The 144,179-nt window shown below is 39.8% G+C and overlaps 2 protein-coding genes across 9 annotated transcripts; both read right to left on the bottom strand.

The window, feature by feature from the left end:
* Positions 1-6,459: 6,459 nt before the first annotated feature.
* LOC105254831 lies at positions 6,460-53,937 on the bottom strand. 4 transcript variants are annotated; one of them, XM_025406610.1, is made up of 6 exons: positions 53,717-53,937; positions 47,636-48,138; positions 12,493-12,636; positions 10,242-10,564; positions 9,676-9,950; positions 6,460-9,289 (listed from the first exon to the last, which is right to left on the bottom strand). In XM_025406610.1, exons 2-6 carry the CDS (start codon positions 47,946-47,948, stop codon positions 8,560-8,562), a joined length of 1,785 nt encoding a protein of 594 aa, XP_025262395.1. In that variant the 5' UTR covers positions 47,949-48,138; positions 53,717-53,937; the 3' UTR covers positions 6,460-8,559. The 4 variants fall into 4 exon arrangements, with proteins under 4 accessions (XP_025262395.1, XP_025262394.1, XP_011262052.1 ...); XM_025406609.1 differs by lacking the exon at positions 53,717-53,937 and adding an exon at positions 51,040-51,141; XM_011263750.3 differs by lacking the exon at positions 53,717-53,937 and adding an exon at positions 50,598-51,134.
* Positions 53,938-83,557: 29,620 nt separating this feature from the next.
* On the bottom strand, positions 83,558-143,765 carry LOC105254832 (nucleolar protein 4-like). 5 transcript variants are annotated; one of them, XM_025406587.1, is made up of 9 exons: positions 116,625-116,817; positions 101,142-101,196; positions 98,228-98,449; positions 90,670-90,998; positions 89,698-89,898; positions 89,318-89,464; positions 85,188-85,402; positions 84,529-84,719; positions 83,558-84,231 (listed from the first exon to the last, which is right to left on the bottom strand). In XM_025406587.1, the coding sequence occupies exons 1-9, from the start codon at positions 116,796-116,798 to the stop codon at positions 84,065-84,067; spliced, it is 1,701 nt and encodes a 566-aa protein (XP_025262372.1). In that variant the 5' UTR covers positions 116,799-116,817; the 3' UTR covers positions 83,558-84,064. The 5 variants fall into 5 exon arrangements, with proteins under 5 accessions (XP_025262372.1, XP_025262373.1, XP_011262058.1 ...); XM_025406588.1 differs by having other exon boundaries at positions 83,559-84,231; positions 84,538-84,719; XM_011263756.3 differs by lacking the exon at positions 116,625-116,817 and adding an exon at positions 142,436-143,765 and having other exon boundaries at positions 83,560-84,231.
* Positions 143,766-144,179: the final 414 nt, after the last annotated feature.

Genomic DNA, 144,179 nt, shown 5'->3' with positions numbered 1-144,179 from the left:
CTAACGAGCTATATGTTCGTGGGAGGTCGCCTTGGGAAGACGTACGTTTATTACGCGCGTTCATGTTGTCCTCCCTTCAACCGGATTGCGCTCGTTAAAGCGAGAAATTGGATCGAATGCTAATACCGCCGGGTGTTTAAAGCATTCGAGTCTCACCCTCGAATGTAAACGTCTCTAAGGAAAACATTAATTAACAGATATTAGATTACTCTGGTAATTATTTTAAATGTGATTATTAAAGTTTCCGTTACGTTTGAAATATATGACACTAACTTATGATTAGCACTTATCGAAATAGATAACGATTTATTAGATTTGTTTGATATTTGTCTTTTTTCGATCATAAGATATGTAGAGATAACTTATTTATAATAGTAATATATTTAAAGATTAACACAAGTTTTAAAAAGTTTCAGAAATTAAAAGTTATTAAAAATTATTTTTACGCGTTAAATTAATTATATCAATATGTACGTGCGATAAATAAAGAAATAATGTGATAACACAATGTGTGAAAATATCCATCTATTTTTTATTTAATATATTTAAAATAATTAAAAATAAAAAATCTTATAAATTTATATAAATAAAAAATTCTGTTTACTTTTCTATTTAATAAAAAATTTATATATAAAATAATTAAACATATACCACAAGAATACAATAAATTTAACAGCGGTTAGAAGCTTCGATATAGATACGCCAATGGTTATTTTCTCCGGACGCGTAGTAGCACGGGAAGAGATACCAAATCAGGCTATTGAAACCCCATTAAGATAACCCGAGGGAGCAAATGGGTGCCGCCTGCAACGACCGTAGTTGCGATTGCCTTGGGTAGGCTGTTGCTGATTTTCCGTTGTATTTCAGTGCAATATACTTATATATTCCTTGGTTTATTTAATATATCAATATCCGAATCGATCCGACCCTCGGACGTTTGCGGTTTCGGGGCTTTATAAGGAGATAGTCCCGGCAGCGGCGATAATGCATCAATGAACATGGAAGTCTGGTTAGGATCATTGCCAGGCCAGGCAGGTCGATTCGGTCGAGCTGATCAATAGCGATCGAGGCACGATCGAGCGAAAGATGCCTTCGTGTGTAATTTATTTCAGAGAACGTTAGTGTGAGAGTTAATCCTATACCATAGAACACCATATAGGCTACCATAGAATAATTGCCAATTATCTCGAATGATCCTATAATTCATTTAAAGCTCCGAGGCCAGTAAATAGATTTTGAAATATCTTACGGCAATTTCATGTTTTCTGTAGTTTTATATAAATAGCATTACGAGAAGAGAAACTGTTTTTCAGCACAGACGAGAATGATACAAAGACGTTGGAATGGAGGATACAATGGAGCATGGAAATTTACGAGGTGGGCGGAGCGCTGATTCCAGCTGTAGTAAGTAGTTAATCGTGATCATGAATAAACATCGCTGTGAAAATGATGACATCTTCTCGGAGAACCGCGATGTTACTTAATCGCGAAACGTTTCATTACTGTCGCATCTCGTTGTGCCAAATTCCATAATCGGCCTACGATCATTTAGATTTTCCAAAGTTCTTGCTATTTATTATTAGGATATTCTAAAGAAATATGATATAAAATAAATTTTATATGTGCTATATAAATATCTCAGAATCTAAATAATTGGAAAAATTAAACACATAGAAAGAATATTGCTTTCAGTATTATTTCAAACGAGAAAGAAAAGAAAGAAATATATAACTTCCTCTATATACAAATTTATTTTAAAGCATTCGAGTCTCACCCTTAAAATTTAAATTTTTTCTTCGCATATATTTCAATAGCTAATATATCTTGTTTTAAATTTAAATATTTAAAATTAGATTTTATCAAAAACAGGAGAAAAAGATAGAAGAAGCGATAGAAAAATATGCTTGTTACTAATGAGATGTCTTCTGGATTTGCTATCTAATCGTAAATCAACCGTTAAGGATTAAACTAAAGCGCAATCAAGCTCAATAATCTATGAAGAAATGTAGTTTATCTCGCGTGTTGTCGAGGAACGAAGGAAAAAATAAGATTTTCTTAATATAATATACTCCTTAATTAAGTCTCCTTCCCATTGATAATACGTGATAGCTAATAATTAAATTAATCATAGTATATATCATATCAAAGTTGCGTGCGTTGCGAGAAAAGACGATTAATTTTTGAGGTAGTAAAAACAGCAATGCGACTCGATAAAGGGGGTTGGGGAAATATATAACGCGCGGATATTGAAGGTGCAGTTGAAGTGAAACGATCGGTAGGCTGTAAAAGGTAAACCCGTTGTATCAGCAGATCGTTCGTGGTTCGCGGGCATTCCAGGCGACGCCAACGTACTCTCCTCTTCTCTTTCTTCATCTCACCACACTCTTTTCCATCGCAATCTTCCTCTCCTCTCACTATCACCCCAGAGTCCGCACCATTACGGACTTGCAACAATGCAACTGTATACAATCACGCGAATTATTACAATATCACGACAATATCAAAGACACGGTGTTTAACGCAAGGGCATTTATAATATAGAATATAAGAAAAAGTTAGACTTACAGTGTATCTATACGTAAAATGCTCAATTCAAAATATTTTAGATTTTCGGATCCATTTTCTTTTATATCATAATTTTTTATAAAAAAGATAAATATGAATATTAATAAAATAATGATTTTTTATACAACGTCCTTTTTATGTATATGAAAATATATTGATACCCAATTTCTTAAATTCTTCAAACAATGATTTAGATAAACGAAAATTAAGATAATAAATTTCGGCACAAAAGATTTCAAAAAAATGTTGAAACTATCAAACTTATAAAATGTAGACAAAATAGACAAAAATTTTTATTAAATAAACGCATACAACAGATATGATTACTTATCGTGAATAGTGATCGTTTCATATTATTATAATGGCTAAACGTATCTAAACGTTAATATATTATAGCGTCTAACAGAGTCTAAAGTATGTAAGTGATAATGAATATACATACATATATACATATAAACACTCAAATTGGCAGACTAAAGGACCAGCCAGAAGCCATTGGCTGATTCATTCATTTTCTTCGCTCAGACTCGGCTACGAGTTTTCTACCGATAACCGATATTTTCTAGAACTACTTAGTATGCATTGGACACGCGCAAAGCGCCGGACACTGAACGAGGTATATCTTCTCCCGTCATCTAACGGGGATTCCAATGCTGCTGTAACGAGCGAGGCGCATCACACATTGCTCTCGCTGTTGCGTTTGTCGGCCGACTATAGCCGGTCTGTTTCTCCTGCAAGCCGATTATGTCACGCGTAACACATAGTCGCATGCGTGTCACGATATCGCTTGATTAGTAAGTCATGTAATCGCTTAAATTGTGTAACAAAGATTGATTGCGCACATTGTGTCGATATGTAGATATTAAATTTCAAAATATTATTTTATGCGATTGTAACTCACAAAATATGAGAGATAAGAGATACTTGAAGATTATAAAAACATAAAATTTTACTTTGCTTGAGCAAATTATTATATACGGTAAAAGGTATAATATTTTTTATTAAAGAAGATTCATGAATATCCACCTGTCGCTCGCAATTTTGATCACAGGTTTTATTCGATGCGCATCGATTTTACGACAGATATATATTACCGATCATCGACGACGTTGGACTTATATGGGCTCGGGTACAACGCACTTACGCAAAACTCGGCTACCGAAATAGCTGGCGAGTTTCACGAGACATTTATAAATAATTGCAGCGCTTAATTTTTGTCGACGTCGGGGTGCGATAACATTGCGCAGCGATACATTCAGCGACACGCTATTTGTTAACCGTGCCCGTAAAACGTGGCTAGAGTTCAGAGATATCTCGCCCGCGGCACGTGATCCTGAATAGCGATAGAGAGAAAGGAGAAGGTGAGAGAAAGGGAGGAAAAAGAAAGAGAAAGACGAAGTTTTGTATATTGTGACAGATTGGACAGGTAGAGTGCGACTAATTGACTCGTTCCTATTTTTCCCGGCATGTACACGCAAGTCGTTTAATGCGACCGGCCTATTGATGACTCTTCGTTTAATCTCGCTCCGTTCTGCGTCCTCACATAAAGGGCGCTCGTTCATCACCGGGAGATTATGATAGGAGTCGGGCTGAATGAAGACATTACGCATACGATAGCTCAAGGATCCGTCCTGTTCGCATCCGGCTACTCTCCATATAATCCTTTTACATCGTCATTCAGGGAAGATGTACACATGTAACGTTACAGATTTAATCCATCGTATGTGATAATATTGAACTTGCGAAAACAATACGTATAGTAATCCTTGATCCTTGATCCTTGCGGTATCAAAGCGATACTCAATAACGCGTATGCACGAATAATATCAAATAATATTTTCTTCATATATAAACAATTAAAGTATCTAACAAAATTTTTTAATTTGAACTTTTTTAAAATTAATTTAATAAATTATAACAATTTTAGCTTATATATATATCTTTGTGGATATTATAAATAGATGATTCGAAAACCGATCTGCGTTCTAGGTGGGCAACTGAATACCGGATAAACAAGGAACAAAATAAAAAAAATAGAAAGTAGGATAAAACCTTGTGCAGCGACAAAAAAGATACGACCTAGTCCTCAGGCTACAGGATGAGGGATGACGATCGTGCAAGATGCGCCTAGAGAGGAATGGTAGACAACGGATGCGAATAAGAGACGAGGAGGGAGTGCTTTATTTGCATTTTAATTTGCATATTAAAACATGCCTCCACGATCGGTCGACCTGGGTTCGCGAAATACGATACTTCGCGCTCCGTGTCCGTCGCATTAGCCGCAGTAAAGCCGAGTTATACACAACCGCAAAAGCAACCCGACGGCCCTGAGACCGTTCACGCATGCCGATCTTGAAATATGCACCCGCGTGGACCAGAGATTGCCGGATCTCGATAGCGCCCCATGCGTTGTCCCGATCGATCTACGCCGTGTTCGGCACGATATTTGCTCAGGATACGATAACGATAGTAATAATTATGATAATAATAGCGTCTTGAAATGTGAAACAGCTGCTCTTGCTATCGCGTTTCTTAATCCACCTTGTATCACGCTAACCTATATTGTTGGTCTTGTATATTGTGCACCGCGTCATGTTTTGCACGGTCATCAATTCATTTCTACGATAATCAGTAATGGAGCATTACTCGTTTTTTAATCTTGTCTTGCGTAATTACTTTAGAAGAAGAAAATACAGAAGTCGTTATACTTTAGTATCATTATAAAATTCTGATTTCACATTTTAAATTAATATGAAACATTAATGATAGACATCTAAAGTATTTTAGCAAGAGTAGAAATATTTTTTAAGACAAAAGCTTTCAGTTCTCATAATATTCTTCGTCGTAACAGTATAGTCTCTAGACAATCTCAGAGAGAGAACCGTGAACTTACCTGACGATAAAAATCATCGTCGCATTTTCTTGGCATCGTCCCTGGCATTGTCGATCTCCGCGGCGAGAATGATGCATGCAACGGTCACGTGAGCTATGCGAAAGGGCCGACGTGTTGCACGACGTGACCGTCGAAGAGAACACCTCTCTGCTTCCCCATAGCTCCCCGTTATTATCGTTGTTTCGAGCCGTTAATATTAATGGACGTAAATGCGTGTTGCCGCGCTCGAAAGAGAAATAAGAGGGACAAGAGGACGGCAAAGATGGACGCGGGGGATGAGCCAAGGCTCGAGAGAGAGAGAGAGAGACGAGAGAGGTATGCCAGGGGGTCGCTGGACCTGTACGTCTGAACCCCTCTCTTCGCTATAATTGAATAGACGCAGCTGTGCGTACTGTGCTCGCTCGTAAAAACATTAATGACCAATAGCCGGCGCGAGCGTTGACGATCGTTTTGCGTTATTATTCCTTAAAGTGCGCGGTGTATTTAGTCGTGAATTTTCTACGCTCGCGATCGTGGGTGAGCCGGACGAAGTGAATAATGACGAACATGCGCTAGCCGGTGAGAAAGTGGATATCTCCATATATATCACTCGTTAAATGGAATACTTAATGATAATGAGACAAGATAACAAAAGAGTACTTTACTTGTTTTTCTTGCAAAACAACAGTGAAATAATATTACGAGATACATCATAATTATATTGCATATTTTTTTTCTAATATGAATGTGAAATTAATTATTCTTTAAATATGAATATGAAATCATTTATAAGCGATGGATTATATTGTCACTTGCAATATATCGCTGAATATTTCTCTATATCACAAATTTATATTAACAATTTATAAAATAAATTATAATAGTAGTAATATAATAGCTTTTATAAAAATAATATATTAGAGTATATAAATAATATATTAGAGTATATAAAATTTGGGAACAATTTTATTAAGTATTACAATCTTATTGTTGACAAAAATGTCACGATATGAATCTCGTTATATCTTAAACAATCACTTACCTGTAAATTTTTGCTGCAAATTCAAGATGATTTTACTCTAACGTTAACAAGGAATATGTTTTACGACGTTGTATTTTGTTGTAGAAACGCTCTGTCTTTATTTCCACTAACGACTTCATTTGAATATACACAAAACCTACAAATATTACATCATTATCGCGCGCACGCGATTTGGAGGAAGGGAATGGGAAGAAGGGGCGCCGAAGACGTCGAATTAGACAAGATTACACCCGTTAGGATCCTCGGAGAAGCTTCAGCAAGCGAGTCCCGGTTTCTTCGCCTTCTCCCGCGGGTATTTCCCATTAGGAGCCCATCGTTCCCTCGATTTTTACGCCCTTTCTTCATCATCCTCGCTCGTACTGGCAGCTCCAAGCGCTTCGTCATGCGAGAGAAAGAGATAGAGAGAGATAAAAAGAGAAAAAAGTAGGGAGCAAAAGAGAAAGGTACAGGAGATCTGCCGGTTTCCTCGAAGCGTTTCGAACGCAATGTCTGCTATGCACTGGCGAGGTTTGTAATCACGCGTTTAACAGCCAATCGCGCAACGTCACGCAATCGGGCGCGAGAGCGCGCGAAACTTCGGGGTCATCGTACATCGAAAAGGAAGCCAAATGCCGTGAAGCGTGACAAGCTAATGAATTAATCGTCACAAAATATCGACTCGATCAAACGAGCAAGCTCGGCACGATTCGACTCGACGATCAGGCCGTTGCCGTCGACTACCTCGTTCCGAAGCAACGATCCCGATGATGACCTAGACCTTCGAAGGACGCCAGTAATTTCCTCTTCCTAAAAGCTGCCGACTGGCTCGTTTACATTCTACCATCGACTTCTTCGTGCCGCGTTGGTTGCGTGTTCCGTGATACACACTGGCTTCGAACGTGTTCGGGAAGTTTAGATCGACGTTCAACGATCCGTTTCACGTTCCCCTCGTACGTGATATAACATAACGCGTTATCATCCATTCTAGAATATTCCACTCGTCGCATCGTGTTCTTACATTGTCGAGACTGAATTTAAGACCGTGTAAAACGATCACAAAAATCATTATCGATAACATTAAATTAAATCCGTGACACAAAACTGTGACTTTGAAGTGTTAATCTAAATTTTAAATAAGAGGGAGAGGAGCTTTGTGCCTAATGGAATTTTCAGTAATGAAAAATCTGAATTTGATTGACTCTCAAATTTCGATTGACCTGACAAAACAAATATGCGTTTGCTTTAGGATCAAATAATTGACAATTTTCAATGATGAACGGGTTATTTTTTGAGCGCGATTTTCCGATATTAATGTCACCTAGCGGCTGTGGTCGAGGTAATCGCGGAGCCCGCTACTATTAACATGCCTCTCGCGAGACGACAGATTCTTTAATGACGGAAGCCACGAAGAAGCGTTGCTGCGTGCTGGGCCCGGCTGGCGTGCCCCGCTACATCCGCTGCAGCAGCGTGTACCGGGGCCCGTAATTACGGCATCATTTTCCTCGGTTCCAACAGCCTTGTAAATCATTCCGCGCGGTATCCTATGTAAGACGCTCGTATCGGCGACTCCTCGACACTCGGATCCTCCCGCGACGAAAGAAACTGCTAGCGGAGCAATTTCCTCGGCGACGGTTAATCTCGATCCTCATCTTTCTCAGACGCGATCGATATATCGCTTCCGACTCCTGGTGTTTTCTCTTCAACCCGGAAAAAGTGCCGTATATTTCCGTTTCGCCTCCTTAATAGTAGAACGCTCGAGAATCAGTGAGAATACTGAAGAGAATAGTTTTCAATCTTGTAAAATAAATTTTCAATCTAAGATACTTGAATTTTATATTCTTTGCCACTAAAGAAATATTTACAAAAATTTTCTAACTCGACCGTTCTAATATTAGAGATCTCCAAATAATTTTTACAAAATAAACCAATATCATTCGCGATTATAGTTGGTCGATATTCGCAGCTATGCTCAAGAATTTTCGCGACCTCTCGATTTTTTACACGTCACGTCATTTGTTCCGATTGACCATGAGGTCAATTACTATAAACAATTCAGATATTGAGTCTATCCCCGACGGAAAAAACGAAAAAAGACGCGCACTCAACACACAGTATTGTAAATGCCTTCTTCATCATCGCCAGTGCTCGTCGAGATGTCGGACACCTCGGAATGAGACAGCGCAAGTTTCACGTAACCCCGATCTCGCTCTCTGGTGCCGTTTCTTCCCGGGAGAGGTAGTTTCTCCTCCTCCTGCGATGAATTTCGCAACGGACCACTGCCGCTGCCCAGCTCGCAGATTTCGGCGTAGATCTCTTCCGGTTTTGGCGGCGGCGTGGGAGGCAACGGCGTCAAGCTATCTCTAACCTTGGAATACGGCGGGTCCATCTCCGTGCTGCTAGTCACTTCGAGGACACTGGTCGAGATCGAACGTTGCACCTGTTGCCTGGACGACGCCTGCGCTGCCTGCATCAGATTCGTTTCCGATTCGAGACTGGCGTATCTCTCGGGCGATCGCATACCGATCTCCGGCCGTACGGCGAACGTGAAGGACGCTGACTTCTTGGCCGGATTCCTGCTTCTGCCACCCTGAGCTATCCTCGAGATCCTGTCGAGGAAGCTATTGTTACTGCTGACACTGCGGCTGTTGCTTCGGTCGCGGATCGTCGTCTTCTTGATATGCTCCAAACCTTCCTTTAAACTTTGCAATATCGGCTTCGCGTCAGGCTTCGCTTTAATCTCCTTCAAGTGCAGCTCTTTCAGCTGACTGTTGTTGGACGCCGGTTTCGGCGGAGCGACTCGCGGTTCGGTCGCCCGTTGATCTAAGGCTCTTCTATAAAGCGATATCAAAATGGCCTCATCTTATCTTTCATATATAACGTATATAAGCTATTTGACAGTACAAAAATAATTTTAAAAAATTCTTGATCTCATTAAGAATCGAATTCACAAAATTCTTATTATTCTGAAATTAATAATATGTTAAAAAACGAACTGAATTAATTAAATTAATTCTTCATCCGTCATAAACTTAATAAATATTCAAAAAAGAATCTTCTGTTTACTATACTATTATTTTCTCAAGCTAATATTTTAAAATACATTTTATATTAGTGATTTTATTAATTCAAACTTTTAGATTTCCTGTTAGTATGTATCTAAATAATTAATATATAATGCTGTACAAATTAGATTTCTTCATGCAATCGCGATTTTTACCTGCAGGCTGAGAGTAATCGCTGCATTTTCGGAGATGCGAGCAATCTCGCCTCGGAAGGGCATCCTAATCGTGCTCTTTTCACTCGTGGCGCGGTTGGGCCGGTAGCAACAAGTTCCAAGAGCTCCGGTACCGTGGAATTGGGTAAGGGTCTTTCGGGCATCAACGGCACCGCGCAGCCGAGAACTATGGGCCCTCTATTCGCGTTCTCCAACTGCATCAGACCGCTGTAATCTCGAGGCAGCGGTATGGGTAGAGGTCCAGCAACCAGACGTACCTGAAGATCATGCACGCGAGTTCTTGGTCAAGAAAAAATTATAGGTATATAATTTTGAAAAAAGAAGAATTAGATACAAGAAAGAAAAATAAAGTGCTCGTATACAATAATAAAATATTTATGTTTTGTTGTATAAAATTAATTCTTATTAATTTATACACTTTCTTATTTTCATTAGTGTTATATAAAATGACGACAACATCTCCTGTTATGAGAAAGAAACGGGTGACGAGAAATAGATAAGAATGACCGCGTTATACGACATTAATTATAAGACGAGACGAAGTTTACCCTCAGGGGAAGATCCCTCCTGGCGAGTTGGTGAACTCTATAAAGTACCGCGTCGCTGCCGGTGTCGAGGCTACCGCTCTGACAGATCGCGTAGAACTCGCCTCTGGCCGAGAGCGGCGCAAACAGCTCGTGCCCATGAGAGTCCAAGCACTGAGCGTACTGATCCCTCTCCGAGGACCTCGAGGATTTGCCTTCCGGGATCATTCCAGACATGCCACTGGCTACCGGAGCCCGACGTGTGTCCTGGAAGACGGCGGTCAGTCGCAGGACTTCGCCAGCGCGCACCGTCGTCTTCGTGTAGTGGGCTCGCAAGTTTCCATTCTCTGCACGATAGAAATCGATCAAAAATAAACGTACCACTTTCGCAAACATTAGTGGAACTTAATTGAGATTTAACCGATTCACTATCTTCTTTTAAAAAACTGTAGAAAGAACAGAAGATTAAGCTTGAGCTAATTTTTATGATGTTTATGTGTATGTCTAGAAACAATTTATAGAGGCAATTAATTAAAGTGCGTGTCTAATACGTCATCAAGTTAAATACCAAGAAAATTATCGTCGTTATCTTATATTTAATTGGCGCTGGCAAAAAGTGCTTTGTTGTGTGAAAGCACGCGAATTAATAACCCTGATAATTAGCTCATTAGCGTTAATTAGCTTATTAACGTTATTCCATCCATGTATTTGCATAGGCAATATTGTCATATTATACATAACGTCATGCAACGTACTGAATCAGATGTTGTGATAATACTGAGAATTAGCTCGTAGAATAATAGAATGTCTCGATTATATACTAAAATATTAAAATCAACCAAGAAAAGTAGATAGAAATTTATTCGATAATGAGAAAATTAAGTGCCATACTCTTTATTTTTCTCTATTTATTTTTTTTTCTAACATGATTTTTTAATATTTCGTAGATTTTAAAACTTTAATTAAATTACAATGTGTATGTAGAAATCTCCTTCTTTACATAGCATTATCCAACAAATGTCTTGTCAGAGAAATCTCCACACGTTTCTGAGATGATTATATATATATAGCTTAATCAGCTGCTTGATACATTACGTATTTTGATATTCGAGGAACGTACAGATTTCCATATCAAATCAACGATGTATACCTCGTACCGTTGCGACGTTACAAGCCATAGCAAGCATGAAAAGCGGGGTGGCAAGCAATTAACGTCAATAAACGCGTGGCGTAACGGACACTGATGTGACATGTTTGGGAGGCGTCAGAAGGACCAGGAGGAGCAGGATGAATCGAAGGAATCCCCCGTTTTCCGCCGCGATCATAATTGTTATGGCAGTGCGTATAATGATATAATTCTCGCGCCACGAGCTGTGTACACGCATTTGCAGCTACTTATGCACGCGTGTCGCAAGGGACAGCTTTCACTGAGCCGCATACCTATTACGTTACGCGCCTGTCGCGCGTAAAGCTCGACTTGCGTTTAAATGCACGACCGACGGTGCGAACAAGAACCGCACATTACGGACACATTGACATTCGTGTCATGGCCAGTCGCTGCACTCTGAGGAAAATAATCCGAGCGAGGCGAGATACTATGTACGCGCCTATGCATAAAGTTATATAGGACGTTAAACCCTAAATAAATTATTATTCTGCTCGAATAAAATATCTAAATTAATTACAAAATCACAAGAATTTTACATAATTATAAAAATTAAATCATCCTTATGCTATTGTTAAACAGATGTAAGAAAATAGATGTTTCGTTATTCACTTTTACATTAGTTGCAAATCGTCATTTTAAAATAATCTAGACTGTGCTAGTTATGTGAATCGCGGTTTATACTTGTAACGGACTGCATTTCCAGGTAAATCGCAGCGGGTGATAATCGCAATCGTGACAGTTGGCCCATGGAAAATGCAGACTTGGGTTGGCCGAAATAATAACTCGACTCAGATGCCAGATGCGAGATATGTGGATAATCTCTATCCGGTTAACACTCGTCAGAAAGAGGACGCGCGTGCAAATAGAGAATAATCTAAATAATGTTACAGTAGTCTTAGATCTCGTTAAACGAAAAAATACATCACATTATCGAGGTTTGTTTAACGATTAATAATATCCAATGAATATTATAATTGAATATAAATACTCTGCGTAATGTAAAGAGAGTTTTGGAATTATATGTAAAATAGTTTAAGCACACAACAGACGCAGTGTCTGTAGATACACACGAGAAGAATAGTATAGTTTATAAATAAAATAATTTACCCATTTTAGAGTGCGTCAACGTGTAAGCCCTCAATGGTTTCGCGAGCAAAAACGCCGGAACTCCAGCGCGCACCAACGCGCCGACTCTTCTGTACACTCTAGCATTTCCGGTACCGCTATTATTGGAAACCACTGAGAACCAGCCTGCAATATAAATAAGATTACATGAGACATAATGGGAAAATTGTATATTGTAGTTGAAAATAGATTTTTACAAAAATAATAAAAATAAAAATATATAAATATTAATAACATATTTGTCGGCATCTTAGGTTTTCATACGTTTCTCTTAGGATTATTCTAGGAAGGCATTCTTTTCATCTACAAAGAATTAAAATCAAGAGTTTCTCTGTATGGAGAAGAAATGCCGTTGTCGTGAAACACGCGACATTTCATTGACAGCGGGATTTACGGGATTTCGCTTTCTCGTGCAAGGAGACACGAGGCGACGCAAACACGTGTGTCAGTCGTGTGCAACGTCATTCCGCGCCTAGTTTCATCTAGCGCGTTCGTTAGCGCTTCATGGCTTCATTCTCCACGCGGAACGTGACAAACGTTACCGTTGCTGCACACGCGTTACGCCGTGGAAACTCGTTCCACTTTGAGCCGCGCGCTTTCGCGTAGCGGGGAGAAAAACCGGCCGCCGTCTCGTTTCGCGCCGACTAGTTTCATAAACCTATCTACGTCCGAGAGCACGCTAAGCTGAAAATCACCGCGGCCAGCAACTAATAATCCTTTACGAAATCACAATGTCAATTTGACCCACTTTGGAACGACGGCGATCCGCGTCTCGAAACGAACATCGACATTTACAGCCCGGCCTAACGAGATTCTAAGATCCAGTTTCATAAAGGCAATTTAAGTCGTTGTACCAGGCGTAGATGCATAACTGATCGAGTTATGCCTCTACGTATCGCGCTTAACTATAATTTTCATTAAACCCGCAACCGTTACGTGCGGCTAAGGCTATCGTCGCGATTCCTTTTCCTTAATCCTCGATAGCGCGCAATATAAATCTTATTAAATTTAATATATTGATACGATTTAATATACACGGTTTTGCATCGATAAATTTAGTACGCTTTTAAACATTTTTCTCTTGCTAAATTTAATATATTGGTACGACTATAAATCACGATAATACACGATTATAAATCAATAAATATTTTTTAAACATTTTTTTCTGCCGAGAAATCTTTATCATTTATAGCCCATTGATCAATTAAATATATATTGAAAAATAAATTTTATACAATTTTAATATTATTTAATTATTTATGCGAGAGATCAATCGAGAAGATCGAACTTGTGAGAATCTTCGACAGCGATCCGAGGATCGCGCTGTCATGAGAACTTCGATTAAATCGCTAATCCGTCGATTTGCGGCGCGACGCAGGAGCAATCGCGCGAAAATTTATAGCCGAATATAAACGTGTGTTCGCTCTCGTGTGGTGTGCGGCACGGTATTTACAATACGAGCATATAAATCGTCGTACCGTTTCGCAAGCGATTTATACACATCGCGTTTTCGCCATTTTGAATTGATTTACAATGAGCCTGTTGTGTTGTACGAATCCCCGCAATCGTTACGTCCTATCCGCGAATGGATATCATGAATGTTTTATCGGCACATCCGGACGTTTACAGGCAATTTCGAATTTATCCTTAATCGGTCTTCACGGTACGTGATAGCCAGATTAAAATGTAATGTCCCTTCGCGGAGGACAGAGATAAATGCGAGATGCGAATTAATGTGTGCAATAAATTCACTTTGAATGTGTCTAATTAGGTTCTTCCCACTTTTATTCCGCCTCTTCTGCGCGTCACTGGGATAAATTTGGGAGGCATTAAAAGGTATTACAATCGCACATATCGTCGCAATAAAATCTTTATGCATTCCATTCATAGCCGTCGAGACATGAAATATGCGAGTAAATCTATCACGTCTTTTCCATCTGTAATAATTATTTTCATGTAAAAACAAAATATCAAAAAGATATGAAATATTATAAATGAGGAAAGTACGCAAGACAAGTTGCAATTAATTGAGTAACCAGTTCTGAATGAAGAGAAAGTATCTCAAGTTAACGAGATCCTCCAATAGCTTGTTAGTACAGAGATATTTCTATTACAGTTCTATTATAGCGTGAATTATTATAAAATTATTCTCCCGACCGATTGTAACTATAGCTGTCAGATGCCGACTTTACGTAACGTTCACGATGCATGCACTTGTCATTAAATTTAAGCGATTTATGCGCGCCTATGCGTTTTTGCGTTTCTATTGAGAATCAAACTGCGTAATAAAGATTGAGAAACGCATGTAAAGAAACGTGGGTTTTGCGTCTTTCGTCGACTTCCGTAAGGCTTGCGAGATATTAATTGATCGAAGAACTTTCTCGTTGCACATATCGCCTACGTCTACGAAGAAATCGATTCCGATTATATCCATTACGACTTCTATCATGTCAATTCATTCATCAGTAAGCTCGTGCTCGCCTTGGCTGAGATCGATCTCGCTCTCGATTTGTTACACATCCAGGCTTTCCTTGAATCGCTTACTATATCTCGATGTCAGGTACAAAATAGTAATTCCGGTAGTAATTCGCGTTCGGTTTAATCGATTTAGAATCGAAACTCAATTGATACTTTTGTACTTCCCCTCCTGTTCGCTTTGAATGAATTAAATTTTCTCTTTCCGTCTTCTCTCTTCTTTTTCTTGTATTCTATATATTCCAATTGCTTCAACCATAGAAATACTTCATTGTTGAATGTTTCATATTTCTAAGAAATTAATTAATATATTTAAAAAATATGTAGTTTTGCTATAGAAAATACTTATAAAAAAAGGCAAAAATCTGTGGCGTTCACGAGATGACACGAAAAACTATCGCGGTTACACAGTTATTTACGAGATACCGTACGAATGGCCAACCTCGGAAGTTTCATGGTTCGGTACGAACCGTTACTCAAACACATCGCGGTATCATACACATCCGGCTGTTGAATCGACGATCAAGGCTTCTTTGGATGTAATCTTGATAAAAGCTTAATCTTCTTTGCGGTCTGAAATAATCCTTTCTTCGATGGATCAATATCGAAAATTTTTATTTCAACGATATAATATTGCGTTAGCTTTTAATGTAGTAACCAATCACCGTCTGAGCTAAAAATGATATATAGGATATATAGGAAAAAACCGATTACACTTCTATACGTAGCATAGATGACTAATAAAAATGTTAAATGGCTATAAACGAGACATTGACATTGACGATATTCAGTAGGATTAATTAATTACGTATGCGAAATTCGTAAAAGTGTCTCACGAGCCTTGCGTTGATTAAATATTCATGACTTCTGCCGATTCGAAATTTAACTTGTAAAAGACGATGCATAAGCAGCGATATTTATCGCTCGATCAATCTTTTCATCAGCGCGTGACGCCGTCCTCTAATCTGAATATTATGTGCGTAGTCGCACACCTACATTAAACCTTCGAAAGGCAAAAGGCGGAACACTTAATACTCATTAAAGCGGTTACAGGTCCATTGCCAAATACACGACGAACCAGATTATTCAGATCGCTCTCATTATATATCGGAGGTCAGGGCGAAGTCGAAGTAAGAGTGAATTCCATCGACGACTTTCACATTGCGTAATCACATTGCCCTCCGGTCTCGCATGCGTACGCACGTATACCGATTCGCGCTTGTGCATATATTCTCTCGTGTATAATGAACGGTCAGGAACAGTCTATATGGAAATTAATGAAATTTATAATCCTATACAGAGTGCCTAATTTTTTTCTTTTATAAAGAGGAAAGAAGAAAATAAAAAAATATTTTTATCAGTTTGTCACATACAGGAGAGTTTAATTTTTTGAAGTTGAATATTGAATAGATGATGAAATGACACATGCATTTCTTTTAATATAATACACTTAGACTTTTTTTATCTTATTAAAAAGGGAGAAATATATCAGTTTTAAAAAGTCAGCATCTGATCCTGCGAATGAAAGACGAATTCCTATAAAATTTTATGATACGATCGGTATCGTGATGGGCGAGCTTGTAAGAATCGATGCGGAATATTGTCGCGCAATTAACATTTTCGTTCGCCTCGATCATTTCCCGGCGTTATGTCATGGTCGTTAGTTTGCGCCTTCTTAAGCGCGGCAGGTAATAATCACTCCGCGTGTGCTTCTTGATTTACAACGCTCGACGAACAATTCGTTTAGACCCGCCGGGACTCTTGAATTATTTAGCTACCGCGCTACTCGATGCATGAAATTATCCGTCTACGTCTGTAGATTCTTGTTCACGCTGCCGTGTTCGATCTGCCGATGTTAAACTAGCCACTATGTTGGTAAACTGGAGCAGATCTCTGATTAAGTAATGACAGACTACCGTCGTTGCGACCGTTATTCATTCTCGACAATTTTGTCTAACAATAAGATTGTAATCCTGTTACAAGCATCCCGAGTAAGTTTTATTTTGCAATAATCGAGGCAATAATTTCTTATTTGAAAATTTACTTTTTTTTAATAAAAATACTTGTACTAAAAATATCTGTTGCACAAAATTATTATTAATTGCTCTAAAATATTACATAATAAATTTCTATGGAATAATCTGCTTAAAACAATTGTCTTATACTATTTATATACTACTTTTAATAAAAATATTATATATATATATATACATATATATATATATATATATATATATATATATATATATATATATTCTTTCTTTTTAATTAAATTATAATGACTCATAATTATTGGCTCTGAGTAATTTGTTAAAAATCTAAATTTTATTTTGCATTATTAAACAGAGAGATTAATAGAGATTAACCCCGTTAATTTTGCACTTATTTAATTTTCTAAAATATATGCCACTGAATGGATGAATATCTTTTAGCCGCGCTTGGATTGATTTTCCGCCATGTACATAAGATTCTTGCGGTGTTGGTCGGCATGGAACTTCGCTCTCGACGGCGGGCACGCGGACGGGCCCCCGATCTATATTCCAGCACGACTGACACCTTCAATTTGCCGCGTTCTTGGCCGCGAGTGACGTGCAAAACGGCGGATGGAAGGGAGAAACGGGGGGGCGGATCTCGCGTTTTTTCACCGCAGACCGCTCGCTCGCGCGGCCGATCTTCCACGGACATGATGAGGTATAAATGGTACGTGTCAACGTGCCAACACGGAGAGACGCGGCCAATCCCTGACCACTGTTCAACGTACAATTGCGTAAGGCAGGCCCCATTTTCTTGCTCGTCCGTCCGGCCGTGCGTGAGGAGATTCATACCCTTATGCCATCGCCAATTTCGCATGCAAATGTCCGGTCATCCGCCCGCGTAGCACGAGGATCACAATAAATAACGGGCAAATTACCGCCTTGCGCGAGTTTTTTGCGCCCATATATATACAGTCCTCCCTCCCGCTTCTTTCCTCAAAGCTCTCTGATCTGCATCCTTGACTTTTTTCTCTTCAAGTTTTATGCGCATGTATATGACTCGTTACATCCATGTCCCTGTACCATGATATTTTCCATAAGAGAAAGATAGAGAGTTATACGTATACGCTACATTAATTCATTTTCTATTCAAACTATTCAAAATATAGATGTGGAGATATATTACACAAATAGAAACTTTACCAATAACTTTAAAATATTTAAAAAATTGTATTTTACAAGAGAAATTGGATGTAAAAACTAATTTTATTGCACGTACGTATATGTAATATAATGAATACATAACGTATATGAAATACATAAGTTGAATAATTTGTCTAAAAATATTTATATATTTTTCTTTTTATATTTAATAATACAATTTAATTTTCTTTTCTTTTTGCTCTGAGTACATATAACGCAGGATTGTTCTCACGTTATGGATCGCGAATTCTTGCGCATAATTCTTCATGAAATATCATCTGTATCTTTACTTTCACTTTCATTTTCTTCACCAACGGCATTTTGTTCAGCCGATGATGAAGCGACATAAGAAAGTGATACTTCATCCAGATACACGTCTTGAGAGTCTACGTTATCTCTGTTTGCCTTCATCCTCAATATACTTTCCCGCAATTTGCATTGCGTCCGAATGAAGGATGTAGTCGTTGACAAGTTGGTAAACATTTCCACGCAATCATTATCAGAATCGAACAAATAAATATTCAATTGGCGAGAAAAATTTGCGATTTTTCGTGCTGATGCAGTCACGTGATTGAAAGTGTTGATGAAAGGGTTAACAATCGGTCCAATTTTCTCCCTTTATGTATCTTCCATGAAGATTTTATCCTGTAAAATTCGAGGTGTTTCGAATCGATAAACGGTACGCTTGATTGACAGGTAATCATTTTCAATCGTTATCGATAAATTTTCAATTACATCTTGTACAACATTTGCATTCTTTTGAACACTATGCTGAATTTCTGCGGAGTCACTACTTTTCGCTTTCAGCTTTCCCTCGATACATGCATTTCTCCTATTTTTCTTTCATTAAAACATCTTTCTCCTCTTCTCTTGGAAAACATGCTTGTACAGCATAACTCGCTTTCGCAAGAAATTTATAGCGAATCTTACCGGTTTTTCCATTTTTATTTAATTCTATAAAATGAAAATGAAGAACATCCATACTTTCATCTTTTGCCTCTAAAGCTCTCGGAACATTTGAATTTTAAACTCTTTTCATTGTTTGAATATCATTCCTTTGTCATCCAGCGATTGTCAATATTCTCTTCGAGTTGTGTACCAATGTATGTTACTTTGTTCGATCGAATAAATATTGAGTTGAAATCTGTTTGTCGATCTCCGATATGTTCAAAAGTATTCTCGGATTGACAGCTACAGAAGCGATCACACTACCGTCACGACTTTCTTCCCGCGAACACGATAACGGAATACATGTGTTGCTTTCTTTTTTGATGAGCGACAACGTATCCATGTACGTGTCCAACTTTGATCTTCGTTTTCTCCTAAGTCGTTTGTCTCTGTCAATTGCGATCGATTTCGTACAGCCACCCGTCGCGGGCAAAGATTGAACGCGTCTAGAAAACAATCCCGACATCTCTTTATCGTCGCTTCGTCAAGTCAATTTCCAGCTATCTCTCGATTGCGTAAGCACGAAATCAGCGAATTTCGAGATGTTCGTAATTCGATTTCCTTCTTAGCAATGTACATCTTGCAATTACGCTTGCAAAATTTCTTACTTCTCGTATACATCTTCTTGATTGATTTATATTTATTTAAAATCAGCAATACAGGTATTGGCTATATTATCACATTTAAAATTATTACATAATAATTGCTATGATGTTTAAATGACGGATATGTATTCACGAACGGATTTATACTCATCAAAAATTGTGATTCGACATGTTTGAAATGTTAAATTTTTCTTTCTTGATTGATTTCCGACATATATTCTTAAAAATCGAGAGAACAAGTACTGATTATTTTTGACGAAAAACTTTTTTCAGATTTATACTTATGTAATACATGAAATGAATGACATAAAAGTGACAGCAAACTAGAGAGACAGATTATTCATTAATAATATGACTTCACGCAAGCTTTTCTCATTAAATTTGAACATTAAATTTAAAGTGATTAAATCTCTGAGTGAATTATATAACCTCTTTAAACTCCTTATGAAATTATTATAATAATATAATTAAATTTTTATACAGATGCTTTTATTTCTTTTTACTACTTCAATATAAATATTTTACTACTTCAATATGAATCTTTTACTACTTCAGTAAATTTCTATTAATGCATGGATTTGTATCACGAATAATACTTTCCTTGCCGAGTTCTCAAGGTAGCATACATGTAATCCATGTGCTGCTGTGAATCTGATAGACTGGGAAGGAAGCTTCCCAGTTGCCGTGAAACACTTTCCAGCGAGTTCTATACCGGTGAATTCAAACGGTATTGTATAAGAGCGCTTCCTTCTTTCCTAAACTGTAAATCAAATAACTCTTTGTCGCAAAAACTTATTCAAATTTTATTTCAACTACCTACAATATTACCAATTTCTCGAGAAGTGTTTAAGTATTTAAAATATAAAATTAAATTTTTTCTGCATTTGAATTTTATGTGCAGCATATTATTTTTATTTACATATTTCTAATAAATACAGAAAACGTTTTAAGAATAAACAGAGCATCGCAAGAAACTTGTAAATGAATTAGACACTTATCTAATCATGATTGCAATACATTGTATCATATCGAAGTAACATATTACATGCTTTTCTTTCGCGACCTTATGTACATAATATATGCACATTGTGTGGGTGGGTGTAATACGATCTAAGACATATCACGATGCGTGACACGACTCACGCACACGCGATTATATAACAAGGCACGCATGTAGCGTAATTATATTCACATACGTACACGCAGTGCGGCTTCCTAGTTAATCCATCAACCTTTGGATAGACTGTACGCAAGTGAAAGATGACAACGCGAAAAAGGGAGCGAAGAAAAAGAAGAGGAAAGTTCTACATTTTTCTCAGGAACGAGCCTACTGTCATTCGTATGCATATCATGTTATGATACTATTAAGGATTCTTCAACAAGAAGAAAAGACTTTACACATATTTTAGCAGTTTTGCATCATGTTTCATTTTTCCTTTGTTATACTTTTTGAAAATATTATTTATGAAAGTTTTCACACGGTTACATACATGTAAAATGTCATCTTTATATTGACATTCATTTACGAATTTTCGAGTTTGTAAACAGAAAATTTTTATTGAGAAAGATTTTCTAATGCAAATGTGCGTATGGCATTTATTAACATTAATTCCAAAGATTGGTTAAATTTATTTAGATGTTTCATTAATTAATACAGTAAATAAACTTAAATTTATTTAGGCATTTCATTAATTAATGTAGTAGGTAAATTGAATAACTATTATTATATTATAAATATACATTAATTATAATATAAAATTATAAACGCAGAAGCTTCTTATTGTTTACTTATTGTTTTACTTTTATAATTTTTATACTTTTATTATAAATTATAACCGGAATAATGGAAAAGAAGCAGCAGAAAATTACGAAATTTTTTAATATATTTGAATATCGATTTGACATGCTTTTTTTAAAAACAAATATTTATTTTTTTAGTTTTACTTTAATATTATAATATTACCTCAGTAATAATATCGATTTATATAAATGTAAGTAAAAAATATATCATCTTCATGCAAGTTTATTCTTGGAATTTAATTTTGAATCGTTGGACAGCGACCACCTTGTCGTTTCAGCCAATCGCATCACTCGATTGTTCCACATGAAGTAATTCGAAAATACGGGGAGGAAGGGACGTCAGTTTGCGTTAGGACACTGTCACAAATGTGACGCGATTATTCCGTAAAGTGTACGTCATCATTTTATCTTTGATCGTGCGATCGATCATCGTATTTGATCGCGAATGTGTCATGCGAGGAACGAGTGATGCTGTCGCCTTCATTTTCGCGATCGAATGCTAAGTTTCAGCTTGTAAAAAGTTCCGGTGTGACGTACGTGAGTATCAGAATTTCATTCCTCCTCTCTCCCCCATTCCCTTCATCGCAAGACAAAAAAAGAGATAAATGCATCATCTTCATTAAAACTATTCGATGTTTGACGAAAATGCGCTGACTTTTTTCCGGAATTTCGAATGTAATGTTTATCAGGCGATCATGTGAAATAAGTTTCCGGTGTGAACGTTAGCGGTGAGTATCAGAATTTCATTCCTCCTCTCTCCATCTTCATATTATCGAGAAAAATCGAGATTATCGAAAAAGTGCTTTCTTTTTATGGACGAGATAATGTATCGTCGACTACATCATCTTTCGTTCTTCATTAAACTTTATTTTGAGAAAGCCTACTTTTCTGGAATTTGAATTTTTATCGGTCTACAGCGAACATATTTTGTGAAGTTTATCGCGCGCAGCAATTTCGATAAATACGCGGTGGAGGGGGAGGAGGAATGTCAGTTGGCAGAACATGGCCACAGGCGCGACACAGTTACGCTTATTCCGTCGACTTTTTGACATCGATCGTGCTATGGATCATTCGTATTCGACCGCGAATATATCAAGAAACGCGTATTATTGTTGTTTTCGCGTATTTAGTACAGAAAACCGGTAAAATATTCTGCTATGGCGTACGTGAATATCGGAGCTTTGCCGTCCCTTCCCATCGCGAAACAATTACTCTAATCCGGCGAAAAGTGCGCAGCTTTTTGTCCTCGATATCGTCGATCGCATCGTTTTCTAAACTCCGATTCAAGAAAGTTTATTCTTTCTCGAAGTTTAAATTTTTGACAGCGAGAATCAACGAAATGCTTTCGTGGCGCTTTTTTTCACGCGCGTAGTAATTTCGGTAAATAAGTACGTGTAGTGGGGAGGGGAGGAGGAACGCCAGTAGGACTAGGAAATTGTAGCGAGCGTGACGTAATGCTCCGTGCGTCGTCCTCTTGACATCGATCGTGCTATAGATTATCCCTATTCGATCGCGAGTATGTCAAGAAACGCGTAATATTGTTGTTTTCGCGAGTTTAATACAGAAAACCGGTAAAATATTCTGCTATGGCGTACGTGAATATCGAAACTTTCCCGTCCCTGCCCTTCTTCGCGAAACGGTTATTCCAATCCGGCGAAAAGTGCGCGTCTTTTTGTCATCGATATCGTCGATCGCATCGTTTTCTATTAAACTCCGATCCAAGAAAGTTTATTCTTTCTCGAAGTTTGAATTTTTGACAGTGAGAATCAACGAGATGCTTTCGTGGCGCTTTTTTTCGCGCGCGTAGTAATTTCGGTAAATAAGTACGTAGTGGGGAGGGGAGGAGGAACGCCAGTAGCACTAGGGCATCGTAACGAGCGTGACGTAATGCTCCGTCCGTCGACTTTTTAACATCGATCGTGCTATAGATTATCCCTATTCGATCGCGAGTATGTCAAGAAACGCGTAATATTGTTGTTTTCGCGAGTTTAGTACAGAAAACCGGTAAAATATTCTGCTATGGCGTACGTGAATATCGAAACTTTCCCGTCCCTGCCCTTCGCGAAACGGTTATTCCAATCCGGCGACAAGTGCGCGTCTTTTTGTCATCGATATCGTCGATCGCATCGTTTTCTATTAAACTCCGATCCAAGAAAGTTTATTCTTTCTCGAAGTTTGAATTTTTGACAGTGAGAATCAACGAGATGCTTTCATGGCGCTTTTTTTCACGCGCGTAGTAATTTCGGTAAAAAGTACGTAGTGGGGAGGGGAGGAGGAACGCCAGTAGGACTAGGACATTGTAGCGAGCGAGACGTAATGCTCCGTGCGTCGTCCTTTTGATATCGATCGTGCTATGGATCATCTCTATTCGATCGCGAGTGTGTCAAGAAACGCGTAACGTTGTTGTTTTCGCGAGTTTAGTACAGAAAACCGGTAAAATATTCTGCTATGGCGTACGTGAATATCGAAACTTTCCCGTCCCTGCCCTTCTTCGCGAAACGGTTATTCCAATCCGGCGAAAAGTGTGCGTCTTTTTGTCATCGATATCGTCGATCGCATCTATTATTTTCTATTAAACTCCGATCCAAGAAAGTTTATTCTTTCTCGAAGTTTGAATTTTTGACAGTGAGAATCAACGAGATGCTTTTGTGGCATTGCACTTTTTGTCGCGCGCGTAGTAATTTCGGTAAATAAGTGCGCGTAGTTGGGAGGGGAGGAGGAACGCCAGTAGCACTAGGACATCGTAGCGAGCGTGAGTTAATGCTCCGTGCGTCGTCCTTTTGGCATCGATCGTGCGATCGATTATTCGTGTTCGTCGCGAGGATATAAGGGCAAAAATATTACGCATATATGCGTGGTGCTGTCGTTTTTATTTTCGCGATCGAATCGCGAGTTTCGTGTAAATACGGGACGATAAGATATGCTCCGGTGTCACGTACGTCAAGGTGACGTCAAGTGACGTCACATGACTCTAAGCCCCCTTTTCACGATCAACGCGGAAAGTGCGCGTCTTATTGTCTTCAATCGCATATCGATGACTGTTTATCATCGTGATTGTGACAAGGAACGAATTGTAACAATTATATAGTGCAACAAGTGTGTAGTGACATTACGTTTATCTTCTATATAGTGCAACAAGTGTGTAGTGATATGTTTATTTTCGATCGAGATGCGAATTCGGAACGATGAAGAATTTAGATCGAGATGTTTCTAGAAAGAATTTCTCTCGTAATTAAAGTAAAACTCTGAATTTATTTCATGCATCCGAGTAAAATTGCAAATTGAATTTCGAGTTAGGTCTTTTTAATGTAAATGATACGAACGATTGTAAGGTTTCCAATCACCATGATTATTTTTCGACACGAGTCGTTTCGTGGAAGACGCTCGCGTTATAGCTTTCCTGGAATCCTCGCGACTCGAGACTTTCGTAAAACAGATGTATTTTATCGTTAAAAATCACTTCTTAAATTGTTTTAGACCTGGATGCATATACATATATAGTATAATGATATAAAAGTACATTATAGAATGCCTAGAATTCGTTCTGAATTCGTACGAGATGCGAAAATATAAAAGTTATATCGATTATCATCGATCATACATGGATCATACTGGAGCCATTCTGGATATTTTGGAAATTTTCGACGGAGATTCGCAGCCACGATTTCCTGTTTCGAGGAAGAAGGATGATCAGCCGATGCTATTGATGCGGATGCAGATTGGTAAGTCATAATAAATAAATAAAGCGCGCACCAGATTATGTCAGTAATCGTTTCTGCAACGTCGCAGTGAATCTAAAAAAATAAATAAAACTACAAGTCACCGAGTATTTGTGCAAATTAAAAGAGCTAAATTAATATGTACAAAATTTATATAATATATAATTTTTTTATTTATACAATTAAATTCTTCATGTTACGATACATAATTTTATTCTGAATGTATTATTATCTCATTTCGTGTAAATTTTATATTTAAAAAATTTTGTCACGAGATAAAAATTTTACATTTTAAATTTCAAGTTGTATTTATAAAAAGAAACTGCGACGTAATGTGAAACGAATAAATTTTCGGTCGAATCATTAGTCAATTTTTTATCATTATCGATTTCTATCTTTCAAATATAGAACTGTGTAAAAAACTAAACCCGCTTCATATGTTACACAACATCCCGTTAATACATTATAATTTCCATTGTGACTTCTGACAGATAATATATGATTCTTTGTGTTTTTTCGTGCAATAAAAATTTGAATGAATCGCCAGCAAATATAATAAGACAGAAAGAGTAAGAAAATGCTCAAAAAGAGATATTATATCAGTTCAATAATATCTGAACATTATATCGAAATTTTCATTTATCAAAAATTATAACAAAATACGTATTAATTACGTATATTAATAATGTATTAACAACAAATATGTTTATGGAAACTTTGTAAAGTTAATTAAATTTTTTTAAAATAATTCACTTAAGCGATTTTTTAGAACTTTTTCTAAAAAAAATCTTTTTCAAATAAAGAAAATCTTTTCGAATATTAGAGTTAATTTATTGATTGAAAGTGTTGATACAATGCATCAATCAATGATGGTTAGTATTATAAGACAGGACTACAATTCGCGGTTTCAGCATATGCTTCGCGTTTCTATTCAACGAATAAACCTTGAACAAAATAACTGGCGTTCGATCATCGTTCCTGACCTTCGTAATCCGACACGTTCGAGACACCTGGCTCTTCAAGAACGTATAGTAGTAATTTGCGTTTGAATCGACTCAATCATTTGTCAATCGCGATGCTGTGCTAGTCGACACACAGGGTGTCCTACATTTTTTGGTCAAATTCGTCTCGGTCAATTTAGGAACAACTTTTGCAAATTTTAGATTTGTCACAAGCTTTTTTTCTAATTTCTAGTATTATAATTTAAAATATATATTTGTAATTGCGTGTAACATTTAATTTACAAGTTATTAGAATATTAATTTTCCATATGAATATAGATTTTTTTATAGTTATAATTCGAGATAGAGTTAAAAGTAGAAAAAGATTTAATATTTGAATAATATATACACACATTAAAGAAAAGTATCATCTAATATTTAATTATTAAGGAGATACAAATTTTTGCTTTAACTCTCATTATCGGTCGAAAATAAGTGCTGAATATCGATACTTCTTTTTTGAACACCCCCATCTCGACAAGCCAACGCTCACATAATCGCGCGAAATTCGTGACGCTCGACCGCTCGGTGCGACCTTGACGGGATCCTCGCGATGCCAGGTCGTCAACCTTCGCATCCCACGCTCGCGTCCGCGCGAGAGAGTGAATCGTCTGGACCATCCATCAGTTCCCTCTCTCTCTCCCCCTCACGCTTCCTTCTTCTCATTATCTTATCGTATCTTGATAAATACAAAATATTGCAGTGAGATGCGTCGACTTTTTTTCGAACATCGCGATCGAGCACTTTTGCGGCATCGACGATTTTTATTTTAAATCCATGTTGAGCGATTCGAGAGATATAAATTATAAAAATAACAGAGCCAACAATCTCCTCGCCCGTTTGCCTTGTTGCATCAGATGATCGAACGCGGTTACGCAACGTTCAATACTTTCGAGAAGTCAGGTTGCCGGGAGATCGGGAGAGCTAAATGCTTTCTCTCCTTTCCAACCACGAGATTACGACCTTGTCCCGACTCTCTCGGAGCCACTCTCGATTTCTTCCGGACAGGCTGGCCGACCGGCCGACACTGTCTACTGACTAATCTGGTGCGCCTTTCCTTTTCGCTTTATTGCTTTATCGAAGAAAGCCATCTCGCATGCCATTTTTCAAAAGATATCTCATATTTTATTTCACGTTTACAACTGTACGATGAAAAGTAATTTTTTATACAATATTAATTAACATTGGTATATTCGACACGCGAACAAATATTAATTTTTAATTGAAGAGAAGTACGTCAAAAAATTTTAGAAAAATTAAATTTTAAAAAATTATAAATTATATATATCTTATTCCATTAAAATGTCGAGTTAATATTATGATATTTATTATGAAAATTTAACTTTATCGTTTTTTATAATTATTAATAATTTTTTCATAATATTCTGAGAGGAGTCTCATTGAACTAATTTATATATTATTAAATATATATGAAACGTGAAATATAATATATTTACATATATTTTGTTTATTGATATTATTGATATTATTTATTTAACTGTATCATGCACTTTTAATATTTATATTTATGTATCAAGCTGACATTTCTAAAAATATTTTTATGACTGATAAATGGTTTAAGATATGTTTAATATCTTTATGATTAATACGAAAATTCGTTAGAAATCCGCGGTCAATTTGCGAGTATCGGGCGTTAGTATACTTCGCCTATTGCGTTTTAAACAAAAATGCGAAAATGTCTAATAGAATGGTTGCCATACCTAGCTGAGCATTATTAGCACTTACCTCTACACCTCTACCTAACCGCTGTACTTTATTCGCTTTCGAAGGATTGCGCGCGTGGTCTCTTACAATCGATCTGCACTCGAGTTCGTGCACCGTTCTGACAGTGCAACACAATGCGCAGTATGCATATCCCTCGGGGATCCTCGTGACCGGTTTGCCGGAAAGAATCGCAAGTCTGTATATTTCCCTTATTACCTGTGGCACAGCGTGACCTTGCAATCTCGTAATATCAGGAATCGAACGCTAGCCAAGCGAAAAGCACTCGAGCTTCTCAATAGAGATCTCTGCGGTAATTATACAGGGTACTTCGATAGAATTCCTTGTATTCGACTATAATTCTTTCGATTAACAATTGTTTAGATTATAGATTATTAAAAATTAATTAAAACTCGTTTTCATAATCTTCATCAAAATCTTTATAATAAATGTTTTACCTATAGGGACTTTGACAATTTAAATTCTAGAAATATTGCGAGAATTTTTTCAATTTCGATTTTATCGATTTTTGAATCTTAAGAATAATTATTAAAACTCATAGGAAATTATTCAGAATTCCGAAGAAAAAAAAATTGTTTCTTTTTCGAGAAATATTTTCAATCAAAGTGTTTGTCGCGAGACGTTATTCTCCAAACACTTGCTTCGCGCAGTCTGCGACAAGTGTCGCGAATCGCGAGTGGCGAATCTAGCGATGGATGATCGTCTCGATATTACCCATTGGATTACGCGATCGCGTTTACCGCGGTTATTTAAAATCGAAATCCATCGCTTCGCGCGTACCAGTGTTTGTCGCGAGACGTCATTCTCCAAACACGTGCTTCGCGCAGTCTGCAACAAGTGTCGCGAATCGCGAATGGCGAATCTAGCGATGGACGATCGTCCCGATATTACCCATTGGATTACGCGTTCGCGTCTGCCGCGGTTATTTATAATCGAAGTCCATCGCTTCGAGCGTACCAGTGTTTGTCGCGAGAAGTCATTCTCCAAACACGTGCTTCGCGCAGTCTGCGACAAGTGCCGCGAATCGCGAGTGGCGAATCTAGCGATGGATGATCGTCTCGATATTACCCATTGGATTACGCGATCGCGTCTACCGCGGTTATTTAAAATCGAAATCCATCGCTTCGCGCGTACCAGTGTTTGTCGCGAGACGTCATTCTCCAAACACGTGCTTCGCGCAATCTGCAACAAGTGTCGCGAATCGCGAGTGGCGAATCTAGCGATGGACAATCGTCTCGATATTACCCACTGGATTACGCGATCGCGTCTACCGCGGTTATTTATAATCGAAGTCCATCGCTTCGCGCGTACCAGTGTTTGTCGCGAGACGTCATTCTCCAAACACGTGCTTCGCGCAGTCTGCAACAAGTGTCGCGAATCGCGAATGGCGAATCTAGCGATGGACGATCGTCCCGATATTACCCATTGGATTACGCGTTCGCGTCTGCCGCGGTTATTTATAATCGAAGTCCATCGCTTCGAGCGTACCAGTGTTTGTCGCGAGACGTCATTCTCCAAACACGTGCTTCGCGCAATCTGCAACAAGTGTCGCGAATCGCGAGTGGCGAATCTAGCGATGGACAATCGTCTCGATATTACCCACTGGATTACGCGATCGCGTCTACCGCGGTTATTTATAATCGAAGTCCATCGCTTCGCGCGTACCAGTGTTTGTCGCGAGACGTCATTCTCCAAACACGTGCTTCGCGCAGTCTGCGACAAGTGCCGCGAATCGCGAGTGGCGAATCTAGCGATGGATGATCGTCTCGATATTACCCATTGGATTACGCGATCGCGTCTACCGCGGTTATTTAAAATCGAAATCCATCGCTTCGCGCGTACCAGTGTTTGTCGCGAGACGTCATTCTCCAAACACGTGCTTCGCGCAATCTGCAACAAGTGTCGCGAATCGCGAGTGGCGAATCTAGCGATGGACAATCGTCTCGATATTACCCACTGGATTACGCGATCGCGTCTACCGCGGTTATTTATAATCGAAGTCCATCGCTTCGCGCGTACCAGTGTTTGTCGCGAGACGTCATTCTCCAAACACGTGCTTCGCGCAGTCTGCGACAAGTGCCGCGAATCGCGAGTGGCGAATCTAGCGATGGATGATCGTCTCGATATTACCCATTGGATTACGCGATCGCGTCTACCGCGGTTATTTAAAATCGAAATCCATCGCTTCGCGCGTACCAGTGTTTGTCGCGAGACGTCATTCTCCAAACACGTGCTTCGCGCAATCTGCAACAAGTGTCGCGAATCGCGAGTGGCGAATCTAGCGATGGACAATCGTCTCGATATTACCCACTGGATTACGCGATCGCGTCTACCGCGGTTATTTATAATCGAAGTCCATCGCTTCGCGCGTACCAGTGTTTGTCGCGAGACGTCATTCTCCAAACACGTGCTTCGCGCAGTCTGCGACAAGTGCCGCGAATCGCGAGTGGCGAATCTAGCGATGGATGATCGTCTCGATATTACCCATTGGATTACGCGATCGCGTCTACCGCGGTTATTTAAAATCGAAATCCATCGCTTCGCGCGTACCAGTGTTTGTCGCGAGACGTCATTCTCCAAACACGTGCTTCGCGCAATCTGCAACAAGTGTCGCGAATCGCGAGTGGCGAATCTAGCGATGGACAATCGTCTCGATATTACCCACTGGATTACGCGATCGCGTCTACCGCGGTTATTTATAATCGAAGTCCATCGCTTCGCGCGTACCAGTGTTTGTCGCGAGACGTCATTCTCCAAACACGTGCTTCGCGCAGTCTGCGACAAGTGCCGCGAATCGCGAGTGGCGAATCTAGCGATGGACGATCGTCTCGATATTACCCATTGGATTACGCGATCGCGTCTGCCGCGGTTATTTATAATGGAAGTCCATCGCTTCGCGCGTACCAGTGTTTGTCGCGAGACGTCATTCTCCAAACACGTGCTTCGCGCAGTCTGCAACAAGTGCCGCGAATCGCGAGTGGCGAATCTAGCGATGGATGATCGTTTCGATATTACCCATTGGATTACGCGATCGCGTCTACCGCGGTTATTTAAAATCGAAATCCATCGCTTCGCGCGTACTAGTGTTTGTCGCGAGACGTCATTCTCCAAACACGTGCTTCGCGCAGTCTGCAACAAGTGCCGCGAATCGCGAGTGGCGAATCTAGCGATGGATGATCGTTTCGATATTACCCATTGGATTACGCGTTCGCGTCTGCCGCGGTTATTTAAAATCGAAATCCATCGCTTCGCGCGTACCAGTGTTTGTCGCGAGACGTCATTCTCCAAACACGTGCTTCGCGCAGTCTGCAACAAGTGCCGCGAATCGCGAGTGGCGAATCTAGCGATGGATGATCGTTTCGATATTACCCATTGGATTACGCGATCGCGTCTACCGCGGTTATTTAAAATCGAAATCCATCGCTTCGCGCGTACTAGTGTTTGTCGCGAGACGTCATTCTCCAAACACGTGCTTCGCGCAGTCTACAACAAGTGTCGCGAATCGCGAGTGGCGAATCTAGCGATGGACGATCGTCTCGATATTACCCATTGGATTACGCGTTCGCGTCTGCCGCGGTTATTTATAATCGAAGTCCATCGCTTCGCGCGTACCAGTGTTTGTCGCGAGACGTCATTCTCCAAACACGTGCTTCGCGCAGTCTGCAACAAGTGCCGCGAATCGCGAGTGGCGAATCTAGCGATGGATGATCGTTTCGATATTACCCATTGGATTACGCGATCGCGTCTACCGCGGTTATTTAAAATCGAAATCCATCGCTTCGCGCGTACTAGTGTTTGTCGCGAGACGTCATTCTCCAAACACGTGCTTCGCGCAGTCTGCAACAAGTGCCGCGAATCGCGAGTGGCGAATCTAGCGATGGATGATCGTTTCGATATTACCCATTGGATTACGCGTTCGCGTCTGCCGCGGTTATTTAAAATCGAAATCCATCGCTTCGCGCGTACCAGTGTTTGTCGCGAGACGTCATTCTCCAAACACGTGCTTCGCGCAGTCTGCAACAAGTGCCGCGAATCGCGAGTGGCGAATCTAGCGATGGATGATCGTTTCGATATTACCCATTGGATTACGCGATCGCGTCTACCGCGGTTATTTAAAATCGAAATCCATCGCTTCGCGCGTACTAGTGTTTGTCGCGAGACGTCATTCTCCAAACACGTGCTTCGCGCAGTCTACAACAAGTGTCGCGAATCGCGAGTGGCGAATCTAGCGATGGACGATCGTCTCGATATTACCCATTGGATTACGCGTTCGCGTCTGCCGCGGTTATTTATAATCGAAGTCCATCGCTTCGCGCGTACCAGTGTTTGTCGCGAGACGTCATTCTCCAAACACGTGCTTCGCGCAGTCTGCGACAAGTGCCGCGAATCGCGAGTGGCGAATCTAGCGATGGACGATCGTCTCGATATTACCCATTGGATTACGCGTTCGCGTCTGCCGCGGTTATTTATAATCGAAGTCCATCGCTTCGCGCGTACCAGTGTTTGTCGCGAGACGTCATTCTCCAAACACGTGCTTCGCGCAGTCTGCGACAAGTGTCGCGAATCGCGAATGGCGAATCTAGCGATGGATGATCGTCTCGATATTACCCATTGGATTACGCGATCGCGTCTACCGCGGTTATTTAAAATCGAAATCCGTCGCTTCGTGCGTACCAGTGTTTGTCGCGAGACGTCATTCTCCAAACACGTGCTTCGCGCAGTCTGCAACAAGTGTCGCGAATCGCGAGTGGCGAATCTAGCGATGGACGATCGTCTCGATATTACCCATTGGATTACGCGATCGCGTCTACCGTGGTTATTTAAAATCGAAGTCCATCGCTTCGCGCGTACCAGTGTTTGTCGCGAGATGTTATTCTCCAACACGTTCGAATATTTCTTCAACGTTTTGAATAACTCTCCAAGAGTTGCTATAACGAGATTATTCTTAAGACTTGATTACAATAGAAATTGGAAGAGTTCTCGCAATTTCTTAGTTCTAGAATTGAAATTTTTCGATCAAAAAATTTATTGGATATTTAATATCTAATTAATAGATATTTAATGTCTTTTGAGAGTTCTTGCAGCATGAGAGATCTATTGAAGAATATTAAGACTTAAATTTGTTTTTATTAAAATAAAAAAAGTTATGGCTAATTATTATCGTATTAGGAAAACACAAAGTTATATCTTATATTTTCAGACTTGTCTCTCGAGTTTTTATATTTATACATGATTGTGTTAAATAACTGCAATACTTTTTATCGATATATAAAATTGTTCGCTACGCGAATGCTAAATTTCTTCTGAATGCGTTAGATCACTGCGGGCGATCGTTTTCACGGTAGTGTTTCGTTCGTCATGTGTACATGTTGGAAGAGACCCCCTGCGAGACGAGGTTAAACACGCCGTTTAACCTACGCCGTTTTCAGGATGATCCATCCCGCCGCGAGGGTTAAGACAAATTTACGCAATTCATTTCTCATGAGAAAATATATTCGAAGAGCGAGTGCAATGGATATACACAATTTTTTGTTTTTTGCCCGTGTTTAATTATCTAATGCTGTCTCACGCGATTTGATAGATATTCGTGGCTCGCTAAAAAAAAATTCAAGATACGCGAACTTATGAACTTGAATAATTCATTTCCTGCCATTTTGAAATTAAATAAATTTAAAAAAAACGACAAGAAATATTTTTTCCTACATAATTTGTAGGAAGCAATTCTCAACGGCAATGATATAAATCAGCTCCATATAATACAAATTACATTTGTTAACTATACATTTTTATATTTTAGATGTACAATTTTCATAAATATTACACGCCACTTTTTTTCAATAATTATTCAAGATGAACATCATACCGTCGCAATTTTTCCGCGAACGAAATCTTCCGAAACCCTTTAGTTTGGTTAATAAAGAATCGAATTCTTCCGGTATGATATCGTTACAAGTGAACCGTGTAAATTCGCTTTTATACGTCTAATGCATGATTGAGGCGTATCATTAGCGGACGGGCGGAGATGGTCTAACATTACCTCGCGTGGCTATAATACTGGAGGCGAGTTCGCGCCGACGAAACCGGAAACGATTAGTCAGATTACGTGATGGGAGGCACCGTTGGCTCCGTACACCGGACCCGCGACTGGATCGCCGATCCGCGCTAAGTACGCGATCGCGTATACACGGTATACACGCCCGTCTCGGTCGGTCCTAGCACCGATATAATCGCGCGGACGCGCACTTATACGGGGCATCGCGGCCTCGCTCTCGTATGTACTGGTAGCAACGGTGGTGGACTCGTTTGATCGCATTAAGTCGGCGTTACCGCTGCTCATCTCGTATCAACGACTCCGAGAACGACCATCGACCGATCCTGATTCTGCCGGATTACACGTGGCGCTATGCCAAGTCGTACGCTCCGGTGCCGTTGAACCCGAATAAACGAAATAAAATTGATTCTCCGCGCTTCCGCCGCGAGTCTCGTACACGAGCTCAAAAAACACTTCAATCAATCATTATTTCTCATTCGACGGATACACGAAATAATTAATATTATTAAGTAAGACAATATATACAATGCGATTACCTGATAGTAAAATTAATAAATAGCATTTAATTTAAAATTAACTTTAATGAATTAATAATTAAATTGAATTTAAAAGTACAATAATTTACAGTTACAATAATTATATAATTTAAAAATAATTCTCGATCAACTGGGGGATAGAATTTATAAGTTTTTCTGCATGAATGATCAAATTAAGTTAATCACATTAATGGCTACGTTATTTCGCTGTTTCTCTTGACAAGCCGAGAGGAGTTAGAGATAGTAGCGATCTTGATTCTTCTTGATTGCGCGCAGCGGTATACGAAGTATAATGCTGTTGAACCTTATATTGATAACAGGTAACAACGTCGTTCGCTTCTCGAAGTAGAGACTCGCGCTTCCTGAACTAATTGACAAATGACTCTGTGCGTACCACAGTAGGGTTTTAATTATTCTTGATATCTCGAAGTAATTTATCCAACTATCTATGGAATTCCGATGAAGTGATTATCGCTCAGTTATCATGGCAGGATTCCACGAGCAGGAAGTTTAAATCGAATCCGAGTGATATTAGATACATGGGAATATGAAGATTTGCAATATAGCAATCTTAAATGCCATATAAAGTGCGAAAATTATTTTACTTTATTACGCAAGAGTTTAATGCAACTCGAGAATGCGTTCGATGCCTTTTTTTTATTCGGCTATTCGCATATACAATTAATAAACTTTCAAAGGATAATTTTTCAATTTTAAAATTAATCTCGTGCATACATTATTATTACATTTATTTACCGCAAGAATGCAATATTGTTACATGTTATTTCTGTTCGAATACACGTTGTATTCTTGGTTTAACAGAATTTATGAGAGAGAATTTCGGCTCCATTTACAAAAAAGACATCAAGTAGTTTTTCTTTTTGTTGATACTAAAATAATCCTTCATTATTTTCGAATCAATCAATTGAATAATCACATCCGAGGGTACATGAAGAACAGTAAAGTTCAATGAAATCAATTGTAAAGCAAAACCAAAGAAAAAGAAATAATTGTTTTTTCGAACTTTATCGGGATTTGTAAAAAGAAATGCACGGTAAAGAAAATATTTGTGCAAATAAAAATAAATAAAAGATAATATAACAAAAATGTAATATTCGATCGATAATAATCAAACAACAATAGACAAGATTCGAGCATATATTTTTTTTTCTTCCTCTGCCAATATAATAACTATAGATTAACGCATCAGTGTTGCATGATATGATAATATAGGTCTAGTAAAATCAGAAAAAGATGTAAGCCTACGCGCGACGTTCGATTCTACGAATAGGCCGCATTGAAAATTTCAATAGTCCGACAAGACAAGGTGCTAGGGCGAGATAAGACCTCTGGCGATTTTATGCAACCGTTGCTATATCTATACGTCCCACGCGAAAGAAAAAGAGGCGTAATATTATTTCTCTCTGGGTATATACATATATATAATTCTTAGATACGTTTCGCGACATTGTCATCGGTGAAACTACAGGTGCTCAAACAACGTGTTTACGAAAAAATCAGAAAATGATCTATTCTAAAATTTTCTCTCGATGTCGTATCATGGAATCGAGAAAACTTCCTCTTCATAGATGTAATAATAAATAATAAATATATATATATATATATATATATATATATATATAAGTATAATCAAAGAAGGATGGATGAAGAAATACGCGAGGAATATTTTTTACCCGTCGATTTTCGACATGAAGATGATAATAATCCTGAGAGAGACAGATAGCCCGCGGTTCTCGACGCGGCGATAGAGCGATAAGATTTTGTTTTATAGCGATTCATCGGAAATCTCGAGAATTACGACCGGCGAGAAACGACGAAACTTACGTTCTCGATCGTATCCCCTTTACGACTGCAGTAACGCAGCCGTGTTTACGACTCTGACGGCGGATCTCTCTCCGGCGGGATCGACGTACCGCGGATTTGCAACGTAATCCCTCGCGATGCAACGACAATATGCGCTCGAGACTTGGCGCGAGGGGTCTCCCTCTCTGTCTCGGGGTATCCTTGTAATTAAGGGCGCCGCCGCGAGCGTTGCCGTCCACGTCGATGCGGAAAAGTGCGGACCGAAACGGATAATAATTGCCCGGGGGCCGCCTCGATACGACATTATAAAGTCATCATGGGCGAGGGGGCACGCGCGCTATTCTCAGCTCGGGCGACTTTTTTTGGCCAACGTCGATCCACCGAGATCTGGATCCTCGACGCGCCGCTCATCAATTATGAGTTACGATCGCGCCTCAAGGCTTAGCCGGCAATCTCGGCCTCGAATCGAACGTCCTCTGCGCGCGTCTCGCCGCGCCTTTTCCTTCGCTGCTCTGACGTTAACTATAAATTGCCTATCCTGCCTTTTGGCAAGCGAATAGTAACAATATCCTCGAGTGTTTATTGTCTACCATAGGGTCTCTTTTTCTAGAGTGAGACACGGATCGCAGATAGCTTCGAGAAACAGTCAATCATGGGCTGGCTCGTAATAGGCTATCTTTTATTTTATCAATTTTTTAAATAAAATCGTAGAAAGCAGAATAATTATGCGTTTAAAAATATAATTAAATTTTTTATTTAAATTATTTAAAAATATGAAAATTACATACAATAATGACATAATATACGTTAGATATAATATCAAAAGATAAAGCATTTCTATTTTAGTTAAATTTCATGCGTAGAAAATATTCACATTCTATGGTATTTTGTAATAATTTTATATAATACTGGAAATGTGAGAAAACTGTTTTGCGTTTCCCTCGAAATGATGATGAATGCGATAGAGATCTCTAATCTGGCAATTGATAAACGTTTTCATTTCCATACCCGTAGTTTTACTATCGAGAATCTCCGTGAGAGTAAAATGGACACGCGAGTTAACTAACGGAAAGGATTCTCTTAGCGCTAGCGATATTATTCGCCATGGTTCGACACTTGGATGATATTACACACTGCGTACAGGATCAGGACTATATGATGAATGCACACGCGCATGCATAGCGCATCATTAGGGCGTTTCGCCGGCGGCGGCGACGCGTCGTCGCCGTGAATCCGCCCGGCGCTGAGGGAAAACGCGCGGAAAATGCGGAAAATTATATTCCTCGCGACGCGTCCGCGTGTTTCTGCGCGAAACGTGTTTGTTGCATACACACGCGACGCAAACAGGTTTACTTTATAAATAACACGCGGCGGCATTGAAACGATACCGCGTGGTGGCGATCTCACTCCATGTACAGTATTTCAATCGACATCTATAAACGAGAAATAATCGAATAAATTTTATCTAATCTATTTTCGAAAGAAGCGAATCTGAATTTTAAATCTGAATAATTTATCATATTTATATCGCGAGAAATATATTTTCGAATTTCGTCAGGGTGGTCCCCTCCGCAAGATTTATGTTAGTATTCACGTGAAGCAACGTGTCGGCAGCACGTGTCTCCCTTAACGCCCACGTTGATCGATGCTAGAGGGGGAAATTGTTTAATCGAGAAAAAGACTCTTATATAATGTATCGATGCCGATACGTTCACGCCCCCGCCATCCCAGAAAAGGGAACGGTTGTAATATAATAATAGCGAGACCTCGTGCTCGTATCTTAGGACCTGACACCGCGCCATCGTGCATCATAAGATGCACGTAATTGCGCCGTGATTGCATCCTCATTTTCATGCACGTGTGTCGATCAAGATATAAGCACTTGATGTAAGCGGCTATAAAAATTAGATTTCCACTCTACCGTGTCAAAGTGAGATCTGAATATCGTTAGATATAGGTGCAGCATAAGATATTAGTTTATATATGTATTATTAAATTGTATTAGTATTATAAGGAAATAATTTATCACAACATATCCTCTACTTATAACTTGAAAAGCAATAAATTATAGTTCTTTGTTTAGATATAATAGATAAAGTTGTGGAAACATAAGTAGAGAATCTTTCAACACTTTAATGACCAGAGATTTATTACACACATGTTATACTTTATTACATAGATTAATAAATTAATCTCAAGATAAAATTCTGATTATTTTATTGCAAATTTTTAGTACATCTAATCCAAAGATTTATATTCTGAAATTTTGTATATATTATATGTAATATATTAAAATAATTGATGTTAAACGATGCAGACATAATCAAAATTATACAGCATGCTGATGCTGCATTTATAAAGAATGTGACTTGCAATGCATATCATTTTATATGCTAATTTTCAATGTCACTCCTTTAAGATTTCTCCAGCAGTACGTATAAATCACACGAAGCGAAAGTAAAAGATATCGCGACTTGATTCTCTTGAAAAATAGAGCTATATTTTTTTAGATTGATCGATGTGTAAGGTTGACGAGCGACGGGTTGGAATAAATTATGTTAACAGCAGGTGCAGAGGCAGTGCGTGTCTCTCTCTCTTTTTTTCTCTTTTTCTCTCGTCGCGTCGAGTTGCGCGAAACGTCACGAGGAGAAAATCGGCGCGATGCGTAGGGTTTTAACCGGCGATAAATAACGATAAATTCCTCCCACGTACCCTCGAGAGAGAGTACGAGTGTATGAATACGCTCGTACGGCGATACCTCCTTCCTCCTCTCTCTTCGGGAGATAATTTCAATGGGCTCGCGCAGTGCGCCCGTACTATGCGCACAGCGCGCGGCACAAACGTGCTCGCGAAGCTGATGCATAAATACCTATAAATATGACACGGCGGGGCCCGCGGTGTGTAACGTCGCATATTAAATTACATTCTTAAGCAGCCGCATCGGCCGACAGTATGGCGCGCATCAAGTCAGCGGGGCTGATTAAACGCAACCACGGAACGTGGTGCATCGTCACAATGAGACGGACGAGGAGGGAAGAGAGAGAGGAAGAACGGCCGCATCAGCGAACGAGAGGAGGAGAGACGCTCGTTCTGTTCTGGGCATTCCCCGGAACGTGCAAGCCTGATTCAAACGAGTAGAGTTGCCGAAGAGATATGGACAAGGGAGAGAGGAGGAAGAATAGGCGAGGAATACGAGATACGGCGAGAGAGAAGGACGGAGGAGCGAGTAGGCATACACCACCGGAGGCTAGGGATGCTAATTATTCTGGTTCATGCGAGCAATTTGTCGAGTACTCGGGGAACGTATGTTTAATACCTGCGGGGCTCCCGGCTGCCCCGCGGGTATTTACATCTGCGGCGAATACCGCGGCCATATAACGCGGATACGTCGAGAATTATCCCGGGATTATACAGTGTGTGTCTTCGTGAGCCAGCGAGAAAGAAAGCGGGGCTCCTCCGTTTCTCCGTTGGCGGAATCGCGAATATGCGCTCGCGTACGTAAGGGTAGCAATCTTGGGACGATGTGCACGCGCGCGCACGGGGTTAACAGGAACCGCGATTTTCCAAGCCACGCTTCTCGGTCTTTCCCTTCCTCTCTTTCTCCCTTTACCGAGATGTGTGTTATCACGCGCGCGCGCGCACGTAGGTCTTCCATTCTTTTTTTTTCTCCATTTTCTCGACAGAAATTATGCGCTAGTCATTTCACTGAGGCTTGTATCTGGAATATTAGCGCAGTTCGCGGAACATGTATTTACGAGCGAATGCTCATGCGGGAACTGCGCTTCGATTGCGGAGGTAACATCGTCTTCACGCTTGACTTTTTCCTAGAATAATTTTTGATGGCGCACATAAGAGGAGAAAAATTAAATGTTATACTAATTTATAATCGTAATATAATATTTTTACATCGTTTTATTATGTCTATGCATTTGAATAAAGTCAATTCATGCGTGAATTGAAATAATTCGAGAAACGAGACGTAAATTTAAATTCATTTTTTACGAAATAAATTGAAATTAAATAATCCGAATATAAGCAATACGTGGATTTTGAACTCTTTGAAACCTTCTATTTTGATCTCCTCGCTTGTATCTCACAAAAGGATAAAATGATATTAAGGGATAAAATCTTCTACTAAGAACAGCATCACATGAAGGATCGAGAATTATTTCTGGATTACAGCAGACGCGTGCACTCGTAACTTTTCTAAACCGGGGCCCCGTTCGTTTGTAGTGGTGAAGGCTTCTCGCTAGAGTAGCAATCTACGGGATGCACGTGGGGTTAACAGGATCTCTACTTTGATTCTTCTTCCTGCTGCGAGGAAGATCGCTCCAATTTCACAGTAAGAACACGTGATATCAAGTCGCGGTTGAGTACTTCATCGCCGGAAGCTAAGATTTAATCGTTCCTTCGGGAGCACTCGTTACAAATACACATTCCTCGTAACGAGAAGGGAGCGAGATTTATTGCGCCCTACGAATATGTGTTATCATGTCTCGGCATAAATGTTTAGTTAATGAAAAACACGAGCTTTCGACGATCAGTCAAGATCAAGACGTGGGTTTTTCTTTGCAAAGCCTTGGGCGAAAGAAATTTTCTTTCTTTTCAGGTAAAAATTTTCTCAATCAAATACAAGTCGTGATCTACTTATTGATTTTCGGCTTAAACGAGATTAGAGATTTGCATAGTCGTCGATCCAGATAGATAGCTTCACAAGCTTTAATAATCGAAAATTGTTATTGCGAAAGACATTGTCGTTCCCGATGTCGAAAATCGATCTCGTATACTGATGAGCCGATAGAACTGGTTTATCGAAATTTCATGGGTGTGGTTATATTAAAATCGATTATGAAATGCGGCTGCTGAGACGGTCCAAGGCGTGAACCGCGTAAATTGTAAAATTCTAAGAAATCGGAATGAGATTCATTATATTGCACAACACCTTGCCGTGCCTCCTGTCTCTCGACACAATAATTTATTTGCTAAATGATGAACATAGACTCGATATTAGCGTTGCGCTAATTCGGTGCCTCTTGTATGTGAGAATCCAGGTAGAAAAATTTCTTTTCGCGCCTTCGCATAAGGAATGCAGCGTAAAAGACGGTTTTTGTGTCGACAAAGAGTACGGCTATTCATCTTTAAAATTTTAGTTTAAAGTTAACGGTTTGAAGGTAAAATTTATACGAAAATTTTATTTTTTTTTTTTAAATTGAATTGATCTGAAGATTGATCACGTGATTTTTTATTCAAATATCTTATAGTAAAATCTTTCATTACAAATGGATAGAAACAATGAATGCATTAATATATCATCAATCGCGGAATGTGTTACAAGGCTCAGCTGTCACGCTTTCGTTCCAAGAATTGCCGCTCGATTTTCTTAATAACGTAATTCTCGGCTTGTGCGTTACATATACATTCAAACGGACTTATGGTACGCCTATCTCCTTTCAAACCGGTGTTTACACTTGTACCTTGAACTCTGTTCCGATATGTAAGACGCATTTCAAAGCTATTACGCCGTATAAACGCGATGATGCTATCGATGAATATATCCGACTGCGTGATTAAAATCATGCATCTCGTGAGATAATAAAACGAGCGGATTACGAGTAAATAATAACGAGAATACATTTAAGCCTGCAAGTGTCTAAGACTACAAATTGTGGCTAACTAAGCGTCATAAAATGCAGTGGAGGTATTAAAGTGCTATCTTCATGAACAACGATTAGGGTAATTAAAACTATAATCTGTGAACACGCAATCGCGCGTAAACCGCCCGCAGTGTCGACCGCCTGGCAACGGTACATCGTTAAAAAAAGACATCGGAATAATTTGCGGATATCAGCGATGCTAAATCGCTCGTGAAAAACTATGAAAAAGTTAATTATATTCTCTCTCGCGGAATTTCTCGGATAATAAAATACGTTGCATATTTAAAAAAACTCTTGTCCGTAACTTCCGCTATCTTTTGAACCGTAAGTATCAAAAGTGCAGTTAATTGCTGAGAAAACTAAAGTCATACTCTGTGTGAAATAACACAATAGTAATCGCGAGAGTGTCGGCGAGTTACAGGGCACAGAGCCATGGACGTGCATTGTCTTTTAACGAGGTAACATGCTCGCGAGATATCCAGGTCGAGATAAGAGCTTTTAGAAGCTCCGTACATAGATCGGATTCTAAAAGCTCTTCTCCGTTCGAATGCAAATTGTGTTAGGCGAGATTGCACGCAAAGTGCTTATCGAAGTACGACTAATGCGAAACATACGTAAGTAACAATTAACGCGCATATTTTTTTATTTTATAACCGTATCCGGTACTTAAGGAAATAAAATACATATAATTGTCGACGAATGAGATAAAACTCGATGTAATGAAAATTCGTGAAATAAAGTCGAAAGTCAAAAATAAAAAAGCTGCAATTAATGATACTCATATATTCCGTATTTTTTACTATTCTTTTTTTTCTTTTGAAAGAAAGGAAATTATTTCTTAAATCTCTAATTCTCCTGAATTTTTAGAATGCAAATTATAATAGTTTATATCGTATGGAAGATCCGCGCGGTTGATGCGATATTTCGCTTCCTGTATCGTTCGTGTAAAGATTGTAGAAATGAGTATCCTCAATAGCTGCGAGACTGTTATCAAAGGACACTAATGTGAGGTGTAAGTAAGCGAAAATTAATGCGCCATTGAGTTTTTCATAGCCGCTATCCCGTCGCGATACCTAGCTATCGCGGAAGTTTGTATTCCTCGCTTAATACGCTAATTGACAAAAAACATGGCGGAATACGTTCAGTATATCGACCATTTAAACCCGATAGAACTTGAAATAGGCGAGTTTATAGATACGGGATCGAACGATTAATGTTTTTGATTAATGAATTTCGCAATTAGAATATTTGTTATATATTTAAATATATATTATTTCACGAAATTCAATTGTTTCCAATTTTATTTCTGTTTATATAAAATTAATGATTATTATTTTATATATATATATATATATATATATATATATATATATGTATAAAATATTTTTATGCATACATCAGAAATAAAATCGGAAATACGTTGATTTTATTTTCGCTATAAAACGCATTATCCATTATTACTCGCGTTATTCTGTCGGCTTGCGTTGCGGGAAAAGCGATCGTCTTCGTGTCGAGAAGAATTTTACGCAGTTTGCGATCGTAAACGGCATGGAAATACGCCTCTCGCGCTTTTAATACCGGCAATGCTGAACTTCCGATTTCGCATCTCCCTCGCGTTTTCGTGATTTATTCAAATCTAGAGGCGCGCGCATGAAAGAGAGCATAGATGAGAGAGAGCAACGCGTAGCGAACAACAAAATTTTACGAAATGGAGTGGGTGTGCTCGCGAACGTATTTCTGGTTGTAAATCAACGAGTTATGCATAGAAATGGCGTAGTCGCCACTTCCGCCCGACAGCGTTTAACATTTAGCGTTCCTCTTCACCCACTACTGATCTCCGACACTCCGAGTGACTTAAAATCACGCTCGAGGCTACGCAAGGCTGCGTGCAATCGCCGCTCGTGATGAATGATCCTCGACCAAGCGTACTATGAACTATTTCTAGCGTCTCGCGATTGGCGATGGAGCATATCGTTCTTTATTACTTATCGAGACGCGTTTAATTATCATGCAACAGTGGCTTCGAGCTGCGTAAACTCGTTAAGACTGCGTTTCAACGCATTCAAACGTAACGTCATCTGATGAAAGTTTAGTTTAATTGGGAAAAAAGGCGTGATATGTAAAAAATTATTAAAAAAATATAAGTTTAAATTATATACCATGAGTAAATAAATATGGTTTTAGAAAATAATTTATGTACAATATAAAATATGTAAAAAATAAAATACGTAGTTGAATTATCGTAAAACCTAATAGTTATAAGTCTTGAAAGAAAGTTATACTTTTTCATCGTAGTTTGCTCACTTTTATTACCGGTCGTTTAAGAGAAATTATCGAGTTTACCTTAATAAAATCAAACGTTAAAATGCAATTTCAATCGCTTGGGATGATCGGAGGAAAGAGAAAATCGATTCAAATTTTTTTCACAGAAAAAGAGATAGTGTGTCATAAGTTTGGCCGATAAAATCGTCATAATTTCGTTCGGATCACCACCGGAACCGTAGTCGATCCTATTTTTTCAAAGTGGCACTCCCACGTCTCGGCAAAGTCACGAGCGCGCTTTCACAGCATACTTGCACGACCATAAAGATACGTCCCTTTTCCTCTTTCCGTTGAGCGACTTTTATGAATCCGAGCGCATAAAGTCAGATCATGAACGGTTAATAGACAACTCGATCCGGCACAATGTGAAAGAAAACGATTCTGAGCGAAAGGTCAGAGGGGTCCAGTCGTGATGCGGCTTTCCTCGGGGAAATCCTCTCTCTTTAAAAAGCACTAATAAAGTTGCGCCAAGTAATACCAGATGTTGCGGCAACATTCCGCTTGTGCAAATTTCAATAATAACAGGACGATGGCTGAATGAAGGAGACGTAATGTTGAACTTAGTCGAGATTAAAGGTATAATCCATCGTCTTCCAGCACTGCTTATACTAAACTGGCATCTTCTTCCATACGTAAACACTCATTATCGATTAGCAGTGACGGTGAGATTACTTCTTGGCAATGTGAAGCGAAATGGAGTACAAAGTCTAACGTGCGAGGAACGACATGCACATTAGTGAAACGTAAAGAAAGGTCAACGTATATTGGCGTATGGTAGGCGGAAACATAGAAATTGATCATTCTATTCATTCACTTCCAGTACATCAGCGCGCACGATAAAATATACAAACATGTAGTTGAAAATAAATATTTGTATAAGAGAAAACTTGTATATAAAATGATGGATATAAAGTAGGGGCTACTTTGATTGAAAATAAAGTAGTAGGAAATTAAATCCTTGCGAAGCAGAGATCGTGCTCTGTCAGCAAGAAATATCTTGCGAGTTGCAAATTCAAAACTTGTAGGTTTAGTTTTCGAGAAAAATCATTCCCATGCAACTGATTATACTTTCGTGTAATCCGCGCACGATTAAGCGTTCACACATATACATTCATGGTCGACTAACGATTAATCCGCCCAACGTATTGACCAATGCCTTGACATGAATGCAAGATAACCGTGCAACAGACGGGGTTGTATCGGGATTAGGAGCGGACTTCGTTAGCGAGCGATTGTTACTGAATACCTGAAATATTATGAAATGAGGTAGAATTTCACATAATTTAAAAAAATTATAAACGGTCAAAACACATTCCGGTTACTGATGTAGTAATTGAAATAACTGCTTGAATTGTTTTATTATTACTTAATGCATCTTGCGATGCCTTTTTTTTCTATCGTTCTATTTATTATCTGATTATTTTTATATAATAGTATATGAATCTTTACTTTCTCGTGAATGTGAATTCTCGTTGCATTCGACGACGTAATTTCGACCCACGCCAGTTCAACGTATATGTATTTGTAATTTATGCAGCTTCATTGAAAAAAAGTCAGGCGTTATGCTAATGCACGAGCGGGGTATTATTCACGGCCGTATGTCACTGACCACCTACCCGAGACCACTGAATGTAACTGGATAATAATATTGCTCGTCTCTCTTATCGCGCATTTTTCTCTTTCTCTTTTCGCGCGGATAAAGATTAGATTTTCTGTGTTTCTTTGTATCGCCTATTTCGTTAGTCAGTGTTGAATTAGGAATCATCGCGGAATTCGTACATCTGCGAGCGCGTAGTCTCCAAGTACTACTGGGACGATATTAAATTATAATTCGCGGCACGCTCTACCGCGTTAGTTCATACTTTCCTTTACTATTTATAGGCCGACACTCGCTTCGCTCGTTCGTTCCTATTCCTTGTCAGCGAGAGCTACGAACCGACTTCGAGAAAACACACTGACACGCTCGCGAGCGCAATTACGGTCGTGAGAAATCATCCTGGCAGATGTAACAACGTGTATAAATACGTGCTGTATCGAGGAAATTGAAACATTTCTATGCAGTTTATGAGAGATCGTATTTTCCTGCGCGTTGAGTAATATCTGACAAACGTCCTTGGTAAATCATCACGACGCCGCATCGTCGTTGCACCTTACAAACTGTCAAAGTTTATGGGAGAAGGGGAGGAAAGGAGGAAAGAGAAAGATATCTAGCTTATAATTGAACTTTTCACATTTGCTTAATATTTTCTTGGAAAAAATTAACCTCTCGTAACTAATTTTATATCGTATCTTTGCGACTCGTATCGGTATTGATCAAACTTGAATACGATTTACTTCATTCTCTGTTTTCCAGAGTACAAATTTACTTTCATTGTTAAACCGCCACTGCCACCCACAACCATCTGTTACTTTCTTTCCGCGGGCTTAGGTTAAATCACCACTGTACTTACTACAACTTGGTTACATATGTACGCAGCTAGGCGTGGATAAATAAACTCCAACTCGCGCATGCATTGTTCGCTTCCTCAATTCTCGAGAAAATCTCGACGATGTCGTAAGCGATATTCGAATCGCAAAATAAGTAATGAGAAAATACAATTTGGGATTTATCGATATATATATATCCCTCGATTGCCAAATCAATTGGCATGCGTTGTGAGTAAACGAGTATATCGCAAATAATATTTTTAGATTTAATTGGGAAGATAAAATATATATTTTTAAATCTTTCACAATTATTTGCGAAGAAATCTTTCCAATTAATCCATCGATTTGTAACGCTGCGTACATGTATATTCTTACGCAACGCAATCGTTTTAATTCCAGATCGAATTTTCGATACAATTCCGCGAGCATAATCGATCATCATGCACGACGTGATCGATACATCGAGTCAAAAGACCGGAATGCGATAGGCAATTAATTCCGTATGCTTTGGGCGACTTATTAATCGCGTTTTTCATTAGATTTCTTTTTTAATTATCAATTTTAGACGCGTAGAAATATTAAATTTAATTTTTACAAATCTTTATTAACGAATGAAATAAAAATTTGCCTTTGAAAAACTTTATGATTAATAGAAAAGACGGATAATTATTAAAAATTTTTTTTTTTAATTATATATATATATTTTAAATCAACTTTACATAAAACGTTCGCTTGCAGAGAATCTTTACCAAGTTCCATCGCTTCCATCTACTAAATTTACTTATAAAGATAAGCGTAAGAGTATAAACAAATATACAGTATAATATCTCAAGTTGTACTCACCGGGGTAGCCTTCCGGGATGACTATTTCCGGTCCCACTTTGACATCGTGACGGTAACGATGCATCAGCAGCGTAGCTGTGACTCTGAGTGATCTCTGCTGTTGCTTGTACAACAGTATCGGCCTTCCACCGGCACCTTCGACCCTGACCACTCTCGGCAGTGAGAATCTATCCAGGAACTCGCGCAACGGCATAAAACCGCCGCCGGAACCCGCGGCCTCGGCGGTCGCCTCTCTCGAGCTCGGCAACGAGTCCTCGCCGGTTCCGGTGGCCTCGCCGCTCGACAGCGTCGAAAATTCACCACTCGATGACATCGCGGCACAATTTCGCTTTCACAGTATCTCGTGTCAAATCTTCTCACGGTTTTTTTTTTACATTCCGCTGCTCGCGATATGCGTTTCACGTTGTCGTATCAAAATTTTTGATTTTAAAAATGCCCCAAAGCGATTAGATCAAATGACCTTTTGTCCGCATGCTCGACGAAGACACGACGAAGATCACTGCCTAAGATTGCATGACATATCATTTGTTTAGATTTCTTTTTATTAATTTAAAAAAAAAATTTGGTAGAATTATAAAAATTGATTTATAAAAATATAACTATTAAAATCTCGTTTGAATATATAATGTAGGAGAAAATATTATAGTCTTTATCGAAATAGTCACTACATTATCTAGAAAGATTTATAATGCGATGAAAAAGCTCCGAGGAATTAATGTAGCGGAAGGAACGATTCTCGCAATAACACGAGCAGCTAACTTGCTTCCTGCTCGTATATAACGATATGCACCCAGCGATGTCGGAATACAAAGTGCATTCCTCTTTCTGCTCCTCCCCTTCCCCCTTCCCCCTTCTTCGCTATGCCTCAACCACCCCCGATGGAATTCGTCTTTTCGCGAGGCATGACAGTCTTGATGCACCAGCGAACCGTGCGAGCTAATGAATGATTACACTTTGGGCACTTTGACGATAATGGTGATGATGATGAATTTATGACGATGATTATATATATCTCCCCTAGCATACCAGTGCGTCGCCACTGGTGTTTGCCTTTCGGACGAGCGACTGGTTCATTGCCGGGGAAACGTGAGCAGAATGATGAGGCATGCTCTGCTACTTACGAAATGTCACCTTTGAAGTGGCAACCGAAATGTGACACAGTTGTAACAAAAAGGGGATAATATATTATTATATAATTAATGAATAGAATTATTAAATATTACTGCGTATTGCAATCATTAATATTTTTTTAATTTTAATTGATAATTAAATTAATAAAATTATACTAGAATTTTATTTTATCAAATGATTTTACTTTCGCGTTTTATAATCTACTTTATTAATCTATTTTAATATTCTCTTGTGGTCGCCTCTCAAAAAATTCTTAACGCTTAATCTTATATTTTCTTTCGATTACAAGTTTTCGTTTCTAATTCGATTTATCTTTCAATCGTTCTTGGGATTTTCGTATAATTAGGGACGATGATTTGTGTCTATTAGCATCTCCTAGAGCGACGTAAAATATAATTTATTCATGCTCGCTGTCATACGCAGTCCATAATGTACTTTCTTGGGTGACTTGCACCTGTGACATTCCACGGCTTCGCGGCGATACTACGTACATCGCATACGAATGACGAGAATTAATATTCCACATATGTAAGATATGATGCGCGCGGAGACTCTGGGCATTATCCGCGGTTCCGGTCATGAATACACATGAGATGGGGGATTCTTTTTTTGTAAACTCGCGGCTCCTTCCTCGTTATTCGCAACAGAATGTTTCATCCGCGAAACTTCTGTAATCGCCATGTAATGGAGTTTTAATTACCTGCGACTAAAGCGACCGTGACGAAGGTATCGTGAATTATTACGACAGCTGAATATGACGCATCTTAATAAACCTTCGATTTTTTTATGTTCATATTTTTTTCCTTTTACACGTTTTTACATTCGTTCGTCCTACGCGGATCTTTCGCGTTAGTATGCGTAATGTACGCAAGAAGACTTGCTATTCCGTTCATACGCACGATCTTTTTCAAAAATCGCGTTCCTCCTTCTTGCCACACACATACGTTCGCAACGAGCAATTATGTCTCGACCGAAACTTTCAAAGAGCCTCGCGACTTCAAGTGACTGTGACGGAGCGTCTTTCTTCGTTTTGAGACTTTTCGATTTCACTCTCCGTCTTTTGTTATTGTCCGCTATTTAAAAATGACATTCATCACGTGTGGGACAGCTGTCAAATGTCAAAATGTCCACTTTGTCGAACATAATGTAAGTAGACGTAAAACTGACAAGAAACGACAAGACGAATTGCGAGAATTCTCGATATCAGATAATTAAGCTACATTCATATTGAGTTAAAAAGTCTCGTCGCATTCTAGTGCATAATAGATCGTGCGAAGTGAAAGTGTAGATTTAGCAATTCGCCCATTAGCGGCTATTCTAAGCTGAAAATGTTTTGTTTTCCACGCGGGGTTACTGCAGACGTCCCTGATGTAATTTTCCTACAGAAGACTTATCGTGCCGCCAAGCACGTAATCCTGGCAGCGATTTTAATCGAGCTTATGAAAGTTTCTTCATTACGTGCAACTTTCTAACGATACAATGATTAATTAAGTACCAGGAACAAAGCAGGGAATTTTAATCATTGCTTTAATTTAGGTAAGATAATAACGTTTCGCGAGCGAGGTCTACTTTAACACAGTGAAAGTTCGAATCCAATATTGAAGATTATCGACAGTTATTAAATTTTGCACGCTTGCAAGGCACGACGAATACTGATAATTTCAAGAATTATAATTTAGATTCTACGTTGCAGGGTCTAATAAAATTTAGTAATAAGCATGCAATATATAATCTTGTATGAAGGATAAAAATTATCATGTTGCGTATGTTTTCTATCCTCATTATTCCGTGTCTGAATACACAAACAAGAATAAGAATAATGATTACATACATAAAGGCCACTTTAAATATTATAATCCATTCTAACGCTGTATATCCATTAGCTTCACGATTTTCGGAGCACGATCGAGCGCGATTCGAAACAAATTTGATCCCATTCACTGTAATTATCCTTATCACTCACCTCGTCGATCATCTAAATTTAATGAAAACTCCCTCTAAAAATCTATTAAAAACGTCCGTACGAGACATTTGATCCACTCATGTGTGCAAATAAAATTGATGCACACATCGAGATCGCGACACAGATCTGTATCTTCATAAAGATATTACGAGAACACCTCAAACAATCGACTGGACGCTAAAGTAAAAAATGGAATCGTTTGTTGAATTTCCTCGCGATTTAAACGCGATCCCGTACAATTTTCGATACTCGAGCCGGGAAAAATTTTCGCGAGAGTAACTCTCGACTCTTCTCGAGAGGTCGGATGTACCTCGACGCGGTCGAACCGGCATTGATCGAGCGATCGATCGATCGATCGAGATGCAGCTGCGAGAGAAGCGCGACGAGGAGCGCCCCGACGTTGCGGACGAGATCGCGCGACTAAAGCTCGCAAACCGCAGAGACGCGGTCGAGCCGTGTCTCCCCACTTCGAGATCCCCAGTTCAAATAAACTGTATCGCGCAGGCTCGCAGTACTCTCGGGAATCTCTCTCCGAGTTGTCAAGACTTTGCTTCCTTTTTTTCTCCCGCGATCCCGCGACTCCTTTCCTCGATCAGTTCGATACTTCCGGTTCCGTACGGATTTCATGATATTTGCGTAATGTCCACGCACTGAGAGAATTTTCGATGAAATGGTAATTTCGACGTGACAAGAGAATCTAGGTTCTACGTAATAAATTTCTATATATGTAATCATTTTATATTTAAGAATTTTTTTATATCATAATTGCTTTGTTTTTTAGAATTATTAAATCGTGGAATATTAATTTTTGAATATATTTCAAGTTTTTACAGCGTGCGCGATATGAAATATAATATATTTATATACGTTGTTGATATATTTTAGAATCTCTCGTGAGATTTCTTGTATAAGACTCTTGTATGATCTACATTTCTCTTATAGTTTTTTCTTTTAATTTATTTAATTTTTTTTTTCAAACTGATTTAGAAATGTCGACATTAAGTCCACCCGGTTCGATCGGCAGTCAAATCACGAGCGCGATATTTGCCCGCGTAATTAATAATTGCATATATTATGCAACGTGCGCGACCAATTACTGTGCATTGGTACCCCGTAATTTGAAATTTCACGTTGTATTCGTGATATCCGTGACCGGTAACGGTGTAACCTTCGTGCACCTTCACGAACTCGCGAACTAGAATGCCAAGATCATAGTCGCGCGCCATTTTTCGCCGCGCTGAATTTCTCACCGATCAACAGCACATCGCGACATCGCTGCATCCAACGTGCATCGTGTCTCGCGTTGTCCGAGACGTCCAAGACAGTCGGCAATTACACAGACGCGCATAACAGTTAATATCGAATTATTATAGGTATCGAGGTAACTCGCCGACTTAAATGGCTTACGCTGTGTTTGCCATATGTTCCCCGAGCAGATGGCGTGCCACTTTCCGCGAATCCGCGAGATGGACCGCTACGCGGCGAATTGCGTAACAATGATCGCCGACGCGAATCAAAAATGTAAAAGCTTCCTTGCTACTGTGGTTTTTAACTGTATTCGAATAAGTGGGCCACGTTGGACTGGCCTTTATTCGTTTGAAACTAGCTTCTCGTCTGCCGGAGAACGACGTCCTCCTTTTGCGGAAATTATTATTTTATCACGAACTTATTCGCGGCATGAATAAACTCACAGCGTTAATGTACTTAAGAAAGGTATGTCTCCGATAAGTAAGGAATTTTAGTGTCATATGGCTGTTCCACATTTCCAGAATAAATGTGTATCTCGATTATATTTGATATTTTAGTTGTTTTGTTGATAAACTAGGTTGAGTTGATGAGATGAAAGCTTAAGATTTTTTAGATTTATTATATTTTTTAAGAATATTTATTACATATATATTTGTATACTTTTAATTTACTCTCTCGTAATTATATTAAAGTTTGAAAAATTAAACGTAAAGACAGTTTACGCGTGGAGATTTTTGGCTTTTGGATTTTGGATAAGCTTTTTTTGCGCTTTATTAGCAAGTACTTTCACATGCCTAGTTGCACACCCAACTATCCGACAATTATTCTGGAATGCAGGAATATTAATGTCTATGTTTAGGGAAGAAACGTTGCGCGAGTGTCATTGTCTCTCGTAATTGTCGCTCTGCCGCAAAATGATTATTGACTCGAGGAACGTTGATTACAGCGACGAGGCACCAAGTATCTCATTGTTTTCTCCACGCGGTGCACCATTAATATCTTTTCGTTCTATCCTAGCCCGGGGTTAGAGGTCGGGAGGAATGTCCGCGTCATAGACCTGTCGTAGACGTTTTGAATTTCATCGGGCGATTGTATGCGTTTTGTCTTCGATAAAAACAAACGTGCCCTGCATTTACGATGCACGATGCATGTCATTTTCTTCTCGAACGTAAAAAACGGCACACCGTCATGAATAAATAATCTTAACAAGCGATAATTTAATCAATTTTTTCCGTCAATATAATAACGAGCTTTATCATGCAAATACATCGCGATGTCAACAATTTTTCTCGATGACAAAAAATCGCGAGGTGCGATTTGCGAAAGAGTTGATGCAACCATCGCGTGATAATAATTTTCAGATTGGCACGGCCGGCTAATTATTTCTACTTATCCGTTGCGCTTCGTTAAGTAACTACAATTTAATTTGCCGCGCGCGGGGTCAATATTCCTTAATATTCCGAGTATAGCGTCACGGGTCTCTCACTACTGCAGACACGGTACACGGAAGCATATCGTACATCGCTGCAAGACGGATGACCTTCGGAAGGTCAGCGCCTTTACTCCTCGCTGTCGATGTGGATACCACTGTACTCGTACACGTACGGCGTACATACATATATATTCTCTCGTAAGGCACGTGCGACGAAGAAAGAAATTAATGGAAATTTTTACGAAATGTAAAAAAAATGCCAGGTCGGTGTAATGACATGGAAAAGCGGCGGTTAAATGATACCAACCTTTCTTCCGCATGCGTACCTCGTCATTAAGTGACTTGAGTATACCAATCGTTCGCTTGGAATGACTATCACGCGATTGATTAACGGCCGAACGATACTCGAACCGATCCATCGGTCGTTGTCGTTATAACTGTTTGCGTTGGCGAATTAATTCGCGAATTAACGGCGCATTGTTTCGCCAGTGTATAGCACACCGAGCTCTCACGACCGGAACCTTTATGTAAACGTTCGTGACTGGTATCTTCGAGACACCTCGGAGATGATTGCCGAAGGATATCTGCTTCTCCTCGCTTAGTCCCGTCTAATTAAAGTCAGGTAGCGGTAATCGTTGCACTAGATTGCCTTCACGTGTACATCGTCATTTGTTATTTCCAACTGATTATTATGCTCCTAACTTAGATCGCGTTCGGTTACTTATGTTCGAAGAAGATTGCGCAACAGAACTCATTATGGCTTCTTATTGCAGATTATGAGGAAATCAATATCGATAATTGCGATAACTTGTACTATTATATGCATCGAATAGCATAATGCTGGAGAATTTTGCCTGCATATAAAATGCACTGATATAATTCTGCGCTTTATTATATACACTGCTCTTCTAGATTGATGTAAAGTTTTTCTTTAAGGCAATAAATTTTCTTTTCGAGAAATATAAATATAATTAAAAATACTAAATAAATCTTATAACATAATCGTTATGATTTGTGATATATTGCATAGAATTATTCAGGGACCAATATCGAGCTTGTAATAATTAAATACAGCGCGGCCTGTTGAAGCTCTCTTTCTCTTTTTCGAACACGGGAGAAAAATCAGCCAAGCATGCCTCGAGGCTCATTGATCATCTTATAAATAACCATGAAGATTCTAAAAGGACAGCTCTCTCTTAATGAAAATGTCAGATATCGGGCAAAAACTTATCGACGAACGGAATTATTCGATATTGCAGTGTCCGTCGAGAGAAGCTACGTGTCTTTTCTCGTCGATTTTTCTTCGTTGATGCGCTTGTCGATGTACCTCTCATCGTAAACACTTCTCGTCTCGAAACGTATCTTTCTGCGTTTCACGAGTTTCTCGCGTTCGCGATATTTTCGCCAGAGAATCGTCATGTGCGTGATTCAGATCCTGTCGCATATGTTGCATGTGACGATCTCCTATCGATCTCTTGTTTTCATCAATTCACGAAACGTACTTTTCCAATTCCGAGGTGAAACTTGGCAACCAGTAGCGTTACGAAGTGAGCGTCATCATTTCGGACACGTTGTCGATTTTTTTGTCGCGAAGTAATTTTGTCTTTCATGCTTTTACAAGTGTCTAACTTGCGTTTTGTCGCGGTGGCGTTAAGAATATTCCGAGATTTGCTGTAGCGAAAGGAGAATTAGCGTTGAAAACATCAAGATTGCTTGAGAAAATTATATATAAATACGTAGTGTATCATGAAAAAATAAAAAATAACGCACTTTCTCCTATTAAAAAATTAGAAAAGTAACGCTTCAACTTCAAGACTCAACGGGAATTATAAAAAAAATCACGCGTTAATTACTTTTGAAAAAATTCCAAGTTCCATAAAATTTCTAGTAACTTGCGTATTTTCGATGTCACGTAAAGACCGTAATTAAAGCGCATGTAGTAACATTACTCAATTGCGCTAACACTGTAGTGTATATTCATGAGCATCTCGGGTAGATGTGATCATCTGTTCGGCTTTTAAGGATTTTCTCGTCGCGACAGACTATGGTATAACTCGTAGAAATTAACACGTCCTGGAGAATAAACGTCGGAAGATAGATTTATGCTGGCCTTCGGTATACTTTTATAGAGGCCACGCTACTGCAGGTAAATGCATGAGTCATCTCCACAACACTTGCGCGTTTTATTTACCTCACTATAATTACATATGCATAAAGTAATTTACAAAAATTATCAGCACGGACATAATGACAAGATTGCTACATCTCAATTTATCTATCAGTATGTGGTTTTGTTTTATATATTCATCTACATTATAAATATATTGTTTTCACATTCTTCCATTGCTATAAATAGAATAACGATCAAAAACATGTAATAACAGTAAACAATAATTATGCAATTTTGTCTATAACAAAAGAAGTAATTCGAAATCCTATTAAATTAATTCCGTAACGCGCAAATAGTAGAGTTTCTTGCTATTTCCGACGTTACGTATCGAAGTTTACGCTGTGTCAAACCCGATGTCGATTGCGCGCACGCGACGCAAATACGTCCGTAAGAAGCGGAGAAAAAGGCGAGCTCTCTCTTACGTCGACCAGCCGTTTCTCGTCGTTGCACTCTGACGACGCAGTCACGCAGAAATACGTGCATCGGGACGCGCTGCGGCGCCGTGCGTGAATCGATCCGAGGCTCGGTGCGCACGATCCTTGGACGATAGTCTTACAATCGCAATACAGCTGCCATCGTTATTACGCGTAATGCCCGATGTATATCTAAATCAGTTATAATCCGATGAGAAATTGGGATAACTATTTTCTCACATGGAGCTTCCATGCGTTGCGTGCTCAAAGTTACGCATAGCGATAAGAAGATAGATTGAAATTATAATCCTGCAAAATATCGGAGTAGATATCAGTTTTCCAATTAAATCGTTCTAATATAATAAAAGCCATAAATAATTTTGAGCTTTAAACGTACATACTATTACCTGACCGTGTAATTAACTTCGGCTCTCTTGACGATGTGTTATATTAAATTGATATCATCCATTAGGGACAAAAAAAAATGAGATAATATCCCGATGCTAAGCATGTATGTAAAAGTAAGCATATAAGACGAGCTGGCTGATGATTATATTTGTGTTCGTTCATTGAATATGAATTATGACAGTATAGTATAAATAGTAATTTGATTAATTTTATTAATCTTCTATTTATTTTAAGCAGTTAATTTTTTGATATAGCATGTTTTTTTATTTTCTTTAAATTTCTGTTTGTAATAAATGTTTTTTACACATATACATACTTGGCATGTATTTTCTATATTAAAAAAATGAGTTTCTCAAGATATATCTTATCGTGATTTATATTTAAATGCAAATTTTGATGACGGCATGTCATCCGTTTTCACTCACTTTATTTATAGAGAAAATTGCTTTGAGTTTTACGAGTCGATAATAACGTAAGGACGCACAGATTAATTCTCGTACAAGCGGAGTTTTTTTTTCCAAAGTGTCGTAAAACTTAAAATGGCGACGACGTGGATTTCGTAAAGGTGCGGTAGCGACAGTAGTTTCCCTTTCGTTCGCGCATTCTGTACTGCATAAGCGTGCGTGGGCGAGTGTAACCGCACGTGCATACGAGCACATGTGTCGGAACGTGTCGTACGACACGGTGCATAATCCGCTTACTCACGTGTCAATAATTCGGCGAACGAAAATTGCACACGTGGATCCTTTCGCCCGTGAATGACGTAATTTCACATATCACGTAGTTTGACACTCGTAAAGTTATTACGGGAAAATTTCGAAAATATCCGATGCATAGAGAATCAATGTAAAAAATTTATCTAATAATCATTTGTCGAAATAAAAACATACATCAAAAGACGTCAAAAGATGGACAAGAAAATGTGACACATTGTTAGATCATTCTTGCGATTTTTTGCACAATACCTGGCTGTAAATGGAATTAATGCAAAATACCAATACGGTTAAATAGTAGCGATTAAGTTTATGGCGCAAGATTGTGCAAACATCGTGGCCGATCGTGTTCGCGAATTTTATGGCTGACAAAGATCGATGCTTTTACGTAGAAGCTTGCGTAATCGCGAAGAAACAGGAGATGATCGTGAGAGATGTGAGGGACGAGTCACCTTGCTTCTCTTAAGCATTCATACATATTAAACGCCTCAATTTCACTCTCGACCGTGTATGCGCCATCTTTGGCTTCCATACTCACGTTAAATTGTGCAACTGCATGATGATGCATCGCGTACATGCATTTCTGACCATGCTTGTCCGTCCGACGTGCTCTGGTCATTTTATGCGATTAAGATAAACTTTCCGACATGAAAACTCCATCATGGGCAGTAATACTGTAAATTTTTAATTATTTATTTTTGCACATGTACATGTTTGAGCCAATAAAAAATTTGGCAAATATTTAATTATTAAATATTTAATTAGAATAAATTATAAATAATAATTTAAATATTTAAATTATTAAATATTTAATTTAATTCGCAAATTAACTTATACACATTTTGATAGAGCAACATAATAACGTCATTGCGTAAAACAGAAATATATAGTTAATATATATAGTTAATATATATAGTTAATATATATAGTTAAATCGACTATATATTTTGCCTTTTTAACGTAATAAAAATTAATAGGCAAGTTTTCATTTATTATTGGATATTTTACAACGGAACTCTCTGAGAAGCTGAACTAGGTCAGAGCGATTATTGAGGGCAAGATTGCGATATAAATATCGTATAATTCGAATATTTTCTACGTAAAAGTTTGCGCACACGTGTACTGATCGATGAATAATATTACTTCGGCATTGTTTGCGATTTTTATCCGCCGAACGGAGATACGAGATATGGCAGATTTTATGAGTATATCGCTGGACAAGTAAAGAATGCCTCTAAATGTCTGCTACGGCCCAGCCAATGATTGCACGCGCATGATTTATTACTATGTACTTGCAAGATTTACAAACTGATTAATCGTTCGTTTGTATCTGATATAAAAGAGAGCCTATAATTTCATTTAAAACAATGAAACTATTTATGTTTTCTTGGATATCCTCAGAGATCGCGTCGAAAACTTGCGCGCTGAATTATTTTCGATCTCCTTAAAGTTAGTTCTCCTGTACGAAATTAGAAGAAAATCAAAACCTTCACAATTGTGCAATTTTACAATACAAATAAACAACATATTTTACGTTATATATCGTAATATAGTTTTATTAATTTTTTTAATATTAAAGAGGTATGTTGTGTTAGGAAATCATGTTATATCATTCTTAAGAAAATATCTTTTACGAGGAAATATATTAGAGTATCGAAGTGTTAAATGGAAAGTGAAACCGCAATAGAGCTAGGAATATTCGCCTTTATCGCTGCGGAAAATTAATATTGCTATTGATAAGGATCGATAACGCCAATTCGATCCACGAATCGGCGGCATTATTTGTCATGCGCCGATCGGCAATCGGATTGGCCATCGACGCCTTCGCGATAGAATTGACCGGTTGTGTTCCGCGTGCCCGGCGTGTCTGGTGACCAGAGTAGCGTGCAATCGTTTCTGATCGACGGAATATATCCGCGACCGGGTTGTTGTATATACGATGCCGGTTTTATGTACTGCCACGAACAAGCGCGCGGCGCATTAAATTACCCGTATCCGTGTCAAACACGTCGTTACGGAATTACTTGTAAACCGTTAAAAACGGCGGATAATGCCGCATCATTCGACGATTTTCTTAATCCGTCGACATGAGCCGCGCATAAAAAACAATTGAGAGATATGGAGTGAACTGGTGGCGCAACCATAATTCCGCTTTCTGACACATATCCTTAGCCGCAGATTCCGCGAAGAAAATGTATCTTCTTCTTAATGAAAACTTTATGATTGGCTATCGCGCAGCGCGTGTTTAGTCATTTAAATTCTTGTTTCAATAAAATACAATTGAAAAACAAAGTACTGAAAAAGTTAAAACTTTTAGAAAGCGTGAATCTGATACGCGTTATCTCGATTTTAATGCGCAAAGTACGGTTACCAGTGTCGCGAAACTTTGCGTCACGCTCATGTCGTGTTGCGGTGCCGCGTGCGTCGTAAAGCCGGATGGTTGCCTAATATTACGATAGTGCGAATCGCGCGGAAATCTCGGATTAATGTGAGAGCTCGGCGAATAATCGCGCGATGGCGCAATAATCCCGTGAGAAACGTCCCCGCCTTTATGATCCATATCGGACCCGCGGAGGTTCGTGCCCCCCGGGTCTCTGAACGATCTTACGAGTCATCCCGGCAACACGCCAGCCGCGTAAGAAATCATCGTATAAATGACGGAAATGATCCCGACAAATGACATTCTGGATCTGATAAGAACTCGCTTCCTGGTGTACAAGAAGGATACTTCGGGAAATGATATGCACCGTGATTCTTTGAGAGATTAGTCGTTAGCACCTCGTATATATCGCCGATTGCGAAGGCGTGAAACGATTTGCCAGTTGCGTAATTGTTGTGATAAACGATCCTTATTATCATAAGGAGGCGCGCAATAAGCGGGGCGTAAAAGAAACGGTAATTACGAGCTCCCGTAATTCACGTTAAGCTGGACCCAATGTGCATCCGGAAATGCTTGCCGTAAATCGTTTATTCAACTATAATTTATTTGATCTTCATTAACTTGTCGCTAACCGACTACCGCCATTGATAAATATCATGTTACGTATGTAAAATTTACCGTATTTTCTGAGAGTTATTCAAGAATTAATGCAGTATTTTATTTTAAAATGTATATTTCAAATCGAACTAGCAATATAATTTTCTTCAAACGTAAGTTTAAAGATATGACAAGATAATGAAAGAAGAATACGATATGATAAAGATATTTTCTTCAAACGTAAATTTACAGATACGCATATATTCCATTCATTACTTGTTATATTATGATATATATGCGATGTGAAAAAATTATTTAACAGTTTTAAAGATAGTGTGTATAACTTTTAAATAAGATACAAATTTAAAACTAAATATTCTATAGCTAATAAGCTATAAGATATAAATGTTTAAATATTTTTTAGAATTTCAATTTGGGAGATTGGGGCATACGGACTTGTCTCCTCGCTTTGTACACTTCTATTTCGAGCATGTTAGCAGCGCATTTTTTGATGCATTGCTTCGACAAAATGCCGGACATGCAACGTTACGTAATGATAATAATAACTCATCCTCGTAGTATTAGCCGTGAAAGCAACGTTGCGAGGTAATTATTATTGCAATGCACGCGGTTCGCAAAACTCTAGGAGAAACGTCGTGAAATTATTATCTAATGAAAATAAAACGTCGCACACGCAGACGTCATCCGTCGTTGCTGAATCGGAAAAAGTTTGCCGACCTCGTCGTAATATCTCGCAATGCGAAACGCACGAAATACATTTACGCAAGAATTCACGTTTTACGCTTGAGGAACGCATAACGGGTAGGTCCAAGATTATTGATTTGTTTCTATTTTTACATATCGTTGCGCGAAAGGTACGCGTAAGAAGTAATATCATTTCAATTGTGAAATAAATTTATAGTTACCAATGCAAATATTTCTACTTCATTATCTTATCGGTTTTTGGTGATAACATTAAATATAGTCAAAGATTATATTTGTATTTCTTCAAAGCTAAAGAAATTATACAATTAAAATAATGACAACAAGAAAACTCTTTTTATAATTTTTTTATAATTATATAACAATTATGGAATCCATATAACAATTATGGATTTTTAACAATTTTTTTATAATTATATAACAATTATGGAAACGCGAGAGATGTTATATATTTGCATATCGAAAATTAAATTATTACTAAAATATATGTTATTTTGATCTAGAATTACATTTAAAGCATATTCAAATATTCGTATAACTCTATACGCATAACGAAGTCAGGTTTACTCAACGTCAATAGTGTACTCATGTCGTGACAGTACATGTGAATACCGAAGTCGATAGTTAGTAATAGATTTACCTTCGTTGCCGACAAAGTGGCAGGGTCTCTCAGAGATTTTAATTACTTGACTTAAGCACTCGTTAGCTCCGCTCAATTATAGGAAAGAGAAACGAGGAAGTGGAATAAAGTTAACGCCAATCGCTCGGATCCGCATTGCTGGGCATCGTTGGTCATCGAATCTCATTTATTTATCGCCTCTACTTGACAAGTCGATATTCCAAGTGTCACAATACGCTACTTCAAGTGGCATTGGGATTTAAATTACTCGAGAGTGTGAATTATACTATAATGAATAAGATGATAGACAAACACTTTTTTAAGTATAAGTTGCAATTAACTTTTGACACAGGCGAAATTTGATATTATTCGATCAATTTTAACGCGCTATGTGCTCATATTTGTCTCCCCTGAGCAAAAAATGATATAGCTATCATAAAGCGAACCACTTAACATAACTCTCGACGGAAAAATCGGTTGGAGACTGAAAGCTATTGAGCCTTCGGATTGAAACTAGAAATTGCTGCGTAGGTGTTCGAGTGCTGACATATACCTAAGACAATGTAGCGGGCAACATTGCTGGCAATGTAACCGGCTTCGAACGCGATACTTTCGCTTCATCCGTGATCCGGACGATTCATTTGCACGACGAGACGCATCGCATCATCGTATTCCCTAGAAGACGTACTAAACGCGGCCAATCTTCCGCGAGCTCTGTCGCGTGAGCCTCATTATGCGATTCGATTTAAAGCCGCGTTAAGGAATTCAGGTAAAGGCAAGTCTCGCGTAAGAGCAACGAAGTTTATACGCGAGTCGCGCGCGAATAAAACGTTTTCGTTTAACGGCAACAATCGCGTTCTCACTTTCGATAAACCGCTCGGACATAAATAACGACCGCTCGGTGTCTTATGTACCTGTATACGCGAAGCAAAAAAAAACCCCATATACGCAAGGACGTGGCTAGCTGCGTGCGCAGCTCTTGTGCAATGTGCATCTCGCTTCGAAGAATTCCCGGTTGGCGCTATAACTTGTCGGTGAACGGATACGTTTTCTGCCATGAATATAAATTATGAGATACATGATTGATAGAAAGATTGAGCTTTATTGATGCATTTTCAAAAATAAATGGTTACAATCTTTATATAAATATGCCACGAAAGCGTCAATTTTTCATTTAAAATTACGAATATTTTTATTTGAACACCGAGTTATTTTGTATATAATTAGCGACTATTCTAAAATTAATATAAAATTTTTTATTATATGTATAATTGATTAAATACAACATGATAGCTTTTTTTCTTTTAAATATATATTTTTATAATCTCGTCTACACCATTGTCGCATCGTATAATAGTATAATTGAAAACCAGACACACGTAGTGCGCATGTTGACGATGGCGTAATAGAAAAAAAAAATTGCGATTTGTTCTCTCGAGGGTCTGACTAGTACAGAGTTTTCAAGGATACCCGTTTCTTCAGTAGTAAATAGAAATTTGCATTTATGAGATACTTCTGCGCCGCACAAATGTTCATGTAACGTCCTGATTATCAAGCGCGCTTAGTTCCAAGTGAGTTTCGAGTGGAAAAATATTTCTCTTTTCATTGGAGAAAATATAAATGGAGAAATTTTATTCTCGTTCTTATCGCGAGGAACACAGCTGTACGAAAATTTACTTTATTCTTGCTATCCGAAACGCACATACACTGGACGAGAGAAAAAGACAAAGATTCCTGAATGATTTCATCACGACCAATATCAACCTCCGTTTAAAGTTTATCAAGCGAGCAACTATGTGAGAAATCAATTATTCAGATTATTATTGTGAGATAAGACCTATTATGCCGCTGTTAAATCTTAATTAACGATACAACGTTCGCGCTCTCGTTCCATATTTATCGGAATAACGCTGTCGGCTGCACTCTTTTGCGTCTCGATGCTGTGGAACGTCTCCATTATTACTAAGCCCGGCGACACCTCGCCGTGCTGCATAGTTGTCGATGTCGGACGATAGCCTGATCGCGATGAGAACGAGCTCCGGAGCCGCTGGCGATCGTTACGGATAGAGAAAAAAGTCGCAAAGGAAGAGAGAGAGAGAGAGAGAGAAAGAGTCCGTCTTTCGAACTTAGCAAGACATTCATCCAAACTGGATCTCGATCTGGGCGGGGTCGGCTATCGAATCGATCTGAAAAGAGACATCGTCGATTTCTCCACCGCAAAACCAAGCCGCAGTGCGTCGCATCGTTTCGATTCGACCGTTCTCTCGGGGAGATATATTCGCGGAATGAAAGGTACGATCGAGAGAGAGAGAGAGAGAGAGAGAGAGAGAAAGAGAGAGTAAGAGAAGAAAGAAAGCGAAACGCATCGAGAAAAAAAGAGCGCGTCGAAGAGGCGCAAAATGCAAATTGATCGCGCTGTGATTGGCTCTATTCATGCGGTCGACGTTTGCGGTCCTCTCTGATCTATTGATTGATGCATCGTGGATTTGTCCGTCCAATATCAGACTAAGATCGATCCGTCTTTCTTCCACGAGTTGCGCGCGTGCACGTACGTCCTAGCAAGGATACGCACGCGTATGTCAATGCACACGTGGGTGTACGCGTCTAGATATGCGTGTAGTAGAGTATGCACTTCGGTCAATGAGGAGACACACGAGGGGATCGTGTATTGTAGGCCGTGTGCCGTACTCGGGCGAGGCTCTTAAATCCCCGACTACGAGGCTTAAATCAATCACCGTAATTAACGTGCGCTTTGTACCGCTAGAGTGCAGATTAAAGTGTTCTTATTGCATGCGGCAGGATACGACCGTTTGCGCTTGTTCGTTATGTCGAGTAGTGTCTATGTCTATGTCTATCGATCGTTGATTTAGTCGTCAAAAATTCGAAAGGCGAGGCTCCGTTAATTGGAATTTAGATTCCACACGAGTATATCATGAATTTATTAATTATAAAATTATGAATGTATTATACTATTCAATTTTGGTTAATCTTTAATCTTCCTTCTCTCTCATTCAGCATTAAAATGTGTTTTTAAAAAAGTGAACATTTTTCATAATATTATTATTCTTTTTATTATATTTTTTAAAATTAGATTGCTACTATTAATATCGTCTGTATAACTACATATAAAGATTTTGTCTACTTTTATCTCTTGTAATCATATACGATTTTAAAACGTTCAAGGCAACTTATAATTATGATAATAAATTCCATCATGTTAAAATTATTAGTAATGCTACTTGAAGATAAATGTGATACGTGGATTGGCAAAAAATTCGCGATTATTGTTTCGAATATCTAAAATTTATAGTATATCTCGTGCGCAAGTCGATAATTAATCTCTCGGTCTACAATTAATATAGACACGGTGAGTAATCGGTCGCGCTCCGATTATCTCGAGACGCGAGTAATACCACGATAAGTATATCGTAAAAAATTTAAATTTCGATAAATTCAATCGATCGGCAGCTAGAGCTGAACCTATTGTTAGCGTCTCTTAAATCACTTTTGATTATAGGGTTGTTGGGCCCGATTCTGAAGTTAATTTTTCACGTACGATCCCGGAGGAGAATTAATCGACTTATTATTATGCGGGTACCGATTCAATTGCGCCAATACATGAATGCATTGTTTTACGATCGGCGTTAATGTTTATCGCTCATACGGGTGGACGATACTGATAAAAAAATTGCATAACGGAAAAAAGCGATGAAATTTTATTTTTAATAACGGGAGAAAGCGATTACGCTTAACAATGTGTCGGCGAAATTATTTCGAAAATAAAAAACGGTGCTAAAAAATTGTCAAGATTTTGTTACACTTTCGCCTCCTTTAGACGAGTATGCACTTAATAAGCACGCATCGGCGCGCGCAAATATTAATTTTACGTAATCGGAAGAGGTTTTTTCATCGCGTTCTTGCGCGAGGCTCGCAAATAAATATACCCAAGGCTCTCGGATCTCTAACTTGTAAATTAATCTTCGTAAATTCAATCGCGCTCTATACTAGATCTCATTATTTCTTCACGGTATGTTCAAGGTAACGCGAGCCATTATTGTATTCGAACACTCGTGCTTCGAGTTCCATTTCCCTCCAGCGATTCAGTTCTCTCGCCTTCGCATGGAACGGTATTTTAAGTCGGTCGAGAAAAAATCCGCTGATACTCATCGTCGTATTTCACACGTGGCGCGAGAGGAGAAGAAAAAAAAAGCCGTGCAGATTTTTCGCGAGTTAACAGCGGTCTGCTGCCCTTCGGGATAACTGTAATCCCTATTCCATTCTCCGGGCGCATGAACCGTAACGACGGTTGACAAGCTTATCAAATTGCACGCCTATTTGAGATTCTCATTACACGCATTACAATGGATGACGCGGTGATATCTATCATTATGCACACACACATACATGGGTCGAGGAAGGCCGGTCAGTGCTTTCATCGAGTAGCGTATGCAAGCGAAAACTCAAGAACCGCAAGGTCATCGATGATGATATAATGAATGTTCAAAAGTCATTTCTATAGATCATCGTTAAATGTTTATCTTTAAATCGATATCGATTAAATCGTTATGAATAATTTATTATTAATCGATAGAAAGATATTTTTATAAATTTTATTTATACACTTTGCATGTTGATATTATAAATAAATTTAAAGAATCGCTTTATTAAATTATATACGTATATGTTTCCTGACGTTGAAACATAATTTTATAGTTTTAATTTTCTCTGTATAAAAATATAACACACCTTATAGACTATAATCAAAGAAAATTTTCCCAGTAAATGTATACAGAATCGTAATATAAATATTTTAATAACGCGTTCAATATCTAAGATCGTGTGAACAAATAATGTGACTTTGCAATATTGCAAATATTATGCGCGGCAATATTGTAAATATCTGCATTCTGATACGCTAATTCTGCCAAACGCAGCAAATGTTGGAAACTCGAGTCTCATTAATTCCGTTGAGCCGGTAGCACTTAAATAGTCGGAAAGCAACAACCACGACTGGCAGCTTTGGTTGTTTATTTAGAAGCTATTCTCAAGCGTCCTGCCTGGCTGATTCCGCTAGAAATCGTACGGGAAAACTTATCATCGCACGTTCTAGCAAAGTCCAGTAAAGTCTATTTCTTTTTTATGCAAATTAGATCTATTAAATTTAATCCGTTCGATAAGGTTCATACTAGGAGGTTCATACTTATTATGCACTACAAAATGCAAGTATAATGTTTCGATGAATTTTTATAATTTGATATTTGATAAGCCTATTTATCTTATTAAACAAATTGTTCTTTATTCGAGAATAGGTATGTCAAAGCAATATTGTAAAAAGCAAACGGTATCATTTTTATCCTTAATAATTTCTGTTCGCAATGTTTATATCTGCGTTTCCTGCTTCCAATCCCAAAGGATTCCTCTTTCTTTTTTTTGAATTCGCATACAAATAGGCTATTCCGGTTACATGTGCATAGCATATATTCACGTGCAAGGGCCACGCGTGACAGTATTATCTGGCGTGCACGTGTATTTGTCCGCTCGCATGGTCTTAAACGGCACACCATTGCTCTCAGTAAAACAAGTGGTCTAGCCAGTCGAGCAAATTACCCACACTTATTTCCCGACTACGTACGTAAGCGAGCAGCCAGGACGTCTTCATCCCGACATCGGCGGGCTGCTGTTGCTGCAGCAGCAGTCGGTGCAGCTCGCGCGCGCCGGCCTGTCCCGTTGCTTAGCCGGTCATGATTTTTCCGGTCTCACGCACGATCGATTCCATCGATAATTATCGACGTTGCTTCTATATCCGTGACGTGCCCCATGACTCGTCCTCGGCGAGTCCCGATGCGAATCCCTATGACCCTTCCCACATGACGCTGACCTGCTCATTTCCGCGAGCTATAAGCAATAGTTTCTTTAAATACTAGTGGTAAAACTAAGCGGTCATTTAAGATTTTTAAATTGTTTTCTCTTTAATTATATAATTATTTAATCTTAAAAAATCTATAATTATTTATACCGCTAAGAGAAAATTTTGCGCTGCGAAATTTTTAGAAAACGAGTCCTCATCTTTGTGAGAATGCATTCGGATCATGTTTACGGATGAAGCGAAATCAGTCCCACAGATCCCCGGTTTATCTGTCCGCGATCCTGTTATTCCTTTGGTCGGCGATCTCGGCTAAATATCGCGATCGGCGCGATAAAGCGGCGCCTTTTGCCGCACAATGCCGACGTTTGTTCCTTTTGAATACGAAGCAGCAACCGTCGCGCAAATGAAATACGATGTCCGCGAAATGTCGCGTGTGAAACTAAGTATATGACAGGGATTAATGGACTATTTTCTTTTCTAATAACTAGGAACAAGACTGCAAGCCGATAAATGCCCCGAGTCATGTGAATCGTTCGCTGCAGGATAATCTCGCGCTTCGATGTTCTGTCCCGTCTTGCACACGTTTTTCCCTTCCTTCGTAATTAGTTAGATTTGTGCGACGTTTTAATCTTAGGATTTTACGGTAATATTAAGCAAGATACGGGATAACTGGATATTTACATGTTAAGTAGCTAGCGTCTTCGTGTGAAATTGATGATCGCCTTCTGGTTAGGCCTAGAGCTTTAATAGTGTCTTTGTGCTAAAAGCGATTGATTTTTTTATTCGTAATACTCTGAAATGATTATTACAAATAATTTAACAATAGTATATAAAAGAAATTATTTGACTTAGCAGATAATTTTTCTACGATTTGCAAATTAATAATTATTTCTATCTTATCTAATCTCTCGTTAGAGATATTTTGGCCGTTATCTTACATTTTTTTTATTAGTATGCATTGATGTAGCTGCCTCGTTATTTTTTTTATAACATTCATTTTTGTGCCACTCGCGTGTGAAAACGATTTCTTTTGAACGGATGATCTTTTTAGTGCGACACAAAAACTATCATCCAGGAGAACAATATATCGCAAGAAACGAGTCCCTGTATCTCTCATAATTAATCCGGTGTAAATGTCTCTGTGATATCGTCCGTACGTGCGAAAGCATAGTAAAGCACTCGCCAGTGGGATTAGATCTGAAAACGAATAGAGGCGAATCGATCGGATAGCGATCACGAACATTCATTGCCCGTCCAAGAACCGGCCGCCATGAAATTGCCATCGCGATAGAACGAACTCGCGGAAACGATGCACTCCATTATTGTGACGCTTCAGTGTTCATAACTGTCGTACATACACCTAACGGCCTGACTGGTTTCACTCGAATTTCTCAAACTGCATATTTAAATAGATTTAATCCTCACACTTCCGAGAAGCAACCTGCGTGGGCCGATATCGATAAAGATATTAATACAAGTATTACGTTAAACTACACTTACTTATACATACGCGCACGCTTATAATATATCGCATATTTTAAAGCAATGGATAAAATAATCTGATTTTGATCGTGATGATGGAACCTTTCTTATATACATTTTCTTATATTTTTAAATCATATTAAACGATCAACAATATAATATTACTAATATCCTTATTATATTATCTATAGTTATGATGCATTGGATTTTGAGGAACTGAATCATAAAACATCCAACGAATTGCTCTGCTGAGTAAAATCAATTGAAGACAATATTTATGGCTGCAAAATTATTTTCAAGCGATACTTGGCTTGCTTATCATCAGTAATTCGCACGTGCAACCGAGCATATCAATGCATCTTCTCTTAAAAGCTACTTCATTATTCGATGCGATTTCGCAATATATGATAGGATTCTACGAAACAATACTCCGACAAATCAATGTGTTACAATTTTCAAAGATGTTTATCTCATATGCAAATATTTCCTATGTTAACTTTTTTTATTTAAAAAAAATTTAATCTACTTTGGATTGTTGTCAGTTTGAAAACATTATATATATGTTTGTTCATCATTAAAAATATTAATTGTTCCGTGAAGATAAACACGTACGTATTGGCTATAATATTTCTCGCTCTAATAAACAGGTATCCGGATGAAACATTAGGCAATACCGGATATCAAATATTTTTCTGTAATATAAATAAAAAGATTATTTCGAACGCAATTTTACTCGAATTATAGATTTCTCTCCACAGATTTAATATAAAATTCTATTTTAAAATAGGAAATAAAAAAAAATGTGGAAATTTTTTTTCCAAGTTTCAAGTTTATTTAAAAATTTTTTCGAAAAAACGTGGTATTTCTTAAAAGTTATCTCTCTGGATAATGTACATAGATAATACTTTTCGATCGTTATAATTACGCATGATGGATAATTAATCTCGATACGGACAACGTGCATGGCTACACGTGCGGCTACATATATCGCGATTCTTTCATTCGATAGGCACGCGAAGGGGAAAAGGTTTAATCGCTATTGTGAATAATCGCGCTAAAACAAGCAAAGCGTTTGGTCGATATCGCATATAAGTGTTTTTCAATCATGACAAGAGATTAATTGATCCTAATATTCTTGCAACATGAAAATGTTAGACATGAGAGATCAGGATACTAATACATATTACATATTAATTAGATAATTAATTATTCAGGATACTAATACACATTACATATTAATTAAGTAATTAATTATTATCATAGGATAATTATTATCGTAGGACAGTTTACATCCTTGACAATAAATTTTATACACGTAAAGAAAAAACCTACTCCAAAAAATATTTGAAAGATGAAAGATTTTATAAGAATAATTCTCTAAAATTCGATTCTCTAAAATCAATGCATTCTCTAGCGAGCTTGCGATCTTTTCGGGATAGTTATTTTTATTTCGCGAGGCAAAATACAGGTTGCGAGGCAAATTAAATATATTTAATCCGTGATTAAGGTAGCCGATAAATTGCAATATCCTACCGTTAGTCGGCTGTCACAGCTTTTTGACTTCTACACTCGTGCACGAAAGCTTCGCCGACTCACTGTCAGCGATCCTCGCGCCAATGGAATTTCAATCTCCGCGCATGGAACATCGTAGTATCTTATGGCGTAAAGGTCACCAACCGTACGAAGTCGGCGGACGACTTGATGATGCTCCGGGTCGTAGCGGTCGGAGCGGTCGTTACCCAGACTAAGTGGTCCGTCGTTACCATAACCAGAGTAAGTGCTCTATATTCCGCGTGTAACCTCTTCGAATAACGAGATAATACACGAATATCGTCCGCCAAGTCTTCGGCATCAAGGCAACAATTTAAGAACAGCGGCATGCCACTTACCTTGGGCTCTGCCCACGTCCTGCGGACACTAGAACTATCGTCATATTTTGCATTTGGTAATCGAAAGTTAATCGCTAGTCGCGCGACAAAATGAGGGAGACGGGTGTGTAAATTCTTATTAAAATACAGATCGAAGAAATAGCCTTCCGTAAATTAATTATTGCAGATTAATCAATGAATTAATCGATGCTTGTATTAATTCATTGAATGAAATAAAAAAATTTCTATTCCTTGTTTCCTAAATTCTTAAAAAATGTTTGACCGTAAAATATTAATTAATAGATAACAAAATAGCCCCAGATAAATCTTGGTGAAAAATAAAGTTACATTGCAAACTTGATTTGCAAGAAACGCAATAGATGATGCATTTTCACGCGCTGTAACCTTCTCGTTAGGATACATTATTCAGAATTACATGAAGGAAATGCAACGTTATTTCTCATTTGTTGTGTCACGCTCGTGTCGTTTTCTCAGCGGCAGACAAGACTACGTCTTGTCCAATGGCATCGTATGAATTCGCGAAGATTGGCCGGGGAATTTGCGCGCTTCCGCGTGCGTCGGTAACAATGAATCGTTGAAATAATCGTTCTTTCGTAACGTTCGACGGCGTTCCTCGCGCGACGATGGCGGAAGGATTCAGTAAGTCACTCAGTCAGTAGTCGTGGAAGAGAGACGTGGGACTGGATCCCGAGAGGTGCGACGAGAGAGTTAATGAGTGAGCTCGTTACGCAATGCGACTCGTTAGAACGGCCATTTATCCTTACGGTTTCTACGAGAGACGGGATTGTCATACGCGCGTCCTCGACGGAAGTCCTTGCGGAGGCGTGACGTCTTGCGACATATCTCCTTTTGCGTGACAATTCGTGGATTTAAACACTACCCACGTATTTAGGACGTCGTTACATTAGAAACGGGCTGTCTTCGCGTCGCGAGATTAATTCGCTCTTATCTGAAAGATGTATCGAAAGCGACGCACCTTTTTTGCGAACAGGCGACAACGTTACCGGTTCGTTATCGGCATCGTTAAATGATCTCAGATAGTTTGGCAGCTCGCATACGAAAGTGGTATGTCGTCAGAGTGTCGACAAAAAAATTCATAACGAGAAAAGAGATGTAAAAAAAACGGGACGTTTTCAAATTGAAATGTTCGTTATATCTTATTTTATTATACTTGTTGACTGATTAAAAGCGATTACCATAATATAAAATTTTTTTCTTATAAACTTAATCTCTCTACAAAATATCTTTCTTATTAATAAATTAATTTTTTTATCTTCCATTTTTTTTTATCTCTTTTTATCTTGTGGGAATATCTCTCTTCAAGAGTATCATACGACTATAAATATTTTTCTGCGATAACGAGTATGGATAATTCGACATTGTATTGGATAAAAATCGTACGAGTTTACTATTTCCACGATAACTGACCGAAGAAAAAATTCTTTAACGACAAAGTTCTTCTCGAGAGAGACTGGTCGCTCCGGTCTTGTCCCAATCTCTCCAATAATTAATCGACGCGAATATTGATCTTGTAGATATAATTAGTCTACTAGTCCTTATTAGATCTCAGAATTAAGAGTTGAGGATTATACATTTAAATTCTTTATAAAGTTTTCTATTTAACCAGAAAAGGGGATTATTTCTCTTTTTAGTCTGTATCGCGATATCTAAACTGTTTTCATCATCCTGCACGGATGATGTTAATTATCCAGTTTTATCGCAATAAATTCTGCTTTACATTTCAGCAAAGAATTTTTATATAAAAACAAATTAATTGCTTCTTTGCTACAAGATATTCTTGAGGAAAAACTGGTCTTGTGTGTGCATGATGGTGAAAATAACGAGTAAGATGGCGAATTTCTCGTTTAATCAAAAGTTAGATTTTTATGTTATCTCGATACACTTTAATTTTATAAATAGGCCCCTTTAGTTATCCGTTATCGGATAACGAGAATTTCGTCTCGATACGAATATATGAGCAAGGGTGCAGCCGAGCCGCAATGCGCCTCGCGGGGTCAAAGGGCAGCACGTTTCTCTCATTATGTTCTTCGCCTCTTCGAAATCCTAACTGTACAGCGTACTCACCCCGCCCAAAGGAGTTGCCATCACCACCGCCGCCGCCGTACATGGAACGCAGGAACGTGGTCGATTATTTCGCCGAGTCCTCGACGAGGGAGCGTGCGAGAAGGTCGGATTGTGCGATGCGCGCTAAGGGTCTCTTCGAGAATCGGTCATCGTAATTTACGACGACGGAAGCGACCGGCGTCGCCTCGATCATTAAACTCCGTCGATTTTTACGGAACGTAAATTATCATTTTTACGAAATAGAAAGACAAATATATGCGAATCCGAGATGGGATTTTATTGCGGTTGAAGATTAAACGCGTATATTTTGTCAATTTATATTTTTTTAGGGTCTCATGAATTTGCATAATTTATTTCATTCGAATAAAAATTCACGGATTTTTATATTGGACCCACGGTACATCGACGTTCGTTATAACTCGTTATCTCATCGTAACAATATAGGTATCTGTGCAGGATGTCGATTTCGAAATCGCGTTTTCTCGCGGAGCAACTTTGCTGGAACGAAATGAAAATTTGCAATTGCCGAGGTAGATTAACACTACGTATAGTTGGAAGACTTCCGAAAGAAATTCAAAATCTCCGTGAGTTCCGCGATCAACTCTCTCACGCGAGAGATGTTAAAGACCGGGGTATATCTTCCCCTTTCCTTCGTAGCGATGATCCACGAACGATACATGTCGAATAAGTACGTAACCCCGAGGTGCTTTCTTAGAACGTAGGGCTTATTAATCGGTGATAATGCACACGGCAAGGTTGCCATGCGATAGCGCCGGAGTCACGCCATCTCGAGAAACGCCGTCGCCGCTTGCCGTGCCTTCTAATATACGACATCCACTTTTCTGATATACGATTACGTTACGACGGTAGAAAGTATTTTCATATTTTTCCGCGACAGAATGATATAAATAACGAATATAAGCGGTCGTTGCGTGGGCCGCGACTTTCCAATCAGCTCTGTAAATCGTTTTAGGAAAATTATTTAAGAAAGAATCGCTTTTACAAACGTGATATACGCGCGCGCGTGCGCACATTTGCGCATTTCTTTAATAATATTATCAGCTAATTATATTGTGACAAGAGTTTAATTAATTACTCTCTGAATTAAGTCAAGAAATAACGAAGCCGATGGGTTCGCATAATATGATATCGCATAATATGATCGGATTTATGCTAATTTTATATCGATATTTACAGATGGATGTTATAAAGATGATAAAGTGCTACTTGCAGTTTTAGGGCGGTATTTTAATTAGTCTGCGCAAGGGACTTCTATCTGGAATTGATCATGATAATGACATTTCACGGGGGGACGTTGGAACGGGTCTGGTCGTAATCCCTTAACGAAACTAATCTCAATTAAGTCTGAAATATCCCTGCCCTTTCCTCTCTCTCCATCCCCCTCTTGCGCGCGATAATGAGGTTCACCGCGCGCCATCGAGACCGGCACAAGGTACACGACTAGTCGTCGCGACTTATCTACTTTCACATTCCGCTGAGCGCGAAACGATTTGCCTCCGGTGCTTTATTAACGGACTTTAATTGCGAGTGCAACAACCCGCCGTATTCGGCGGCCATTAATCTCATTTGTCGGCGCCATGCACTTCCCGGTGTGTGCGATGTATTATTCCACGAGTTAATATAATCTCGCCTGAAAAAAAAATCCCAACGCTGCACATGATTGATTTGTAATTAATCGCCTGGAATAAAATTACAGCTTCGGGATATCCGAATGAAATCCGCATATTATTTATATTGTGTATTTGTATTGGCGTTGTATATCTAGAAATCTGCAAAGTATTGTAAGATTGTCTTTTTTTTTGTATAAATTAATTTAACAAGAGTAGCGAATCAGAGACGAGTCAGAAATATTCTGACAAAATCTATTCAGTGCATATTACAGATATGCAACGTATTAAGAAAATGATCTACATATAGTCTTTTCTCCCAAAATCTCCTTTATTAGTATTCATTGTAAAAGAATAATTATATACTTCCCTCAATTATTTATTTATTTTAATACGTTTTAAATAAGTTGAGAAAATTATTACTAATTTTATGTCTTTAGTTAATTAATTATCAAAGATTCAATAAATAAATATCAATAAATCATTGATCGAGCGGTCAAGAACCTCAGCCGCGACATCCGCAAGAAAAAAATAGCAGCGAGTGTAAAAGGAAAAGTTTTTTTTCACGGATCGGACACACGATGTCCTCTCCCAAAGGATCTTAAAGACGACTACTCACATGTGATCGAGCATGCGACTAAGTCCCGGCAATCCAACGTAACGCGTTCCAGGAATTTTATTTATTAAAAAATTAATTATTGCGATTAATTATTGGCAGGACACTCGCATTCTTTTTTACGCGTGTTTCTCCGCGCAAGGACACGGGAATTTGCAGGATATTCAAGATTCTCGAGGCTTACGATGCCTTTGGAATAGCAGTTACTTACAACTAGCGGTCTCGCGGAAAGATTAAGGACTTATTACGACTGTGACGGACGATTAATGAGTCGACTACCATAGCTTTTATACGATGCATGCTACCTAGTCGGAACTATGCAAATAAATTCGTCGGCTTCTGATTACAACAAAAAGCATGCGTCATGGGCGTGTCTGCTATTTATTACAGCTCATTCAAATCTCCAACCGACGTATTCTAAAGTCGAACGTTGTAAAGTTCGAGCTTGTTAGATTTCTAAGAATAAGCTTGTCGTCGATAAAAAGCACATTATTGTTTAATCAATATTATTTGCGATGATATCTCTGAATCTTGAGGTTATCGATGTAAAATCATTTTTATTCCGCTTCATATTAATAAAACTTTTTATTAATTCTAACTTCATATTAATAATAATTCAAAAGAGCCAAAGGCTTAAAAATTCCTTAGTAAAAATTTAGGAATTGATCCTTTATTTCGAGAATTAGATATATTATAAATTTTCATTCTTTCTACTTACATATCTTACATTCTTTAATTTAATTTTACCTTTCAGGCGATCTTAAGATTTTACATATTAAACATAAACCACATAATTATGTCAAATATTCAATATTTATTAATAGAAAAAAATCCGAAAAACTTAAAAGGTTTTGATTGATTGATATAAAAACAATATTAGAGACTAGATGAATTTCTCGAGCGATGACATAAAAACGCGTAACATTTTCATACTGCATTAGATAATTTTAGATAATTTATGTGATCTTTGAAAGGAAGAGGAAGAGAAGATGATCTAAAGATGATCTAAAGATTCATCTAGTTAAACGAAAGCGAATTATCCATGTGAATAGCGGCACTTTCCACTAAATTCGTGCTTTATAATCACCGTCTTACCCAGAACGACGATCTTAACGTATCCTTTTTTGAATCGAATGATTCGGGGTCCCGCAAAAGCAAATGAGCGTTTTTATCTGTCATGAAATTCATACAATTGCGAGGCCGTCATATTATCAAATGATATACAGGCATTAAAAACGAATTTAATAACCGGTTCCGTCTTTCGATTAACGTTCTTTGATTATAGGTTATAATTAATGTGATTAGTGTCGGTCAATCGGTAGTCGATCAACTAACGTCACAGCGAGACGTCTCAAAATTTATTGCCTTCGGTAAATTTGATTGAAATCGTCGACGAATGCTGGATACTTTTGTATTTTTTATCTCCCACTGGTATTTTCTTCATTTTTATTTTATCTCTCATTTTGTAATTTTCTTGCCATTACTTATCTTGCCAGTTTCAACCGGTTTTGACATGCATATATGTATGTACGTGCAAACACCTTCGATTTTGTTCGAAATATATTATCGACAATGAAAATTATTTATTTGAAATTAAAACTGTTCTGTGAGATATATATTAAAATTTCCATTACAGAAAATTTCTTATTCCTTCTTCTCTTTCTTTCTTTTCTTCTGTTTAATATACATACATTAGTTATATACACATATGCATGTAACTAATTTACGAACAACTACTTTCGCTACGCTTCGCAAAAAGATTTAACACTCTTCAGGATCGTTGTTTTTTATTTTTCCGAGAAAATGGAGCTGTTTAGGTAAAAATCTCGCATAGCGCATTAGAATCACGCAAGGCTGAAATTGCTCAAGGCTGTGCCAAGCGCAACGGAAGTGGCGATATTATTATAGTCGCACCTGGGAGGAATCGCGGGACGGAAATGTGGAAATATTCTGCGTGCACACAACATATTAACGAACATTCAACGAGAAATCCAACGGATATTAAGATATTCTTGAAATGCCATTTATCATTATTAGTATTCCGACTGTCCATTCACGCGAGATCCATTCACGAATGAAATTATCTCATGATAAATTAAGAAGTTTGAGACTGACAATAATCAAGATAATGATAGAGCTTTCATCTTCCTTGGCGTCTTATTAAAATGATGCGTGACGTCACTAATGTTATTTTTGTAAAGTTAACATACTATTTTCATATAATTAAAATTATTACAAAGTGATTGTAGTGATTGTTCTGTTAATTAATATAGAAATCTTAATAATAGGATGCTAACTTTACAAAAGCACAATTGATGTTGTAGCATTTCATTGTTGCTATTTCTACATTCAATAATAAATATTCACATGATTACGCGATAAGCAAACTTATCGATCTTGCTGCGTTGGCATGAAAGCGAGTTTCAGTATAAATATTAATTATAATTAATTACGTATAACACATAACTATCGTCCATTTATAATGAGATCTTGTTACTGTTTTCGCAATATATCTCGTCAATCATAATATATACATAAGCTAGGAAAATGAGAGTAATAATGAATGTTAATTTTATTATAATTATTTATATACAGACATTATATTTTTAAAATTATCGTGTAATTAAGCTCGGTGTAAAAATAATACATAATTGAATAAAAATAAAATATTATCATTACGTAAAAATCATTAATAAAATGAATTGTATTATGTAATATAAATTATATTTAAATTTGCAAAATTATTCATACTTATATTGCTTTTTGAGTTTAAGAATATGTGAAATTTTGACATATATTATTATCAACGACGAACCTTTGTTTCTAATTATTATACATTATATATACAATAAAAAATGTACATATATGTAAAAATATAATTGCTCTTAGCAAATAGCCGTGCATCACATTTCTCTTGGCAAGATTCTTCTTTATATCTGGCGTTTCGCTTTGAAGTCTTCGGAGGACGAAATGTTATCATTCCAGACGGAATCCTCCGGAAGAGATGATCTCGCTGAGAAATTCTGCCGGGCACCAGCTTCGCCGGTGCGTGAGAAAGGAATTATTACTACAAAGACATTCGTTATGGTTGCAAACACCATGCCCGGTATAATCGAGGACGACGAGTCTGTTACATAGTATTTCGCCAGTCGGTGCAGTTACACCAACACGTAAAGTACGTTTCTACATCTAGAAAACGCGGACATATACACAAATGAATTTGCACCCGCGAATATCTTTATCCATGATCGTAGAAAACACACTAACCCCGATGCACTTACGTGATGGACCGCCCCTTCAGGTTGAATACACACGCGTAACGAGTAGCGTGTGAATGTCTGTTCACCGCGACGCGATCACATGTGAATTTTAAAACGTGTTATTCTTGATGCGACTACATTCCCGAGCAGTTTAATTATACAAACTTGACTTGCTTACAAGTTGACCGTCCTACTTGGGCAAAGTTATAAGGTCATCAATAGAGAGCATGGTCGATGTTCCACATAGTTAATTTTTATCCTTGAAATCACGAATACAAATTAAACAAATCTTATTATAATGGAAAATTTTCTAGTGAAAGATTATTCATTATAACATGAAAAAATTTGATATTGATGTCATACTGTTAAAAATGTATATTAATATACATATTTCCAGTATTAAATATTAGATTAAATAAATATTTTATATTATTAATAATTACTAGAATAAATATATCGCGATATACATATATAATTTTGAATGATATGTTTATTATATTAGTGTATATAAGGTTATTTAAAATATTTTTTTTATCTTAATTTTAACAGATTGAAAAATATCAGGGAAACAATTGTTGACCAAAGAATCAATGAAGCGAAACTTTGTAACGACGCGGTCTACCTACCAAACGCGATCCAAGTTCTGTCCGAGTTAACCGATGCTATTTCGCAATCTTTTCGCATCAAAGATCGTGCCGACTATTCGGTTCGTCAAAGATCATTGCCGTTTGACTTTCCATTGTGCACTGTACAAACCTATATTGTACTACCGCAGAATGATATAATTTCTCGGATTTATATTAGTCGGATAATTTCGCTAATTAAATTAGTAGTATTTCGCTTATACACTTCAGTGACATCCTTTATGTAAAAAAAAATCGGTATATCGTAATAAAAATATATATTTGACAATAAAATTTCATGATTAAGTTAAATTGAAATGTCGACAATATTACGTCAAATTTCTTATTTGCGTATAAAATAAACATTTGCGTATAAAATAAACATTTGCAAAATTTCTCGAAAAAGTGAATGAATGGGCATAATAAACTTTAACTCTTACCACATTGCGAGAAGGTAGGAGTTTCACAATCCGTCCAAGATCGTGATCTTGCGGTGCTTATTCAACTTTCCATTGCTTTTCATTTCGTTCGATGCATACGTATGCACATAATACATTATCGGGTCGATTGCTCGTCGCATTTAAAAGCGCCGCAATTATGCATACGTCTGAGATATTTATGACCGTGCACAAACCGCGGCTTTACGGGATTTTTTTCGCCAACGTTAGTCGAGCGAAAAGACGGCAGAATAAAAGAAAGAATAAAAGAAAGGAAAAAGAAAGAAGGAAAGAAAAATAATATATACCGAGCCGTAAATCTCTGGCCGGAACGTTGACGCAGATAGGACGCTGAACAATTAAAGGAATCAGGATCGAAGTAATAAGTTGAATAATCGATTATATTTGGTAAAACATTTACAAGGTAATAAGATTTTTTTTTCATTTAACGTGTTACATTTACAGGCAAGGCATCCTCAAGAACCGTACCAACTCTACAATAATCGTATAGTAATGTATAATATTACTTATAAGAAAAGTATGTGTACCATCAAATTATCGTTATTATTAATATTAATATTTTTTTATAGTATATTATATTATACTACTCTTATCATTTTTTTAGGAACAAATACATATTTTTTTTCTTTAATCAATACACTGATTCGCGACTATATATAAACTGCACTTCCGCGTAGGCGAATTAAGGTACACGACGGACACTTTTTTTATCGAACATAGGAAAAAAAGAACAAGTGTCGCATTTTTTCGGTCTCCTATAAAATCCTTTTCTATCCCGTCTCCTTCGTCTTTCCCTTTTCCTTTTACTCCGTATTTCGGATGTGTCATGGATCCGAATTTTTCCCAAACCGGGCAATGTTATCGATGACACGATCAATTCGATTCGATTCTTATTTAATCGAGAATAACATTCGATACAACAAATTCCTTCGAGTTGCTTTACGAATTTTACGAATGATAAAATTGTCGAGGCATAATCATAAGTATCAATTATTAGCAGAGCGCGCAGTGAACATTATTGCTAGTCGGATTGGCGGGGAAGGAGGAAATATGTAGTTCGCAAAACGGAGTTCGGTCCTCGCGAATATGTGGCTACAAAGATCTGAGGAGGTGGGTTACATATAAATGTACAATGCTAGCGGTAAGATATGAACGGTTGATAGCTTATATTCGTAAAGAAATATGATGCCTGCTTGAAATTAATAAGAAAATGCGGAAAGGGAGGAGTGGCTGAGCTGACATGAGACTATTTACGTCGTGCATGATAGAAACATGATCGTGACGACGACTGATAATACACGGTATCGCTATTATTAGACTATTGCACTGTGTCGATTAGAGACATGTCCGATTACTACGTTATACGGGCGAAAAATTGTATTCGGTGCGATGCGCTTGCATTGTCACATCGCGAGTATTCGAGTTTGAAGTGATTGGAGAGGTAGAATTAATTCCAATTGAAACGCTTTATTCGATACTCTCTTACTAAAGTGCCGCAAACATTATTGTGAGAAACATTATTGTTTGATCGCACGACGACGGGTTTTTCGCCGTCTGCTTGCAAACGCAAAAGGAAAAAGGAAGTACTTTTTCTCGCCAATCAATAAGAGTCATGATTCCTATAGAATCTTCAATGAGCGCACGTTCACTTATCACGCATTATACGTTACATACTTACATACTCATACATTACCTCGCTCCTCTTTTTATCTTTCTCTCTCTCTCTCTCTCTCATGTTTTTTTCTTTTTAATAATATTCTCTCTCCAACTCATCCTATGCTCATATTTTCACATACCTCGATTTGCTTTGCTCCCATTGGAATGTTCTGCAAGTTCTTTCAAGTTCAACGGCAGTTGATAGCAATCAGCACGATCTCATTCGCATGAAGATATACATATTCTTTTTTTTATATCTACTTAAAGCTACTTAAACAACTTAATTCCTATAATCTGTATATGTACTCCGACAGTATGTATTTAAACTATGTACACACAACGATAAAGCAAAGAATTAACAAGCGAAAATTTTCTGTGGAAAATGATATTTGAATCATTCAAATCAATGATATTTGAATCAATTTTTGAGAAAGAGCAAACAATTCCCACAAATATCTCTATCTTCTTCCTCTTTGAGATTGGCAACCAATAATACCACGATAATGATAATCGTGTCAAATCGTAACGTTGTGATGACGAAATATAATAATAATAAAAATATAATTATCATAGCAATGTGTTAATGATAATAGTTGAAATAAGATAAATTCAGAGACATGACATATACAGTTATCACGTAACCACAAACGGTTATCGTTATATTTAACTTGGTATGATCAACCAAGACAATAATTTGCTTTTGTAAAAAAAAAAAACCATATAAAGTAAATGAAAATGCGACACGCGATACTTACATAGTATTATAGATACATTAACGATAATAATTAGTGCTCTTTGGTAACACAGTGATGCGTCCGGAGACCACGAATACGGTTATAACGTATTGTCCGATCGTGACAAGATGGTCCCGAAATTATATTCTCGATCACTACGCTCCTTTGCCTCTGATCTGACTATATTACGCCCACATGTACAATTATCGTTAATCAATTAATCAACTAATTAATCTTTGACGAGCCCTCTAACACGTCGCCAATAAAAAATTCTTCCCATTTTTCAATCTGCTTATTATATACACGTGTATCATTGCATAAACGCGGATCTTTTTTATGTACACGTATGACTATCGTATAATCTTCTTTATCTATTTGCTTCAAAACTGGCGAAAAGTAAAGTCTCCTGATAATCTCTTCACAATATGTATCTCTCACATTTCATATTTTCTCCAATGCACTTTCTAAAAATTGTATGTATTCGCCACTCTTGAAGTAAATAGTGCGATTTATACGCGCGAATTAATCGCACACTCTTGTAGATTATCGACGTTTTTTTCCCATGGGAAATATTTCGAGTTGCTATTCATATTATATATTTTACGTCATATGTACATAACGACAACAAATAGATTAGCGAAATTAGCATCTTGTCAAGAACACGTGACAGCTTCCTTCTCAGCCATCATCCAAACGGTGAATATATATATATACTTGTAGTAGAATTATGAAATTCACAAGCTGCTTTTCAAAGCTTATGAATTTGAATAGGAAAAACTGTAAGTCAGCTGACTTTAAAGAAGAAAAAGTTTTGGGACGCTTTTATCTTTGTTAGAAAATATGTACTAATAGTACATATTTTTAAATGATTTGTCATCCTTTTCTATACGTTTTTATACATTGATTCCTGTATCTTAATTCACCATCATTCTTTAAGTTTATCAATAATTAAGTAAATATTTCAATAATTTTTCTTTATGCACACCCTGTTCGGAAAATTGTCTTAAATCTAAAATTAGAAATATATCGTAGCGCATTACGTAATATGCATTTTTTACTTATTTTATATATATTTTTATCAGAGAGACACAAAGTTTGCTCTCCAGAAAGAACTATATTTTTTATTTTATATACATAATAAGAGAAATTAATCTTTCTTTTGTACTTGGAATTACTTCATAATAAATGAAGATTTTCTTTGTTATTTCTTTGTTTTTGCTATTTACATCAAGAGTGGTGATTGCGTAGAATTTTCAGAGAAATCGATTTAGAAAAAATAATTTAAGAAAAAAGATACGTATTATAGAGAGATCATTATAAAATTCACTTTTTGCCATTTTTTAAGCAAGAGGACAAATTTCAATAAAAGAGTCACATAATTATATTTTTCTCAGAGCGAAAAATTTGTCTTATATAAGGCAATAACATATAGATAAAAAAAAGAATAAATTTTGTTTTTTTTCTCGGAGAGAAAAATATAAAACAAATGCATATCTTATCATGCGCATCGCTATGATACATTTATAATTCTAGACTTAAGGAAACTATTCGAATACAGAATATATATACATAAAGAGGAATTACAACGTTTATTTAGTTACTAATAACCTTAAATGCGGTAAATTAGAAAGCATACGTTATGTAAAAAAGATGTTAGAAAAATTTCCAAATGATAAGCATATAATTCTGATGAAAAAAATGATCTTCGTTATAGTTTGATTAAAAAAGCGAAAAAAATATAAATACACATACATATATTTATATATGAAATATATAAGTATATATATAAGTATATAAATCTTGTATTGCGTGTATAATTTTATATTTGGCATTTTTAATCAAATTACAATAGAGGAGTCCGAATAAAGATCATTTTTTTTAATAATGCAATACTTGCGTAATGTAATATATAGATTGCATAGAATTGAAATACTTGTATCGCGATTTCAAACTTGGCTGTTGTCTTTTCGTCAAAGAAATCTTTGCCCATTATGAAGTAACTCCGATTAATTTCTCTAATTATTCCTAAACTAGTCAAACTGTGTTAAATTTTGAATACAATTCTGCATTCTCGTCTTATCAGATCAGAATCAGCGAAAACCTCTTTGCAGCAGAGGGTAAGCTTATAAGAAAAGTCGCATTGCCGACAGAGTACAAACGCCCTTGAAGAATTATCAATGAATAAACCACGTTGAATCTGACTCCAACGTTTCTCTCGATGATCAGATAGAGCTCGCAGTGCTCATGGCATGGTATACCAATACTTGGATCGCTTTCTCGTCGACTATTGTGATTATGAGCCAAGCGGCTGAGCGCTGGCCATATAAATATAACTCTATGGTTGCTGCAGCAACAGTTGCTCCAACTCATCGGCGGATCTAAGCAAAAAGGCGGCAGATTCCCGATATCCAGTTATCAGTTGTCTCACCGCGGTCATTTCCGTCGCGTTCAACTTGTGACTTAGCAGTGGCTTCGTATTCTTCATGCTAAGGTCCGTTGGTCCTGCAATATATATTCCATTATAAAATAAATTTTCAATCGTATTATTAAATTGTGGAATATTATTATATTATTATCACAAAAATAAAAGAAGCAGCAAGCAAAGAATTATTATTTTTTTAGTTATTCCATGCAATTAATTTTCGATTAAATATGAATAGAGAGGATTTAGAATTTAATATTTAAAAAATGTAAAAAATAATTAAAAAAAATATTTGATTGACATTTAACCTTGGAGCCGCATCTCAAGGAAATAGCGGGCACAAGCGAACTTAAAAGGACACCAATAACCAGTATTACTTTGTGTACCGTTGCTCAGTAGGCCCGACGTGAAACTTTGGGTCGGGTAGAGCCCAGCTGAGAGGGTCGGCGGTACCGTTGTAGGCCCGGCACGCTGGAACGCCTGGCTAAAGTTAGGTCTGTACATGGCTGTCGGTGCACCGCCACTGGCGACACCATTCACCGTCGACGAACTGACTATCGTCGCCTGGCTGAAAAACGCAATGAGAATGAGATGCGCGTTAGCGATAACGACCGCGCTGATTAGCGCTTTACGTTCCGTTAAGGACGTGTACCCGTTTAACGAGGCGTCCGGTGAATTTTTGTGCCATGATCTTTGACCGTAGGCGAAGTCTTATCTAGAACTCGGCGACGGAAATCTTAGCGTCCGATTGCGATAACCGGTTACGGTAATTCAAAGAGAAGTAAGAGAATTAATCGTAATCGTATTGAGCGAAAGAGCGATAAACTTCTTTAATTTTTTTTCATTCACAGTTAATAATGTAAATTGACGCGGATAGAATTTTTGACCCGGGAGAAAAGTTTGTTTTCGCGCTTTATATCGAATCGGCCTTGGTAAACAGTCAATTAAAAAACAGATAAGAGTTTGATTCTACTACGCCGCTAGTAAGAAAACGGATTTCACTCGTCTTGCCTCGTAACTAGTTCATCGTACTGACCTCATGAGACTTTTGTTGTCCGTTGGAGTGAGCAACTTTGACGCGGATGCGAGCGACAGCGGCGTGGAGGAAAGGGTGCTGCTCGGTAAGTTCGCCAAACTGGTTAAAGGTGCCAGGGACGTTAGCGATGCCGGGGGAGTGTCCTCCCTCTTACCCGGAAGTGATTTAATCGGCGTGCTCGAGAAGTGCTCTAAACTTGATCGAACGTCCGTTTGCTGCAATCGATAACAATATTGCAATAAAATATATCATTAGAAAAATATCTTAAATAATCTTAATTTATGCATACGTAATATATACGTAAAAAATACACACACACACATATGTACAGTTTTAAACTTATGAATACTATTTTAAGAAACTGATTTTTTTCTCGAGGTATTAGTTTAGATTTAAAAATAATATGTTCGAGAAAATCGATTAAATAGACTAAAATAATACGGTAGCTTATCTTGGAGTTATTGGGTTTTCATTTGCAAAATTCGATTGCGTAATGATTGAATAAATAAAAAAAATGTAAATTAATTGTTGTTTATGATTCAATCTTTGCTAACGGTTAAAAATGTATTTAGTGCGACGCAAGGTATTGTAATTTTTTAGCGCACTGTGATTAAATGTTGCGATTCCACCTATTCTTCAAATTAATTCAATGAGATTATGTATCCTATCCTATAGATTATGTATCCTCTTCTGATGCTTGTAAATAACGATAAAAAACAAGAATTTAAGATTTATAAATCTAACCTATAAAATATTTAAAAAATACTTTTTGCTTCATTATATTATTCGGATATCGAAGAATGATGATGTATAGAATAATGCAAATTCGATATAATACCTGATTTTGATTATGATCGCGCACCGGCTTGTGAACGACCGGTAGATTCTTTTTCCTCATTTTGAAAATAACCGGCCCGATGTCTCGCAAGCACGTGATTATCACTAAAACAACACGGGCACTATCGATCGTCTTACGAATTATCGATCATCAACCCCGAGAATCGTCCCGACACGAGCTAATTGAGCCTCGATTATGCAATCTATCCGCTCTCGTTATCAACACGATCCCGATCATCGAACACGATCGTATTCACCGCTATGAGCAACCGAGCGAAACAGTTTCTTCACTTGGATTTCCTCTTCTGCTTCTTCTCTCGGTCTTAAACTTCTGCGTTCGCCCCACCCTGCCTACTGGCGACGTATCGACGAATGATAACAATAACGTCCGCATTTACTCGAGCGAGATTCGAAAAAGCGAAAATGTTCTCGGCCGACGGAGAAAAAGAAAACACACAAAACAAATGAGGACGATGAGGAAAAAGCGAGTTGACACGAGGGAGATACATCAGGAACAAGAAAAGAGAACGTCCGGATGCGTCGGAACGAAAAGGACGAGGCGTGAGTAAACTCGCGAGAAGAAATTAATTCGTGGAAACAAGAAGGAAAAGAAGGAGAGAGAACAAGCATCGGAAGAGGACAAAAGAAGAAGAAGAAGAAGACTACGGTGAATGTCGAGAGGTGACAATGTGCGTTTCCACCACAGAAACGGATGACTTGCTTGGCAAAGGAGGAGATCGAATGAAACGCATACAGAGGGTTGGCGGAGAGTAGCCAGAAGGAGGATGAGGAGAAGGAGGTGAAGGAGGAGGAGGAGGAGGAGGCAAGGAGGTTGAGAGAAGAAGAAAACGAGGGGAAGAAGCGCTGAGAGATCGCGGGAAGAGGGTCCGAGCACGACGAGAGCACAGAGGAATGAAATCTTCAAGCGACGTAGAACGGATGTAGGGAGGTGTTTTTATGAAAGGCCAGCAGTGTACGTTGACGTCAATTATATAGGTGGCCACGAGGCGCAAGATAGCCGCTTCGTCCGACGCGCACAACCCCGGTATACGTATATGAAAGAGGTCTTCTCCTTAATGGGTTAGGTTTAGGTCGCCAGAGAGGTTATCGGGTCTCTTTCTCTCTCTCCGTTACTCCGTCTCCTTGTCGGTCAGGCATTTTCAAAGTAGATAAATCGGGGCCGCGGTGGACAGGGGACCGCACGCGCGTTTCAGCTTCTCGTTTGCGTGCGAGAGGCATGGTCCGCGAAGGGGAAGGAGAGCGGATGGAGCGAGGGAGGGCGACGATGTCATCGCGGCATGTTGGCCAACTGCGAAATCCACGGGAGAATCGGCGAATAGAACCGCGCGAAAGAAACGTGCGGAAGTGACGGGGGAAGAGGATTAGGTGCGCCAAGTCGCGCGATGTATTGTACGAAATTGGATTGCTCGGACTTATCGCATACACACACACACGCATATCTCATACACGAGATCGTTTCCGCTTTTTCGCGCTATCTTATTAAACTCTGCGTAATATGTGACGAACACTGAGTTAACGCAGACGCTGCCGTAATTGTTTCCATATCGTTAAACGCTCTCGGCGCGTTGATGAAATCTGACGTCAATAAGAGCGATTCGCGAAATTGATCAGTGTTTTTCGAACGAGCGATCGATTCTCGAGAAGTGATCGATCCAATTTCCACCCGAAAATTGCCCGGATATCTCGGCAATGATTCCTCGAAGTCACGATTCGCATAGCTGACGTAACGTACCGCGAAATTTATAGACACACGAGACTAATCTCGCGATGTCGCGCGATCGGCGTATATTCCTTCTTCGGCGCGCGAAAGTCCGCGACGGCTTTTTTTCCCTTCCCCTCCCCTCTCTTCCCCGCGTCGCGTCGCGTCGCGCTTTTGCGCCGCGCGCGTTTCTCTCCCGAGAATATTTTCAGTTTCTTCCGTTCCGCATACGCATACGATCGTTTTTACGAGGCCGAGGTTGCCGTCGCCGGCCCTCCGTAGAGCGCGGGTTGTATCAGAGTGGGAGAGGTGCGCGACCCGCGGGTTATCGCTGGCCTTCTCTCGCGGTACCTATATCAATCCTAGCTCTCCGTTCACGTATATCTCGCTGCCAGGCGCTGAGCAGGAGCTCGTCGAATTTTACACGCGCGACAATATACGAGATTCTACTCGTCATCGAAAATCTCTCCTCCTCATTCATTTTCTCTTTTATCTTATTCGCGTCAATTTTCTTCTTTCGTTCCTCTCGAGATATTTATTTTTTGCGTCACCCTAGTTTCTATTTAATACTTCTCCGGCTGTTTTTATAGATATACATATATATTTAAATCAATCACAGAATCGCAGAATAATGCTAGATAAATGATGAATGAAAAGGCGAGCTTAATGCGGTATTTATTTTAACAGTGATGGGATTCTCTGCGCGTGATGACGAAATTCGAATGCACGAAACGGAATGTATAAATGAGTTAAAGGACAATTAGGTAGACGCGTAGCCTATTTCTACGAGGATGAGGATCGATCGAAATGCCAGCAAGCTGTGCGTTATTTGTACACGCGCCTGCTGCGTGATACGCATTGCTAGTACACGTTTGTGGATAAAATAGCAATAATGAAAACATGAGATAGATAATGTTTTGTTATAGTTTAGAATTTTATTAGTTTTATTTATTCGAGATATATATATATATATATATATATATATATATATTTGCGTTTGTTATCTGATGATTATATCTATTGCTATTTTATGATATTATATCTATTATTTAAAAAAACACTGGATTAGTTCAGATATGTTTTGATACCGCACTGTTAAGTTTCGATATCGCAACAAATGTAATTGATTTATTTCCTCCAATGATTCACACGTTTGCATCTATCTGTCGCGTTATTACTTCCCGCATTGGTTTATGATTAAGCGCGTCGTGAATACATTTGTCTAAAAATCGTTTGATTAATGAACGTGTTCCTTGTGTACGCCGGCAAGAAAGTCCGAAGGTTGCGCACGCGTAGCATCTAATTACAGTCAGCCATGTGCGTGCATTATTGGAAGAACATCCGCAAAGACACGTGTGATTCCCACTCTGGGGCGATGAAAAAAGAGCTTTAAAATTAATCGCCAATGCATTTCGGTATCTGTGTCATATCGTCATCCATATGCCACCAGTCTAGAATGTGTTGCGACACATAATTATTGCCAAGTTAACGATGTTGAAACGTCTTACTTGCCCGAGGGCAACATTGTCGCATGCGAAGTATGTCCCTTCCTTTGCGTGTGATTATTACTCACCGTTGCAGCCGGAAGAGTTGGCATAGGCTGCGACACAGGCTCTAGACCGACTCTCATGCGCTTCGCGTTGTCGCTCTCGTTTTCGCAGGCCGTTGCCAAAATCTGCTCAGCCTGCACGGAGGTCAAGTGTGCTGGCGTGGGTCTGGCCTAAAAAGAAACGCATACGTCAGTCTCGCGCGTTCTCGTGTGCTCGCATCGAGGCTTGACTCATGCCGCGAAAATGCCCAAGCTTTCGTGAACAAAATTTGATTCGCGGATATTTCAAGGGGCGCGTGCATAAGCTTTAATTAATCAAATGGTAAGTTCTCAAGGACATTTCGAAAAAACGTAAATGTAAATTTAAAATTAGAGATGTATTATATGTGATTGGAAAAACTTACGGTGTCCCAAGGGCCCTCTCTGCCGCGTTTGTTCCTCCGACAGCTCTTCAGGTACGTGCGGATCCTCTTCCTGGCTCTTTCGGCGAACTCGGGAAACTGTCTCGTGCAACTGTCGATGATTGCCTGGATCTTCTCCTTGGGCTGCTTCGAGATCGGCACGATACGGTCGAGGTTTTCGTCGACGAACAGCCTCACGAACATCTGCGCGGAACACGACGCAGCGGGGCAACGTTAGTGGAATGAATTAAGCGGGAGTTGTTACGCGGGAGTCTCGCTAACCGCTCAAGAAATTAAGAATTTAGCGGCAGTGGGGCGCGCAACACCGGGACTCTATTAAACTAATTGTAATTAATTAAGAAGCTGGCCGGCGCACCAGCGGCAACCGCCGCGAAACTACGACCGCTTGGCTTTCACGAGGAAAACGGACGAAAAAAAGAGATATATGAGAAAGGGGAAAACCCGAGGGGGAAAAGCGAGAGAGAAACGGCATGTGCTGGTTCCCCTGTGAACCGGCTCTCCGGGATCGTGCGCTCGTAAAACTTTACGATAATTAGGGTTTTTAGGGAAAGCCCCTTCCTCCCCCGCCCCTTCGTGCCGCCAATATGCCGACGGCCTTAACTTGTGCGCTCCGTTACCGCTCTTCCCTCCCTCCCGTCCCTGCACGGTCCTTCCGAGGCATAAACGACGCTTTTCTTGCAACGATAGTTGCATAAAGTGACCGGTTAGATATGCAACTGCGCGTAGTTCAGTTATTATTATACGTTTTCCGCTCACTGAGATTGCAACGTACAATATTTGCGGTAATGAGAATAGTGATGACGTTACCGTTTAATTATATTTTTAAATTTCGAACTCAATTTTGAAGTCAAGATACTTAAAGATCCTCCTTCTTATGTAAATAAGAAGCACGAAGAAGGTAAATTTCATAAAGCCTCACGCGTAGAGGAAAAAAAATAAAACACATATACTTACGTTGAACGCCTTGAGACGTTCCGGATCGTGATGTCTCGGGTCTAGTCCTTCGTCCACGTCCATGTCGTCATCGTCTTCGTCTTCCTTGTTGCCACTACTGCTGGTTTCATCGTGGGCGCTTCCCGTTCCCTCGCCACCGGGCGGGCTGGACTCTCGATCGCGATCCGATCGCGAGGGCGTCGCCGACGATGCCGGCGGCGACGTTTTCTTGTAACTCATGGTATAAGTTGCCCACAAGGAAGCCATGTCCTCGCCGCCCGTCACGGCGCCCAAACTCGGAACGGTTCCCGCTGGCATGTCCACTAATTCCGAAGAACCGTTTCGAGAATCTGCAAACATCGTATGACGATTTAGCAAGTGTGTCGCAGTCTGGATTTTTTATCGTTTTTATTATAGCAATGCACGTATGTATACGTATAATTAATGTTTTAACGATAATAATAACGATAATAATAATATCTGTTATTTAAATGTCATTTATTGAAATCTCTCAATGTTGTTAGTATTATTAGCATCAATAATGATTGTAATATGAACAATGATATTTTTACAATGATAATTATTACTAATTAATAATGCAAATTTGGTGGTAGGAACACTTTGCGCTCGCGATCGGTAATTATCTGGTAAAAGAGGGATCTTCCACCGGGGCAGCGCCGGGAAAATAATAACGTTCTCGTTGAATGCCCGCCGTGCCGTGATGATTAGATCGCTGCCGCGCGCTGTTTCGATTTATGAATAGAGAACGTTGCAGATAGAACAAAAGAAGAGAATACTTTTTTCCTTCCCACGCTATGGTCAGATGAGGGACCAGTCATGTGCGACCGGATAGACATTCTATTGGTGAGAGAGAGAAAGAGAGAGACACGTGGGTGGTATTTATCCCGTGAATATAATAAACGCGCTATACATTTGACTTGCGTGACGACATTGATTAGAACTGATCGATTAACACGGATAGCACCTGTATCATCCAAAATTTTATAATTTCTCTATTAGAAAGTAATTTAGGGATCAAATAATCTTATTGATTTTTAAAAAGTGCTTTGCATATTTCAAACAGTTAAAAAAAGTTATAAATTAATTGTGATTAAATATGAGATCATTGATTTTTTTCGTTTTGTGTTTCATTACATTCTAATTAAAAAAAAGTTGCAATAAGAGAATGAATTGAACATATTATATTTTACTTTTTGAAACAACTACTAACTTATAAAAAATACATATAAATATCATATAAAAAACTTATTTAAATCACGCATAATAGTTTCCTCTTAAATATAAACAGGAAAATCTTTTAATTTTTTACGTTCCGAGGAAACTTATTGGGAATATTACATGTTACATTTTATTCTCATAATTACGAAAATATTTTTGCGCTCTCTTATTTTTAATTTAAGTCAAGATGGAAGAATCAAAAGGAAACAGTCATGATAAAGTAACGTCTAATAAATGACAATTACATGATAAAGAAACGAGAAAGAAAAGTTTTGACAGATGACCGAAAAACAGATATCAATTAATTAATTATGTACTCTTCACATTAAATAATTTCACTTGGCAAATATGCATCACGTTTTGAATCACATTCTCAATTACAATGATAATATTGATACAATGTATGTATCGAGAAACTATGTTATATCATATCTCGTTATTTAAACTAAATTGCAATTTTACTTAAATATGCGGCATTAAAATTTTTCACAAATAAAAATGTCTGCTTTTTGTTCGCGTGATTAAATTTTCGAAGCAGGCAAGTTTGTGCCAAATCTTCTCACCAGAAGGTAGACTGAAATTTAGTGTCAATTGTGTCGATAACAGTAAGATTGGACCGTCATTCGGTCAACCCTTGTATAGACCGTGTTTCTTTTCTACGATAACAATGGCGACCTGTTCTCAAAACCCGTAATAAGCTCCGATAGCGTGTGCGAAGTGTTAAAAGGCAGTGCGGGTTTCTACCGACACGATCCCAAGAGAGAACGTACGGTAAAGGCGCTTTCACGAAGAGGATGTCGACGGGGACAGGTACGAGGAGGTCTCTCGTGGCCGGCGAGAGGCTTCATGTACGAAGAGGCGTATGGATTGTCGGTAGGGAGTGCCGCAGGAGGATCGTAAAGAGGCTACGAGCCTCGCGGACTTCTTCCACCTGGGGCTCTCCTTGGTTCCGATAAAAAAAGGGGCAGCCTTGCGGCTTGTCGTTTTACACATTCGCACGATCGATAGAGAACATGAACGTTCATACAAAGCGAACAAGTCTGCTCTAATTTTCTATACAAATTGTATTTTCGGTTATAATGCGACATGTATATATTTTGATCTTTAAAATATACAATATATGTATATATATTAAAAAGGAGAATCTAGTTATAAAAGAATAATAGGGTAGAAAAAGAACAATATATTTTCTTTTTATCTCTCTATATGAGATGTGTAATAGAATAAATATTCTACTGCTCATTATAAATGTAGATTGAATATCATAGATACGGTAGAAAGATGACATAAAATAAGAATCCTTATGGATAGATGATACGATCTTGATACGACATCGTGTTTGTTTTGTTGATAATCTAAATCTATCTCATCTCGGACAAGCGTGCGATTTTAGATGCACTTCTCTCGCGATGTGCGCGAAGTTAATCTGCATTCTGGAATCGAATTCTTCCGAGCGTAGTTTTCAAGACGAGGCGGACGCGTTGCAAGGCAACGTCTTGAAACATTTGCATCGTCGCTGGGCAACTTTCTGCCGGGCGTTTCGACCTCTTCCGCGCGTAGACGCGAAGTCTATCTGGACGCGGCTATCTCGAATGCACGAACGGGCGATTCTGATTTCTCGAGTCGTTCAGCGATCGCAACGTATCTTTCTAGGAGGATTCCGGTAGAACCAGTAACTGAACGGGCAAACAGACGACCCAGGAAACTGGACCCTCGTCCAGGAGGCGTGCTGACGATGTTACACCGTGCGTTTCTATCCCTCCTTCTCTGCCTCTCTGTCTATCTCGCCTTCCTCGTCTTTCTCTTATTCTCCACCGGCCCTCTAGAGGTTGCTGCACTTCGATTCTCACACGCATGCGGCCACGGAAAAACGCACATGCGTGCGTGTGCGTGTGCATGTGTGTGCAACACTCTCTAGGAGGGTACGGCACTGCGCACACCGAGAGAGGGTTCCCGGCCTGCGGCGAGGTATACACACTAATCGGGCATCGCCGGAGACTAGGCGTAGAAGATAGGGAACAACACGCACATAAGTAAAACGCTAAGGCTAGGCCGTCCCGCGTGTACGGCTAGAAAGCCGGTTACCAATCCCAATCCCACACCAGCACCGTTCCTGAACTCGCCTCTTGGCCGCCGGCCTGAACCTGAAATCAGTCGGCGGCGCCCCACCCGGCACTTCGTCCTCCTCGTTCCCTCGGCTTCGCGCGTGTTCCCGCAAAGGGAAACTAATACCACGGCTTCTACGACCGTACCACAGGCACTTCCTCTTTTTCTAGGCGAGTCTCCGCGCCTGCTGTGCGCGATGAGCCTCGCGCGTTACAAAATTCGCGGACAAGCTACGTACGCCTACGGGTCAGGTATGAAACTGTCTACCGCTCGGATGCCAGCCACGCGAGGATGGTAACGTGCAATTGCGAGGACGATGGACGAAGACGTATTATCTTGTCCCTCATAAATGTCGCTGACCATAGTAGGACGTCGCGCATGATGGCATGTGTGCGCTCGCGTCGATGTGAAAGAGAGAGATTTCGGAAGCTCTGACTCTACCTCTGAAATTTAAAGATAATTGGATGCTTTCTATAATTAATTTTGAATTTTCATTCGTTTATTAAATTGAAAAAATTACATATTTTAATTCTACTAGTTTAATTTATTAATTAAAGTTTGGAGAAATTCTTTCTTTCTCTGATTTCTTTTTTTCAATCTTTTTTTTTTTTAATAATTTCTATCCGATTTCTTGAATTTGAATTAATTTACTTTTGCTCTAGTGACGAATTCAGTGTTAATTATATATATATATATATATATATATATATATATATATATATATATACACACACAATATATATTTTGCTATATTTTAAATATAATTAATAATTTAAAAAGCTAGTTTTTTTAAAATAATCATTCGATGGTTTTTTCAGAATTTTATCTAAAAAGACAATCTTTAAAGAGAGTATATGATTGTTCTGTTTGTATATACGTGTATATATATGACATAAATCCGGAAACGATTATATTTAAGATATTGTGATTTTGAGACGTATCTCTCTCTTTCTCTCTCCTCTCTCTCTCTCTCTCTCTCTCTCTCTCTCTCTCTCTCTCTCTCTCTCTTTCTCTCTCTTTCGCAAACATATCGCATAATCGCGCGTATGCGCCCAGAAAAAGTTGCGTGTCTACTGTAAATTATAAATATTACACCGCCGACTCTGCCGCAGAGAGTACATTAAGAGATGAGAAACGGAGATGTCCTCGCGGCCATCATTATGTCTTTTTTATCAAGATCTCTAAGTGGACGAAGCTTTATCGAAAAATCAATCAGCTTGAATCTAAAGTTATTTTGGTAAAACTATCATTTTTCAGTTTTACTTTGAAAAATTATGTTCCGTATCAATATTATTAAAAATGTGCGTTATTATAATAAATATAATTTCTTAATAATTAATAATATTCCAAAGTATATCACGCGATCAAAATAAAATGTAGGTAGAATTACAAGAGAAACGAAGAGAAAGTGAGGGAATAAACGATCGCGGATTCTCAACTGAAAATGTAAATTGTGCGAGAACAAGATTACATTAGAAAGATCGCAACTCGGATTAAATCGCGCCTCCGACGATCTTTCTCGCTTTTCCCGTCCGAGATCGCGCGGCAGAAGAAGTGGTTCTATCGAGAAATCGATTTGCGAAACGCGTGTCTACGAAGCAGGGTCCGGTGAGAGAAGTTCTGTGCGAGATGTGGGGAATCTGCGCTGGTCATCACGTGGGAGGGAGGGAGGGACGGATGGACGAGAAGAGGATTCCGTTCTGCAATCTGTGTGTATCCGCGTATACGTGTGTACTTATGTGTGCGTTTATATTATATATATATATATATATATATATATAAAATACGCACACGTACGCATATACATATATATTTACTCGTCTCTTTGGCCGATGGCTGGTTCATTACGCAATGGCTACGTCCGAGATATAGAAGCCCGCTTCGAAACCAGTTTCAAATAGCTAGGGAGTATAGGTAGAAGAGGCGTACCGAGACGGAGGGGCACGATGAATTATCCTTCCGCAACCTGGCCTAACTGAACAACAGACGAGTCTCAAGGAACGTGCAGTACTGTGCGGAAACGTTCGGTGCCTTGGAGAACGTTGCGTGATTATCGCGACGTTAAGGACGTGTGTAGCAATTAACGCGTATGCCTTTTCGCTGCTGAAGATGTTGCGAGTATGACGAAGCTAAATTAGCAACGGAAAACGATGATGTTATAAGGGAATTGGGTCATTTTTGGACATAACTATTTGCAATTTGCAAGATAATAATTTTGATACGATAATTTTTTAACATTTTATCTTACATATAAATAATGTAAATTTGCAGAAATTACAACATTTTAACAAAAGCTAAGTTTTACAAAAATATGATTTTAGCTTTGTGGATTTTAAGTAATTTTTAATTATATATAGGGAAATTACGTATAGGAAACGCAATATCTTTTCATGTATATATATATGTAATATTCTCGCGTATAATATAATTTTACTGGAAAAAGATTACACGTTGCCTCTTGCATTGAAAAAAAATAGGTAGCCCGCAAAAGCATTAACGATGCGCCGTATGCGACTATAATCCAAAATCATTTTAAGAAATCCACTTGCGATACCGTAATAGTGCGACTAATGGACTTTTCGCACGCACACTCTGCAATTTTCGATATTCAACTTTCAATGTCCATCAGCCGACACAATTACCGCGTTACATCCATCGCTCCCATTCACATGACTCGCTTCTTTATTCAACCAGGCCACTCGAGTGCAAGGTGTATCAAAGTACATTTAGAATATACTTTTTTTCTTTTCCTTACATGCACACATACACACATGTACAGGTAATTAAAAATATATAACTGATATTTTAATATATATTTTTTAAGTCTCAGTATTTTAAATTTAAAATTCTGATAAATAGAAAAATTTAAAAGGTCAAAATAAAAAATTGGAGAATTTAGTTTTTTTTAAACAGCAAGTTTAAATGAGATTACAATTCGTCTGCGAGAAGGCACGCGAATTTTCGCCCCGCGGACGACGATTACGTAAGGATTAATGAACGAGGATGAAATATATAGCTGCGCGTACCGCAGACTCCGAGTGGCATCGATACCCGAAGGTATCGGTTGCATTCCTCATCTGGTACATGGCTTTCCGCCCGCGCTGATTCATCGCCGGCGGGGGGAAGAAGAAGGATTCACGGCGCGCTTCACCCCCGTGATTCACCCTGACGTAGATTTCGCCGGAACGCGTGGGTGTCTAGCGAACGGAGGAGGCGCGCGCGCGCGCACACACATTCGTGGATATACATGGAGATACACATTATACATACATATACACAGATGAGACGCGCGTCGAATTTCTCTTTCTACGCCCCGGGGTACGTTCTAGGCCGGCGATCCATTAGTCACGTCGCGCGCGACGACAAAACTTTACGAGCTAAATGGCCGGTACACCTTGGCCCCGCGAAACCTGCAATTCACTCCGAGCCGAGCCGAGCCGAGCTGAGCCGCGCGTCGCACGTGCGAGAAGGACGCAAAACTTGAGCATTAAAGCCCCCCGGCCGCGCGCTTACGCCAGGCGGAGCAAGGTTCTTTTCATAAGTAGGATTTCGTCAGTCTAGGCGACATCTCAATGGGACGTTGGCGTACGTAACTTCGTCGAGTCCTTTCGCGATGAAAAAGAAAAAAAGAAAGACGTCTAGACGTTCCGTAATGGATTCCGTTAAACGTCTGTCCCGTCGATTTTCGTGAGGCGAATTCTTTTTCCCCTCCCCGCCCTCCCCACCCCTCCGCCCCCTTACGTGGCATTTGAGCGACCACAAAGTCGTGATCGACATCGCGCTTAGTGCCACCACGACATCAACGGGTATACAATAGGTGTGAAGAGCAGTTAAATCCTAGAATATGTGATCTCAGAGAAAATATTTCCGAAAGCTATGATAAAAATAAAGTAAATTTGAGAAATCTATTTTAAAAATTATTGCTGTATGATACTAGCAAGTATTAATAAATGCTACTGTTAGAAAAATAATTTTAGGATAGTCTTTATTGAGAGGTTGTCAAGAGATCTTTCTTTTACGCATCCAAGAATTTTGAATTCTTTTGACATATATATTTTTCTGTAATCATTAAAAATCACAAAGATAATCTATAACAAAACAATTTATAGAGAAAACGTTAAGAAAATTGTTTGTTCCTAATCTTTGCGATTCGCGAATGTATTCGCATGCGATTTAGAGTATCGCGATATCCGGCAGCGTTACATGTATATCCGCGCATGAAATAAGGTGTTACCTGTGAGTGTAGAGTTGTTAATGGTGTTGTTTGCCGTGGAAATGGCAGATTGGCTGGTGACAGGTGTGCCAACAGTGGTGGCCGTGGTAGTCGAAGAGTTATTTGGCGAGAGGGCGTTCGCCTGTGCCTGGTGGACCTGTGCCTGCGCTTGAAGATTATAATTCCACGCGAGCAGCATCAGCTTCAGCTTATCCGGGTCTTTCATAAGCGAGCCTGTCGACACTAAAAGTACCAATTGGCTTTAAACAAGTTAAAAAAACATCATGTGTTAACTGATGAAAGACGATCGCGCGTACACGGTGCAAAGTTATCCAAGCTCTCTTTCTCTCTCTCTCTCTCTCTCTGTCTCTCTCCAACGGGAATCCTTGCTCATAGTCATACATCCGGACATGATTTCATATCGCGAACGAGTCGCGACATTTCGTCATCCATCTCTGGCAAGCCTCATGCGTGCCGGAGGCTATTATCACTTATCAGCTACCTGAGCTCACGAAGCGCTTCCAGTCGAGCGAGGAGCGCCGAATAAATTAGACTCACAAAACAACAACATCGTCGACTCGATTTAATCGGCGCTTAATAACGCAACAGGTTTAATTACCCGAAACTGATAAATCGGCCGGCCGCGTAACTCGATCGTCACAGCTGGCGGCGAACTCGTACGCTAGTTACGATTATTAATCGATCGGGTAATTTACACAGACCCTGACAAAAACACGAACTCGCGGCCGCGGGTGAATGAGACTACGATTAACTCTCCGCCAAAGTATGCGCTCATGATTTATCCTTGGACACGATCGAGTCGGCGAAGGGGGGTCGTTTGTACTTATTGATCGGCGTCGCGGTAGAATTCGACGGCGCGATTAACGACGATTGGCTTCGCGAGATATCTACCGGGAAGTCGGCGAGATCTACGAGCCAGTTTTAACATCGTACACGGCATGACTCGTCGCGATGATCGGCGAATATACTGATATCCTAGAGCGAATGATGACACGTGTCTTTTCGCATTCTTCCCGTTTGCACAGATGCATTCATCATGCAAAACGACAAGCAAAGGACACGCGATAGAAATAAAAAATAACATCCAGATAGCTTTCGAAATCGTCACCGATATAATGTAAGCCACGCGTGTACACTCGCAAGAAGTGCGTACTGCAAATATGTTTCCGACAATATCATACATGTGCTGATGTGAAATTTCATTCTGATATATATCTCAAACTGATTATATCATACATCTGATAAATATATAATATTTACTTTTTTGATTTATATGCAATTCAAAACAAATTTCCTCCGAAATGATTAACAAGTTCACTTATTCCGGCATTATTTATCTCTTTTACTATAAGCGTGATTCTTGAGAATTATCAAAGATCAAAATTAGATAAGAATTATAAAGAGAGTGTACTTATGAATCACAGAGCAAGCGTTATGTCATGAAAGAATTAAAATGCAATATCATTCTATTCATAAAAAACATAATCGGAAGAAAAAACTATATTATATCGATTGGAAAGCTTTATACAAAATCAGCAAAAAAATTTGAAGTTAATTGATTGAACGTTCGGTACCTATGTGATATGTGCATGTATTTTTATATGTCCTTTTCACGGAATCATTGATCTTTTTATTTGATCATAATACGCATATATCACACGGTTTCATACGCATCTTTTGTATATTCTGTATAAAATAGTAATTGAGAATGCAGCGAATAAAGCACATTTGACGATATTAATTCGTTATATTAATTCATTCTATGTAAACGTATACGCAGATACGAATCGCCAATATTGATTGTTAGATTATAACTCTTCGATTTATTAGCTAAAATTATCTAAAATATTATCTAAAGTATTATCTAAAATTTTTACCAGAAAAATGTATCCTAAGAAAAATTATTAGATATATATCGATTCCATAAATGTACTATGCAAAAAAATTAAATTATAATATATCTTAAATAATTTATTTTCAATTTGATGAGAAATTTAAATTGCATTTAAGAATTTACTTTTCATTTTATTTTCAAGACATAAAAATTAATAATAATTATAAGATGAAATAAATATCCACAAATTTCATTTCTTTATAACTTATCAAAACATTATCAGCTTCCGACTCATCGTCTTCGTATTCTGAAATTTATGTCGATTTGGGATTATCATCAGAGCACATTGCAGACTAGCCTCAATCTATCAATGACTAATTCAGCTTTATATAATAATGCGCAACAGCAACAAAGCGATGGACAAAGTGTACGAGCTTATTAATTCGCGCAAATTCCGCGAGAACGATTGCAACAACCATGTCCGCGTTTCCTGCGCACAACCGCATATAATCGGACTGGAGAGTTCAAAAGGACAATCCGTAGATTTTCTAGCGTATCTCGCGCGGGTGCGGTCCTGTTTGTTCGTCCGATAGAATTAGCGATGATACGCAGCAGACCGGCGCTTCGGCGACGAGAGTAGAGATTTATTAATCGGCAAACAAACGCGCACGAAGAGACAAAGGAAGAGAGAAATGGAGAGCTGCGCGAGATGGCGGAGTGATGTCTAAATAATTCGAGACACGATTCAATAATTTAGAAGGACGTGCGCGGTGCTACCATAGAATTCGGGTCAAGATTCCCGAAACGGTACCCGACCTGACCTCGCGGTGAAAAAACGAGACATTTCTCCGAGAAACAGAGAAAGGTATATTCGAGCCGAATCGAGTCGACAAAGTGACACGGCACGAGTGAGACTTTGCACGCGTGCACACGCGAGATATTGCTCCTTGTTCCGTGAGGTTCTCGTAGTCTTTTAGCCGGGTAAAGGGGTTCCGATCAACCGCCTCTGATACGGACTGATATACGACGAGATTTACGCTACAGGAGAGGTATAGATAATGATAGATTCTCTCTACTCACTTGGATAGTGATCGTCCTCGGATATGTCGGCTGGCTCCGGGGTCGAGATGTTTTCCTGCAACAGAGATGAACAAAGCCGTTAGATCCTGAAGCGTTTCCTGCTCTCGAGTCGTAGTCTGTGATAGTCGAACGGTTTCGCTCTGGACCCGCGCGGTAAAGACGAACAAGACAAAATTTTTACAACGCGCGTTTAGAAGTTCGCGAAACTCATTTTCCGTAACTGCCGGTTGATGTTATGATAATACCGCGCGAACGCGCAGCCACGGCCTAACCACATCGTTACTCAGGGACAGATGCTCGCGGCCTTATTCAATCTTGCTATATAGCATTCGTGCCATTTTTGTAAGGAGGTGTCCTTTAAATATATTAATATAAAAAAAATTTAAGTAATTTCATCCTACATTATAAGTCAAAAATTACAATGTAGATGCACTACATAAGATCATATCTGAATTATGATTATTTTTACAGTAAAGTAAATTTTTTTTATATTTAATATAGACATAATTCTGTATTTAATTATTACTTAATTATAAAGTAAGGCAATTTTTCTTGAAATTATTATTAATAATAGATTATTATTATTAGTAATAGATTTAGTAATAGATGAACAAATTCTTATATTCTCACATGATATCGTGCATAAAATCGTATAATTGAGAAGAAGTTATCGAAGGTTATCCGCGTTATTGTACGCCTACAGGAAGACCGTGGACTTTATTGTCCTAGATCAAGAGCTGGCGGCAATGCGCGATTCGTCGAAATGCAAATTGCTTACGCCTCGTCGCTGCGTCGCATCGCGAAAGTAACGCACATCGAGAATCTGAAATCAGTAGCGCGAGCAAGCATCGGCTCTCAACCCTTTCGATGCGTGCGCGTATATGATTAATCCCCGATTTAAATACTTCATATGCACAAAAATTGTGTCTACGTAACGCAAGTAGTTTTACGTTCATTAAGAAATTATTTATCATTACGCATGTCAAATTCCAATTCTTTATCGTAATAATACAAATATAGCAAAAATAGATAATTAAGATCAAATTAAATTTCTATTTTCACTGCGTTATATAACGATAATATCATAATCTTGTTTTATAATAAACTTTCTCAAAATGCAATCGATACATTATTCATATTTACGCGGGAACAGATCTCTATTCATCTCGGCGTTCATTCAAAAAAAATGAAAATATAAAAAAAAGAACGTCCTCTTTTTACGCTACTGGCCGAGATCGAGCGGTCAGGGACGTTCTGGGGGGGGAATAAGGCCGAGGCTCGTCGAGTGGAGGATCCTGTATATGGTCAGGTCGTTTTTCATCGAAAAGAGCAGTGTTCGCGGGAAGCGGCGTTCCCCGCGTTCCGCGATATCGCATCACGCGCCGTCGTCTAATCGATCCTCGCATCGAGTCGCGCGAGGCAAGCTCTAGCGGCGCGATTCTATCTCGCTTTGATTGATTTTATGCCGACGAAATTAACGGGTTTTTCCCCGGTTGAAACATGAACGGCCGGCCGGCCGACAGTTTCGCAAGGCATGCACTACGTAGCCTGCGCGATGCCTGGGCCGACTGGTTCGCCGCGCGTTTCTGCAGCGGCACAGCCTCTCCTATCTGTGTCAGGTCTCGTGTTGCAACTCCAGAAGGTCGACCGGTATACAACGCGGAGAGCACGGCCAATTGATACCGGCCACAACTTTGTCCAGCAGGCTTGTAGGACATAGGCGGCGTGTAAGCGAGCGAGCGAGCGCGCGAGCGCACACGAGAGCGCGCGTACGTGTCCGTGCGTATCAATGTGCGCAGCGCCGCAAAAACTCCTGATGATGTAACCGAGAAATTCCGACGCGCGGACGAACGTGGAAATCGCGAGAGTGACGAGGAGATCCAATCGCGACGAAATGTCGCGTCGCGCTTTTTTTCAATTTGCCCTCCACTTTTCCACGAAGAGGAGAATTATCGTAAGGAGGTACAGGAGGAATGTATCTCGATACGTTCCGCGATAAAGAAATATGTATATATATATATATATATATATACTCGTATATATATTTTATGACACACACGATCGCGCGATTTGACAGTTTTGTTTGCCACGGGAAAACACTCGGGTGTCTCGAAATGTTGCGGATTTTTTTCGCATCGCTTTTATCCATATTGAAATACATATGCATGATTCCGATTCATACATATCAACCATGCGTCAAATTTAGAATCGCCAGTTACATATATAAATCAGCGAGCCAAAACTTTTTTCATCTGTATTTAATCTATTTCACTTCGAATATAATTTTAGCCAATTCGTTTTCGATAATATAAATAGCGTTTTATATAAAAATTATAGCATTATATTGAATTTTCATTATTGCACTTGATATCGTTTGTATTTTTCAATCGGCCGAAATGGATCCACGGGATGGTGCATTCAGAAGTTTATCAGTATTAGATAGAAGCGCAGAATCTGTTTAATAATCGGTGGAATTTATTGGCCGGATATCTCACTCGCTCTTTCTTTCCTTTCTAAATACACCGTTGACTTCAAGGGAGGTATTCGCGGGAGGTTATTTTAAGAATCTTTCATTAAGAATTTAATATAACCCGATTTTCATGGAATCGGTCACGGAAGTATCTATACGTATCTATCGATTATAATGAACCATCTTTGTAATCTAAGAAATGATGATTCGATCATGATCGTAGGAACGAAAAAGGAGTTAGAGATTTAAAAGTTTAAAGCAGAGAGAAAAAAAAGGAATATAAATAAAAATATATAAATTCAAAATAAAGGAGTAGAAAGTATATAAAACTTCGGTCACAAATTCTCCCTTCCTTTCCGATAAATTCAAGTAATCTAAACTCGCGTATCTGCGATTTGAAGAATAGTCTTGCGATCAAGCGAGCCGCTTGTCCCGGAGGTCTCGATCTCGCTCGGGCGCGCCGTCAAGGTGTCTATCATTAAAGATAATCGCGGCAGGTTACTTTCTGAGAAAGAGTCGATCGGCGACGAGCGGACCCGAGCACCGCAGCGGTATTCTTGTAATTGATACCATCGATACGATCGTTACGAGTTATCCTGCGCGGCAGGATATCTGCGAATTGTTGCGTTTAATTTACGACAAGGACACGAGCGATACGGGAAGTCTTCGTGGTCTTCGTGGTTGAACGGCAAACGGTACTCCAGTAATACTGGAAGCCATGCAATCGTGCATAGAGCATAATTAACATATTTTTTTATTCGTTAAACTGTCCTCTTTTTGTTATAAAATACTTTACAAACTTTATTAATTAGAACACCTGAAGATAAATTTATTCGAGAGAATAATCTTTAAAAGAGAGTGACCTATAAGCAACGAAAATTTCGCGAAATAATAAAACTGTCGTATGAATAAATAGAGACTATTTTTACACGTTTGTAATATCGAGATCCGAACGCTAATTTCATTCGCTACGCCCAAGGACCCCGACATGTTGTCGCAGGTATTAATTTATTAATACACTCCCGGTCTTCCCACTTCTATACCGGGCTACGCGCTCCTTCTCTCTCCTTCTCCGTCTCACCTACGCACGGGGGCCGCCCCACTTCCGGCGGATGTACCCTGATAAATGGGAATCTCACTGCGCGCACGACCGGTCGGTCGTATACACCTACGACGAATGAGAAACGATCCCGGCGTCTTGCAGGCATAAAGTACGAGAACGAAGACCGAGGTGAACCAGGAGAAGCGAAATGAGACGAAGCCAAGAGCAGCCGCGTCGTTTAAGATCTCCTGGAAGCGTCGAGCTAACGATTCCGCTCCGGCTATCTCGTTGAGATCCCGAGGATGATCGCGGAGATGAGAGTTCTGTTACGACGTTCGCCGGGGTCACGTCTCTCTTTAACGCAACGAGCGTACGAGGCTCGATTCGTGCGCACGCATTCGTACGTGGGAACACACAATAGTTGGGATAAGAAGAAGAGACGGAGGACGATTCTTAACTCGCGCTGCTGACTCCGGAACGATGAGGATCCTCTCCTCTCGTCTCTTCCGTAAAGAAAAGAGACGTATGGAGCCAGATCTGTCTAGAGAGGGAAGAGTCGCGCTCGCGGGCGCCGTTGTCGGCGGGCTGGATACGGTTGTGACATTTGTTTAGTTGGCTGCAATTAAGCCACTTGGCGGCAATTGTTTGTCGCTCAGCACAGAATTCCGCTCCCACCGTACAGCCGCCGTGCCGCCGCCGTGGCTCCACAAGATGCGTGTGGTACACGGTTACGCGCGTACTCGTGTACAACGGGAGGAGGCGATGAGAGGTCTCCGCGGGCGGGAAGCTGCGCGATGTGTTGCACCAACTCGCCACCAACACAACAATTCCAGACGATAAAGCCGAGCGAGTTGCCGGGGTTAGGGGTCAACCGGGTCCAGTAGCCGGTGTACGACCAATCAGCGGCAACCGGCCGGACACCGCCGCGAGATCGTCCGAGATGATTGTCTTTGGTCTTTCGAGGCGAGCGAAGATGCTGAATTGCCAGTCGAAGTCGCGCGACTAACGCACAAGATCCCCGAGCCAGTTAAGAGAGACGGCGACTTCCTTTCAAAAGTGTCGCTTTCGAGGCGCTGTCCGTTTTTCCGAGTCCGTTTTTCTCCGCGAGGTCTCTGAAGTAATTCGAGTTTTTTTGCCAAAGCTCATGATAAATTGAAATATTATAATTAACTCGTGGTTTTATTGAAATGTATAATTTAAGGTGAAATTGATTATAATAATTATTTTTTATCAAGTATTAATTATTATAATGATATATACAATATCAGAGCAAACTTGCTTTTAATAAGATTGCAATAGAATCAAAAGAAAACATGATCATCATAATTTTAATTCTATTAATAGCTTATAGTTGATATATTAAAAGAATGGTCAGATTTAAAATAAAAAATTTGCATATTTCTCATGAAATATGTTTTCAGAAACACGTAATCTATACATGCGTGATTAATCGAGCAACATTCAAAGCGATTAAACAACGCAATAAGGAATAAAGAAAAGGTCAAACTCGTCGGGGACCCGGAACACGACGACCGCACCGGCCGCGACGCAAAAGGAGGACCGAATTGGGCCCGTTAGGATGATTGCTCGTGGAGAACGCTCGCTCGAGTGGTCGATTTAGTTGCCTCTTCTGGGTAGCTCTTTGGATAATGGGGAAATGATTGTGGCCTACCGGTGATTTCTCCGCTATATGTTTTAACCGGGGCAAAACACCTACCGACCGTCGCGATTCAACCGTCTGTCGCCGATCCTTCTCTTTCTCTTTCTCTCTCCCTCTTCTCCGTCTCTCTTTCTCTCGCTACGTCGAGCGATTCGCTGTACCGGGCGACTCTCAATTTCGGCTCATTTGCCTACCAAATCCGGCGTCGCATAAATACACGTAGGCTTCTACGGTGAACGGGTCTCAAGGCCGCCGGCAATTACCGACGCTACGCCCTCATTCGAGGCGCTTTTATTTTCCTCCCCGCTGTATTTTTACCGTTTAACTCAGCGCCTCGCTCGTTCTCGTCTCGTCCGTCTTTCTCAGGATTCTTATAATCGAATTCCTGCTACCGTTGCGAAACGCCCTCGCCGCTCGTAGAATCGAAGTAGCGGATCTCACGGAGAGACAATCGCTGATTTCTCTCGAGATGGTAAAATTCAGTCGTCACAGTTAACGTATCTACAAGAAGCGCAAACCTCGACGCTTCGAGATTCATCATCGCCGCGAAGCAAGATGACTGTCCTTGCGGCAACCATGAGAGGTTGCGAGATCCGCGAAGCGAGTCGTGTTTGTCGAAAGATCGCATCGAGATGCGTATCGAGGAGGGGACAGATTCCTCGTCGGATTTTTTCGCGCGTTTGTCCTCCAAGGGTACGCGCGATCAGGCGGTACTCGAGAAGGAGATTCGACGAATCACTCGCCGATATATAGGTCGACCGAGAAGAGAGGAGAGGAACGCGTGACGTCATACGCTTGCTTGGCATACGCTTCCAAAGCGGCGCGTCCAGGTTGCGTCAGGGGGAGATCGGCGGAGATCTCCGTTGGAGGAGTTCTGATCTGGAAAGCAAATGCGGAGGAGGAGGAGACGGTAGGAGGACGACGGGGTCACCGTCAGCGGGATAACCTCACACGTGTGCGCCCCAAAAAAAAAGAGGAGGAAATAAAAAGACGACGATGACGACGACGGCGGCGGCGGCGGACGATCCCAGTGGCGTCGACAGGAAAGACGCGCACTTTGCCAAGCCTTCGTTGCGCTTCGCTGTCCAAAGATGACATTGTAAATGCGCGGGCATCAATCGATCGTAGACGAACGAGATTTATTCTCGGTGATTAGAAACGGTATAATTTTTATTTAGAAAGAATACAATCTTCTTTCAATTTACATAAATTACATAAAGTCGATGAAACACGAAGATTATTATGTAAATTATTGTATCTTGTTTTATCACTATATATATTTATTTTTAATTTTTATTTTTCTTGTTATTACAAATATCAGCACTGAATTTCTCTCTTCTGCCTATAACTCAAGATTGAATTTAGAAAAATAATTTCGCACAAAAATTTGACCCAGACTAGGCATCGTAAAAGCCTTTTTCATCTCGTTCGCGATAGCTCGACTAACATCGAGATTAAAATGCAGTACGATTGGGAGCAACATTGTCAGAGCTACGAACAACCACGGTATCCGGCGTGGCCGGTTGGCTACCTTACTTGACCCCTGCGCAACGAGGGACAATTGGGTGTAACAGTCTCCCATTCGTCTGTCCGTCCGCCCGTCCCTCTCATACGTGTTGCCCCGTACTTGTCCGTGTTTCTCTGAATCCTCGGCCGTGTAATACATCCATTACTCCCGAGGCGTATAACGTGCGTGTGTCGTCGTCGAACGACACACACACGTGAACGCGCGTCGCTCTCTCTGCCTTCTACCGAGGGGAAAAGTCCAACGACGACGACGAAAAGATCCCCGCCGCGTGCATTAACGAAGAACGTCGGGGTCCTGAAGTCTCGGGAGCATTAAACGTGAAAACTGCAGCTCGTTTGCGACGCAAGCGAATCTTGATATTCCAGACCTTACCCTGGTAAGGTTATTCTGGTAAGGTTTTTTTCTATTCCGATCGACCATTTGAGATTTAAGGTAGAAGATGCATCCAAAGCGACAAAAATTTCAACAATTATCAAGATGATTAATAGATCAACGGGCAAAATGCAAGCTCGCTTTGTAAAGTTTATTGGAACTTGCGATAAAGACTTGTTAGTTCAGTAATTAAGAGAACGTCTTCTCGTAAACTTTCATTCGCGCAGCATGTTTTTGATATCCAAGAAATCCTTGCAGAAGCTCGTCCCGTACAAGGCCGTAATGATGAAACATTAAAAATGTACGGCGCCTCTAATTACGTTACACGCTGCTGAGATGCAGAAAGCCAACTGCGATGTTTCTTCGCGGAATAAGAAACGCCGCGATTTTCGCGAGAATCACAAATATTGCAAGAGCCCGGTGTCTCTCGTTTATTATTAAAAGCGATCCGTTTCACCGCGACGGAACGCGTCGGGAAGAAGATTCATACGATGAATGCAAAATTAAACATCGGGAAACTTATAACGGATCGAGCGTATCCCGTTGACGCGGCATTCAATATCACCTGCCGGCGAGACCAAAGCTGAAGAGAAGAAGCATATCGGTCGCGTATCGTACCCGCGAACATGCGGTCTAAGTATCCTCCTCGTCGCGCGGGGCGAGGAGAGGCGAACGGAAGCGAAGGACACGTGGAGCAGGAGAGGGAAAAGAAGAGGATAGAGCGACGTTCGGTTTCGAGCACGCGCCCTGCTCTATTTGGCTCTCCCACGTAGCGTCGTGTCGCTTCGATTCGTTTTTTCCTTCAGTCGCGTCTCGCCCCGCGAGCAGGAAGCGTGCACATTTTTCGTATTTTGCTTGTCGTCGTTTTCCTGCTTTCAGTTCCCGACACACTACGTGTGTGTTTCGTCGACGTAGCATGGGAAAAACCATCTATGTTCTCTCGCTCCTTTTTCACGAGATTACGAAATTGTTCATTCGAGGATTTCGCAATCGAATCTTGCCGCAAGTTTTCAGATTCACTTGCGACAGATGAAATACTCTACCCTACTTTTTATTAATTTTAACCTTTCGAGAAAAATGCGAAGATAGATAAAAAGTTTACGTTCCAACGATATTTATTTAATAATAGAAAATAGAATAAATAAAATAAATAAAAATAGATAAAAATAGAATATAATATAATTTTAATAGAGCGTTTCTCTAAGTCTCGAGATAACTGTACAAATACATAGATAGATACATTATCTTCAGCTTGGATTTTAGCGGTGCAATTTGTTCCCTTGTATCCCATCAACCATCTCTTTCCCCGACACTTTATTTCCACTGACAAAGGCCCGGTAATTAAACCGAACAATATCTCTTTCCTCTCTACACGCTATAGGTCCACGAACTAATCCAGGCAGTTGTCTCATCTCAATATCACGCCTGCCTATTAATATGCGAAGATCATTAGCTGCGGCCGCTTCCGGGTGGCATGACTCCGCAACGCGAAAGCCGTTCGATGCATCGCGCGATCGCCCACAATTATCGACGACGATCCGCTGGAAACCCACACATCCCACGTGCTCTAAGTAACCAGCCAGTGTTTCAATAACGCCCTGGCCGACCCCGCTGCTGTCTTCCTCTTCCCCTTGCCTGCCTGCCTCAAGCACCTCCGCCCTCCACCGCGTTGAAACGCACACTTTATCTAGAGACCGAGCGTGCGTGTGTATGCGTGGACACGCGGGGGCCCGGCCCCTCCAGGTCTCGAGCTGAACTCACATGTGAGATCCAGCGAGCCAGGCCTGCTGGTCTGCCAAGGGAATATTATACTTGGCGATGACGCGTACACGCCACGAGGAGGCTATCTCGCCTCGACGAGAGGCTCGGGAAGAAGGAGAAGGGGAATAGGGAGGGACAGCAGGGGGGAAGCTTAGGGTGCGCCGCAAGGATGAGGCAAAAGGTAGAGAATATACGGGCGGAGAGCGAGCAAGGGGGAATACAGGCGCCGAAGGTTTAATCAGAGGGGACTATCGACATCAATCTTTCCTCTCACGCGGTTTCCAGCGAATGCCACGATCACTGGGATCGCTTAGAATTGGTGGAGATGTTCTTGAAGATTCGCGTGTACGATCTATAAATGGCTTTGTGCGGAAGAAGTTTGCACAACAATGCGCTTTAGGTAATATTCCATAAAGATGAATAGAGGCATACTACGCATGATAAGAAAAAAGTCCAGTCAAGTTAACTTGTTGTGAAGCGACCTGATAAAATATCTGTTATCGATGATGAAATAAGAGTTTTCTCAATAATAGTTGACCAAGACGTTAGTTTGAATGGTATTCCCGAGATAATCGACGGTGATCTAACAATAAATATAAGTTGAAGCGATGTGCGTCATGGGGATTAATCCCCTGCATAGAAAAAATAGATAATTCCATTTAAGAGAAAAGCGTTGACTCGTTCCAGGAATATTCCATCTGTTTTAAAATAATTATTGCCCGGAATAGGATCCATAGGATAAAGTTCAATTTCTGCTATTTAAGGCAGAATAATCGATAGTAGGAGCTGGGTTTTAATTAAAGCGCGAGAAATTTTGTCAAATTTACCAATAGCTCTTTACGCGATATATGGAATGATTATAGATTCTTTAAATTAATACAACTTTTAAATTATCATATATTATAATTATAATTTATAATTATAAAATATAACACACACAAATACAATATTGATGGCAAATTCTCTAAATATTACATTAAATAAATTGTAATATTCATGAAAATCTATTTGTGCAATATCCATTTCGATCTGAAAATCATCGCACTTGAGAGATGCAATTCAGAATCTTTCTAATTTGAACTTTTTATAATTCAAAAACTTCACTTGAGATAATTCTATAATTTGTCACAAAATTTGACATAGAATTTTATTTATAATGTACAATATAAGTGTATAATATGTAATATATGTAACGTATATATAAGATACGAGACATACATAATTTTAAATATATTTTTATCTTGCATTCTGTTATAAATATTGAAAAACAAATTATAAATCGCCTAAAAGGTTGAAGATTAATAAAAACATTTAGAAGAGGTAAAAATTTATAAGATTTATTATATATATATAATAAATCTTATAATTTTTATCTCTTATTTATAATTATTAAAATTTAAAAAAATATATATTTTTTTTAAATTTTAATAATTTTATTTTCGACAAAGTATCCTAAATATCTGCTTTGTTGTAATGCGAATTTTCGAAATAAAAGAGCCGAACAAATCAGGCAATACATTGTCAGCTGCATCGTAAAGGACAAATGCATTTTCCAATCGTGACACACACGCTCCAGTAACAATTCCCGGCGGAAGGTGACTATCCTTGAGCTGATTATCCGAATGACTGGACGAGGCGAAAAGGAGGACGATGGTAAAAGACATCTTAAAAAGGAACCTCGAAAAAAGAAATTGAATCAAGCGCGCGAATCTCGTCCTGCCGTCTCGTTTTAACCTTGTTAAAAAATCCGCATTCTTAAAGTCACACATGTTACAATCTGTATTCCTCATTCTCAGCACGGAGTAATAAGCGCGCGAATGTCTAAATATTTGCAAACACGTTACTTTTACGCTCGTAATTCACGCCGACACAACTTCTAATCACCTGTCGTACTCTCTCGCGTATAGAGTTGTCTACCGTTTTACTCTGCGCTAATTAGATTGAATAGCGCAGGCGCTATTCGCATTAGCGTGACGCTTGTTATTGACCGATATTAATCCGCGAGATTGAGCTATCCATGACACTTTTCACTCGACCGAACATTGCGGAGCGCGATCTATATGGCCGAAAGGAGGGGACTCAATCGCCTCTCACCGTCCAATCCATAAACCGAGAGAGCTACCTCCGTTTTGTACTTCGCTAATTGCCCTTGAGGGGGATCGGTTTCCCAGAGACCAATAAAGAGTCCGTTTCTTTTCTCTGTCCCCCTCCGCCTGCCCCCATCTGACCGTTCTCTTTCTCTTACCCCCTTTCTTACTCTTTCTTTTTTCTCTCTGTCTCTTTCTCTTCCTTTCTCCGGTCACAGACCAAATGGGACAGAAGGAGCACGACGGAAGGAAGGAGAGAAAAAGAGAAAGGCAGGCAGCTAGAGTGCCGTTTTATTTTGGCATGCTGCGAGGAGAAGAGGATCCTTTTTATTTCTTCCGTAGCACTGGCGGCTACGCTCTTGCCTCGCTGTAAGGTATTCTATGATGCTTCGTCGGCTCCAACGGCGCCCCTGCTAAATGGAATACGACCGGAGGCTGGTTGAAAGGAAAAAAGCAAGAGATGGAGAGAGAGAAAGAGGAAGAGCAACGGAGATGACAGAGAGAAAAAGACGAAGAAGACGAAGAAGAGAGGCGACGACGGTGGGGGAGATCCCGTGTATATAACTCTCCCCCCGGGTCTTCTTCTCCTTTTGTCCCCTCGCCGTCCCCCAGGCCTTTTCTAGCCCGGCTATACTTCCTCCTCCCTCCAGGGCCATTCCTGCCCCCATTTCCCCTGGCATTGGGAATTTTTTCGAGGGCTCACCCGAGAGAGGCGGCTCGTAGTCGCCAGGCTGCCAAGCGTGAGCAGACCGACCGCTCTCGGGTCGAACCCACACCTACGGCTCGAGGTCGATACACGCTTCTCCGTTTCGCTTTACTTATTCGCTCTGTTGGGAGGACACGGTATCCGACCGAGCAACCGCAGCGAGGCTCGCGTGAACACGAGCAAACGAACAGAAACTAAAACCGGCTCCAACGGCCGATAAATAAAAGACTCAATCACGGTAAATCAAATAATTCATGCAAGATTTACAAAGCACGAAGACGCTCATTTTCCGTGTTAATTAATATTATTCTAACTTTTTTAGCTTCCTATTGCATAATCTGATGATACAGTTTTATAAAAAAATCGTAACAAAAATTGGCATAACTTTTCTAGTAACTTCAGGTTTTCTCGGTATATATTTTTGCTAGTCTTACAAAAATGAAGTTTCCTCGGAAATATAAACGGACTTGCCTCGCAAACCGAGAGACTGTATCACTTTTACGAGATCTTTTTTCGCGCTTGCGTGATGCAATTGAAGAGATGACTCGTTCGCCGAGTTCACGTATGCGAGGACCATTTAAGGGAGTGCACGTAAACGAGTTATCATCTCGCATGAAGTTTTCCTTACTCTGGCTTTCCGTATACTCGAATCCAACGCTAGATACATCTGTACGAGCATACAGCCCACGTCGGCTTTTGTATAAGAGCAAAACAGGAGAGAAGAGCACGAGGAGTGAGAGAGCCCAAGAAAGTGGCGTCGAGAGGGTGGGGTGGCGGTCGTTGAGCGGGTGGGTCGCGGACACGGGGCGAGACGCGTGTTGCAGGGAGGTCGGCGGGGGGGAGAGGGTGGGTGTACATTGGAAGAAGCAGTAGGAGTCGGAGAGTGGGCAGTGGGAGAGAACCGAGAGTCTCGGATTGAGAAAGGGAGAAGATACCAAAGAGGAAGAGTCCTGTGATGGCAAAGAGAGAGAGAGAGAGAGAGAAGAGAGAGAGAGAGAGAGAGAGAGAGGGGAGAAAGGACGGGAGGGAGAGGTCAGGACAGAGTCAGAGAGACGGCAGAAGTGGGAGTCAAGAACCCTACAAGGAATTAAGAGCTTATTCGTAACAGGCACCATGATGAAGATCCTATGCTTCTAAAGAAAGAGAGAAAGAGAAAGCGAGTATGAAAGAAACAGAGAGAGAGAGAGAGAGAGAGAGAAAGAGAAAGGGAGGACGGCGGAAGAAGAGAGAGGAAGCACGAAACTACCTCGACTCTCCCACACCGAGGATCTTTGGAATACCAATCAAGCGGCTAATGCGTTTGGCCATGCGGGCGTTCAATTGCTCTCAACGAGTCGGCCCGCGTCAAACTTTCGATCTTACCGATATATACCGGACGAAACTTCCTGCAAGTACATCGTAATTTCGAGCTCGTTAAATCAGATGTATGTAGCAGGCTTTTGAAATATACTCTAATTACTATTAATATAGTTATAAATATAATCGTATCGAGAATAGTTAGCACACATTATAAAGATTAAGCCTTCAATTCCAATGTAATCTATTAGAAATTGGCGATTTTAATTGTAAATTTCCGAAAAGCTACTTTAATATGGCTATTATACTGTCATTAATTGAAGGTATCCTAGAATAAGAAATAAGAAATTCTTATTCAGGGAAATTATGATTGAATTATTTCAACTTTGAAATATATCACACATCAATTATACGCTTTAATTTTTTACTTCGAGATGTTAACGTCGATGTTCTTCATAAACTTATAATGCATTAATGAATCAACAAAACACAGTCCGAAAGTGGGGAACACATTAAATAGAGAACTCGGCGGGGTGCTATATGATCGATCATAACAGTATCTCTTTATGAGAAGGTTCTTGTCATCGTAGTGAAATAACACGTATAAACAGCGAGATCACAGGGCAATTTACGAGAAATGATCAATGTCGTAGAAGCATAACAGGTGAGCTGCGATAGAAAATTAAACTTTTACTGATTTAAAAAGCGTCTAAGATATGTTTATTCCACTGTGCATCTCCCTCTTCTGTTAATATTCATCTATCTTGTTTTTTCGCAGCATCATTCTTCATCTTTAATCGCTATTCTTTCGAATCGAAATTCATATTTCTTTGTTTCTTTACATTGTCGAGTTTCGAATCTCTTTTTTTTGCTCTAAAATATTGGCGAAAATTGAGCAAAATAGAACGGAGACGAAATTCCACCCTGCGTCTAAAAATGGATTCGAATAGAACGGAAAATATTGACAGCGCGATTTGCAGACAGCGCAACGGTGAGAGGGTGGAAGAGGAAGAGGGGCGCCTTAAACCGGCGCGGCAGAGTGAGATTTTATGGGAGTTTATCTTCCGGTGATGGGAATGTTGGATGGGAATGGAGCCGCGTTCAAATTGCTGGCGGTTATCGTGGCCAAAAAAGACGAAACGAAGTGATGTGCACATGCTAGGTTGCCGAAAAAAGAAGTAAGACACGCGGAAAGAGATGGAAACGCGAGAAAGAAAGTATCGAAGTCGATTGTAGTTAGACGTGCGAGTTGATTTTGTAGATTCGACGAAAATATACACGGAGAACGTCATTTCTTGAAATTGGTTAGTTTTATTGATTTTCTTCGCAAAAATGAATAAGGATAAATATATAGCCAAGACTTGTTTGTCACAAGAAAAGCTCAATTTATTAAATTATTTATATATTTATTATTTATATTTTTTTGTGCAGAGAGGAAGAAAAAAGTTGTCTTGTTCGGTGGACTTTAAAAGTTGAAGTCTATTAAAATTATTAATATCTCTACAACTTTAGCAGTAGTATTGTGAAAAATTTGCGAATTCTTTTCATCTGTAAATAATTAAAAACCGCATGCGAGATGCGACGATATATTTATTATATCGTTTGTATTTAGATTCGGAGAACATCTGCATGGAATTAGCACAAGGCTAAGTTATTAACGAGATTAAATAAGAAAGTAGCGGACGAAAGTTCCTTCGATCGGAGTTCCCTGGCGCGTCTCCGCTCTTCGGCTTTAAGTCATTGACGCGATTCAAGCGGTTCGTAATGAAAGCGGAACTCCGTAACGAAGTCCTACACATTCCTGGTTTAACGAACCATCTCCAGACGTATACGCACGCGCGCGCACGCGCGGGAGAATATTCAAGGTCGTCGTTACTGGGTGCGCGGCTTCCTGCGGACCAAGAAACTTTTAATGCCGCCTCGCTCGTAGAAAGAGGGAGGGAGGGAGGGAGGGGAGAGAGGAGCTTTCGAATTATATTGTGGTGGCTTGCACGACAGAAACGCGTGATGCCGGGGCGACATAAATCGACATTGAACAAAACGCATGAAAGCGATAAAACCGTGGAAATGGCAACGCGTGCAGCGTCCACACCCACGCGCGCAATACGCTCCCAGTCGGATACGAACGATCCCTACCTACGAGTAATATGAGTTATACTGAAATTACTAGTGTGGCAACGCGACCACCCTCGCAGAGTAAGTCCTGTATAGATTGTTTTCTTTCAGAATTTACAAATTATTTGAAATAAAAGCGAGATACGGAAATGGACAAAAATTGGAATAATTTAGAAACTTGAGCAAAGTGGGCGGATAGAAAAATTCAGGGTGATCTTATTCGAGATAAATACATTTCACGAGATTAGCTTCGTTATACACGACGGCCATATATTTTCAAAAGCTGCGAGAGACAAACGATCTTATTGACAAATCCGACATGAGTTATCGAGAAATGCGAGATCGCGATAAAACGAAAACTCCGCGCTTTCGTTGCTTTATTAAATTTCCCCGGGTGTAAAAATAAAGCCCGGCTCGACGCGGACCCCCTCAGCGGAGAAACTCACCGATGCGTGACCCGCATCCGGTACCCGAGGTGTGCCGGAAAGGAATCGCGGTGGTGGTGGCGACGACGGCGGCGACGACGGCGACGGCGACGGCGACGACGACGACGAGGATGACGACGACAACGGCGGTACGGACGAGTGTCGGCGTTTATATTTAAACCGCCGCGAACTCATCGGAGTCGCCGTGTCGACTGACGCGCTACGTAAGACGCGCACACGCTCTCGCACGGAACGGCCAGATAACCCACGTGACCTTTTCCTCCCTCGCGTCTCGCCCCCGCGGCCGCCGCCGTCGCCGTCGCCGCCACCGCCACCGCTGCTACGCCGATGCGTCGGCGTGCAACACGCGGCGCCCCCGTTCGCATCGCCGGCGAGAATATCGCGCAGACAAAAAGTAGGGGTGAAAGAGAGACGATTGACACAGCGTACATATCGGCAGGGAGAGACGCAGGGGGTGGTGATACGCGCCGGGTCAGACAGAGAAAAGGGGTGGCGCGACATCGCGTTATAGTGATAGCTTTCGACCGCGCGCGTGCGAAATAAAACTTTTCAGCGAACCAGATCATTCGTTCGAGAGGCATCGACGCTTCGAAGGAAATGTGACGCGTCATGATTTAAATTATGAATGATAATTATATAAAAGTGTATACAAAGCGATTTGATCAATTGATCTCGAATGATTAACATATGCGAATCGAGAAACAGCTTTAACATTGATTTGCAATAGTTGCAAAAATAACTAGAATGTAATATCTGATGAAATTACTGAATATTAACTCAATTTTGTTAACGTTGTAACTTTGGTATACGTCAATTTACTTGTGTATAATGATTAATGATAAACCGATTTGAAGTTGAGAACTGGAAAAAATGATTGGGCATAAGATAATTTCTTTTTGAAAGCAACAGAAATTAACAAGAAATTAGAATAGCTTTCGAATCAACAAGTACGTGCACTTTTCTATTGATCTTGATACAGTTTGTCAATCACAAAACGTGTTCCAAACGTATCATAATGAAAAAATATGCGAATCAACTTTTAAAGCTCACGATTCAGTAAAACTATAGTACACGAGCATATAAGAATAATTGCTTCCTAGCGAAGAAGGAGAAGACTTGGCAAGACGGAGCAAGTTAAAGTCGAGCGTAAGTATGCGAGTAAACCAGCGGGTTTATAAGTTAAAGTTTAAGTAAGTTTGTAACTTTTCAAATCATATTATTGTGTTAAAATTGCCGCGTCGAGTTTCGCAAGAATTCACACTTTTGTCGAATCAGTGGCAAACGAGTATCTATCCGCCGAATGGATATGCGACATCGACGCCATCGCTAGCCGTGTAAGCTCGATGCGTATAATAAATCTACAGGGTGTGTGCGGAGACGGGGGGCGAAAGAGGGAGGGATGACGCATGGGGGTGAAGACCGAGCGAGGGGAATCGACGTACGCCGCGGCCGAAACTCAATGAACTACTATCGATTAGCTGCTCATTTCGCGTCGCGTTCGTGCGATGGACTCGTTAAACGCTTCGGCCTCTCCTCCTCCAACCCTTTTCCCGCCAGCCTCCTGCACCAACACGACGCTGCCTCCATATATCCCGCCGTGTTATTCTTCTTTTTTTTTTTTTCATTGCACGCCATCACGCCGTCCCGCCGGGGTAGTAAAGCGAGTCAGCGGGGTAGTAGGTCACCCGGGATTTTCGAAACGAAAGACGAGTCACGAGGATGCACGCGCGTTCGAGTTTCACAGGGTAAAAGGAGAAGATGAAGGAGGTGAAAGCAGGTCGAGCGGGAGGTTTTATAAAGTCCTGTTCCTTGCTCATCGTTCCTTTTTCGCTGATAGCGGAGAAAAATAATGGATCTTGACAACGCATTTGGAAAAACTTTAATGAGGCTTTCGATAGATCAGGTTGGATTGCTGAATTGACGAGGAGTAAGATGTTCAAATCTGAGAAAAGAATGATTTTAAAATATCTTAAATGCATTAGTTTATCAAAATATAATATACAGTTTTAATATAAATTATATTTTTCTCAGTCGTTCTTATTTTCGAGAAACATTTTTTACATATTTTTCGTTAGAGAATGATCATAATATATTTAAAAGTTCGATCACAATTCAATTTTCAACTCATACATGCGAGAAACAAAATATATTTCGATAAAGTATAATAATACCGGTACGTGATTTACAAAAGAGTCTTCCTTCAAGTGAAAGCGTCTCAGAAAGTGAAGAAAGAAAGGTATATTTATTTGTGCACATTCTCGAAAGTTAGAACAGATGGACGGCAACTTCGAGACACTTTGTATATCTTTTATACTTACTTCGTACATATGTGGCAAAAAGAAGACCTTGATTCCGGAATCTTCCGTTTACGATAATATTTCTCAGCGGAGACAAGTTCGAGGCGATCGCCTAGAAGCGTTCGGTGGAACAGGAAATTTACGTGAATCGCGACTGGATTTAACGAGCGATCGTGTTCGATTTGGCGGACGTCCAATCGTCGTCGACGCTTAGAGATCGTTCGCGACGAAGGGAAGGAGACGGGAGATCAAGCGGAGTCTCGCGGAGAAGGTGGCGCACGACAGGGAGGAAAGGGGGAGGGAGGGGGAGAGGGAGGAGGAACCCAGCGGGTGCGTGTCGAAAGGTGCGTTGTACTCAAACAAAGTGAGATATAATTAGACGGCGCGCATTGCGCATACGCTCCCGCGGGAGCCCACGTGTGAAAGTCGCGCCCGTACACCTCGGTCATCGCTAAAAAGATCTCCCGCGTTGATTCGTGCGCGCGCGACTGGCAAAATAATTGACTTTTTAGGGGAGACGTCCCCTCCGCGTCGCGTCTCTCACGTGGCGCCCGAAACCGCCCCCAAAATAGAACATTGCGGTCTCCCGACAAGACCCAGAGACACGTCTCTCGTTGTGTTCCTCGACTCACTTCCTCTTCGATTTTTGTTCCTCGAAAAGAACTGCGCACTAAGTTCACGTCACGTTTTTTATGAAATATTAATACCTGTCTGACGTTTAGTTATTTGTTACAAAAAATTTAATAATTTTATTATTTATCTCAACGCTTAAGATGAAATAATGTTGTTTGAGAATAATTGAAACTGGAAGAAATTACTTTAATCTATTTTCAGTTTATTCTAAATCCACATTTCCTATAGATATCCATTTCGCGCGTTTGTAAAAAAATGCATTTCGAAATTAATGGCGTAGGTTCCGATTTTATCGCTGGCAGGTTTTATCAATAATTGATAGAAACAAATCAGATACACTTTTCATATACGCATAAATACGCCGATATCTCGTTACATAAACGTTCGAATAGCTTGCTGGCATCAATGTATTTTCCTTGGAATGGTAGAACGCAAAAACTGTGTAACTGGCGAACACGGAGAAAGATTCTGAACCGAGATCACATCACAGACGCGGCGCCTCCGCCGCATTCTGCAACCCCCGTAAATAATGGAGGCGATTAAGCGTAATATAGGGTACACAGGCTATGCGCCGTAATATGGTCCGAAAGGGTACGATGTTTCTGGTGTCGCGCCCCTACCCTTGTCATGAAAATAGCCCTTAGCATCGAGAAGCGACGCGTGTGCCAACCTTTACGAACGTATAGCGCGCAATATCGCAAGAAGTCATAGCAGAGCCGAGAGCTACATAAAACTACACCCGACGAATACTTCTTTCCTACGATGGTGTACTCGTTGATATATATCGCGCTCGAGTTTTATTACATTTTCCGATCGTCTTTCGTAAAATTGCACGTGCTAAATCCGAGAAGCTTTGCTAAATTACTGTAAATTATATTTATATTTATTGTAGGAGATTTGGAGATTTTTAAAGATTCCTAATAAAAATAATGATGTATCTCTCGCAAAGAGAAAGTGAAACGACTATCGAGTCTCTTTAGGAAGTCTACATGAAATATGAAAATTGCTGTACAAATCTCGCGGAACAAGGTCTAAGTCGGAATAGATGCACAGAGCAGATTGGAACGTAGACGTAGGAAGCGTCTCGGTTTTTGTTCGCGCTCCAAAGAGACCGGCATCCGACCTCATTTCCACAGCGTTCAGAGTCGCTTCCGTTCTCGGATCATCGATTTTGCCAAGATTCGCTTTGTTGCCGTTCGGCTATCGAATGAGAGCCGCTGTCGCGTCGAGACTCATTGTCAGAGGTCTTGGCAACTTTAGGAGAGTGGGCGTTGCTGGCGGTAGTGTAGAGCGTCGCTCGGTAGTTTGTAGTTTTCGTACGGTCATCGTCCGTGTGCGTGAATACACACGCACCCGCACCGTATGCACGCGAACGGATGCATCTACCTACGTGCATCCGTGCATAGGTTGCATCGCGTTCCAACATGAGAACCCGTTATAAGAGATACCTTAATGCGTATCTCGCACTCGAGACCTCCCCTCCCCTCCTTGATTGTGTGTATAACGCGCGATAACGTGGATTTCCTATAAAGTGAAGTAATATCGATGCCATGTGCAATACGCGCGCTGTCTATCGGAGACCGATGTGTGTATATACGCGATGTTCGTATGCATGTGCCGATGCATACGCTTGCAAGGCTAACCTTGTCTTTTATGCCGCACGTACGGTTTGGCTTCGGGTCTCGGCGCGTTATGTATCGATCTCCCGCGTAGAGCGTTGTCGAGCGCTACCGAGCTAAAGCTGCTCGAAAAAAAATTTCCGCAGACTTTTCGAAAATCAACAGGGCGATGCACTTAGGAGATTACGATCAAGCGGGACACGCGCCGAGACGCGTATGATTTACGATCGACGCCGCGAATATTTCGTAAGCTCGCATTTCATCGGAGTGACGCCGAGAAATTCGAGTGCGCGGCAAGTGTATCACCGTTCGTTAAAATCAAACGCAAACGGCTTTACGTAAGAGTCGCGTGGAAAAACTGGACGCGGTCAATAAGTTGATTTTTGTGGTCAAGTAATTTTTTGCATAGTAGAGACGTTCCTCTGGAACTGCATATGAAAGTCGCGGTGAGAAAATTTACATAACGAACACGTCTTAATTATACCCTTGTAAACGCGGTAACCTTACGTCATTTAAATTTGCTTCGCGTATCCTATCTAATTCAAATTATTCCATTTAATCACGATGCAAGATCGGAATGCAGCGTTTGAAAAACTCGCAATCTATATCTGTTTCTGATGTTTCGCGAAGGACGTGCATTTTAAAAATTTTTTTACATACACATTTTTTTGCCTCTAATATTAAATTATTCGTAGATAAAAATATCAGCGTTGGCAAAAATACTTTCACTTTCCTCGTGAATCCCCCCGCTCGTAAATCACGCTCGGCTTGCGTTTCATTCCCCAAGTTCACGTACCTGGTGTTCGAAAAATGCTCGATGCACCGCGCATGATGTTAAGTTAGTACGTGCTTAAAGAGCATAATCATCTAACAGGCGCGATCCAGCCGAGACATAAACGCTGAATGATGCCGCTCTACCATATTGGTTGCACCTTCATCTCTAACGCATATATGTATAGATATATACGCAGCGAAAAGAGAGAGAAACAAAGATATTGGCTAACCAATTTACGTGACTCTTGAGAAACTTTTCATGACATTTTATATAGACAAAGTAATCGTAATCGATTTTCATCGAATTTCTTGGACTTGTACTCGTGATCGATCGCTTAATTAATTTATTATAAACATACAAAAAAAATGTTGTCAAAAATATTGTCTTGTCAATTCAATTCAAATCAACTTGAGATTAAATGAGTTTTAGGTTTTACGAGTTTGATTCGTTTTATTTTAGTTTAATTAATTAAGCGAGATTTGTATTAAGAAGAATATCGATGATTTTTTTCAAAAGATTAGAATAAAAATAATTTTATAACGGCAGTTGTATATATGTGTGTGACACATAGAATACTATGATATAAATAGAAACAATGACTCGTTTAAACTATGATTAGAACTAATCGCACTGTTAGTAATATCGGCCAATAGTTGATAGTATTGCTAACGCAAAGCCTTTAGAATCCCGTGACAGACATAATGATTAGCAGAATGCAAGGAGGAAATCCAGGCGGAAATCGGGATGACTAGCGGATGTTCCAAATTGTGGATGAAGTAGTGCCATTTCCTCCATAAATCAATACCAGGTATAGTCGGACAAAACACACACGATTAGGAATTAGCGATCACGCGATGGATTGCCAGCTGGGGAAATCCTACAGAGATTAAAGATAGTCTCCTCTATACTTTATATATAATTTCTTTATCACAATTATTTATATGGAAACACTGATTAAGTGTGACCTATGTATTTTTCTATATTCGCTATTGGATTACGCTATATTTCACGCTCAATCTAAAAATTTACTTGTCATTTAATGTCGTTTAATTTGGTTGGAAAAATGCAGAAATTAATTAAATTCAAAGTCGTGTTAAATTATAGTGTCGCGAAAATATTAATGCGTCGTTTCTTCGTAATGCCTCGCATCCATCTCGTTCTGGTTTTGGCGACACCGAAGTTCACAATCGTAGATTTCAATTAGTCGCAACTGTACGCGTCTCGTCCGGACGCATCTCAAATGTAGCAGCATGCATCAACGTCCGTTGTCTACCATGGGGTTGGTCGGAGTATCCCGGCTCGCCCGAGGGCGGCGTGCGCGTAGTACATAATCGAAATGCAAAACGGCACGGGTGCGTCTCTAGATCGATGATATTAGGCGTGATAAGTTATCTCCGGCTCGCCCCGTAATAACGGCACCGCGGGAACGTGATTGATGCACTCGCGCTAGTAAGACACTAGGATCGCAGTTCGCACGGCATAATTAATCGCCGCTGCCAGATTAAACCTGCGGGGCTACAGAGATGTTGATGATTTTACTGAAATGCGGGGCGCGGGAAACGAAGGCGTAGTTCTGGAACAGTTATGACCTTCGGGCACCGTTTGATTGTGATTTTATAATCACGATCGCGATTTCGTTGTGAAATGAGTTTAGATTGTGAGCGACGAAAGAACACGGGATTCTCCGAATAATTAATGCAGGTGATAAATCGATTCCAAATTTTGATCGAGTGATTACGAGCGCCGATGATTACGGCGATCGATCATAAAGCGGAGAGTGGAAGGAATTACGGAGGGGAAGGTGGCGAATTACTATGCTACTCTCTCTCTCTCCTGGATAATTGAATACCTGTTCGATACTTCGTGCGAGACTTACGTGGATGTGTGGTAAAATTCAGCATAAAAATCCCCTTTCAAATCACGCCCTATGACCGTGCACACCGATATTACCGGGCATTACCATAACTACCGCAGCATTATGGCAATTTTCAATTTTGCCGCGCTCTCTATCGAGCCTGCTAAATGACTTCACTGCTATCATGCTGTACGACGAAAGAAAAATTCGACGGATGCAAATACGGGGAGATTCGACGAAGAGGAGATCATCGGGAAATCCGTCTTGCGAAATATCGATCGCGCCTGCGGCAGAGATGATTAAAGGTTGACGCATCGCGCGGATAGATACGTCCAATTAAATCTTTTCTTCTATATTAGATAAATTAATCTTACCTTTGTTTCGTTAGGATCATAAAATAAGAGCGACAAGTCTTTGTCTTTCGAACTTACCTGAAAAAGAAAAGAAGACGCACGTGTTAATAGAAATTAATTGATTACACACGACAGTCATAAAATTCTTTTCAACGTGTAATTACATGACTCTTTTGACTATAGCTTAACAAAAAGTTTAGGCGGAGATTGATGTGTTTTTACGATTAGATTGATCAGACGGAGTGAAAGAGTAGAATGTTGCGATTAGATACGGTAGTTTTATCGTGAGATCAAGCTCGCGCAGTTGCTTCTAAAAGTATATCTCCGGTAACGGTGTAAGATCGACAGAATTCCTTCACGAAAATAACGGAGAAGGGCGACATAAAAGGTCTCTGGGAATAGAAACTATACAGCTTAGATGTACATCTTCTTTCACTTTTTTTCATTCGAATTTATGCGGAATTTCAAATTCGTAAAACATTTTCCAGAATTTATAACCACAAAATTTGTTTAAAAAAAAAAACAAAGTGAAACATTTTAAATGTTTCCCTCTAATTTAAAAAACACAATTCACATATGAAAGATACATGTGTTTTTTGTAAATAAAATAGAGATTTTATTTTCATCAATTTTTAAGGTATCATCGTTTACAACATAAAACTCGATATTATTGCTCGATTGTGTTCTTCTCGATACACGCTTCATTCTTTATACGTGAGCTTTCATCTTTTTCCGCTTTTTAAACAGTTTCGTACATTGCGCGCAATCAAATGGCAAAGGGTGCAACTCTTCTTATTTTTCTCGCTCGCGTCCGTCATACAGCTTCTCATCTCTCATTTCCTCAAAGAACCAACCATCCGGTGGCTTCCACTTCGACCTTATTTCCATGGTCGCCGTCGCGTCGCGCATCGTCTCGCGAGTTTCCTGCGAGAGAAGACCGACTTCCAGGAACGTTACCTCTGACATTCGCGAAACGAAATGCATGCTGCGTCGCCGAGAAAGAGATCGGAGCCGCGGGCATCGCGACCGCATCGTAAACTGACTCTCGATGAGATTGCTCCGCTGCGCTACACCGAAATAAGAATTCGAAAAGCGAAAAGTTCTCCCGATGTTCGAGTACTCTAGCGTATTCTGGGTCAAAAATTATTTCTAAATTTTTTCTTTTCATGCAGCCGTGACCTTTTGCTATCTCGATTTGCATAGAAGAGTCAGTTAACAATATTAATTCTCTCCGCGTATAAAAAGGGGAGAATGTAATGTATTTTACAATTTATATTAATAAGTTTCCACGCGCTAGATTTCAATGATTTAACTCCTGTTCCCTAGCATGACCAAAAAGCTCTCTATGATACGCATCGCTCGTGTAAAGTAATACCTCCCTCGGAAAAGAGCATGCGGTAAAATGAATTGTGAATTTTATTAACATCGAATTTCTGCTTTTAATATCAAATTTCTAGAGCGTCGTCGATCAATATGAACTACTGTATATTGGGCAGAATTTTTAAAAGTTTGATAGAAGTAATATTAGTTAAATAATTAAAAGCTTTTAAATATTTTTTGTGTTTTAAATTTCACAACTATAATTCGTAACAATTATAAAAGTCTCCTGCGAAATGACTTATGGACCTTAATATCGCATTTCCAAGAGTGCTATCATTCTTGCTTTCGTGCCGTTGCGAAAGATAGTAATATCCGAGTATTATTATATCTCTACCGATACATTTTTCTTTATATTTCTTATATTTTAAAATTTTACAGAAACTTAAAATGCGCGATAAACTAAATTTTTCAACAAATTACACAATCGTATTATTATAAATTCAACTCAATTTTATGTATCACGATTCTTATTCGCGTCATTTGTTAAAAATTATCGACAGGCAATTCGGTGACCCAGTGGCTTCGGTTTTCGATCGTTAAGAACGAACGATAAACTCGATAATGTTCGCAACCCTTTCAATCGCCGCCACAAATTACAGATCCATACATACAAACATATACATTCTCTCTCCCTACGAATTACTCGCGATGAATAACCATTACTTAAGTGCGAACAATGCTGGCGACCCAACCCAGCACGCAACTGAATGCATAGTTTATACGCGCGTATGCAAATAGGTGAAGCACAAGCGAGAAAAAACGAATTCGCGTTCGAGGAGGCACACCCGCCGAAATATCCTCGCACCTCGATAAAATACACTCAATCATTTTTTTTCGATGCGTTTCGGTTGATTTTTAAATACATGTACGGTGTGTGGGAAATTCTCTCCGTCATAATTTGATAAAGTTTGCTCGAATTTGGACAATTAATTTTTTTAATTTATTTAATAGTTAATTTATCATCATTACTTATTAATAAATAATTTTTATATATAATTCGTTAATTTTAAATATATAGATGTAAAATCTGAAAAATAGCTAGGCAAGTAGTGGTGAAAATATTTGCCACATATATAATCGCGTACGCCTTTTAATAACGTGAAAACTCTCGCAGGTCTTCGTTACACATCTAGATCGGACGAGCGCTACTAAGAATTCAATTAACGGTAATTATACGGTGACCCACCCCTCGTTACTTTTCCCCCGCCAGTATTTTCCCAACCCTTCGCGAGACCCCCCCCCCTCCCAACTGTCGACTTGGACGCAGCTGCAGGTGTATTCGCATGTGCAAAAGAGGGGAGCGAGTGAAGGAGAGTCCCTGCCAGAAAGTTTGCGCAAAGTCCCATTTGGGGTGGTTGAAACGGACCAGTCTTCCCGCGTTCCTTTCATCCCCTTCCTCCCTCTCAGTCTTCTCCCTAGTTTCTTTCAAACCATCGCGAAAATGGGGGCTTGCATTTAATGCTCGACGGAAGGTCCTCAAGGATTGGCCGCGGCATCCGTGGATGTATACCGACTAGCTAATTGTGTGCTCCGAGTTTCGAGGTTACGGTTGAATCGGCGCTTTTATTCCCGCGTCGGGATAAGGATGGCGGCGGCGGCGAAGCCTGCCAAATCCGACGTTAGCCCCTGGTCTATAGGTGTTTCGAAATCCTCTTTACTGCGGCACGGCGCAATGAAAGGGCTGCAACGCGGACTTCCCCGGGAACTTTGGCCGCATATTTAATCTTCTGGCGCGCTTTCAAGAGGACACTACCTTTAAATAGGCGTCGTGTGTAAAATAAATTTTGACTTTAAGTGAACATTTTCAAAATTATTCCACTATTTTTATTGAGCTCTCATTAAGATATTATGCTAAGAATTAGCTAAACCTTGGTACAAATGATGAATAGAGAATACAAATATATTTCTATATATGATATATATATCCAATATTTTCATTAAACTTTCATTAAGATATTTTGAAGAATTAACCAAACTTTAATATAAATAATGAATGGAGAATATACATTAATATATATTAGCTTTAAGAAGATAATATTTAAAAAAAAGCCGTACAAGCATATTTTTAAATGTTAAAATATTGATTTGCAATAATTTCTCCAACTATAAATATAAATTTATAATTCCTTGAAGTAAACTATTCAACTATTTTAGAAATCTTCCATATTTTAAAAACTGTAAGGTAAGAATATTCTAAATATTTCAATATAAATTACGATTGCATCAAATGTTAGACAAATTAAATCAAGTTTAATTGAGCAAATTAAATAAGCTCCAATGAATATTGATTTTTCTTTTTGAATCTTCGACTAATGCACATCAAAGAGATGATTAGAACCAATATTACCAAATCAATTACAGATATTATTGGCAGCTCTTAAGACGACAAGATTCGATATACATTGATGTTTTCGCAGATACTACAGATGTTACACATCGCGTCTTATATATACAATTACGACAATTAATCGATCTTTGCTGGGATTTCTTAAGGCACACATTCGCGTTAGAAAACAACGAGTCCTTTTTCATCAACACTTTTTCATTTTAGTTACGTAATTTTGGCGCGTGCCCGTCAGTATGCAGTACATTGGACGCATATATGTCGAATGAACAGGCAGTTATCGCCGGTAAATTTCGACGCGCGCGATATGTAATATCAATTAAAGCGCGCAGCCATAACTATGCTGCGAGGGGAAAGCTCGTGTCGAAATACCGTAGCGAATATTTTCCAATTCCGCGCGCAGTTGGGGAAAAAATCACGAAAGAGGTGAAAAAAACCGGAACAGAGATAGAGAACCAAAAAGAGACAGAAAGAGAGAGAGAGAGAGAGAGGGAGAGAGCGAGCAGGCGCACCCGTTTTTATTGAGTTTGCAAAAAACATATTCGTTTTCCGCGTACTTCCGCGAACACCTTCCGCTTTCTCCCTCTCACCCCCTTCCGCCCTTCCCCTATCTCTCTCTCTATACTCGTTTTTCTATCCTCTCTATTGGCAGTGACGTCCTATCCGCCACGCCATCCACCAGAAGAGAGACAGCTCACCTAGTAGGGGAAGATAAAACAATTTGATAAATCGCCCGTGGCGCGAGGGTTGCGCCGCCCTTTACTCCCGTGTCATTGTGTACCGTGAACTATATACACACGCTATACTCGTTCGGAAACTCGTCGTGGGTTAACCGTTAAAGCCGCGCGGCAGCGTACCGTACCGTAGATAAGTGTTAGGTATCAACTTGTTGCATTAATTACAGCGGGAAGGCTATTAGCCATCGATTCGCGCGAAACCTCGCCACTCCATGTAGTTAGCTCTCTTCCACGTTTCTCCGCGCGCGCACGTTGTCCCGCAATGTGTATATGCACGTGCAAACATCCAAACACAGATGCGGCATACGGGCCGCATATCCTCTTCAACTTTTCGCGTCGCTCCTCGTTGCGGCGTGACGCGTAACCTAAATGCGACACATCGGAAAGCGTACGCGTACGTGAACACGAAGATCCTTGATCGACATCGCCAGGAATCGACGCGAAATAATTTATCAGTCGTGCGATCCCGCATCTATGATTTTTATGAAGTAATTTTGAATAATATTCGAAGATTTATATTTTAAGAAAAACATTTCCAAATTATTAATTTTACGCAAGCAATTATTGCAACAGATTATTGTATCAACAAACTATGACTCTGTCAAATTATTTTCTTGTTTATATTTAACAACTAAGAGACGCGTAAAGCGACAATAGAAAATTCTCTAATCGAGAGATACGAATGACCTCGTCTGTTTTTATGATTCCGCACAGTGCATTCGCTTCGGATGCACTTTGAGCGAAAGGAAGGTGTTTGCAGGAGCGGATACGCGAACCGGAAGTGGTCGCTAACACCGCGCCTGGCTGCCGGCAATTACGCGGACCCATCTCTATCAACTCGGCAAGGCGCGCGAGTGTAAATTCTCATGTGTATTTAGGTCCCCAGTCTGGGGATAGCGCGTGTATGCACGTATATCGTGACGCGGTTGCTTCTCGTACATATCTTACGGTATGTGTGTGTTCGACGGCCGGATGAAAAGAAAAAAAAGCGCGCTGCTCTTTCTCTTTCTCTTTCTCTCTCCCCTTCCGCCCCGGCGGTCGGCTCACCTTGATAATGCGAGATATCACGCGAATGCGCAAGTAAACACGTGCACGCGTTTCGTACGTGTAGGTGAGACGGCAGGGGGAAAGAGAGCCCAGTAGGGTATCCGTAACTAGAGACTTGCCGTCTGCTTCCATATACGCGGTCGACGAATTGAAATTAATTATCCCGTATTTCTCTATCTCTGATTTCACAAACCCGCAGTATTTTTATTTTCAAAGAACACTCGATCGATGAAAAAGTTGCTATACTTTGTTGACTTTCGAAATTACCAAATGACCGAGTCGCATTATGATGTGAAAGAGTGATCCGCACTTTAATCGTCGTGCAAGCACATTTTGTAATGGTGATATGTTTGCGAAAATTTCTGCAGATAGGGGGATTCCTAGGATACAAACCAACCCTCTTCATTTCCCGAATGCCAATGTAGAACGTTGACATGCCAACGTTCGATTACAAATGAGAAAGGGAACACTCGATGCCCGCGGCATCATTAGCGCGATCGGAGTCGGTTTCTGCGAGTCGCGTGTATCGATGTATGCGCATATACGGTATCGAGTTACGCGCGTTAAATTCAAAAAGGTCGATATTTTGAAATGCCATCGCCAGGGGTTGACCGGGGGCTATTTTGAGTGTGCCGTACGTAACTACGTAGAGAGAAAGAGAGAGACGGAATGTATGCGCATATGTGTCCGTATGTGAAAGAGAAAGAGCGAGCGAGCGAGCGAGCGAGCAAGCGAGAGAGAGAGAGAGAGAGAGAGAGAGAGAGAGAGAGAGAGAGAGAGAGAACCCGAACACACCACCCGTCAATAATCCACTGAATAAACTATCGTCTACCCTCGCCCGCACAAGCCACCCACCCGTCCACCACACAACTCCACTCAAGCGCCACGTACAGCCAAGGCATATATCACACACACGAGGCCTGCGCATGCCTGTGTACGATCGTAGGTATCGTGCACGCATATATGGTACGGTACGTGCTAATATATGTACCGCGCAGAGGCCTGAACGGACATACATTGAGCGCACGTGTGTGATGTGGCGGGAGATGGAAGGGTGGAGACCATAAACTCGACCAGCGCGAGGTAGTCACGCGGAGAAGACGCGACGCGATGGCTACAAACGGTAAAATTTCGCCGAACAAACTCACTGAAAAGAGAAACGCGATATTTAATTTTAAAGATATGTTGAAATAATAATTATATGCGACTCCATTTAAAACAATTTTGATTAAGTTTCGCTAATTGATCGTACACTTGATTTCGATAATATCAGGGAGAATATGTAAAAAAGAATTTTCATGAAAATTTAGCAAGCCCTATGCATATCTTATATCAAAAATAGCCCTACAGGCATCGTATTCTCGAAATACTTAATGTTTATTTAATTAGCTTCCTTGTTCGAGCTCAAATGTCTATCGGTGCAACGCTGGCGAGTCACCTATATACGAAGAGCGCGATGTATTATTGACACCGCAACCCCCAATGTAGCCTGCCACCGCCAACCCCCTATGTACGCTCCCTTGTTCGGAATCGGACAGGTATATGCGCATATATGCACGCACGAATACATATACATGTATATATGTATACACATATATATTATACATATATGTACGTCTGGACATTAGTACCGGGTGGCAAGTTGCGAACTGGACGATTGCCGTTCTCGTCTCTCTTTTGCGTTTACGACTGTCATACGAAATGTCGCGTAAAGTGCAGTCATTATGCATCGCGACGTTTAACTCGCCGCGCATCGATTTTTCTTATCGGAGCGTCTCGCGACGAGAAAAAGAAACTTTGTCTCTCGCGTTTTAAAGTCGCTCAAAAACTCGATATATCTCCACGCCGTATCTTCCCCGTTTCTCGCCTTTACCTCATAAATTAATCATGTGGCCACGATCGCGCAACTCAATCGCTTCGACTTGGGTTATCGATTATCGGAAAAGCCACCGTACGAGATACTTTTATTTTATTACTGACTCTCCTATATACGCCAATATTTATATAGAAAAATTTTGAGACAGTAGATATGTCAATATCATATTTCTTGTCAATTACGTAGCTTGAGGTAGGGTAGGTTTGAAATTCGGCTTGAAGCCCTTCCAGACGGTCTCGCGGCTAATTTGCCGGATCGTCTCAGTTACTTCAGACTAGCTCGCTACGTCCCGAAGAGGCGGGAGCAACCACGAGACTTATCCGCGTATCTACGTACATGAATAATGAGATCCACGGGGTTAGGTATAATTACCAGCGGAGCATCGCATCCGGTCTCGCGATTCAGACGATCGTCAATTTTCGGGATAATCGGCGAATCCGGTCGACTGGGGTTCTGGATATTTTCAGGGACAGATTTAATTACGCCGAGAAGAGTCGGGCCGAAGTCGGAGAAGAGCAAGCGGAGAAAACCAGAGGGAACGACGAAGGAGGAGGGTAAAGAGATGCCAGAGATCCCTGACTTCGTGCCTATCTTTGGATCAGCTTCTCCACCCTTAGTGACGAAGTACGAACCTACGTCGATTAGTCGGAATTAACTTGCAGCGTTCTCGCGCGCGCGCGTTCACGCTCGCACACTCAAGAGCCCTTCGCTTGGCCCAGGTCCGGGACCGCGGATTACCCGACGATAAACGAATTCACTCGCTGTTAATTGACTTCGGGGAGGGTAATCACGAGTAAAACTTTCACGTCGCGCGCGATCTACGAGCGCGCTTGATTGGCATCGCAGCGGGAAGGAACGATGGTGAGAAGACTGGGAAAGCATGAAATTTATAGGATCACGTCTGTGCTCCCGAGATATTCTCGAGTTAAGATTGGATGCCTCGTTTTTCACGCGATGCAGGACGGAATGTTTAAACATTCACATTCGTATGAGGACAAGTTCGTGTTTTATTTAAGTTTATCTTTCCGCTCACAGATAAGAAAGTCGTATCGCTCAGTCATCGATGATTATTTAAGATCATTCGAATTAAAGAACCAACAAGTTTCCTACAAGATTTTATATACCGAACAAATTAAGACATTTTACTTTATTTTATTTAATGAAATATTCTATTATTTCGGAAATTTTACGGCGTTTTATATTTGCATAAAATGCTTGAAAAATCCAATTATATCATTTAATACTTACGAATTAAATATCGGTAACATAATGTCCCTCGATTATCCTCAACAAAATGAATCAAATGCTCGTCTCCTTTTTTAATCCCACTCGACACATAAAGGGAACTCACATTTTCATCACTCTCGCAAACGTGACCGAAAATCATTGTCAATAATTCAAATAGTGTCGCATGTCTTTATCTCGAAGTGTAAATAATTTCACTCAATGATTGAAACTATTACTTCTTAATAGGTCTATCTTTAGTAACCCGACTCTAACATCTCTATCGGCTTGCAGCAAGTTGCGAACTAAGGCTGATCAAATAGTTAAGGGCCAGTTTTGGTCCGAGAATCATACGATCTTTTAGTATATTTCTTGGTATTTGGAAAGAATTGAAAAGAAAAAGGGAAAAGAGAAGGGAACATTCACGAAAAAGGGAAGGGAACATTCATTGAAAAGGGAAGGAAACATTCCTTTTCTTTCCATAAAATAAGTCCTTTGTGTGTGGAATTTTGAAAATAACAATAAGAGTTAAATCCAAGAGTCCAAAGAAAAGCTCGTTAAGCATTGTTATATGAAATGCACTAACGGTTAAATATATGTAAAAACCTTCGTTTTTGAGATACGCAAGTTAAATCTAGAAAGTATAAAGGGACCGACTTGCATTTTTATATTTTTAGTATCTTTCATAATACATACAAATTTTTTCCTTTTAATAATTTTTAGAGAAACTTTAAACTATTTTTCAGCAGTACTCAATTTAAATTTATGGAAATGTTTTTTCTATTTTTTTCAACTTGACAAACTTCTCAATTCTTTTATATTTATTTTTAATTCATTTATAGATAATTTATACAAATTTTATTTAACTATGTCCAAAAGATTTTTTCTGCGCCTCTTAAAACATATGGAATCAATAATAAATTAACAATAATAGAAATTATATATTATACATTAGATATATACATAAAATATTTACATAAATATGAAATAAAAAGCGTAAAAAAATTAATTTATACTGCAAAATTTCGTACTGCAATAAAAAATTGAAGTTCCCTTAAGAAAAGAGAGAATATTTACTTCCCAATTTTTTCAAATTTCCTTTACTGCAACGGGTTTATTTCAAATGTGTCAAGTATTGCGAGTTCGTGAATAATTCACAAAGTCACTGCGAAAATACCAGACTTGATCGTTTCGCAGCAAATCGCTATCGTTAAGATCGATATGCATCCGAAAGCGAACCGGATAGAGATCGTAGAGCGGCACGTTATTAAGCACGCGCGACTGCTATACCGGATTCAAATTGCCCTGCACCGACCCGCACAGAAGTCGTTTGCGGGTTAAGCGAAATCGCGAAAGTACGTAATCGCACGCATAACGGAGGTAGTGTTCGCCGGTCGTCCGCGCACATTTGCACGCACACGATACGTACATGCGTGCCCGTACGCATGCACCGACATTCGTTTCGCCGAGAGAGCACCGCAACGATAAAAAGCACACGAGCGCATCCGCGGTTTCTTTTCCTTTTTTTTTTTTTTATCGTCCCCTCTCCCCGACTATCATTCGCTCTTTTCTTGCTCCTTTCTATCTCTTTTTCCTTTTCTTTCTCTCCCCCTCTTCGTTTCTCGTCCCTCCAACGACCCAGCATGCGTGCGTACGCGCGTTCTATGTATATACTCGTGCCCGTACAGTATGGTCCGTGTGCACGTGATGGTTGTAAAAAGAATACAGAATGTTGCATATGGACGTCGCGGACGATGCGGTGTACCTTGACACGGATGACTCCCTGAATCACCCAGCGGCTAGCAACAAACATCACCTCGCGCTATCACACACGCCTACCGCCTAACACACAACGCGTGCGTGCGTGCGTGCGTGAGCGCTCGTGCCCGTGTAAAGCAGTTGACGAACGGCCAGGCCGGCGACGTCGATAAGCCCATCATCAGGCTGCTCGGCCTGCCGACGACTTGGTAGGAAATTCCATTTCCTCCGATTCGTGTCGCAGTACGTGATTCCCGGTTGGTTGGTTAGTTGATCGGTCGGTCGCTCGGCTGGGAAGCGAGAGCGTAGCGAGTGAGCGAGAGAACAATTCGAAGACTTTGCCGCGTTGATTGCGCGGTTCTTTCCACGATTTAACGCGGTACCTATTCTGACATACATATGCACGAGTAACATTTTTGAGATTTCTCGATCGACTTGGAGTTATTTCCTTGTCGAAATTTGTTGACAGGTTATTATTTTGGATCTAATCTTATCTACCTGAATAAAACTTTGATAATTAAGTTACTTTTAATCAAATGAATATGTATTGATGTTGAATATTACAGAAATAATTTATAAAAAGAGATATGAAATATATATAGAGGGGGGGAGAGAGAGAGAGAGAGAGATGTGTGAAAATAGTAGATGAATTAATGAGGCCGATATTAACAGACAAAGACTACAGTATTGGTCTTAAGAAAAGATTAATGAATTTTTATTCCGTGAGACATTAACATTAAAAAATAACAGAGTTGAATATACGCGTCCCACTTTACTGGAGATCATCGGTAATTAAAATACAAAGCCGAAGTCTCACATCTTAAGTTCATAATCTTCAATATAACGAGCTTCTCTTGGAGTTCTTTCAGAATTATTCGCAGAGTGTAATAAAGCTCGCCAATTAAAAGAAAACGAAAGTTTGGCAAAAGCCAACCATCAAGTGTGTAAATTTGCTGTAATTTTATCGACCGTTGCCATAAATATTTTTCGTTGTACCGTTCCTTCTTTCTCTCTCTTTGTTTCTCCTTCTTTCTTGCTACACTGTTTCGGGGTCGGTAATATCGGACCGTTCTCTCTTGGCTTCACGAAGGAAAAGATAAAAATAACCGTACAAAGAAAGCACGGCGGGTGCTAGGGTAGGCGATCTCTGAACGTGAGCAGAGAGAAATCTTCGTGGCCATGGTAAAGGAAGGACGTGGGGGCGTGGCCGAGTGCATTACCGCGGAATGCACTTTTGGAACATACTGCACACCATTTTCGGGGTAATGTCTCCCGCCTGTAAAAGGCGAAGACGAAGGCGATAGTCCGTTCGATGTTCAGGTACGAAAGCACAGTATGGCGCCTTTTCATAGTTTAGCAAGAACATAACGAGCAAAGAGCCATGGAAAGAAACGCGTACCTTCTCTTATATTCCATGCGATATAATTTAAGAAAATAAAGTATCGTCGAAGCGAAGAACCGTAAAAAGAAACGTATCTTCTCTTACTCTATATACGATATAATTTTAAAACAAAATAAAGTATTATCGAAGAAAAAACTCATGCACAAAAGTTGTATTTAGATATGATAGGGCTTGTAAAGATCAGAAGGTCGGAAACTTATTAAAGATAACAAAAAGATCCTCATTCCGGATGTCGATTTACATTTTTGTATCTCGGATTTTTTAGGTTTCGTGATCCCTACACACACACACACAAATGCAAAGTCTCATACGCATAATAGAGATTTCGAAAAACGTGCAGGAAACGTGCCTGGACGGATTCGAGAGACCCTAGGTCAGATATATTTGGAATGCGCTGTACACCGGCGGCAGGCAAACGGCTTTAAAACGGGGTAAGGCAGACCTATCGTGGGGTAGCTGAAAACGGGGGAAAGGGAAGCCAAGTGCTTCTACCTTCTTTCTTTTTCCTTCCTTGCATTTTTGCCGTCTCACTCTATATTCTCTTCCTCTCTTCTTCATAACACATATTTGTTCTCTTTCTTTTTTATCTCTCCGTCTCTCTCTCGCTACTTTGCTACCGGCTTAGTATACCGAACGGGCGCACCCTTATTGTCGTAGTTCCAGGCACCAGCATACCTGATCTTATGAGAAATCCATACTGGCCCTTCAGTTCGGTGGGAATACGAGGATTTCATCTCGCACCCTTCAACGAACCTTTCTCTCCCTGCTCCCTCTCCTCCCTCTATCCACCAACTCTACAAAGCCTGTTCCTCGCCACCCGCTTCTTTCCAATTCCGATCGAGGTGTCCGCAATGAGACTAGACGATCGTGCTGAGACAGTCGTAACGAGGACATGTTCTCGATGCAAAAAGCGCGGCGCCATTCTGCCTTCCGCGTCGCGAACGCGCTATAACGATGCTGCTGTGATTAAGCGGAAGAAAGTAACTCAGATTTCTAGATTTTTAGTTCTTTCTAGTTCACAAAGGCGTAGCAATTACCTTGGAGCAAAAATGGAAAAAAGCATCGCCTTCTTTTAAATATATACAATCACAATAACAATAATATATCTAAAAGAAAATTTTTTAATTACGACTTTATTCACAAATGTGAATTATTGTCAATAACGTGATCGATTATTTCGAGAAAAAAAATATGCGTTTCTTTTTTCAAATTATAATTCAAATTATAATTCTGATTATAAGTAAAGAAAAATTGTGATCAACTTTAAGCAATGCAATCGTTACAATTTGAAAGTATCGGCGCAAAAAAATCTATGAAATAAATAGACTTCTGGTAAACATATCGCTACTGCCTTTTACCTGATCGCATCGATATACGCTTCAATTAATTGCGAAAAGAGTAGGGATGTCGGATATATACGTCGAGCCGCAGAACGCAAAACGCTGAACGACCTTCGTAATTGGTAATTACCTTCGATTTTGACGACGATTTATTATAACATTGCGTAATTACGATATAATTGTGCGTTATATGAAAACACAATTTGTATTCCGCAGTGCCATTATTCGCCAATGGCATTAAACAATGGCGACATTAATTTCACCAAAACATTATCAAACTCGATATTCTAATTTATTAAAAATGTTAGAACGTCATAAAGTCTTTCTTAGATCATTAAACATATACAAACATCGTATAAATACTCCAATATTTATGCAATTCTGTTAAAAACAATGTTTTAATTTAATAACGACAATGAAATTTAAAGAAAAAATTCAAATGAGAATAAAATTAACATAAAAATCAGTAATATGTGTGTATTGAAAATGTATCTGGATCGAACATAAATATCGATCCAAGGACTGTCCTCTTTCGATCGACGAGATTACCGTTACGCACGAAAGCGCCTTACATACGTCGGGCCCTCAGGCCTTTACTGGCCCCGCTCCATAATTTAGGCTCTTAATGAGAGAATCGCACGCTCCATTAGCGTTCGCTCCCATGATTCCACGTGCCTTCCGTCGTGAAAAAGTGAATTTCAGGTGAATGTGATTGTTTATTCCAGCTATTATATAATATCGTAAATTACATGTTTATCTATTTTCGCAAAGACTAACAAATAAATCAACTAAAAATTAATTGATACTCGTTTCATAAATTTATGAATTTCTAATCTTGGAAACAAAAATTCGTAAACACCATAATGTCCTCTTTTTATTTATGCAAGCTGTCGAGCAAAAAATATTTATCACCTTTATCCATAGAGATGGCGTAAATATATTATCAGTTATTTCGACGGCCAATTTTTCAGCTATTCCGCCAAAAAAAGCGAATTGATTAACGTTTGAACGTCATACATGACAAGCGCAGCGTGAATATAACGATATGTGAATAATGACGATTGATCGGAGCGGAGGGACCGGAGGAGCGAGAGAGAGAGAGAGATCTTCGATTTCATCCGATAATATACATCGCCGGTCCAAGAAGCGTTTAATTGAATAGCCGTTATTCGACGCGAATTATAACGTGATTATTGCGGTGCGGCTCGTGCGGTGTTTCATGCACTAACGGTCGCGAACGTGGATATGGTCGAGCTAGATTAGCGCGCGAGGGACGAAGGATGCACTTATACTGATTAAAAAAAGAAAAAAAAATGCGAAAATATACTTGTCGCTGGAATGCTTTTAACGAATTAATATCCTCCCCCCCCCCTTTCCCTCTGGCACTTTTGCGATACAATATTTACTTTTGCTCGGTAAGTCGTGTTTGCTCGCGTGTGTGTAGGCGGTCCCTATGTCGCTTAAATCATTTGTCGCAATTTAATAGAATGAAAAATAAATACAAGTAACGTGAGTTTTAATTACGGCGTTAATTATCCTCGCTCGCGGGAGCTGGTCTACCAGCTGCGGAGCAAGTTACTATCGAATCTTCTGAAAATTATTCGCAAAAAGCGCGGCTATTAATCAACACCATGCGTCGTTACTTGAGAAGTATGGTAGATGAAGTTTACGATTTACGACAAAAATTAAAAATTAATATTTTGCGTATTATTCTTTTCAGTAGTGAAAGTAATTTAACGAATATTATAAGATTGTCGGAAATTTTTAAGGTCATGATTTGATCGGAAAAATTCCCGGATACGGCTGAAGGGTTAAATTCACCGATAGGTCGACTTCGAGGAAAAAAGATTTTACCATCATGCAAGCGCAGCGACAGGAGACCGTCGTTGTCATCGTCAACGACGACGACGAAACGGAAACATGTGCCAGGATAGAAAAGAACGGACGCGTACGACGGCCCGAGGGGAATAAAGACCGAAAGATAGAGAGAAAAAAAAAGAATACTACCGACGAAGGGTAGAGAAAGGGGAGGAAGAGATGCCGCTGTGGAAAAATATAACCTGTTGGACCGCGAAAGAGCGAGAGCCGCGTAGGCAGGCACATGATGGAGAGAAAGAAAAGCGCAAGAGAGAAAGAAAGGACGGATTTGTGAGAGGGAGAACCTCGGTAGAGCGGGACAGCCGCAATGGAAGAAGAGGGGGAAGGACGAAGAGAGACGACGAGGACAAACGAGTGAAATAAGGAAAGAGAGAGAGAGAACGAGAGAAAGAGAAGAAGAAGGACGCGTGCAGGCATCCCGAACCTGCCTCAACTTCGACTCGACTTTCGCGGTTCGATTCTGATCCGATCGATCTAGCTCGTCGGAGGTAACACACATCCGTTAGTATTTACACTTTGTTTTCGCTCCCTGGCATGCTTATATGTTATTTTTCTGCGCTCGCCCTCACTCTTTCATCATCCCTTTCTCGTTAGCCTTCAAGTATAACGACAAACGGACCATGTTCCAGGAGCGAGAAAGATAACTTTTGTTTTTTAAACGAAACTTCAAAGGTTACAATTCGTTATATACCTGATATTGTGCTCGTCCCAACATATTTCGCAATACATGGTAATGTGTAAGCTTCCACATATCCTCGGCGCAAATTTAAGTCTCTACGTGATGTTTTCATAAATATTATTGATATATAAAGATAATATTTAATAATCTAATAATAAAAAAAAACTGAGATTTTTGATGAAATAAAATTATATATACAAGAAATTATTTCAATATTATTTTTTAAGATCATTAATTGATTGAAAAATTCGTATAGAGAAATGATTTCTTTTACATATCTCGCGTTTATCAGACAAAACAGACCTTGGCATAAATATGAAGTGCGAAAAAATGGATAAGCGCATATTTAACATAAATATGCGACGGGAATCGAAACAGAGGTATGAGTAACGGCATGAAAAAGGAATATAATTCGGACGGTGTCATCGGGAGCAATTTACACTGCGCCGAGCACGTCGATCGATAAATTAACGAGGCGTGTTCGATATGCGCTCACATTTTTATCGGACCCCGCTCGTCGTGGAACCGCGTTTCGACGGCTGTTATATTATCACTCTGAAAATCGCATAGACGGATATTCGAAAAATTGTTAAGAGACGTACTGCTGGTGTAATTCGTTTCAGTTACGGACGCTTTGGTCCCTTTTTGCGCCGATTTTCGCTTTATCAGCCGATAAATGCGCTGTTTTTTAATCACACTCGCGATATGATCAAAGATTAACGGAGGACAAAGAATACGCATGTTTCAGATATTAGGTTTAATATTTTATATTTTTGCTCATTTTAGCTCCGCCCTCGGCAGATATCTTTAGAAATTTACTTTTTTATATATGTATATTAATTTTATATATTATATTATTTCTTTACAAAAATATTCGAGAGAACTGCATATTTACGAGAGAAAATATTAAATTTAAAAAAATCTCCTTTATTTTAACTCCTCAATCTTATTATTCAGTCTATTATATTATATGTCATTTTATATTGTATTTAATAACTCAAGATTACAAATAATTTATTTTTCACCTCACAATATGCATTATCGAATTATTGTTTTAGACTACGAAAGAGTTTATCAGAATAAATTACATTTACATAATGTTCGGGCAAGATGAAAATAATGTATCCCGTAATTAATCAAAGGCAATAAAGCGGACGGCGAGCACGTGCGCGAATCGGGAGCATATTTCTCGCCGCGAAAATACCATCCGGGGATTATCTATCATTTAGATACGTGGCTCTAATCTAGCTCGGTTGCTACAATCGAGGAGAAAAAAAGTCACGAGATAAGTGCGATCCAACTGAGTTCGTCATTGAATTGCGCGATTCGCGCCGGACGTGTGTCATCGAGGTTCACGCGATGATCGTCCGTCGATATTTCCGATGATATTCCAAAGAAGTGGAAATTATGATACGCGAACACGAACTTAAAGAGACGATCGCTGACCTCTCCACGTGCGTATCAAGCGTGCATTTTAATGTATAACAGTATTATCGATATGCGCACAATTATACTTATAAAAGTGGATAATATCGATAAAAATTAAATAGGGAAAATTAAACTTGTAGATTGGAAGAAAAATTCATTATGTTCTAATGATTTTGATATATTTTGATATCCTTTATTTACTTCTATTAAATTGCTATTATATAAGATGTTTTAATTAAACTTTAATAATAGATTATTTGACGATTTTGGGAGAAAAAGAAGTTCTGGGATGATATTTTTATTGCTAAAAAATTATCGATTATAGAACGCAGGCGGAAATAGCGGAATAATAGTTCTATAGAAAAATAACGGACTTTATTATTACGAGTCGCTCTTTACGTCATGAAAAATCATTTTTTCTCTTGATTGCGCGAGAGCTCCCTTTCGTATCGCGCGCAAATATATAATTATAATTAGACGAGCGAGCTGGTACAAAAGTCGAAGAGAAGCAACGAGCACAGCGCGTTGCACGACGCATTTCGAGTAATTTGGCGCGTGTAACACCGAGCTCAGCGCGGAATACAAACGGTACGAGAACAATTTTTTGAACTCGGCTTGCGCACTTCACCGCACCTCATCATGTCGTCGCCGCCGCACCGGGATTTACACAACTCTTTCAATTAAAACTTTTCCACAGTTTATCTTCCCGCGCTCCGAAAAAAATTAGGTTCCACGCGCGTAGTAACGAGTTCCGTTAACGGAACGCGCGGTTGTTTCCGAGCTTTTCGAGCTTTCGTTGGAAAAATTCATCATTCGTCACGCATCATCGGGAGAAGTAAAGGCGGTAGGGGAGAAGAAAGGGAGAGAAATAAATTAGCATCGTCGAGGTTAATGTTAAAATTAGAGAAATTTCTCGCTACCTGAGCACATCCCCCTCGCTTAAAGGAATTTTAACCTTGAACCCGACAATTCATTATTTCGACGGTGGTCCAACGTTTTCTCCTTTGTGCCGATAACCGGAAGAACATTATCCGTGTATCTAAACTGAACTCGGCGAGCTGCCTCACTCTCTCTCGTTCACGGTGAAAAAGTACCGATATATCACGTGGCGATATGAACGTACGTCTGGATGTTATTCTGTGTGCGTGTGTGTATGTATGTATATATGTATGTATTATGGACTCACCTTGTGGTGCTGCATGATGGCAGTGGACTTTCGCTTGGCGGACATATTCAGTTTGCCGGGATGCCCCCTCTGTTCCCCCTTGGTGAGAAATATCTGCCTCGACGGTCTCTATCGGCCTGTCCGCCTCTGTCCTCCTGTCTCTCTATCCTTCGCTCTTCCGTCTGTTTTTCTCTGCTACTGACAAGCCATAGGCGAAGGCACGGCGACAATCACGAGGAACACAAAGGCGAGGAGAGAGGAGAGGGAGGGGAGAGCGCGAGAGCGACAACGATAGACGAGTGCACGCGGTGACGCACTCTCTTTCTCGTCCCTACCGTTTCCTCTTCTGTCTCCTTTCTTCGCTTCCGCCTGACGGCTTCCTCTGGCGCGTGGTACGATCCTACTCTCGCATATAGAGAATGAGGTGTTCTCTAGTGCGACCGGCACGTCGCGAGTAAACTTTCTCGGAGTATCGTGTTTCGTTTCTGTCCCTCTCTCTCTCTCTCTTTCTTTATTCCGCACGCGCGCGCACACGGTTGCACTTCGTCCCACCTTGCGCTCGCAAACTTCAAGCTCTCACCCCGCGCACACTACACGGCACACGGCGGCGCCACGAAAGTTCCGCGATAAAACCCCCCCCCGCGCAGTTAGTTGTTGCAGTTGTAGCAGGTGTCGGCGCCGCGCGAAATTAAAACAAGCCCACGCGCAGCCGGAACAACCGGAAGAATGTCCGAACACTTGGAACTGAGAAAAAGTCTGTTTTTCTTTCACCGTTTTTTACGTTGCCTCCTTTCTTTCACTTACACCCCCTCGCGCACGTCTTACTCAGCTGTCCGTATTATTGTTTCTGTTTCTCACTCGTCACGATTGAAGAGGTGCGCGCAAGGCAGCTCCGCAAAGTCCGTTAAACCGATGAAACGGTATCGCGATCAGCTGATTCGTCGCGAACTCTGAATCACTCGGATTAAACACACCTCGTCGAATCGCTCGACTCCGATCGAACGAATAGTTGTTTCGTGTCGAATTCTTTCACAAACTCGAAGAGGAGAACGGAATCCAAGTTCCAAGCTGGCGATCCTCCGAATCCTCGTGTTTAGAAGTTAGAACGGCGCCCGTTTGACGGCACGATCGAAAAAAAAGAGAGGCCGAGAAGCCTTCGCGTCCTGGTTGCCCGATCTTGCTCGCTTCCCGAGGAATCGTCGATCAGAGAAATCGACCGCACGATTGTCGCCTCCGTATTTCGCTCGCTCTCTGTGTCGTTTAAAGCGAGAGGTGAGAGTGCTCCGCGCTCGCTGATGCGATCACAGACTGTCCTCGCATTACGAACGCTCACGGCGAACTGGCGGCTGGCGACGCGGCGACGACCTCCTCTTCTCCTCGCGCCGCTGCGCTGCCGCCTCCACGCCTCAACATGGCTCCCCCTCCCTTCCCTTCTCTTCTCCGGTGTCCTCACCCCAGACCCACGGTAGAGAGCCTCACACCACTACCGCGCTTCACCCATACCCCACTCTCTCACTCGCCGTCAACTCATCCCCCTTCCGTCGGTTCCTCCCTCTCTCCCGCGGAATCCCCTCGCCACGGTACTTGGACGACCCGCACCGCTCTCTCACTCCCCAGCGGCCCTCTTCGAGCGCGTCAACCCCCCTCGCTCCCTCCTCCCCTCTTCCTCAACGTGGTCGTTTCTCTCTTCATCTCCGTTTCCCTCTCGCTCCTTCGCGTTCCTGCTTCGCTCGCCCTCGTCGGTTCCCCCTCGACCCTCCCCACT

Source organism: Camponotus floridanus, unplaced genomic scaffold (assembly GCF_003227725.1).
Source record: "Camponotus floridanus strain SB8 unplaced genomic scaffold, Cflo_v7.5 scaffold15, whole genome shotgun sequence".
Lineage (NCBI taxonomy): Eukaryota > Metazoa > Arthropoda > Insecta > Hymenoptera > Formicidae > Camponotus > Camponotus floridanus.
The sequence above is the reverse complement of the archived record's forward strand: the minus strand, read 5'-3'. Positions and strand labels throughout refer to the sequence as shown.

What these genes read in the sequence shown, in the direction of transcription:
- LOC105254831 (XM_025406610.1), bottom strand. Translation starts at nt 47,948, where the DNA reads ATGTCATCGAGTGGTGAATTTTCGACGCTGTCGAGCGGCGAGGCCACC. An exon ending in CATCCCGGAAGGCTACCCCG is followed by an intron (nt 12,637 to 47,635) that starts GTGAGTACAACT and finishes TTTATATTGCAG; the next exon opens with GCTGGTTCTCAGTGGTTTCC. An exon ending in CGATTACTCTCAGCCTGCAG is followed by an intron (nt 9,290 to 9,675) that starts GTAAAAATCGCG and finishes ATCGCTTTATAG; the next exon opens with AAGAGCCTTAGATCAACGGG.
- LOC105254832 (XM_025406587.1), bottom strand. Translation starts at nt 116,798, where the DNA reads ATGAGTTCGCGGCGGTTTAAATATAAACGCCGACACTCGTCCGTACCG. An exon ending in TAACAACTCTACACTCACAG is followed by an intron (nt 90,999 to 98,227) that starts GTAACACCTTAT and finishes CGATGTTTGCAG; the next exon opens with ATTCTCGAAACGGTTCTTCG. An exon ending in GACAACAAAAGTCTCATGAG is followed by an intron (nt 84,720 to 85,187) that starts GTCAGTACGATG and finishes TGCGTTTTTCAG; the next exon opens with CCAGGCGACGATAGTCAGTT.